General features: G+C 41.6%; 1 pseudogene across 1 annotated transcript; it reads left to right on the top strand.

Moving 5' to 3' along the window:
• Positions 1 to 32902: 32902 nt before the first annotated feature.
• LOC308278850 (small ribosomal subunit protein uS7m-like) lies at positions 32903 to 140103 on the top strand (annotated as a pseudogene). Its single transcript has 4 exons — positions 32903 to 33194; positions 38545 to 38650; positions 38810 to 38934; positions 139417 to 140103. The product of its transcript is annotated as a small ribosomal subunit protein uS7m-like (transcript).
• Positions 140104 to 144179: the final 4076 nt, after the last annotated feature.

Raw genomic sequence — 144179 nt, 5'->3', positions numbered from 1 at the left:
CCAGGAGAAATTATTCTGGATCATTCTCAGTAGCTTTAATTATTTGGGCTCACAGCTCCCTTCCATTTGCACAGTCTCTCAGGAAGTAGCTCTACACAAACAGCTCTGCCAAGAGACACACACTGGTGGGGAGGGCTGGCCACCTCAACCAGGCTTCCCATCCGAGCCTGCCTGCAAAGAAGCAGCTAGATAAATTTAGAAGCAACAGTACACATACAAGATACATACATACATACATACATATACATATACATATACATATACATATACATATACATATTCCATGAAGCTCCTCTAGCATACCTGGCTTGGCTACTTGACTATTCAACAAAGAGCTCTTAAGTGTCTCCATGTGCCAGCCAGCCATGAGACCTCAAGGGGGAACTTCAGTTGAGTCAATTTTGCCCTTCATTTCTAAAAAATTAATAATAATGATAATAATGAGATAGAATGCTCCTGGGTTCAATCCCTAGTACTGCAAAATAATAATAATAATAATAATAATAATAATAATAATAATAATAATAATAAATTAATTCTGCTTTTCTGGTGAAACTGGTGAATTTTTTTTCTTTTTTGCGGGTCTATTGATGGAAACCAGAGGCATTCGACCTCAGAGCTACACCCCCTGCCCTATTTCTTTTTTTTTTTTGCGGGTCTGGAGATGGAACCCAGAGGCATTTGACCTCCAAGCTACACCCCCTGCCCAATTTTTTATTCTTTATTTGAAACAGGATCTCACTGAGTTGCAGAGGGCCTCAGTAAGTAGTTGAGGCTGGGCACGAACCGCGATCCTCCGGTCTCAGCCTCCCAAATGCTGGGATTACAAGTGTGTGCCACCATGCCCAGCCCCTATTTTTAATTCTTTAATTTGAAACAGGGTCTCACTAAGTTGCAGAGAGCCTCACTAAGTAGCTGAGGCTGTCTGTGAATCGCGAATCCTCCAGTCTCAGCCTGCCAAATGCTGGGATTACAAGTGTACACCATTACGCCCCGATTCTGGTAAAGCTTTAAAAGCCAATTTTTTTCCAGGTGCTCGGCACACACCTATAATCCCAATATTTGGGAGGCTGAGACAGGAGTCTCTCAGGTTTGAGGCCAACCTCAGCAACGTAGCAAGACCCCATTTTAAAATTAAAACTAAATAATAAAATAGGGTTGGGATATAGATAAGAGGTTGAACATCCTGGGTTCAATCCCTAGCACCACAAATGAATGGATGGACAAGCAAGCCAGGTATAGTGACACATACCTGAAATCCCAATACCTGGGAGACTGAGCCAGGAGGATCACAGGTTCACAGCCAGCCTCAGTAACTTAGCAAGACTGTAGGCAACTTAGTGGAACACTGTTTCAAATTAAAGAATAAAATTGGACTGGGGGTGTATGTAGCTCAGAGGTAGAATGGCCTTGAGTTTGATCCCCAGCACCAAAATTAAAATAAAATAAAAACTAACTTTCCTATCAAAAATATAAAAAGTATAACATACTATGTAGGAATTCCTCCTTAGAAGAGGAAAGACCTTAGTTCAAAAGGTTCAAAAGTTGGCTTTGCCACTTACTTTCTATGTGACTATAGGTGAGCTCACTGCTCATAATTATCCTGAGTCTCAGTTTTACTGTGTGTGTGTGTGTGTGTGTGTGTGTGTGTGTGTGTGTGTGGTGCTGAGGCTCATGGTGTCAGAGGCTTCAATACATAGGATTAGCACTGAGGCACAAATGGCAGCAGTGGTGGTAGGGTATACAGAGAGATGCTTCTCTCACAGAGATATTAGCCATATATTTTAAGTTTCCTTAAATTTCCCATGAGTACAATACCCTAATAAGAAACTGTATGTAGTATCAGTGGCCTTTGCTCCCCTGAACATAGCAAAAGCATGATGATTGGGGTGTGGCTTCTTAACAAAATGAAGCATTATAGCTTTGTAGAAACCACCAAGGCCCTCCTAGGCCTAGAAAAGAAATACATTTGAGATAGTAGTTCCAAAAGACGAATTATGACCCAGATTCCCTACTGAGTCAGGAGGTGAAGTTATTCTAAACTGCACAAGTACCTGCAGTCCCATCAGTGACTTTCTTCCTCCTGCCTGCTGCACTTTTCCACATGGGTGTTGAAGAGGCGTCACAAACTCCCCGAGGCCCAGATTGAAGCCCTAATTCCAACCCCCATTCCAAACCAGCTCCACCCCAATCCATGGTGACTCAGTTCTTCCAGAGGCCGAGGCCTACATCTTGGTGTTGTCTTTCATCTCATTCTCCCACACTCCCCAATTCACTGCTCAGCAAATCCTCCTGGCTCAACGTTAAAAACATGTGGGAATTCGGCTAATTCTCCCCACCTTCATTGCTAACACCTCTGTCCAAGCACCACCTCTTCCCTGGAATACTCAAATAGCCTCCAAATGGTGTTCCTGTGTCTTTCCACACTGCTACCCACTGTGTTCTCCAAGCAAACAACACAATATTTTAAAAGCACAAGTCAGTGTATGTCAATCTTGTGCTCAAAGTTCTCCAATGGCTTTCTAACTTCATTTGGAGTAAAAGCTATCGTAGGTTTTTGTTTGTTTTTATTTTTTAGTTTTGTTCTGTTTGGTTTGGTGGTCCTGGGGATTTAATTAATTTGTTTATTTATTTTAATTTCAAAATAAGGTCTCACTAAGTTGTGGAAAATCTCACTAAGTTTCCAAGGCTGGCCTTGAACCTCTGATCATCCTGTCTCAGCCTCCAAAACACTAAGATTTCAGGTGTGGGCCATCACACCCAGCTCCTATGATCACTTTTAACATCCTCTGTGACCTGCCCCTCAATATCTCACATTACTCTCCCTTCTGTTTCCTCTGTCTCAGCCACACTGGCCTCCTTGCAATTCCTCAAACAAAGCAGGCATAGCCCCACTGCCAGACCTTCACAAATGCTATTCCTCCTACAGAGAAGGCTCTTCTGATAGCCACATAGCTCAATAGCTCAATTCTTCCACAGCTCTGCCCCAAATCACTTAATCAATTGAAGCATTCTCTGACCACTGTCTTGAAAATTGCAGTTCTTCCTTATTACTTAGCCCAATTTTCTTTTTCTCTAAAGGTCTCATTGCCTCCTAGTATAGTACGTACTTGTCCTAGTAATTATCTGCCTCTCTCATTTGAAGATCCATGAAGGCAGAGGTGTGTGACTTGCTTATTTCTATATCCCCAGCACCAAGAGAATTATCTATAATTATATATCTAGAATTATAGTAGGTACTCATTAACAATAACTTCGGAAAACTAATAGAATGAATACAAGAAATTCTGGGACAATGGTATTCAGCAAAGCAAAAATAAATATGCATGTTTGAGGGCTGGGGAACATGTTCTAGACTTTATTTGATCCTAAAATATAATTTAAAGCATCACAGGCAAATTGGGTCATGATTTGGGGTTCACTTATTTACTTGGCTAAGAACTTTGATCATGAGATCTTAAGAAGAAAAAATATAATGGTTTTGGGCAAGGTTGTGCTGACAGAGAATAAACATTGGTTCCAAATCCTATTCTAGACTGCCCTTTCTCAGTAAAGAAACAGGTGATAGGGGAGGTACTAGAAATTGTCCTTTGTCCATTGGCCTAACCAAATGTATTTATTCATCCTTTCGTTGTCTGAATAAAGCAAAACAGGAAACTGTTCTCATAAATTTTGCTTTCTATTAGGAGAAACAAATAATAAATAGTGACCAATGCTAAGTTTTTTTTCCCTGAGGTACTGGGGATAGAACCCAGGGGCAGTCTACCTCTGAGCTATACCACCAGCCCTATTTTTTAATATTTTATTTTTTTAAACAGGGTCTCACTGAATTGTGAAGGGCCTCACTAAGTAGCTGAGGCTGTCCGCGAACCTCAATCCTCTGGTCTCTGCCTCCCAAATGTTGTTCTGCATCACCACACCCAGTTTTTTTTTTTAGAAAGAAAGGTAGAGAGGCAGGTGTTATGGTTGGATATAGAATGCCTCCTGAAGAGCTCATATGTTCATGTTCAGCATTGATATAATTAAATCATGAGGCTTCTAATCTCATCAGTGTGTAAAATCCATTACTGGGTGGTAACCTTAGCAGGTGGGGCATGACCAGAGAAATTGGGTCTCTTGGAATATGGCCTTAGGGACTGGACTTTTGTCTTTGAATCCCCTTGCTTGCTTGCTCACTCTCTCTCTCTTGCTTACGGCTTCCATGATGGGAGAACAGAGCTCTTGCTCTCTCCCTCTCTCTGCATCCTGCTGCCATGCCCTGAGGTCCACGGACCTCAGCCTCCCATGAACTGAGCCCCGAATCTCCCAAAACAGTGAGCAAATAAATCTTCCTTCCTCTAAGCTGTGTGGTCAGTTCTTTTGATTTACAGCAGTGAGACAGCAGGCATGAAGTAGAAGGCATTCTAGATTTTTTTTCTTTGCTTTTTTTGTACTGAGCATTAAACCTAGGGTTGTTCTACCTCCAAGCTACATCCCAAACCTCTTTTTTATTTTTGAAAAAGGGTCTCCCTAGGTTGCTGAGAGTTTCACTAAATTGCTGAGACTACCCTCAAACCTTCGATTCTTCCTGTATTAGCCTCCTACTCTCCCAGCTAAAAAGCATTCTAGACAGAGGGAATTAAAATCCAAAAGCATGGAGTGAGGACTGGGCACTGCCTGGTCCTCACTCAGCTTGTGAATGAGGGACTGAGGGACATATAGAAAAAGGATACAGTCAGAAGAGTCACAGGGAACTGGGAAAGGAAGGTTCTACTCAGGATGGAAGATTTGCACTGTGGAACACAGGAAATCTTGGAGAGTTTTGCACACAGCAGTGACATGTTCTGATTTACATTTTAACCATGCACACATTTGGTCACTCAGGGCTTTCTTAGTGAGGCATAGTCATTCAAAGTTTAAGTTCCTTGAAAGCAAGGAACATATCTCTTTTCTCCCTTCACCTTAAACTCTCAGTATCTTCCACACCCAGTTGGTCCTCAACAGATGTTCATTGATTTACTTACTGTAGTTACCTAGGCCAGGTTGTACATCCACTAACTTTTATCGACAGAGATGAATGGATCCAATTAGGCAGAGAGTTGGCAGAGCTCCAGCATTCACCAAATGGCACCATGGGAAATTCCCTTTCTTCGTGCAAAACATCACCCAAAACCCTCTTTCACATTGTTAAAGCTCTCGCTTGCTAAAGCCCAATATACACAGGAAATCTTCACACCAAAAAATGTCATGTTTAAGAAACGTTAGATCTGTGAACCACTGTCAATACCAAACATGGTCTCCACAGTTCTGTCGTTAAAGGAAGTAGGGCAAGTAAATAAACAGACAGCAAGGGAATTACTCAAAGTTACCAAGTAAATCACTAAAAGGAATTTGCTGTTGTTCTGTCTCATTGAATCGTTTTGATGCAAGATCTTCCATAACCTTAAACTTCAAAGAAAATAGATCATTAGCTTGACATTCAACTCAATAAACCATTACATTTTATAAGACAATCCATTCCCTATGTCCCTTTTTTCTGTGCTGGAAATCTAATATGATACATCTTTGCAACTCAAAATATTTTTTTATTAAGAAATTTCTCAAAGCCAAGGAAAAGGTGAGTCATGCAGGAAATTTTGGATCACCAAAATTAGAGTCATTAGAAATCTCCCAGGTTATTATCCTGCAACTCCTCTTCCCTCCAGACCGCCCACTTTCACAACTAGGAACTGTAAGAGGCCAGAGTGATCTCAGAAAGCAAACACAGGTGACAATCACATCATTTTCTCTAGATAGAAAGTTCCATCTGATTTTCATTTGCCAGTATTGGTTTCCATTTGGAAGAAAGAAAGGAACAATGATACAAGAAGCACAGGCCCTCTTGAAGCTGTGGCTCTCAGAAGTGATGAGCCTCGCCCCACAGTTGATGATTCAGCAGTTCTGGGGTTGGGCCCAGGAATCTGCATTTCTAACAAGTTTTCAATGCTGCTGCTGCTGGTCCAGGAACTACATTGTAAGAACTACCGTTCTAAAGGTAAAAATCCAAAACACCTACTTGCAGGGGTTTTTTGCTTATTTTATTCATTTGTGCATTATAGTTTCACACCATAATATAGTTCATGGTGATGGTGATATACATGCACACAGCACATATCTGGATTTCTTCCAGCTCCCTCCCCATTCCCTATACAAGGTATTGAGATTGACATTGGTATTCTCACATATGTACATTTGTCTAGACATAGATGCTGGTTGGATGAGAAGACATAGAAGACCTAATACAGCCATTGGTCACTTAACTACAGAAATATGTTCTGAGACATGCATCATTAGACAATTTCATCATTGGGTAAACATCATAGAGTGTACATATACAAACCTAGATGGTACAGTCTACTACAGCCTACTACACCCCTAAGCTGTACATTAGAACCTATTGCTCCTAGGCTACAAATCAGTACAGTAGAGTACTGTACTGAGTTCATGCATGCAACTGTAACACAATGAAAGTACTAGGTGATCAAAATTTTTCAGCTCCATTATAATCTTAAGGGACTGCTGTTGTACATATAATCTGTCATTAACTAAAACACTATAATGAGGTACCTCTTATGTGTGCACATTTTAATAATATGTAGAAGACCACTCTAGAAAATCCAGACAATGCCAATGTCATATTATTTTTCTTGTGTGTGTGTGTGTGTACATGCACATTGCTGAGAATTGAACCCAGGGGTGCTCTACCACTGAGCTATACCCCGAGCCCTTTGTTTATTTGTTTGTTTTTAAGCAATGTTAAGTTCCCATGTGCTAACCTGGAATCTGTGATCCTCCTGCCTCAGTCTCCCAAGTACTGAGATTACAGGTGTGTACCACCACTCCTGGCTGCCATAACTTTTTTTTCTAATACCCCATATGCCTTAGTTCTCTGTCTTACTCCACACCATATCCTTAGCACTCAGAGCCCTGCCAGGGGGTTGGCACATGGTGGGTACCCTTGGTCTGAGAAGCCTGGGCCCAGAAAATTAGAGGGCAAAGCCCTTTGAAGACTAATATTTCCTGCTCATCGTTTATGTTAGAACTTGCCCAGCTGGAAGCAGGAAAAAGATTTCTGCAGCCAATTATTTTGTTAAACCAATGTTTGAGCATGTGTTGATAGGATACTGTGATCAAAGGCTAAGCCTTCATCTTCTGAATTCCTCTAACCATCCTTTGGGAAACATCATAAAGATACCTATCTGTTGAAATAGGCTCCTCCTCCCTGGCCTCCTCCCAAGCCCTTGAGGATACTCTAGAACACACAAAGAAGGCAAGTTAATGATAGCAGCTTTTCCAGAATTGTTTTGTTCTCCCTCTACTGGGAAAACACCCTTGGAAATACCCTGGTGGGACATGAGATCTCTCCATTGTGGTTCCTCGGCCACCTCCTTTCATCCCCTGGTACCTGAGGGCCTGGCACAGGCTCTGCTTTCATTCCCTGCTCCAGTGTGAGAGGGGATATTTATATGCGGATCGCATCATCACAGTGTCAGGGCTGCACAGCAAGGAGCAGAAGGCTTGAATCAGAAGTGTTTCATGAGAGAGATCTGCATCTCACCACAGTGAATGGGTTATAGGAGAGGCCTTGATTTTGTCAGCTTCCAAAGCCAGCCTAACAGGGAAAGTGTGCTAGAGACTGGAAGTAGAAAAATCCCCTTCTCACAGGCATTGTAACTGGGTTACAGTTTTATGTTGTCTTAAAGGAAAGGGGAAGATGCTGATGAATTCTTCCAGGCTAGGAAAAAATGCAGGGGTAGCTCTCACTGTGGTCAGAGAGCTGTACTGAGCATCGGCAGGTATAAACAAACAAAACAGGAGCATAGATTTGATGTGGTTGTCAAAAACCAAGATGCTTTGAAATTTAATGTGTTATCCAGAGATCTCACTTGCTTCTCTCTTTCCCAATGGCAGTACTGAAAAAGGGCTGAGCATTGGAATTTCCAAATGTAACAGAAGGGCTTCATTTACCTGCTTTGAAACTTGAGGAGGAAAAGCCATGAAATCAAATCAAACCGCTGATGGGGGACCAAAAAACATTATACATGTTATCAACCCTGGAATCAGTTTGGCTATAGAAAGGGTGTGTGAATGTGATCATTCCTGTTCACAAAGAACTCTTAAGGGAGTTTACAGAGGCCAGCACTGAGAATAGAATCCCCAGAGAGGCCAGAGGAGGCTGGGAGAAAGCTAACACCAAGAGTTAGCTCCAACCTTCCGGATCGGCGCACTTGTCTGACCCTTTTTTTAAAAGCCTGTGCATGGCTGGAGCTATGGCCTCTGACCACGCCACAGTCTTGGCTATAGTCATCAGATGCACCTCAGCCTCTGGCCTCCAGGACCACAGCAGGGCAGTGAGTGGTGTGCATACCAAGGGAAGAGGCTCAGGCAACACACAGAGGACAGATGGAAGGAGAAAGATCAGATCTATCTCAGGAATCCTTCAGTAAAGGTGAAACCAGATCTGAGACACAAGAGCCCTTATCACTCCTGAGATCAGCCCCGCATGCATCCCTGTCTGCCACAGAATGCACAAAAGACAATGGCCTGGCCTGAGCTGTGGGGACTCTCAGTCCCCTGATGGCTTGAAAACATGTCAGGTGCACTGTGCCTGCTTGTGAGAGACTGGCAAGATGAAGAGCAGCAGGACAAATGGAAGGGAAAGATGATTTTGACATGGGAGCACTGGGTACAAGTTCTGCCCCTGTCACCAAGGCACCATGGAACCCTGGACACATTACTTCATCTCTCAAGGGTCCAGATTCCTTCCTTCATTTTTAACAGCTGACTGAAGACTTTTACGGTCTCTATCATGTCTAAATTGTTCTAACTTTATAATGTGGGGTAAGCAAAATTATGAGAGGCCAGTGTTGTAGACTGGGCCCCCACAGAGCAGACCAAAACAAAATGAAATCACTCCTGCCAAATTCCACATTATCAAGCTAAAACTTTGAGGAAGCAAATAGATCCCAAAGCAAACCAGTTCTCCTCAACCAACCCCAAAATGGGAGATTATAGTCTACCTGAGTCTGCATAATAAAGAAGTCCCCTCTGCTTTTACTTGAACCAAAAACGTCTCTTCTTTAATCCTTAAAATGTCCCTAATATACATAATGTATATTCACAAACATAACAAAGTCAATAACTAAGCCAAACATAAGAAGGAGGTAGGGGGAGGGGATGGGTGGAATTGGGGAAGGGCTAAATGAGTAGTGTATGCATGTATGCTGCTACATTTTGTACCCCATTAAGATGTATGACTATAATGCACCAATAAAAAAATTATTTTTAAAAAAGTATCTTGAAGGTCAACTGATGTTAACCGTTTTGTTTTCTATAATTTAGTTCCCTTGTACCCACCTTACAAAACTCATTGTTCTGCTATTGCCAAGTAGAGATTAAAACAAATAATTCCCTTTATTCTTTATGACTATGAAAGAGTAACATTAACACTCAAAACCTCTCAGTTTGGAGAGGCTGACCAAAAGGAAGGAATTGTTAAACTGAAACAAGTGTGACCTAGAGCTGCCTCTGCACATATTTTAAGTTTTGCCTAAGGGTTTCTCTGAACATGGTGAACTGCAACCTCATTTGATATGTAAGCAAATTGTAACCTATTCTTTTTTGTTATTCTTTTATTGGTATAACCTACTCTTATAATGAGTAGTTGAGTATCAGCCAATCACAGTCAACTCTTCAACCCATTGTCAAGTCAAATGTAAGCCATAACCAGTTGAGCTGTCACTACCTCCATACCCTTTTCTATATGGCACTTCTGGCTTTCAATAATCACCTGCCCATGTGGTAGGGTGCAGTGGCTTGAGCCTGCTCTGAATCTTGGGGGCAACACTGATATCCAACAAAACAGACTTTAAGCTAAAACACATCAGAAGGGACAAAGAAGGGCACTTCCTTTTATTAAAAGGAACAATCCACCAAGAAGATATAATGATAGTAAATGTTTATGCCCCAAATGTGGGTACAGCCACATTTATAAAACAAACCCTTTTGGACATCAGATCTCAAATAGACCCAAATACAATAATAGAGGGAGACTTCAATACAGCTCTCACACCACTGGATAGACCTTCAAGGCAAAAGATGAGTAAAGACTCTTCAGAACTAATAAAAACTAAGAACCAAATGGACTTAATAGACATATACAGAATAATTCAGCCAGGAACAACAGAATACACATTCTTCTCAGCAGCCCACAGCACCTTCTCTAAAATAGATCACATTCTGGGACACAAAGAAAGTACCAGCAAATTCAAAAGATGTAATATAATTCCCTGCATCTTTTCAGACCATAATGGAATTAAAGTAGAAATCAACAACAGGAAACCCAAAAGAAACTATTTAAATACATGGAGATTGAATGAAACACTATTGAATGACGAGTGGGTAAGATCAGAAATTAGGAGAGAAATAAAGAAATTTCTGGAATTAAATTAAAATAGAGAGCCAGGCGTGGTAGTGCACGCTCGTAATCCCCGTGCTTGGGAGGCGGAGACATGAGGATCGCGCTGGTTCCAGAGCCAGCCTTGCTGGCTTAAGAGACCCTGTTTCCAAATAAAAAAAAAATACATAAAAAACTAGGTCTGGGAGTGTAGCCCGGAGGTAAAAGGGCTTCCAGGAACCCCAGTACCACCAAAAAATTAATTAATTAATTAATTAAAATAGAGAAACAACTTACCAAAATCTATGGGACACTTTTAAGACAGTGTTGAGAGGAAAGTTCATAGCATTGAGTGCCCACATAAGAACAGAAAGTTACCATGCAAACAACCTAATGACACAACTCAAGGACCTAGAAAGACAACAGTCTAACCCCATAGCCAGCAGAAGGCAGGGAATTATTAAAATCAGAGCAGAAATAAATGAAATAGAGAACAAACAAAACAATTCAAAGAATCAACAAAAAGCTGGTTCTTTGAGAAGACTAATAGGATTGACAAACCCCTGGCCAACCTAATCAAAAGAGAGAATCAACTCAAATTATTAAAATCAGAAATGAAAAAGGAGACATCACCACAGACAGAGGGGAAATTCAAAGGACTATCATAAACTATTTTGAGAATTTATACTCCAACAGACTGGGAAACATGGAAGAAATTGATAGATTTCTAAGCACATATAACCTACCTAAACTAAACCAAGAGGACATAGCAAGCCTTAACCAACCAATAGCAAACAAAGGAAACAACAATCAAAATTCTGCCATCAAAGAAAAGCCCAGGTCCTGATGGGTTTCCAGCTGAATTCTACAAAACTTTCAGTGAAGAACTAATACAAATACTTCACAACTTGTTCCGGGAAATTGAAAGAGATGGAATTCTCCCTAATTCCTTCTATGAGGCCAGTATCACATTAATCCCCAAACCAAATAAAGATACTTCAAGAAAGGAAAATTATAGACCAATATTCTTAATGAACATAGATGCAAAAATTAAAACAAAATACCAGCTATACGCATTCAAAACCATATCAAGAGAATTGTACACCATGACCAAGTTGGTTTCATCCCAGAAAAGCAAGGCTAGTTCAACATATGCAAATCAATACATATTATTCACCACATAAATAGAACTAAGAACAAATCACCTGATTATATCAATAGATGCTGAAAAAGCATTCGACAAAATCCAACACCCATTTATGTTAAAAACACTGCAGAAAACTGGAATAGAATGAACATATTTAAACATCATTAAGGCTATATACAATAAGCCCAAAACCAACATCATATTGAATAGAGAAAAACTGCAAGAATTCCCTTTAAAATCAGGAACAAAACAAGGATGCCCACTATCACCACTCGTTTTCAATATAGTCCCTGAGACTCTTGGCACAGCAATAAGAAAAGAGAAGGAAATAAAAGGAATTCAAATAGAAAGAGAGTAATTAAAACTACCCTTAGTTGCAGATGATATGATTCTTTATCTAGAAGATCCAACGCACTCAACCAGAAGACTTCTGGAGCTGATTAACCAATTCAGCAAAGTTGCAGGATACAAAATAAACCTTAAAAAATCAGTTGCTTTTCTTTATGCCAACAATGAATCCAAAACAAAAGAAATAAAGAAAACCATCCCATTTACTATAAACTCTAAACCAATAAAATACCTAGTAATAAATCTAACCAAAGATGTAAAAGACCTCTACAGAGAAAACTATAAAATATTAAAGAAAGAAATTGAAGAAGACCTTGGAAGATGGAAAGATCTCCCTTGCTCATGGATAGGCAGAATAAATATCATCAAAATGGCCATTCTGCCAAAAGTGATCTATAGATTCAATGTAATCCCAATTAAAATACCAACAGCATTTCTCACAGACCTGGAAAAATCAGTTATGAATTTTGTATGGAGAAAGAAAAGACCCAGAATAGCAAAAGCAATTCTCAGCAACAAGAACCAGGCAGGAGGCATCACAATCCCGGACTTCAAATTATACTATAGAGCAATAGTAGTAAAAAAAAAAAAAAAAAAAAAACAGCATTGCATTGGCACAACAATAGGCAGACTGACCAGTGGAACAGAACAGAAGATACAGAAACAAACCCATACATCTATAGTCAATTGATCTTTGACAAAGGGGCCAAACTCATACGCTGGAGAAAAGACAGCCTTTTCAACAAATGGTGCTGGGAGAACTGGCTAAACATTTGTAAAAAGATGAATCTAAACCCCTATATCTCACCATGCACAGGAATCAACTCGAGATGGATCAAAGACTTAGATATTAGACCAGAGACTGTGAGGTTATTGGAGAAAGGCATAGGATCTACACTCCAGCATACAGGTACAGGGAGTAACTTTCTCAATAAGACTTCTAAAGCACAGGAAATTAAAGCAAGAATTAATAAGTGGGATCTCTTCAAACTAAAAGTTTCTTCTCATCAAAGGAAACCATCAAGAACCAAAAGAGGAAGCTTACAGAATGGGAGAAGATCTTTACCAGCCACCACTCTGATAGGGGGCTAATATCCAGAATATACAAAGAGCTCAAAAGACTCTACACTAGCAAATCAAACAACCCAATAAAAAAATGGGCAACTGAACTGAATAGAAACTTCACAAATGAAGAAATACAAATGGCTAATAGATACATGAAAAGATGTTCAATATCACTAGCCATCAGGGAGATGCAGATCAAAACTACACTGAGATTCCATCTAACCCCAATCAGAGTGGCAAGCATAAAGAAATCAAATGACTTCTAGGAAAATGGCAATGGAGAAAAGCGGCATTTACGAGTCCTGCTAACAATTGATCTCTATTACCACAAAATCAGAACCTTTAATAGCCAGGAAACACCATCAACAGAGAAATAAAAACTGTAAATACAAGGGACAGAGAAAAAGAGGGCTGGAAGAACCACCAGACACCAGAAAAAAAAACCAGCCTGCAGTGCTGCAGCTGAAACCGTGGTGCAGAGCCGTGCTGGTGCCACCTTCTCTCACTGCACCAGGCTCCAGAGAGGAGGGGGACTCAGAACTGAGCTCAAAACCAGAGAGGAGATATGCTGGCCTCATGGCTGAGGACACAGCAGCAGCACCATACTGCCAGCGGCAGCGGCGAGTTCACCAGACGGCTCCAGATCATTGCACTACACAAGCCACCAAGTTCCAGAGAGGAGGGGTGGACAGCGAGCTGAGGTGAGAAGCTGCAGAACAGCCAGGCAGAAATAAGCAGTTTTTTCGGCACAAGGAGCGTCTAAAGCTCCCAGGGGCCAGGCTGAGCAAACCCTGCAGGGACTCAGAGCAGACCTCAAAACCAGAGAAGAAACAAGCCAGCCTCATGGCCAAGGGCATGGCAGTGACACTATATTGCCAGAGGCGGAAGTAGCGAGTTCACCGAATCCACTACAGCTCCATCAGCGCACTCAACAACCATGAGTCAAATTGCGGTCCCTAGAGTAGAAATCCCAGTACTGCACTCCCAGGGATTGCGCAGACAGTCTCCCTGGGTCAGAGATATTTGCATTCCAACCCAGTGAGGGAGTGGCTGCAACAGAGATATGACACCATAGTTGCAGCTCCCCATGGGAGAATGCCCAGCCTGGTACCCCCATAGTCTAAAGCAGCCTCGATTGACTCCCTGGTTCTGAGATTTTGCGATACAACCCAGTAAAGGAGTAGTGGTGACTGAGATACCACAGACTCGAGATCCAGAACATCTTAAGTGAACTCGTAGTGACTCAGGGAAGAACCCAGAGAAGGCACAAACTTCCAAAATCATGGGAAAGAGAAATAACAATGGAGCAGTGAATGCTCACAATCCCACAACATCAGAATCTGATAACACAGAAATCCAAAGATCTCTAGAAGATCAAATCAGAAAAATAACTGTAGAAATAATAGAGGACTTTCTAAAAGAATTCAGAGAGAGCCTAAAAGAGATAAAGGATGAAATCATTGAAGTAAAGGCCTCAATTCAAAGTATAAACAACAGCTTAGACCACATGGAGAATAGAATCTCGCTCCTAGAAGATGATCACTCCAAAAATGAACGTATCATCTCTAATTTGGAAAAAAAAATCTGGCAGCAGGAATTTGACATTAAAGAAATATGGGCCCATTTTAAAAGAGCTAACCTAAGAATAATTGGAATAGAGGAAGGAAAAGAAGGTGAAAACAAAGGGATCAATAATCTCCTCAAGGAAGTGATAACAGAAAAATTTCCAAACATAGAGCAAGAGGTCGATACACAGATCCAGGAAAATTATAGAACTCCCTTTAGACAGGATCAGAGAAGAGGATCCCCACGCCACATAATTGTCAAAATGACTAATGTGGAAGCCAAGGAGAGAAACTTAAAGGCAAGAAAAACAAAAGGCCAAGTGACATTCAGAGGCAAACAAATTAGAATCACTCCAGACTTCCCAAACCAAGTCATGAAAGCCAGAAGGGCGTGGAGTAACATTCCAAACTCTGAAAGAAAACAACTTCCAGCCAAAAATTTCCTACCCAGCAAAACTATCTATCAAATTAGATGGGGAAATAAGAAGCTTCTATGACAAACAGAAACTGAAGGAATTCATGTCTTCAAAACCAGCACTAGAGAAAATACTCAAGGAGATTAACTGCAAAGAAGAAATAGGCAATACATGCCAGAACCAAAGAAACAAGATTTCCCATCCAGCAGACAACTAAGCAAAGAAGAATGAACAGTATCTCAAACAGAAATAAAATCTTAACATGTTAGGAATTAAAAATTATCTTTCTATAATCATACTGAATATAAATGGCCTCAACTCCCCAATAAAGAGACATAAAGTGGCAAAATGGATTAAAAACCAGAATCCATCCATCTGCTGCTTACAAGAAACACACAAGTAAAGATAGGAACAAACTCAGGTAAAGGGCTGGAGCAAGGTATTCCATGCTAATGGAACTAGAAGACAAGCAGGAGAAGCAACTATGCTATCAGACAAGTTAGACTTCAAACCCAAACCTATTAGAAGAGACAAAGAAGGTCATATTTTACTGGTAAAAGGAATAATCCAGCAAGAGGAAATAACAGTAATCAACATCTATGCCCCAAACATAGGTGCAGCTACTTTCATAAATCAAACTCTTTGTGACATAAAGTCACAAATAAATTCCAATACAGTAATACTGGGAGACTTCAACACACCTCTCACAACACTAGACTGATCTTCCAGACAAAGGGTCAGTAAAGATGCCTCAGAACTAAAGAACACCATTAACCAAATGGACCTGTTGGACACATATCAAATATTTCACCCAACTACAGCAGAGTTTACATTTTTCTCAGCTGCTCATGGAACCTTCTCCAAAATAGATCACATCCTGGGACACAAAATGAGCACTAGCAAATTTTTAAAATGTTACATACTTCCCTGTGTCATTTCAGACCATAATGGAATGAAACTAGAAATCAACTATAAGAAGACCCAGAGAAACAATATAAACATGTGGAGACTGAACATCACACTTCTGAATGAAGAATGGGTCATAGAAGATGTAAGAGGTGAAATCAAGAAATTTCTAGAAACAAATGAAATAAAGATACAACATATCAAAACCTCTGGGACACTTTGAACGCAGTATTAATAGGAAAATTTATAGCACTGAGTGCTCATATAAGAAAAACAGAAAATCTTCAAATAAATAACCTAACGACACACCTCAAAGTCCTTGAAAAGCAGGAACAATTGAACCTCAAAGCCAGTAGAAGACAGGAAATTATTAAAATTAGAGCAGATATTAATGAAACAGAATAAAAAAAATACAGAAAATCAACAAAATCAAAAGCTGGTTTCTTGAAAAAATTAACAAGATAGATAAACCACTAGCCAATCTAACTAAAAAAAAGAGAGAATCAACCCAAATTATGAAGATAAGGGATGAAAAAGGAGACATTACTACTGAGAGTGTAGAAATCCAGAGGATTATCAGAAACTATTTTCAAAAACTACACTCCAAAAAAATGGAAAATCTGGAGGAAATCGACAACTTCCTAGATAAATATAACCTTCCTAAACTGAGTCAAGATGATATAGAACACTTAAACCAACCAATAACAATCAGAGAGATTGAAACAGCTATCAATAAAGAGCTTACCATCAAAGAAAAGCCCAGGACCAGATGGTTTTCCAAGTGAATTCTATAAAACCTTTATAGAAGAGCTAACCCCAATACTCCTCAAAGTATTTCACAAAATAGAAAAAACCAGGACTCTCCCAAATACTTTCTATGAAGCCAACGTCACAATAATACCCAAACCGAATAAAGACAGTTCAAGGAAGAAAAACTACAGGTCTATATCTGTGATGAACTTGGATGCAAAACTATTAAACAAAATACTAGCAACACGCATTCAAAACTACATCAAGAAAATCATTCATCATGACCAGGTAGGGTTCATCCCAGGGATGCAAGGCTGGTTCAGTATATGAAAATCTATCCATGTAATTCATCATATAAACAGAATCAAAGACAACAATCACATGATCATTTCAAAAGGCATTGAAAAAGCATTTGATAAAATTCAACATCCATTTATGATAAAAACACTGCAGAGAATTGGAATAGAAGGAACATATCTCAACATTATTAAGGCAATCTACAATAAGCCCACTGCCAACACCATAATAAATGGGGAAAAACTTCAAGAATTCCCCCTAAAAACAGGAACGAGACAAGGATGTCCATTATCACCACTTCTCTTCAACATAGTACAACAGACCCTAGCCAGAGCAATAAGGCAAGAAAAGGAAATCAGAGGAGTACAAATAGGAAAAGAAAAACTTAATTTTTCACTATTTCCAGATGACATGATACTATATTTAGAAAACCCAACAAACTCAACCAAAAGGCTTATAGAACTGATCAACAAATTCAGTAAAGTATCTGGATACAAAATCAATCTTAAAAAGTCAGAAGCTTTCCTGTACACCAACCATAAATCCTCTGAAAAAGAAATTCAGGAAACACTTCCACTCAAGTTCTCCCACAAGAAAATAAAATACCTAGGAATAAACTTGACCAAGGAGGTAAAAGATCTCTACAAAGAAAAATATAAAACACTGAAAAAAGAAATCCAAGAAGATCTTAGAAGATGGAAGGATCTTCCATGTTCATGGATTGGCCAAATAAATATCATTAAAATGGCCATCCTTCCAAAAGTGATCTACAGATTTAACGCAGTGCCCATTAAACTACCAAGATCATTCCTCACAGACATAGAAAATCAGTCCTTAAATTTATCTGGAATAATAAAAAGCCCAGAATAGCCAAGGTAGTTCTGAGCAACAAAAACCATGCAGGAATAATAATACCTGGCTTTAAACTACACCACAAAGTCATTGTAATAAAACAGCATGGCACTGGGGGAAAAAAGCAGAAACATAGACCAATGGAGCAGAATAGAAGACCCAGAAACAAGTCCACACACTTTCAGCCAATTGATTTTTGACTAAGTGGCCAAAAACATACACTGGAGAAAAGATAGCCTGTTCAACAAATGGTGTTGGCAAAACTGGTTAACCATATGCAGAAAATTGGAAATTAATCCCACTTTCTCACCCTGTACAAAAGTCAATTTAAGATGGATCGAAGACTTGGAAATCAAACCAGAGAACTTGAAGCTCCCTGAAGAGGGCATAGGTCCAACACTGCAACACATAGGCACATATAAACACTTTCTCAACAAGACGCCAAAGGCACAACCAATTAAAACGCGAATCAATACATGGGATTGCATGAAACTGAAGAGCTTCTGTTCAGCAAAGGAAACTATCAAGAACCTCAATCGAGAGCCAACAGAATGGGAGAAGATTTTTGCCACCTACACCACCGATAGAGGACTAATATCTAGAATATACAGAGAACTCAAGAAACTCAACACTAAGAAAACAAAGCATCCAATAACAAAATGGGCAAATGAACTAAATTGATACTTCACAAAAGAAGAAATTCAAGTGGCCAATAAATCCATGAAAAATGTTCAACATCATTGGCAATCAGAGAGATGCAAATCAAAACTACCCTGAGATTTCACCTAACTCCAACTAGAATGGCAATCATTCAAAACACAAACAACAACAGATGCTGGCGAGGATGTGGAGAACTGGGAACTCTAAGACATTGTTGGTGGGATTGCAAATTAGAGCAACCACTTTGGAAAACAGTATGGAGAATCCTCAGAAGAATGGGAATAAATCTACCATTTGATCCAGCAATACCACTTCTGGGTATCTACCCAAAAGAAAGGAAACCAAACTACCAAACTAACGCATGTGTATCTATGTTCATAGCTGCACAATTCACCATCGCCAAACTGTGGAACCAGCCAAGATGTCCATCAACAGATGAATGGATTACAAAACTGTGGGATATGTACACAATGGAATTTTACTCAGCCATTAAAAAACTCAATTACATCATTTTCAGGGAAATGGATGGAACTGGAGGACATTATGCTAAGTGAGATTAGTCAGTCACCAAAAATAAGAAAGCAGATGCTTTCCCTAATATGTGAGAGGGAGAAATGGGTCATAGGAGGAACTCTAGATGAAAAATGAAATCCTATAGAGGAGCAAAAAAGGCAACCTAAAGGAGTAGAAAGGAGGGGGGAAGAGTAAAATCTCTAAAACACACAATGTACTTAAACATATCGAAGTCAATCACTAAGCCAAGCAAGGGAGGGAGGGACGGGGAGGGAATGGGGTGGGAATTGGGTAGGGGTTAAATCAGCGATGAGTACATGTTTGTACACACAAGTTTTTTTACCCCAATATGATGTATAAATATAATGTACCAATAAAAAATTTTAAAAAAGAAAAATAGAATTGAGATGATCCCAGTCAATATGTTCCATTCATACACCTAATTGTTCGGTCTTTTTAGAAACAAAGTTACTTCTAGTAAATCACTGTGCATTTATAATTTTGCATAAAATAGAATCAAAAAGTAAAAAAAAATCAAACAACAACAAATGCTGGTGAAGATGTGGGGAAAGAGGAACTCTTTTACACTGCTGGTGGGAGTGCAGAGTAGTTCAGCCACTCTGGAGATCAATGTGAAGATTCCTTAGAAAACTGGGAATAGATCCACCATTTGATTCAGCTATACTACTCCTGGGTATCTCTCCAAAGGGCTTGAAATCAGAGAACTACATTAATATATGCATACCCATGTTCATAGGAGCACAGTTTGTAATAGCCAAAATATGGAACCAAACTAGATCTCCATCAACAGATGAATGGATTGCAAAATTATGGGAAATACACACAATGGAATTCTATTCAGCTATAAAAAGAATAAAATAATAGCATTTGCAAGAAGATGGAAGGAACTGGAGAACAGGGACGTATGTTTTCTCTAATATGTTCAAGCTAGTGGTAATACCAGAGGGACTTCAGATGATGGAGGGGAAATCTCAGCAAAGCTTGAATGGAAGGATAGGAGAGGAAGAAAGCTGAGGTTGTTCAATGGAGGAGCTACATCCAAATATGTGTAATAGTATAAATATAACATGGTCAACCTGGACACTCTTTATTAGGAGGGAGGAAGGGAAATGGGGGGAGAGGGCATGAAGCACAATCTAAATGTACACCATTTTCAATATGTTCAACTTATAAATAAAACAAAATATGGAAGAAAAAAATTAAAAACCCATTTATCTTCTCCATTTTACCCCCTTGACCTTGAATTTAGACGTACAAAAAGTTTTATCTTCATTTTACATGGAGTGCTAGTCTCTGCAATAAGTACGTAAATATATCTCATACTGTAAAATTAAAAACCTTTAAAAGCACTGTATTTTGTTTATTTGGTGGTGGTTGCGATGTGTTTTGTGCGTGTGTGTGTGTTGCTAGAGATTGAACCCAAAGGTATTCTACCTCCAGGCCACATTCCCAGCCCTTTTTATTTTGAAACAGGATATCACTAAGTTGCTGAGGGTCTCTATGTTACTGAGACTGGCCTCAAACCTGTAATCATCCTGTCTAAGCCTCCCAAATACTGGGATTATAGGCATATGTCACCATGTCTAGCTCTAAATGTACTTTAAGTTGTCCACAATTCACAGTCAGGTGACCTTGCATATACAGTGCAACCTATGAAAAAAAAATATATATGTATATATATATTGCATTTTTGCATATTTATAACCATGCTGAATATTTTTAATTTGGTTTATTGTAATTTTACATCATATTGGAGTATAGAAGATTAGAAAATACATGCACACAACTCTTGGTGCCCTCCATACTGAGCCTCCCTTCCCCTCCCCCATGTCTTTGATATTGGAGTTGGTAATTTTGTATACATTTGTAGCATGTTTCAACTATTGCATTCTTTATAAATTCATCCCCCATCCCTTCCTTAATCTCCCACAGTCACATTTTAACATACATACATATAAAGTATGCAGTGATGGAGAATATTTAATCAAGAGTAGATGATAGCTATATCTTTAATATTTTAGATTATATGAGAAAGACAAACATATCAACTGACATGGAAGAATGTGGCAACATATATAATTGAATTCGCATGAGTTAAATGCCTATGGAACTGACTTATTAAAAGGCTAAACTTTGCTGAGTATAAACAGAAAATAGATGTATTTTCCTTCATCAGTTACTTCAACCTTATTACATCAAACCACTTTCCCTGCCTCCTGTAAATAGCTTAGACAAACATAAGTCTTCTAACTTTCATGACACTTTAAGAACAAACCCTTGTTTTAGTTTTTCAAATTGAGTCTAAGTCGAGTCTAAGTCAATACTTTAAACTTTTGTGTAATTTAAAGCTTCTCTCCTTCCCCTGCCTCAGGCATGACCCCTGGTTTAAAGAATTTATCTTCTGAATAAGAAATTAGAAGGGTTTTTCCTATTTTTTTTATCCAATGGTCAGCCATTAGGCTAAGCTGGAACTACATTTCCCAGAATTCCCTTCTCTGTATAGCTCTGTGTTTACAGTGGAGCATAGGAATACATTTGAATAAATCAGAAGTGAAGGAGCTACCGTTTTTATATTCTGAAGGTAGAAACAGGGTGTCAGGCACTGGGACAGCTAGCTCATCCATCTGCTTACTCACCTCACCTTGTTGGTGTGGGAAACCCCCTGGGCCTGTACCACCTCCAGCTCCAACTGGATGCCCTTCTTCAGCTTCTCTAGGTCCTTAGCCAGGCATGTGTGCAGCCCTATAGCATGTAGTGTCAGATTTTCTTACCAGTCACCCACTACCACCACCATCAAGGCTGAAGGAGTTGAGAGTTCCAATGTAAACTCCATGTAGGATAAAAGAAATAAAAGAAGTAGAAAGATAAGAAGTAAAATGTAACTTTACTATAAGAACCAGGTGCTGGGAAAGCTGGGCATGGTGGCACACACTTGTAATCCTATTTGGGAGGCTGAGACAGGAGGATCACAGTTGACAGACAGCCTCAGCTACTTATCAGTGAGACTGTTTCAAAATAAAGAGTAAAAAAATAGGGCTGGGGTGTAGCTCAGAGGTAGAATGCCCCTGGGTTCCATCCCTAGTACAAAAAAAAAAAAAAAAGAAAGAAAGAAAGAAAAAGTCTGGTGCTGAGGTTCCTCGCACCTTTACTCCCCAATGTTCTCTCCCAGGCCTGTCTCTCACAAATTTCTAGGAAATTTGTAAATTCTAGAATTAATAACGTGGTGGCACACATTTGTAATCCCCATGCTTGGGAGGCGGAGACAGGAGAAACGCACAGGTTCGAAGCCAGCCATGCTGGCTTAAGAGACCCTGTTTCCAAATTAAAAATATATATAAAAATAGGTCTGGGAATATAGCCTGGAGATAGCAGGGCTTCCAGGAACCCCAGAACCACCAAAAAAAAAAGAAGAAGAAGAAGAGCCATGGACTTCCAAATGAGTCTCTCTCTTGAGATAGCCCACATTCTTCCATGAAATCTGTATTTTCTACTTTCCTAAATAAACCTCTATGTCTCTGAATGACACTAAAATCCTTTCCCATCACATAATCCCAGGAGCCCACCAGTCATGAGATGGGTTTCCCTCTTTATGAACTCCATGCATCCTTCACAGAATCAACCCTCCTCCCATAAAAACCTTACATGTTCCAATTTCTTCTTGCTCTCCACTATCCTGACTAGCTAGCATAGCTGATCTATAAAAATGCTGGCCCCAACATACACAGAGCTACAGTCCCACAGAGATAGCCCTATCAGCTCTACAATGTATAAGGTCTCATTTCTAGGACAAATCCCTTATCCTGTATCACTAATAGTCGTTTTACTCCTCTTATGCAACCAGGTTGATATGGTCCTCTTTCTTGTACAGTTCTGCTTATTGCTCTGAGAAAGAAGATTCTAGAAATGAGACTATATCTCATGTCAATGATGCTGTGTAATATGTGTTTGCCCTGGCAGCCATCCAAGTGCTGGCTCTTCTACTGACCATAAATACAAGGGGAAGGGGCTCTTCGATCTCTGGATAATCCATAGCACAGAAACCTCTAGGTGGCAGTCTCTTGACTTACAACATAATTCTGACCCTCTCAAGTTCTCCACTCCAATGAAATCCTGAAGCCTTTTACTTCCAGCATCCCCTTGCACTAACAATCCACTCTCTTGGCAAGGTTCCTGAGAGATGATTCCTATTACCTTGTCCACAGTCCTCTTGGCCCCCAGAAACTGCATCCTAGTCCACTAAATAGTGGGAGTACACACCCTTCCTGGTTTCCATAGTCTTGCACTACTCTTAAGGCTGCTCCAGCCAGTTTTTTCTTCTGACTTCTCCAAGTAAAAATCAAGGATAATCTCTTTGATACCAAGCACCTCTGAATTCCAAAGGAGGTAGGTAAATTTCTCCCCAGAGCTACATTACAGTGCTTCTATTCCATCCCAAGAAGATAATGAGAAGTCTGGAAAGAAGCCAGGGATGTACTGTTTCCTCACACCCCCTTCTTGAATTTCCAGGCTCATCTTAAATATACTGTGGGGGGTAATAGTCACTAGATGATTTTTGTTAAATTTTAATGAGTTCTTCATATGTTCTTTGGAACATGGGGGTTTTAACACATATATTACTTGGCTTTGAATCTTCTGTTCTATTCAGTCCCTTATACTATCCATCTTTACCTCAGTGTTAAGGAAAAGTGTTCTTTAAATCAGTCAGAATAAGCCAGGCATCCCAGTAATGGGATCCCAGTACTTGGGAGGCTAAGGCAGGTGGATTTCAGATGAGAGGCCAGTCTCAACAATTTAGCAATATCCAGTTTCAAAAAAAAGGACTGAGGATATAGCTCAGAGGTAGAATGCCCTTAGGTTCAATTCCCAGTACCAAAATAATAATAATCATTATTATCATCATCATCATCTTAATCAGGATAGGTTACTCCATGGCATGATTTTAGGAATCCTGGGAAGGTCAGCTTATCCAAATATTTTATTCCTTTTTTCCTTCTATAATGCCAAAGACTCCAACATTCAAAATGCATTTCACCTAATTGACAGATTGGACCCTCAAGGGTCCTTGGGGATATCTCTTTAAGCTATTATCCTATGCCAAAGCTTTGCCTTAGATAAGTTAAACTGTTTTCTAGAGAGATAACTGGTTGAACAGAGTGTGATAATGAAGTTCAACATGAATGTCTTGGTTAGCTCAGGCTGCTATAATAGAATGCCAGAGAATAGCTGGCTTATAAACAATAGAGATTTATTTACTGAAATCCATGATGAGGGTGCCTGCATGATCAGGTTCTTTGGTGATGATCTACTTCCTGGTCTGTAGACCACTGTCTTTCTACTCTGACCTCACCAATGGAGGGGGCAAATATACTCCCTTGGGCTTCTTTTATAAAGGCACGAATCCCACTCACAAGGGCTCCATCCTCATGACCAAATAACCTCCCAATTGGCCTAACTCCTAATGTCATCCCCTTGAGAGAGTTTCAACATGGGAGAGGGAAAGGCACAATGTTCAGGCCATAGCAATAGATAAGTTTGGGTGACAGCAAGCTAAATTTCAAATGTAGTCTGTTTGTAGTATCAGAAAGAGACTGAGTCAGCTGAGGCCAGTCCAAGAGCCCTGGAGCCAAGACTGGGAGGGCAAAGAAAGAGGCTGAAAAGGTAGAAAGAAAGAAAGGTAAGTTTCCTCATTCACAGTTTTTCAAGCCAACTTTGCTGCAAAAACTACATGGTGTTCTAAGTAAATGCTACTTAATTAACAATTGTTTAAGATCACAATAATCTGTTTTTGAAAAATGAATGAACACCTATTTAAACTTTACACCTACAGTTTGTTCCCATTTATTTCAGTATTTGTTCCCCCAGATAATTTTTTGTGGTACTAGGGATGGAACCCAGGGCCTTTCTACCTCTGGGCTACACTCCCAGACCTATTTTCTATTTTATTTGGAAACAGGGTCCCACTAAGTTGCTGAGAGCCTCAGTAAGTAGCTGAGGCTGGCTTCAAGCCTGTGTGATCCTCCTGTCTCAGCCTCCCAAGTGCGGGGATTACAAGCGTGCACCACCACGCCCGGCCCCTAGATAATTTTTATATCTAATGGACATCTGAACTAAGATGATAAAAGTTAGTAAACAGGTGGATTTGGTGCTGTGTGAAAGTTAGTTTATGGAAAATTCATTTGGGGAGAGGAAAACTCTTAATCTTGGCTAAAGAAACAAAAGAAAGTTTGGTGTTATCTTCTTACTCATTATTTGTCCCACAGAGGCAGAATTATGGAAAGGCAACAGCACACAGGGTAGTAGTTTTCAATCTGCCAGCTTGTTAAAAACACAAATTTCAAGCTCCACACACAAAGATCCTGACTCAGTAAGTCAGGCCTGTCCTTTGACTCTGAAGTAGAGTTTACAAAGGCAGGTCCCTGTCTACCCCACTGTACTCCACACATACTGTCAGGCACCTTGTCGGCTCTCTGCCTAACACCACTAAGTCTTTTTCAGAACATGGCAACACTGCCAGAAGTTGGAGTCCTGACAAGTTGCTTTTACTTCCATTTGTCCTATCCAAAGATATTCTGTGGCACCTCTGGGAAAAGTTTGTGGCTTTGCCTCTCCTGGACATATTCTCACACCAAATCCTTGAGTGAGACCAATATGTTAGAGTGAAATGCCAGATTACTGACTTACAAAGAAATACCACTCCACAGATGGGCTGGACACTTTCATATTCACTGCATACTCTCTCCTGAGAAGAAATATGCATAGAATCAGATTAAAATCAATAGTTTATTAGTTGGGTATCATGGCACAGAACTGTAATCTCAGTACTTGGAGGGCTGAGACAGGAAGATCGCAGGTTTACGACCAGCCTCAGCAACTTAGCATGGACCTCAATAACTTGAGACCCTGTTTCAAAATGAAAAATAAATAGAGCTGGGGGCATAGCTCAGAAGTAGAAAACCTCTGAATTCAATAGCTAGTACTCCCCAAATCAACAGTTTATTGGACATGGACTCAAGAAAGGGCTTTGAGACAGGAATCACCACTGGGTGCTATGAGGTAAAGAACATCAAGGGGCAGCTGCTCTGCACAATCAAGTCTACTTCCCCCAGGGTCAGATGGGCCTGCCATCAGCCCCAGTGACATGTCCCTGTCTGTGTGCCCATGGTGGAACCAACTTGTTCTCAGGTGGGTACATTCCCTCTTTAGAGTCATAAAATACACATTTGTGATGTATGAACTTGTAATGATGGAATCTCTTCATTCCAGATATATTAAATGATATCTTATAGACCTGAAAGTCATCCTGTCACTTTAAGGGGATTTTTTTCTCTGAGACTTAAACTATAACATCACCATGGAAGGAATAAGAGGAAGGAGATGTTTTTTGTTTTTCATTCTTTCTTAGAGAACAAATTTAAGTTTTGGCTTACAATAGTTTCGAAAGCCTAGCCCCCAAGACATAGGAAAAAAATATTTCAGCAGGTGAGAAAGTGGGGCACAAGCAGCTAGTGTCCCTGTATGTGGTCATACAATTGTATGGCCAGAGACAAAGAGACCTTGAAGAACACTTCTAAACCCTTTATAGGGCCCTCTTGAGTCACCAGAGACAGAAAAAGCATAGAGCACACTTTCTGGTTTGGCTCTGATACTTTTAAAGTTAATCCAAAATAATATTTTGTTACCTTGAAATTAGAGTCATTTTAAATTTTCTTCTGTAAATGATAGATTATGCTAGTTATGTAAACAAAGAAGATTCATTAGCTAATGCAGAAGGTAAGATACACATTTATAGGCCAAAGGGACAGGTATTCTATAAATAATTGGCAAAGGTGAATAACAGTTTTAATATTATAAAGAGTATTATTAATATTTAACTACATTATAAATTAAAATAAAGCCAGGCATGGTGGCACACACTTGTAATCCCAGTCCTTGGGAGGCAAAGACAGGAGGATCACAGATTCAAGACCATCCTCAGCAATCTAGCAAGGCTCTTAGCAACCTAGCAAGATCCTGTTTCAAAACAAAAAGTAAAATTTGGATGGGGATGTAGCTCAGAGGTAGAATGCCTCTGGGTTCAATCCCCATTGCCACAAAAATAATAATAAAATATTAACCTTCTGCCCATCCTGCAACCCCAATTTCTCTTGAAGATAACTCTAGACTGGGGCCCCATCCCAATTTCCCTGTCAGTACTCACCAGCCTGGTCTAGACCCACAGGTACACATCATTACAGGTTTTTGTTGGTTTTCTTATGTGTCATCTCAGATGATATGCTATTACCCAGAAAATATGGAACCAAAAGTGACTTAGAATCAGGCTGGAAATGCCTTGTCTCTAGTGTATAACAGGAATTAGGGCCAAAACCAATTACTGTCAAAAGAGTCTAAAATTAAGAGTATTTAAGACCACGATTGCAGACATCATTAGCTCCCTCACCGAGCCTTTGAAACATCCACTTGCTCACCCAACAGTCAAAACCCTGGCTTGTCCCTATGCGCTGAAAGCTACCACACAGGGACTGAGCCCTCATTGAAGTATTTAATCGAAACCAAAAAGTAAATTAGCTTCTGCTGAGGCTACTCCCAAGGCACGATTCTCACCCACACCCCATTATGGAAGGCCTTCTTTTGTCAGACCAATAATAAAAAGATTATCATACCTGTGATTCTAGGACCAAAAGGATGAGCTCAAGTTCAAGGCCTTTGTATACTAGAATCAGCTTCTGCTTTTGCCTTTTCAAAATGAAGGCACATCTACAATTGAAATAGGCAACATAGCCATCATAAGGGCTTCTACGTGGCACAAAGAAAGAGCCTCACTTCTTCAAAGAAAGAGCCTACACTGCCTTCAATTTTTTTTTTGCAGGTCTGGGGATGGAACCCAGGGGCATTCAGACCTCCGAGCTATACCCCCTGCCCTATTTTTTATTCTTTATTTTAAACCCCTGGTCTAACTGAGTTACAGAGGGCCTAAGTAGCTGAGGCTGTCCATGAACCGCGATCCCCCAGTCTCAGCCTCCAGAATACCGGGATTACAAGAATGCGCCACCACGCTCGGCTTCAAATTTCTATATGATACACACAATTCCCCCTCTCCGGGGCTGTTTTCTTACCCAAAAGAACAGAGATTAGCCTGGGTGATCTTTAAAGCTTCTCTCCAGCTATAATAACCTGTGTTTCTATAAAATAAAGGCTAATACAGAGGACTGGTGATATGAATAGTGGCAGAGTGCTTGGCACTTAATAACATTTAGCCCTTTCAACATGATATAATGATGTCTCATTTGATCTTCCCACCCATCCTCTGCAAAGGGTGCATTGTAAATTCCATGATTATGGTTACTATTTTTGCTTAAAAGATGTTAGTGTTAACAAAATTATTGTTAACATTATAAATTTATGACTAATGACAACAAGCTTGGCACAGCGGTACACACCTGGAATCTCAGCACTTGGGAGGCTGAGCCGGGAGGATCACTGGTTTGAAGCCAGCCTCAGCAACTTAGTGAGACCCTCAGCAACTTAGTGAGACCCTCAGCAACTTAGCAAGAGCTTGGTTCCAAATAAAAAATAAAATAGGATGGATATCTAGCTCAGAGGCAGAATGCCCCTGGGTTCAATCCCAAAGCCAAATAATAATAATAATAATAATAATAATAATAATAATATAATAATAAATTATTAACAATATCTTGTGGCAAAGCAAAAGTATTCTCTCTCAATTATTTGAAGCCTCAGAGGTTCTAAGGTCAGAAATTTGAGAGCTCTCTCTCTCTCTGGCTGTCTGGCTCAGGACTTTTTTGTGCAAGCTGCAATCAGACAGTAGCTGAACTGCAAGAAGCTGGGGCAGCTGGGGGCTGAATGAGCATCTCTGTTCATGTACAGTCAATTCTCATCATTTGCAGTAGTTATGTTCTAAAAGAGATGCCAGGAACACTAAAGGAGCGTATGTTGCATAGAATACTGAACCATTGCTCCCAGGGGAAATTCTGAACTCCGGTCACAATATTTTTGCCAACCAGTCAATGCAGAGCTTTGTTTTATGTATGTTTCTCTTTAAAGATACTTTATTTGATATATATTGCCAATTCATTAACTTTGAACTCACAGTGAATAGCATGCTGGAACATAGTTTATCTGACATACGTATTTTCACTGTAAAGTGCATCACACCTTCCTGAGCTTAGCAACACTAGACAGCGCATCAGCACTATGCTCAAAATCCATTTTCAACTGCAAAACCGCCAGCAGAGAGCACAAAAGTGGGGAAAATATGGCACTAAGAAGACTGCAAAAAGGTCACTTGTTGATGGTCCAAGTGTTGAAATGAGAAGGCAGCATGTCACCTTGTTTGAGCTCAGCTAGGAACATGTACATTGGGTGACTTGAATGACTCACCACTCTGCACATGTTCACCAATGACCTCGAGCATGCTAGAAGTATTGATTTGGGTTTACAAGTAAATTTGACCAGCTAGGCGACTAAAAATATAGAATTTGCAAATAATGAAAAGCAACTGTACTTTCTGAGCTTCTCCATGTGGTTTCTCATGAGAACTAACTGGAGCTTCCTCATTGCATGGTGGGTTCAGGGCAGCCAGACAACTTACATGACTACTTCTGACCTAGCTAATGAAGCGACGCAGCGTCGTTTCTGTGGCATTCAACTGGTGATGGGCAAGGAACAAACCTGCCCAAATTCAAAGGAAAAGGATCTAGACCATACCACACGAGGGGAAGTAATAATCTTCAAGGAGCCAGGCACAGTGGCTCACCCATGTAATCCCAGTATTTGGGAGGCTGAAGTGGGAGGATCTCAGGTTCGAGACTGGCTTTACAACTTAGCAAGACCCTCAGCAACTTATCGAGACCCTGTTTTGAAACAAAAAAATTTAAAGACTGGGGGTGTAGCTCAAAGGTGGAATGCCTCTGGGTTCAATCCCCAGTAACACACACACACACACACACACACACACACACACACACACACACAATACCTCAGGAAGGACATGTGGAATGGGAGAAATCATCATGGTCACTTTGGACAATATAATTTACTATACCCATTTTACAAATGAGGAAACTAAAGTTTGGAAAGTTAAATAATTTGCTTAATGTCAGGGCTAATATGGAGCAGATCCAGAATTTGAACCTGGACTTCTCTGACTGCACTTGAACCAGGCTCGCTCCACGTGGCCTCTCTTTGGTTTGCACTCTGTGGTTTCAGCATGGGGCAAACACAACCTGGGGGAGCAAACAGTGTGGCTGAGCAAAGGGCTAGATGAAAACAGATGGAATTTTCAGAGAAACCTGGAGAAAGTTGCTTGGCAACTGCCATTGGGAGATTGATCAAAGCATGAAGGTGAATATGAAGAAGTCAAGGAGAATGAAATAAAGGTCAAGCAAAGCAAATATTTAGCCTTGGCACAGTGTGAAGAAGAGCTAAAAGAGGAAAGATGAGTCCTGAGACCTTGCAAAGCCCACAGCAGGACAGTGATGCCTGGATGGGAAAACACTGGCTGGGATTTGGACACAGAATGCAGTGCAGATGCCTGCAAATGAGCCATTCAGAACAGAGCAAACTTTGACACATTTGGGAAACACTATCACAGGACAAACCCCTATTTCACCCATCATTTGGCAGGCAGAGGTTGAATTTGGAGAGTGCAGAATGAACTGGGAGACTGAAAACTATAGGGTATGCTGAAACAACTTACTCTTGGGACCTTTACCTGTAAGATGGGAAAGGGTTACCTTGGTCCGTTTTCTGTTGCTATAACAAAATAACCCAAGATCAGAAAATTTATGAGATATAGAAGTTTAGTTGGCTCAAGGTTCTAGAAGCTGAGAAATCCAGGAGCCTGACTCTTGCATCTGCTCAGCATCTGGTGAGGGCCTTCTTACTCCATCATGAAATGGTAGATGGCATTGCCTTAGCGAGCCAGAGTAAACACGTGTGCCAGCTTATATATCTCTTCTTCTTACAAAGCCACTAAATCCATAGTGGGAATACTCTCATATAATCCTAACTACTTCCTCAAAGCTCCACTTCCAAATGCCTTTTTTGCTAGGGATTGAACCCAGGGGCATTCTATCTCCAAGCTACATCCCCAGACCCCTTTTTAATTTTTTGTTTTGAAATAGGGTTTCGCTATGTTGCTGAAGCTGGTCTCAAAGCTGAGATCCTCTTATCTTTGCCTCCCAACTACTGAAACTACAAGCATGTATTACCATGGCCAGGTCCAAATACCATTAATATATAACTTTGGCGATTACATTTCCAACACATGAGCTTTAAAGGGACAAATCCAAGCCATAGCAAGGAGCGTATTTCTCTCTTGGTGAAATGAAAGTTAAACTACCACTATGTTTTCCAATGGCAACTTTTCCTTACTCCAAGGAAAGCAGCCTGTCAATCCAGCAAGCCAAGGGCCTCTGTTTTCATCAATAACAGTGATGATCCCTGCCTAACTTCTATGCAAGTGACTATTTGAATAGTTCTATGATACTACCATTTTGGAATTCATCTCAATCAAGTGTCTCAGCATAAAAGAGGGAGCTCTACCCCCACTACATTTCTAGAAACATAAAACCTCTGATGAGAGGCTCCACAGGGGCCACCCTCCTGATGGAAATTCTCCCTGAGCCTCAGAGCCCCACTGTCCCTATTAGCTGCCCAGTATTCATTTTCTCCTCCTCGCTGGTCATTCCAGTTTTCTATTGTAACACAAACTTAACAGCTGAAGAACCACCATTTGCCTTTGTTCACAGTTTTGTGAATCAGCAATTCAGGAAGGGTTTGTGTACGTTGTTTGAGTTTAGGGACTCTGCATATGGTTCAGGGGGTCTCTGCAGTCATCCAAATGCTTGGCTAGGCTGCATTTCCAAGCTGATGCACATACAGGCTGGCATTGACACCAGCTGTCAGAAAAGGAACTCAGCTGGGTCTGTTGAGTAGAACACTTACAGGTGGCCTTTCCAGGATGGTGATCTCAGAATGGTCAGACTTATAATATGGAGACTGGCTTCTTCCAGAGTGTCCCAAGGGAGCCATGCAGAATTGTGGGGACTTCCATGACCTATCTTGGAAGTCACTTCCACCATATTCTATTAGATGATACAATGTCAAGCAATTATATGGAGGAGGAGGGGCATAGGCAGAACTTCTTGATTTCTTGACGGAAGTAGCGTTGAGGCCATATTTTGGGGTGGGGAGTAATTTTAGGGATGGAACCCAGGACATTATACCTCTTAGCTACAACCCATCCCTATTTTATTTTTATTTATGAACAAGGACTTACTAGGTTGCTGAAAGTCTCACTAAGTTGAAGAGTCTGATCTCAAACCTGCAATTCTCCTGTCTCAGCCTCCCAAGTAGTGGAATTATGGGCATGTACCACCACACCTGGGTCTGATTTTGTTTAGGAGACAACAAAGCCCAAATAGAAACATACACTTTCCCAAACTCCTTTGATCTCCCAGGGATTTCTGGGAAAGCCTTGCTTACCTGTTAAAGGGCTATTCCTTCCTCTGTCCATTTCCCCTTTTTTCCCTTTGGTTCCGGGGATCGAATCCAGGGTTTAAGTTGCTGAAGGTCTCAGTAAATTGCTGAAGCTGCCCTCAAACCTGCAATCTTCCTGTCACTACCCCCCAAGTACTGGGATCACAGGTGTGTACCACAGCACCTGGCTCATTTCTCACTTTTACAGCTTATAATGTGGACAGGAGGTATAGAAACAGATGAGCCATCTTGCTTCTTACCTGTGAGGATACAAGCAAATCAGGAAGATGGAAAGAACCTGAGTCCCCAAGGGCAGCCTGCTCAGCTCAATAAACAGGTCACCACTGATCAAGTGTCTCTAGTGCACCAGGATGGTGCTGGAGACACCATCTCCCCAACTTCTTCTAATGATCTGTCCTTAACCTCCTAGGTAGATCATTTCGACTTAATGAGATTCTCGTGCAGGAATAAAGGTGTGGCTGTGATGCTTTGGACTCCCAGAGAGACACCTGCTACCCAGACTGCCAGGAAGCTTCCTGGAGCTCTCCTCAGGGAGGGGACCCAAGGGATGCACAGCCTTAAAATCTTGGCAGGCCCCCAGGGAGCTGAGCGCCAGGGGGATGTCCTCCTCTCCCGCAACAAGAAACATCCCTTCCTGGAGATCAGCTGGTCAGAGGAGGGATCTGTGAAGCCCCAGAGCACAGAGCAAGGAGAGGCTGTGGCTGCCTGCGCCTTTCATGGTAGCTTCTACCTCAGGATTCCTAGCAACTGTGGCCTCCGGGGCTGTCTCAGGAGACATGGCAGCCTAAGCTGCCACTGTCCTCGAGAGGGCTAATCAACGGAAATGCAAAAGGAGCCTTACAAGGAGTAAATCTGAGGTGGCCCATAACAGGCCACTCACTACCTTCCCTCCAGCTGGGATGTCCCAAGTTTGGCCCATTTCTCATCATGAGTCATCTCAGCACTGAGTTGAGGCCACAGCTGCAGCATGGCTTCTAGCAGATTTACAAGATGCTAAGGTTAGCTTTCCAACCAGGTTGAGCTTTCCTTCTGTCACCAGGAACCCAGCCAAAGTATTGGCATGAACCTAGCAAGCCAAGGGAATATCACACAAGAAAGACCATGGTTTTCAGCATGCTTAGAAGTTCTAGCAGGCTGAAGAAATTCCCCCTCCACTGCATGGACAAATGTACATGTGTTCTTTCAGAAGCAATAGGTCATTGGAACATATAGGGGAAAGTGCTTCCATAACCTTCCCCTCCCTCTGAAAATAAGTATAAGCAAGGCCCAGAACCACAGGATGGGAGGAATGTGGGTTTCCATAGCCCCCCATCCAAGGAATATATAAAGGTCAGAATGGGGTCATCTGTCAGCTGAGCACACCCCTCTTCCTATTTCTATCCCTATGGCCTTGCTTACCCAAACTAACTAACTCTCTGAGCCACAAATTCCTCTGTTATAAAATGAGAAAATAAGCCAGACTCACTGGTGCATACCTATAATCCCAGTACTTAAGAGGCTGAGGCAGGAAAATCACAGGTTTGAGGGGCCAATCTCAGCAACTTAGCCTTGACTCTTAGCAACCTAGGGAGACCCTGTTTCAAACTTAAAAAAATTATAAAGGTTGGAGGTATATTTCAGAGGTAGAATGGCCCTAAGTTCATTCCCCAGCAAGAGAGAGAGAGAGAGAGAGAGAGAGAGAGAGAGAGAGAGAGAGAGAATAAGATGCTATTTACTTTATAATCACAGAGAATATTAAGCAAGGAAACGTATATACAGTATGTAGCATGCTAGCTGGCACATAGCCATAGAGGCTCTGGAACCAATGATCTTCTTCCCTCTTTCCCTTGTCAGAGCTGGGATTTCTGAAGTCTTCTGGGAAGAGGCAATGAGGGATTAGAGGTATCCTTCCATGTCCCTCAAGGAGTGAGGTTTATAGCCGGGCATGGTGGCACACACTTGTAATCCCAGCATTCGGGAGGCTAAGACCAGAAGATCTCGGTTCAAGGACAGCCTTAGCTACTTAGTGAGGCCCTTTGCAACTCAGTGAGACCCTGTTTCAAAATAAAGAATAGAAAATAAGGCTGGGGGTGTAGCTCAGAGGTAGAATGCCCCCTGGGTTCCATCTCCAGTGCCGCAGAAAAAAAAGAGTGAGGTTCGTATTGTCACCTTGACAGTCCCCACGGCACCTGCCATGATATTTGGTTCTAGTACAGACTCTGAGATATTAGTGGAGAAGTTAAGATGAGTGAGGGGAGAACTTAGGAGGGAGGTAACAAGAGATAGCTTCATCCAAATGGCATGTGCTGGTAAAAAAAAAAAACAATTTTCCAAAGCCAGTGGGGTGGCACATGCCTGGAATCTCCGTACTTGGGAGGCTGAGACAGGAGGGTCACAGATTCAAGGCCAGCCTCAGCAACTTGGTGAGGCCTTCCACAACTTAGAACCTGTTTCAAAATAAAAATACAGTAGGACTGGAGATATAGGTCAGAGATAGAGCCCTTGGATTCAACCCCCAGTATTACAAAATTAGACAAAAATAACAAAAAAGAACATTCTCCACAACTGGGATAGAATCCAGTGATAGATGAGCCCGCAATAGAACTCTGCTCCCCCTAGCATGCCGCACATGGCCCCATGTTTCCCCTCGCCCATAAGCAGAGGACCACAGCACCCCTAGACTTGGAAAGGCAAGCTAGAAGAAGGCATAGTGGAAAGAGATTCTTGAATGCCTAAGACACTCGCCCCATGCAAGCACTCCCGAGGCCCCATGGAGTCAGCCTCCGCTGGCCTTCTCCGCCTTCTCTCCCACTCAGTTCCCTCTATCTTCTCCTTGGCACCACCAGCCTCTCAGCCCTCCAGCCCAGCCCCCAGCTCACGGCACATGGTGCATAGTAGGTCCTTATCATACTGAGTTGCTGCCTGTACCTTTACTTATATGGCAGGTGGAGGTTTGGAAAGCATACATGGATATTCATCTTTGATTTTTAAAACATTAAATAGCAGCAAAAGCAAAAGCAGAAATTCTTGTTCTCATTTTAAAGGTAAGGAAACTAAGGCTCAGAATGGGGCTTTCCAAAGGCCATAGGCCACTGGGGACAGATGCTAGAATAACTTTGGCCTTTGGATCTTGAAAGCAGTGATCACTCCACAACCCCAAGAAGGGGAGAATGAGACCAGGGGACCCCACAGCAGGCCTCCCAGCCACCTTACCACCTTACCGTGGGGAGACTTTATGGGACCAAGGGAATGGGAAGAGATCCTTTAAGGAGTCAGAGCTCTAGAGATTAAACTCTTTTTCTCCCTCCCATGTTAACTATCCTTTCTCCTCCCACAATCCCTCAGGGCTAGCTATATCAGAACCTCCTCCCACAATCCCTCAGGGCTAGCTATATCAGAACTTAAATTCATCCTAATCCAAATACTTGGCCTCTTTTGAACTGGCTCAAAGTAGGTTAGCTCATTGCTATGGCTTGAATGTTCTCCAGAATCCATGTCCATGTGTTAAAATATATATATATATATATATATAGATAGATAGATAGAGAGAGAGAGAGAGAGAGAGAATGAATTGAACCCAGGGGCATTCTACCTCCAAGCTAGTACCCAGCCCTTTTTTATTTATTTTTTATTTTGAAACAGTATCTCTTTAAATCACTGAATGTTTCACGAATTGCTGAGGCTGGCCTTGAACCTGTGATCCTCCTGTCTCAGTCTTAGCCTCCCAAGTAGTACTCTGGGATTACAAGTGTGTGCCACCACGCCAGCTGTGTTGGAAACTTAATTCCCAAAGTTACATGTTAATGGTATTTGTAGTTGATACCTATGAGAGGTGATTATGTCACAAGGGCTGTGCCCCCATAAATGGATTCTTGAGAAAGTGGCTGTGTTATGAAGGCGGGTTTTTCTCTGATGTACCTGTACTGTCTCACTGTGTTATGCCTCTTTTATGTCATGGCCTACCAGGAAGGTCCTTGCCGGGTGCTGAGCACCAGAATCCAAACCATTATCATGTGTTTTGACTTCCCAGCCTCCAGAACCATAAGCAAAAAAAACTCCTTAATTTTTTCCCTGGGTTTTGGTATTAGGAATTGAACCAAGGGGCATTCTACCTTCAAGCTCCCAGTCTTTTTATTTTTTTTTAATTTTGAAATGAGGTCTTGTTAAGTTGCTGGAAGTCTCACTAAGTTGCTGAGGCTGGTTTTGAACCTATGATTCTCCCATCTCAGTCTCCCAAGTACTGAAATTATGGGTGTGTGCCACCATGTCCAGCTTACAAACTTCTATTCTTTATAAATTACCCAGTTTATGGTATTAAGTTATGGCATCATAAAATGGACTAAGATACTTATTGATCAGGTTCTTAAAAGCCCCCCCATCTTCCATATCGATCAGGGCACCATCTTAGCACCCTCATCAGGTTTCTTTCTCCTATCTCTATACTTGACTCTCACCTAAACCTTGGCCACACCACATACCCCAGCAAAGCAGAACCACTTTCCTCCAAGCTCAGACATATCTCTTCTTTCACCAGCTCATGGCTACTCAGATCAGCTCCACAAAGTGCCCTGTGCCATGTGCCTTGTGCCTTGAAGATTACTTTCGTTGTATTGTGTGTGTGTGTGTGTGTGTGTTATTAGGGATTGAACCCAGATGCATTCTACTTCTAATCTATATCCCCAGCCCTATTTTTGATTCTCTATTTTTGAAACAGGGTCTCACTAAGTTGCTGAGGCTGGTTACAAACCTGTGATCCTCCTGTCTCAGCCTCCTGTCTCAGCCTTCCAGATATTGGGATTACCACATCCAAATTTCTCAATGCCCCTCAAACCAGTCCTTTCTAGGGTCTCCCCAGATCAGTTAAGGTTTCTTTATCCTTTCATCTTCTCATATTCAAAACCTTAAAGCTGTCCTGGAACCCGGAGGCAGCCAGGAGAATGTACCTTGGAGATCTCCTGCACAGGGCATGGAATTGACCAAGTGTCCCTGATGCAAATCTGCTGCTGTAGTCACACTGAGGCCATTTCTTCCATGAGCTGCTCCTCACCAATAATCGAGCATGGCAGGTTACATATGACCCATCTTGGGAGGCAGAGGACTATTGTGTTGGCCAACTTCAGTTCAAGAATCCACTAAAGATTTTGCATTAACCTTCCTGAGGCTGCATGGTGTCCTTGGATTCTTCCATTCAACCCTCTCTCCCTCTCCCTGTTATCCAGCATCAGATTTCCATCAGGGTCTGATGGCTATCCCATCTTTCCCTGGCTCTATTTCCTTCTCACACAGGAAATAATAATCAAAAGATGCAACTGCAAATTAGCACAGCCGTTATGGAGATCAGCATGGAGGTTTCTCAGACTAAGAATGAATCCACCATCTGACCCAGCGATAGTGTTCCTGGGCATCTTTCCAAAGGAATCGAAGTCAGAATATTAAAGTCGTACCTGCATATCCATGTTCATAGCAGCACAATTCACAATGGACAAATTATGGAACCCGCTTAGGTGCCCATCAGCAGACAAATGGGTCACAAAACTGTGGCAGATTACACGCAACGGGATTTTACTCAGCCATAAAGAAGAACAAAATTATGTTATTTGCAGGAAAATGAATGGAACTTTAAAATATTATGTTAAACTAGATTAGCCAGTCTCCGAAAGTGAATAGTTGTATGTTTTCTCTCATATGTGGAAGCTAGAGAGAAATTAGGAAACAAAAGAGACCTTAGACAGAGGAGCAGAGACTCCAATGGAAAGGCAGAGAGGGCCAAGGGAGGGAGGAAGGGAGATAGAGACATACAGACGGTAACCATTTAAAGAATGCCACCTAAGTATATGAAATTATCAATACCAGTCTCAATGCCATGTATGGGGAAGGGGAAGGGGTAGAACCCAGAGGGAAACACACCAAGTATTGTGTGCATGCCTATTTCTATCACTCTATACCTCAGTATGATGTGTAAGTAAAATGTACCAATAAAAGTATAAAGGAGAAAAAGAAAATGCTCACATGTTTAATTCCATCTGAGAATCTGCTTCTTCGTAGACACAGATTAAGACAACGCTCTCTGTCTCACCCCTCGTCAACTAGTTCTCACTGACCCACCCCCACCCCCCACCCCCGCCATCAGCCTGCTTCAAGTCATCTTCATCTCTCGCCTGGATTATGGCAACCTTCTCCCATGGCAGCCAGTGTGGTGCTGAGATGGCTATGACCTCACTGTCCTGCCCGCGGCCCCATCGCACGCCGCTTTTTCTCTGACCACTTTAGCCAACTGCACGGAGAAGAAGTGACACTGTGCTGGTTCCAGACCTAAGTTTGAAAGGGGCTGGCAGCTTCTGCTTCCTGCCTCTAGGAAGCCAGCCTCCATGCTGCGTGAAAGTCCTAACAGCCCACTTGGAAGAGAATCAGAGCCCCCAGCCAACAGCCCCAGCCGAGCTCCCAGACGACAGCCAGCACCACCTTGCCAGTCACAGTCACGTGAGCTTAGAAGTGGACCCTTTGGCTCCAGCTCCAGTGATCCTCCCCTCAGCAATGCAGCCTGGGGCATCGCCTCTCCCAGCCTTGCCTAATTGCAAAATCATGAATAAATGAATGGTTGTGATTGTTTCAAGCCATTAGGTTTGAGAGGTTATTTTTTTTTTTTTCACAGCAGTAATCCAAAGAGCTAGTCAGGTCTGGTGGCACATACCTTTAATCTCACTATTTTGGAAGCTGGGACAGGAGGATCCCAGGTTCGGGGGCCAGATTCAGAAACTTAAGAGAGACCCTGTTTCAAATTTTAAAAAATAAATAGATAAAAAGGGCTGAGAGTTTATCTCAGAGGTAGAACACCCTGGTTTCACTCCCCAGTAACCCCCAAAAAAGATTGATTGATTCATCAGATGATATAATTCCATTGTCTTAAAACCCTTCATAATCAGGCAAGTAAAAACCTAAAATTTCTTAGGACACCCTCCAAAGTTATTTTATAACCCATGACCACTGAGCCTGTACCCCCCTTGTGACTCCAGCCATGCTAATGTGCTTACCTTCCTCAAACCTGGTCAGCTGCAGGTCTGGCTGGTCCCTCTATCTGGCACACAAAAGTCACTATTCCAGGGAGGGAGGCCTCCCTATCTAAAATGCCAACATCATTTGCCAACCTGATATTGCACGTCTCCTCCCCTGCTTTGTCTTATTAGCACTTTTCAATATCTAAAACTACATATATTTTATTGATTTATCCTATATATTAAATGCCTTCCCCAACACAAAGTAAATTCCATGTAGGCAAGGCCTTTTGTTTGCTAGCATAGCACCTAGAGCAATATCTGGTACATAACAAAAATTCAATAAATATTTAATAATGAATGAAAGGCCATGGGAAATGGCAATACATAATTTCAGGGCATTTATTTATTTATTGGTATTAATGATTGATCCCAGGGGCGTTCTACCTCAGATCTATACCCTCTGCCCTATTTTTTTTATTTGGAAACAGGATCTCGCTAAGTTGCTGGGGCTGGCCTCGAACCTACAGATCCTCCTCTCTCAGCCCCTCAAGTACTGGGATTACACTTGTGTGCCACCACACCTGGCTTCAATTTATATGTATGTATATATACATATATGTGTGATGAATAAAAATATTTCAAGTAGAAAGTATGATGGGATAAATTTCCTAGGGAAAATTCAAAAATTCAAGTTGAAAGAGAAAAAGGAATGATATAAAATTTGAATCTACTAAGGACAACTTATTCATATTTTTAAATCAATGTTAATGGATACCAAATGACTATTTACATTCTATTTCCAAGAGTGACATAAGTTTTATTTTTAAATGACAATATTTGCAATATGCTGAAAATTAAATCCTTTGAACTATTTAACTTTATAATTAAAAATATTTTAGAAGTTAACTTCAAAATATGTGAAGGAGCTTCACCGTTTAACAGAAATATTTTAGAGCATATGTACACAGAAAAAGTTTGTAAACCACTGTACTTTTGTATATTGAAAGAACTCTGCCCTAGGATTAGAAAATCTCACTTCTTCATTCTGCCACTGACTAGCTGTGTGACATTAGAGAAGTCACTTGACCTCCCTGGGCCTCAGTTTTCTCATCTGTGAAATTAAAAAACGAGAGAACATGAAGTCTAAAATCACTTCCAATTCCAAAACCGTCTGTTCCGTGACCTCTAAAATTGGTTTCCTGTCTCTTTACAATTTGATTTTCTCCCTAGAAGTCTCTTGTTCTCTTCTGTTCCTACTCCTATGGCTACATGTCTGACCCTCTCACCTGTGGGCTAAGGAATGAATACAAATAAAGAACCCCCCTAGCCTACAGCAGGCCCCTCTTTTTCCATGAGGAGCCTTGCATACATGAACATGGGCTATCCGACCTGAATGTCTGTGCCTTCTGCCTATGCCCTTTATTAGTTCTTATTAGAACTCATATTCCACCCCCAGGTTTGAAATCTATCAAATTAGATCTCAAGATCTATCAATCCCAAGAACACTAATCCAGAATAAAAAGCTATGCAGGCCCAGGCAGCAGGCCTAGGGCCATCTGGTCAGGGGATGCTCTGATTCTCAGCACCCAGGGAAAGATTTCAAGTGGTCGCCAGAGCAAGGTCATGCCCAGCACAGAGCCCAGTGAGGGGCCTGGGATGCCCAGGTCTAAGGTGGTACTTACTGTCTGGCCCTAACACTTACTGAACGATTGCTGTTTGGATGAATGCATAAACATAATATGTATGTGCATCCATGTGATGAAATTCTACACAGCAATGAAAAGGGAATACCTACTGACCTACCAAACAATGCAGATGAATCTCAGAGAGTATATTAAGTAAAAGAGACCAGATGCAGCCGGGTGTGGTGGCGCACGCTTGTAATCCCCGTGCTTGGGAGGTGGAGACAGGAGGATTGTGTAGGTTCTAAGCCAGCCTCGCTAGCTTAAGAGACCCTGTTTCCAAATAAAAAAGTATAAAAAAAGGTCTGGGAGCATAGCCCGGAGGTAGAAGGGCTTCCAAGAACCCCAGTACCACCAAAAAAAAAAAAAAAAGAAAGAAAGAAAGAGAGAGAGACCAGATGCAAGAGAGCAAAAACTGTATGAGTCCATTTATATGCAATTCAGGCAGATGGAATCTCTAGTGATAGAATGGAGATTTGTGGCTACCTGGGGCCAGGAGGGAGGGAACTGACTGCAGAGGCCTGCGAGAACATTCGGGAATGATGAGATTGCTTTGTCACTTGATTATCATGGTGGTTTCACAGATGTCAAAACTCATCAAATATAAAATGGGTGCATTTTACTGTATGTAAATCATACCTCAATGCAGCTGATTTATGAAGAAAAACAAGTCAAACAAAAGAATTGCCTAGCAGAAACAACAGCTGCCAATAAGAATACGTTCCATATTGTGATATGATTTCTCTTTCTCTCTCCTACTAGAATTTTCCTTCAATACATATACACATGTTCTAAAGGAAATATATATGTATGGGGGAAGGGGATTGTCATCCATCAGTGACACTTAAGAGGTGAATCCCAGCCACAGACTATTTCCTTGACCCCAATCTAATGGCATTTTGGGATCAAAATCTCCCCAGGGGAGGCAGAATGAATCCAACAGCCCTGGGTTCAAGTCTAAGGCCTGCCTCTTCTGAGCTGCACACAGTAGAATGGTAAGAGCAGGATACAGGAGCCAAGCATGCAGGCCATTACTTCATTCTCTCCCAACCCTGTGAAATGGGATGCTTTGATACCTTGAGAAAACTGAGGCCAAGGTCCCATACCTAGCAAGTGATAAGCCAGGGTTGGAATCCCAGCTCTTCAACTCTCTGATGCTTCTCACAGGTAAATTCCTTAACTTCTGAGCCAAGTGGTCCTTTCTTTCTACAATGGAAACACCACCACTTACCTGTAGGATCACTGAAAAACAAATGAGGTGCATCTATTAGTATGGCTACAAAATTCTCAGTCATTTACAGCTTTCGAGTTAAATCCCAACATCATTACTTTTTTTCTGGTGCTGCAGATTGAATCCAGGGGCATTCTTCCTCTGAGATACACCCCCCAGCCCATCTTATTTTACTCTGTTTTATTTTATTTTTGAAACAGGGCCTCACTAATTTGCTGAGGCTGGTCCTGAACCTGTGATCCTCCTGTCTCAGTCTCCCAAGTACTGGAATTACAGGCATCAGCCACCACTCCAGGCTACAACATCAATACTTCTTGATCACCTTTCTTCTGACAGGCTCCCCAGTGTAGGAAACTAGAAATTAGTTCTGGAAGGTTCTAGGATGGCCAGAAATTCCATTCTAGCCACTAAACAATCTCTAGTCCCCCACAAGAAAGTGCTCACCACTATACAATTGGCTATTTGGAGCCAATTAAAAGGATTCTTGTATTCAACAAGGTGAGATTCTAAAATGTTAAGGCTTCATTAGAAGAAAATCTAAACAGTTGTGGTGGTGCACACCAATAATCCCAGTACTTGGGAGGCTGATATAGAAAGATTGCAGGTTCAAGGCCAGCCTCAGTAACATAGAAAGAGATCCTGTTTCAAAACAAAAAAAAAAAGAGTTGAGGGTATAGCTCAGAGGTAGAATGTCCCTGCATTCAACATCCAGTACCAAAAGAGGAGGAGAAGTTAGTTTAAGCAAAGAAAGTTTTGACCTTCCTTTTGAGGTCCCTCTTCTTGTAGTCCGTCACACTCCAAAAAGAAGACGGCACCATAGCATATTTCCCATACATACACACCATCCCTTCTTAGAAGTACCAAAACATTCTAGGAATGGGTTCTTTTCCAATACAGTTGTGCTGTGTTACTGCAAATAACCCTATGACTTCATGTTCCAAGAACAAGGAGAATCATATGATCTCTATGTATAGAAAAAAGGTAATATCAAACCAAGAGGCTGTGTGGTTACAAGCCCACCCACATGGAATCCCTCCTCTCTCAGCATCGCATTGTCACTGTGAGATCAACGGAGGAGGTGGGCCAAGTGCTGTGATACAGAGCCTGGCACACTACAGGAATTCAGAGATGGTGAGTACCTTGCCAATCCTCCCCTCCATCCCTGAGGTTTGAGTGGGCAGGATTTTCTCAGAAGCACTCTCTTCTTTACTGTAGCAACAGAATCAACAGGGGAAACATTTGCCTTAACTTCTGGGAAAAAAGGGCAAGTTTAATTGCGACAAAGGTGCCACCATGTCTAGGCTTCAATGCCCATCGGTCCATCACAGGAAACAAAGTAAAGGAGGTACTTTCCTGGAGGCTAATTAACAGACAACCACGCTCATTGGAGACCAAAAAGAAGAAAATCAAAGTACCAGCTGTCACTAATCTTTTTCATCTCCTTTTGGAACAGTGTAGCTAAGGAGAGGACATCCCTGGCAATAGCTGCCAATCGTCTCCAGGATGGTTACTGAGGATAAAGTCAGCCTTATGAGTCATCAGATATCAGATGGCATCTGCATCTTGGGGACCCTCCACCCAATAGCTCCCTCTAGTGCAAGGGAGATGAGCACAGTCTCTTCCTTAGGCAGGGATACAGTCTTCCAGGCCATCTTTTGGACTGGCCAAGAATCCCCACGACCACCAGCAGCCTACCCAGAACTCAGGGCATTGGAGAAATTTTGAGTCCAACCTGAGCTATGGTGATCCAAGGCACCCTTGGGGCCACCATGTGTGACCCATGTATGCTGAGAGGCAGAGAAAGACATTCAAAGAGAAAAAGAAAAAGACGATGCAGAACTCCTGAGAGAATAGGAAGACAGAAAAGACAGAGAAATCCAGGCGTGGTGGCGCACACTTGTAATCCCTGCGCTTGGGCGGCTGAGACAGGAGGATCGCACGCGTTTGAAGCCAGCCTCAGCTACTTAGTGAGGCTCTCAGCAACTTAGTGAGACCCTGTTTCCAAATAAAGTATAAAATAGGTCTGGAAGTATAGCCTGGAGGTAGAAAGCCCCTGGGTTCCACCCCCAGTACCATAAAAAAAGACAGAGAAAGCTGAAGGAGAAAGAAGAGGGATCTCAGATGGCTCCTCGTGAAGCCAGCCTGCTTTTGTTCCCTTTTGACTCAAGCTGAAAGACATACAGCCCTCTCTTAATTCCATCCATTTTGATTCTTAGGGTTTCTTGTTCTATTATTTATTTATTTATTTTTAGTTTAACATGTTAGACTACTGGTGTCCCAGGGAAAGATCACATTATATCATCTTATTGGTCACCGACACCTGCATATAAATGACTATCAAAATCTTTCCCAAAGGCAAGTAGTTTTTGTGTTTTGCTCTGTTTTTGTGGTCCCAGGGATTGCACCCAGAGGCCTTCTACCTCTGAGCTGTACCCTTAGCCTTATTTTATTTTTATTTTGAAACAGGATTTTTCTAGTGGCTAAAGATCTTGCAGAAGCTGCCTTTGAACCTACAATCCTCCTGTCTCCACCTCCCAAATATGGGATCTCAGGGATGGGCCACCACACCCAGCCCAAGGCAAATAAAGAGAAGGCAAAGTGCCTCCCAACCATGAGAATGGAAGAGCCTAGAGGTGACGCGAGACATCCAAGCGAGACTGGCCACTTCGTTCAGTTGCCAAGCCTGGCTCTCCTGCCAGCCTTCCTCCCAGCCTCTCTCCGTCCTCTTTCCCTCTCACCTGAACTTTGCCTTGACCTCATAATCAGCCTCCTGTGGGCCAGCCTCCCTCACTCTACTCTGTCCTCCCACTGGCAATGTGTTTCCTTGATTAGTCATTTATTCCTTTAGTGCTTGTCTCTTCCATTAGGACATCCCCTCAGGAGATTCAGGACCTTATGAATCTTGTTCATCGATCAGATTTAACCATTCCTAATGCAGTTTCCAAAGCTTGCTGCCCACACCTTTTGGCTACTCTCTGGAGATATTTCCTGTGGTTTGAACTGATTTTACTCAAGCTGGTTCTCCCCTTCCCAGGAAGTTCTGCAAGGCCATAGACAGTCACTGATTCATATTTAGTTAGTTAGTTAGTTATTGGTACTAGGGATTGATCTCAGAAACATTCTACTTCTGAGCTATACCCACAGCATTATTTCATTTCTTACTTTGAAACAAGGTCTCACTAAGTTGCTGAGGCTGGCCTCAAATCTATGGATTCTCCTGTCTCAGACTCCCAAGTACTGGAATTACAAAGCATACACCACCTAGGCTGGCTATTTATTTCTGAAACAGGGTCTCACTAAGTTGCTGACAGTCTAGCTAAAATGCTGATACTGTTCTTGAATCTGCAGTCCTCTTGTCTGAGCTTACCAAGTATTGGGATCACAGGCCTGTGCCACCACACCTGGCTTGACTGTTTCATCTTTGAGGCCCTAAATGGATGGAAGAATTAGATAGAAAAAATAGATAATGAAGGGAGGATGTGAAGGAATGTCAAGGCCTGAAGGCAATAATTTTTATTAGTATGGCCATGTGATAAACTTCATAAATTATTGGCATAAAATGACCATTCTGTTATTCTCACAGGAATCTAGGAGGGGAATCTGAATTGGGAATTTTGGAAAGGTTTTATGGGTCAGTTCCACTTTGGAGTCTATGTGATTGTAAGCAGGTGGCAATGGGACTTGCAATCATCCAAAGGCTAGACAGGCTAGACATCACAGCTAGCTACTCACATAGTTGACAGTCAACACTGGCTGTTGGCAAGAAGTTCAGTTGAGACAACTTGAATACTTACATGTGGACTCCAGATGTCGCCTGGGCTCATCACTGGAAGACCACCAGAATACGATCACATTTTTTACATAGTGGCTTAGGAATCCAGGACAAAGATTCCCACAATCAAGGCAGAAGCTTCATTGTCTTTATGGAGCCATGCTCATAAGTCATACAGTATTATACCTGTCATCTTCTATTGGTTGAAGTAATCACAAGCCCACCCATACTCAAAGGGATAAAACATGGATGGAAGGATGTCCAAAGAGATTTGGAGCCTCTTCCTAAAGCTACTACAATTTTTTGGTGATACTGGGGTTCCTGGAAGCCCTTCTACCTCCAGGCTACACTCCCAGACCTATTTTATACTTTTTTATATTTGGAAACAGGGTCTCTTAAACCAGCACGGCTGGCTTCGAACCTGACAATCCTCCTGTCTCTGCCTCCCAAGTGCGGGGATTACACACGTGTGCCACCACGCCCGGCAAACTACCACAATTTAATTATCTTCCAGAACACTCCCATTTTATTTATGGTAGAAGAAAGGAAGACTCAAAGAATGTATGTGGCTTACTTACAGTCATATTAAATAAGTGGCCGATGCTGGGCATGGTGACACACGCCTATAACCCCAGTACTTGGTAGGCGGAGGCAGGAAGATTGCAGGTTCAAGGCCAGCCTCAGAAATTTAGTGAGATTCTGTTTTGAAATAAAAAATAAAATAAGGCTTGGGGTGTAGCTCAGAGGTAGAATGTTCCTGGGTTCAATCTCCAGTACAAAGAAAAGAAAAGAAAAGAAAAGAGGAGAGAGAGAAGAGAAGAGAAAATAGAAAGAAGAGAAGAAAAAGGTGACAGAACTAACAATAGAACCTAACCTCCCTTCACTGAAGCCAGCTGAGCCTCCATCTACTTCATGAATTTTGGGAGGCAAGTATTAACTAAATTGTTCTCACTTGTTGTTTTGTTTTGTTTTGTTGTATTTTAGTACTGGGGATTGAAGCCAAGGATATTCTACCTCCAAAGTATACCCTAGTCCCATTTTATTTTTTTTTTAATTTTGAAACAAGATATTGCCATGTTGCTGAGGGCCTTCCTAAGTTGCTAAGAATGGTCTAGAATCTTCAAACCTCCTGACTCAGCCTTCCAAGTACTGGAATTACAGTCATGTGTCACCATACCCAAATGTGTTCTCACTTTGAAGCCATGGAAACCAGCTTTAAAAAATTAACAAGAACGACAAAAAGGTGGAGAGAAATGTAAGAGAAAAATCCATAAATACAGGAAAAAATGTTCAATATAAATAGCAATCAGAGAAGATGCAAGTCAAAACTACACTGAGATTCCATCTAACTCCAGTTAAAATAAGTATCATCAAGAATGCAAACAAAAATACGTGGGTAAATAGGAACTCTTCTACATTGTTTGTGGGATAGTAATTAGTACAACTACTATGGAAATCATTGTGGAGGTTTCTTAAGAGAGTAGGAAAGGAACTATAATATGATCCAGCTATGCCACTCCTTAGTATCCTTCTAAAAGAATTATGGTCAGAATTAGTTTGTAGCAGCACAATTCACAATAGCCAAATTATGGAACCAACCCAGATGTCCATCAACAAATGAATGGGTAAAGAAAATGTGGTCTATACACACAATGGAATTATTCTCAGCCATAAAGAAGAACAAAATTATGTTATTTGCAAGAAAATAATAGAACTCAATAATATTATGCTAAGCGAGATCTACTAGTCTCAAAAAGCCAAGTGTCATGTTTTCTCTCACATGTGGAACCTAGAGAGAAAATAAGAAGCAAATGGAACTTTAGATAAATAGGAGACAGACCCAGTAGAATAATGGAAGGGTACTGGGGGAAGGAAGGGGGAAGAGAAAAGTGGAGGACTGATAAAGGAAACAGTCCAGATAATGCTATTCCACATATGAAGGTTTCGCTACCAATTTCACTAATATGGGGAAGGGGGGGCAGAGTGGAATCCAGAGCGAAACACACAAGTGTTGTGTGCATGCATATTTACATCACATCACGTTGAACTTCACTATAATGTATAACTACAATGCACCAATAACAGTATAAAAAGAAAAAGAAAAATCCTGAATATATCATAGAGCATCAAAGGAATTATTAGCTAACCAAAAGAGGTTAACTTAGACCAGTTCTGGATCCCTTGAGAGAAGGAATTCATCAATTTCTCCCTGAAGAACTGTGTTTAAACACTATACTTTAGAGCATCATTTCTACGGCATGTTTTTTCCTCAGCTTTCTCTCACTATGATGAGATACCTGAGAACATCACTTTGAAGGATGAAAGATTTAGTGTGGGAAGAATATTGGGGATTGCACCCAGGGGCATTCTACCTCTGAGATATACCCCCAGCCATATTTTTTTACTTGGAAACAGAATCTCATTAAGTTGAGGAGGGCCTCATTAAGTAGCTGAGGCTGGTCACGAACCTGAGATCCTCCTGCCTCAGCCTCCCAAGTACTGGGATTACAGGTATGTGCCACCATACTTGACTCATAGGAAAGGTATATTTTGGCTCATGGTTTCAGAGGTTTCAGTCCATGGTCACTTGGCACCATTGTTTCTGGCTCTGTAGTGAGCAGGACATCATGGCAAGAGCATGTGGAAGAGCAGAGCCGCTCACTTCATGGCATATGGGAAGCAGAGAGAGAAAAAAGGAAGAAGAAAAGGAGGATGAGAAAAGAAAAGAGAAGAGAGGAGAGAAGAGGAGAGAAGAGGAAAGGAGAGGAGAATGAGCTGGTGTCCCAATATCCCTGTCAGAGGCACATCTCCCAATAACCTATCTTCTTTCCCTAGGCTCCACCTCCTAAAGGTTCCGCCACTATATGATAGCACCACTGCCTGGTGGCCAAGCCTTCAAAACATGAGCCAAACCAGATAGATATTTCAGTTCCAAACTATAATACTATAACCAGAAAAGTGTTTCTGATTACACAGGGGGCTAGGCTGGGAAGAATTGGTAGGATTCACAGAGAGAGACAGAAAGACAGACATCCTGGTTCTTTTGATGTGGTTCCATATGAATACAATATGAAAGTAGTAATAACTGTGCTACCCAGATCATTAGCATTTTCATTATTGGCAAAAGTGACAAATCATAGGTTTCTGTTCCCCAAGGAAAAGGGGAACCATAGATATAGATAGAGACAAGAGACTAGTGGCCAAACAGAACCATAGGTGAAATGGTCTCTAAGTGCCATGTTAGAACAGTCATTGTAAATATAATACAGTATTATAAACAAAGAGGAGCTGTGGTGACCAAGAACTGGGCACCAACACCTTTCTAGTCTGTCTCTTCTGAGCTCCAAATTCCCAAGACAGAAAGCCTCGGAAGACTTGGGTTTCTACCCTCAATCAGCTATGGCCAGGGGCAAGGTTGCAGAGTACAGACAATGCCAGAGAAGGCTTTCCCTTGGATTTCAGGATGCGTCCTGACAAAGGGTGCTCACCACCATCCTGAAGCCATGTGAGCCTAGGCATCATGTCTCAGCAGAGGGTAAACTGCTGAGACAAGTGACCCAGAAGAGTTGAAAATTCCACCCTCATTACCATTGGATAGCTGAGATGCTGGCTTGGCAAATACCACATGATGAACTAGAAGCTCGCCTGGCATCCCTCATGAAAAGAGGACCATAACCACAGTGCAATCAATTATTAAGGACCATACAGTGTGTCTCAGAACCTGGATGTCCCAGCACATATTGTATTTTTTTATGTTTTGTTTTTATCTGCTGTATTGGGGATTCAACCCAGGAGCATTCCTACCTCCAAGCTGCAACCCCCAACCCTATTTTATTCTTTATTTTGAAATAGGGTTTCACTAAGTTATGGAGGGCCTCATAAGTTGCTGAGGCTGGCTGCAAACCTGCAATCCTCCTATCTTAGTCTACCAAGTACTCCAGCACGTCTTCATGGCAGACCATGCAAATGGACTTCAAGATTCCACAGCCCAAATCAAAGAAAAATACAAAGAAACAGAAATAAATCCAATCAAGTCAGTAGGACATTTCCTAAAATATGAGGGAGCTTTGCACCTGGTAGATCAATATTCCTGAAGCCTTGTCACGTCATGCTAATATGATGAGGTTGGCTATGATGTAAACCATGAGGGCATTTATTTCTACTATAATAATTTAAGTAAAACTTCAATAACTTTTCTTAAATTTTTATTGGTGCATTGTAGTCATACATCTTAATGGAGTACAAGATGGTAGAGGCATACATGCACACATCACCCAATTAGCCCTTACCCAATTCCTGCCCCATTTCCTCACCCCTCCCTGCTTCTCATGTTTGGCCTTATGATTGACTTTGATATGTTTGTTAATGTACATCATGAACATTAAAGAATTTCCCTCTTCCTCCCTCCTCCCATCCCCCTCAGTTAGATGACCTTATTTGCTCATCTATAGTATCTCCTTCTTCATCTAGAGTTTCTCCTATGACCCATTTTCTTCATAGCTTCCACATATTAGGGAGAGCATCTGATTAAAAATAACATGGTACTGGCACAAAAAAATAGACCAATGGAGCAGAATAGAGACTCAAACACAAATCCATACACTTACAGCCAATTGATTTTTGTCAAAGGGATCAAAAACATACACTTGAAAAAAATAGCCTGTACAACAAATGGTGTTGGCAAAAATGGTTAACCATATATAGAAAAATGGAAATAAACCCCACTTTCTCACCTTGCACAAGAGTCAAATCAAGATGGATCAAAACTTGGAAATTAGACCAGAGACCTTGAGGCTCCTTGAAGAGGTCATAGGTCCAATACCGCAACACATAGGCACAGGTAAAAACTCTCTCAACAAGACTCCAAAGGCACAAGAAACTAAAAGATGAATCAATATGTTGGATTGTATTAAACTGAAGAGCTTCTGTACAGCAAAGTAGACTATCACAAAGCTCAACCAAGAGCCAACAGAATGGGAGAAGATTTTTGCCAACTTCTCCTCTGATAGAAAACTAATATCTAAAATATACAGAGAACTCAAGAAACAGCACTAAGAAAACAAATAACCCAATCAAAAAATGGGCAAGGGAACTAAATACACTTCACAAAAGAAGAAATTCAAATGGCCAATAAATGCATGAAAAAATGCTCAACATCATTGGCCATCAAACAGATGCAAATCAAAACTACCCTGAGATTTCACCTAACTCCAACTAGAATGACAATCATTCAAACCACAAACAACAACAAATGCTGGCAAGGATATAGAGAAGTGAGAACTCTAAAACATTGTTGGTGGGATTGTAAATTAGTACAACCACTTTGGAAAACATTATGGAGGATCCTCAGAAGAAATGGAACGAAATTATCATATGATCCAGCAATACCACTTCTGGATATCTACCCAAAAGAATGGAAACCAAACTACCAGAGTAATGCATGCATATCTATGTTCATAGCTGCACAATTCACAATTGCCAAACTATGGAACCAGCCAAGATGTCCATCAACAGATTACAAAACTATGGGATATGTACACAATGGAATTGTACTCAGCCATAAAGAAAAACACAGTTACATCATTTACAGGGAAATGGATGGAACTGGAGAACATTATGTGAGGTGAGATTAACCAGTCACAAGAACCATTTCTTAAGTGAAAAGTAAGTCTATAGCCGGGCGTGGTGGCGCATGCTTGTAATCCCCGCGGAGACAGGAGTATCATGCAGGTTTGAAGCCAGCCGTGCTGGCTTAAGAGACCCTGTTTCCAAAAACAAAAAAGTATAAAATAGGTCTGGGAGTGTAGCCTGGAGGTAGAAGGGCTTCCAGGAACCCAAGTATCACCCCCCCAAAAAAAGAAAAGTCTATAAAATATATTTTGCATAATAGCATCAGAGTCTGAGATTTCCCTACACTCTTTCTAGTGGGAGAAAAAGGGGTGTCCTTACAACCCCCATATAACCCAGGGCAAGTCCAAGGAGGAATTGCCAAGGAGGCAAGGAGACACCCCAAGGAGGCAGGGGTGTCTCCTATGTAACTGTCATCTGATATACTGATATATTTTGGTCAAAAAAAAGCTTAAAAACAATTGGCAAAACTGATGTCACTGCTGTTCCACCAAGAACAGGGAAGATCAAAAGTGCCCAGAGGCCAGGCATGATGGCACACGCCTATAATTCCAGTATGTGAGAGGCTGAGATAAGAGGTTTGAAGCCAGTCTCAGCGACTCAGCAAGGTCCTTCCCGGGTGTGGTGGCACAAGCTTGTAATCCCAGCATTTGGGAGGCTGAGACCTGAGGACTGTGGTTTGCAGTCAGCCTCAGCTACTTAGTAAAGCTCTTTGCAACTCAGTGAGACCCTGTTTCAAAATAAAAAATAAATAAAAAGGGCTGAGGGTATGGCTTGGAGGTAGATTGCCTGTGGGTTCAATTCCCAGTACCAAAAACTTGTTTAAAATGAAAATAAGGTTCACTGAGCTCCTGGTACTGGTATAGGATCTGCGTAGCATTAAAAAAAAATAGCCAAACTGAAACCTAAAGCAAGAGAATAACTGCATGTTTTTTCAGTATCATCCTGACCTGTCTCACCTAAGAATTACTCAATTTTACAGGAGAATGTATTATTATTTGACATTGCTATTTCCCCTCTGATTGGAGTCCAGAATATGTGAAGTTAGATCTTAATTTGTATCTTTTTGTCCAGTAGAAAATAAAACCCAGAGTGTTAGTTTTATAAGCCCATGAAACATTTACCAGTTTTGTGACTATTCACAAATTCAGTTCAGCGGTCCTTTGTCTAACTATATATAAATATCTATCCTTTAATGGCCTTACCATTTTGCTGGCTTCCTCATTAATTAATGAGGTGAACAAAATCTTTCACATATCCTCATTCTATATTTGTATGAAAGTCATGTTTTTAACATTTTGATAACCATACTTCAATACTAGAAATGAGTTTCTCTAGTCTCCTCAAATGCAGGGTGGTGAAAGAGATGGATTACAAGAGCCCTTCCACAGCCACTAGCATATGATTCCTTCAATAAAAGTATGAACTATTTAGTGGGGTAGATTACTTTTTAAAGAGAGAAATTTTCAAAGGACGACTTTCAGAAGAGTTTAGGTATGATTATGAAAAAAAAAATAATTCTAGTCAGGAGTGGTGGCACACGCCTGTTATCCCAGTAGTTGGGAGGCTGAGAAAGGAGAACCTCAGGTTCGGAGGCCATCCTCGGCAAGGTAGTAAGATCCTCAACAACCTAGTGATACCCTGTTTCCAAACAAGAATTACAAAGGATAGGGTGTGCTTCAGAGATAGAGTACCCCTGAATTCAATCCCTAATAATACACACACACACACACACACACACACACACACACACACACACACCAACTGAATTCTAGCTAAACAAAGAATCTCAAAATTTTCACCAATGCTCTGGGTTGAAGGATAATGACTATGTATACATACAAAATCATCAACACTAATCTCAATGACATATGTGGGAAACGGGGGAGCAGGTGGGATCTGGAGAGAAACATGCCAAGTACTGTGTAAATGTATGTTTCTATCATTCCGAGCCTCATTATGATGTATAATTACAATGCACCAATAGAAGCATATTTTTAAAAATCTTAATCTTAAAAAATCTTAGTGCAACATCATTAAGAGGCGTGGCATTTGAGAGTTGTTTAAATCAAGATGAATCCACCCTCGTGAGTGGGATGAGAAACCTTTTTTTCAAAGTTCAAGGTTGAAAGGAGCCCTCTCCTGCGCTTCTGTCTCTCTGCCACGTAAGAACACAGGGCTCTTCCTCTCAGGACGCAGAAAACAGCATTCCCTCAACACCGAGCCTGCCGATGCCTTCCTCTTAGACTTCCTGGCCTCCAGAACCATGGGAAACACGTTTCCATTGTTTCTAATTCACCCTTTTGGTAGTATTTTGTCACAGCAGTACAAATGGACTAAGTCACCAGCAGAAAAAGACACCAGGGAGTATGTTAGAATTACAGAATCCAGCCTTGTGTGGTGCTGCACGCCTGTAATCCCAGTACTTGGGAGGCTGAGATAGGAGGATCACAGGTTCAAGGACAGCCTCAGTAACCCAGCAAGATACTGGTTCAAAACAAAAAATAAAAAAGGCTGGGGGTGTAGCAAAGAGGTACGATGCCCCTGGGTTCAATCACTAGTATTAATAAAACAAAAAACAAAGTGTTGTTTATGGGTTTGGTGTTTTTGTCCCTGTAGGCTGCTATAACAAAGTACCATACACTGCTTATAAACAATACAAATTGATTTCACATAGTTCTGAAGGTTGGAAGTTCAAGATCAGGGGAGCAGCATGGTCAGGTTCTGCTTCCGGCTAGACAGCTGACTTCCTGTTGCATGTGACAGAAAGAGTGTAAGGGAGCTCTCTGGAATCTTTTATGAAGACTCTAATACTGTCACATGGGAGGTTACTATTTCAATATACGAATTTGGGAGGGACATGAGCATCCTGTCTATAACTGCATTTGTCTGAGCCAAGCCAGTGTATTGGGCAAAAGCTTGCTGGACGCCAAGTGGAAGGGTTTTATAGATCAGACCTGAAATAAGCACACGTCACTCATGGTCACATTTTAGTAATTAGGACTCAGTGCTGTGGTCATACCAAACCCTTGAAGGAGTCTGGAAATGTAGCCTAGCTGTGGGCCCAGAAGAGGAAATGGGTTTGGTAAACAATTTTGCCACAGTAAGCAAGATCATCATTTGAAAATGGGATGAAATACAGTAAATCAAAGCATATTTGACCTGGAGAATAGAAAGGGTTATTATAGTTTTAAAAAGGCCTTATTTCAGTCATCTATATATTTATATGTATGAAATTTCTCACATTAAGTCCTACTCAAAAAGCTAAAAAATCATTTCATTAAAAAGGATCCGTATAGACACCAAAAAGGGAAAAGTGGGTTCAAATGTTGAAGGATGTGGAATCATTGAGAAACTGGATGAGCATGAACATGATCAAATATTTGTAAACGACAATAACGTAAAACAAAACCAAGCTTGACATGATGGTGCATGCCTGCAATCCTGGTACATGGGAGACTGAGCCTCTAAGCTTGTGGGTGTAAGGCCAGTCTCAGCAAGTTAGTGAGACACTCAGCAACCTAGCAAGACACTGTTTCCAAATAAAAGATAAATAGGACTGGGGGTGTAGCTCAGAGGTAGACTATCCCTGAGTTCAATTCTTAGTACAAAAAAAAATAGACTCAGCTACAGGGCTGATCCTGAGAAACACTGGTGGCAAGTGAGTTGAGTTGGACTTAGGTACCTGCTCCTGCCCCTGACAGCAGGCCACCCTGCAGCCACCAGGGGCCTCACCTGTACGCAGTAATATCATAGGTCCTAGCAGAATTTGCATGGAGCCATCATGGAGCACAAGGGTGAAACTGTTCAAGCTGGATAATGGGCCGGTTGCCATCTTCTTAGTTAAGACCCTGGCCTAGGTAAACTTCCAATCATATCACATAAAAAGCCACCCTCTCGATACCGAGTGGTGCTGTATATGAGTGCAGCATGTATGTGCACGTATGAGAAAATATGTGTATGCGTGAGCACTTGCTCATCCATGTGCTGAAACACAGGAGATGTAAAAGAACAGAAAGATCCAGAAGTACTAAAATTCTCAGCATAAATGTAATGAATAAGGCCAGCTTGATCCATTTTGAAAGGATCTAATGCAGGAAATAATTTCAGTGGGCTTTTCTCGGGAGAGGCAGGATGACATTTCGAGTGTGGGAATCTGGGATGAGCCATAAAGCACGCTTTAGAGTTGAACTCAGCAGATAGGATTTGACTTTCAAAGAGATCATTTATTCTTCCCATTGTACAGATCAGGAAGTGAATTGTCACAGAGGTTAACCAAGCCCTTGCAGCTCATAGGAAGAACCAGCACTCAAAGAAATAGACTCAGCAGGGCATGGTGGCACACATCTGTAATCCCAGTGCTTGGGAGGCTAAGACAGGAGGATCACAGGTTCAAGGCCAGCCTTTACAATTTAGTAATTTCCAAACAAAAAAATTAAAAGATGTAGCTTATAGGTAGAATGCACCTGAGTTCAATCTCTAGTATGGAGGGGGAAGGGGGAGGAGGAGAAAGAGAGGAAAGAAAAGGAGGAGAAGAAGGGGGAGGCCAGGCATGGTGGTGTATGCTTGTAATCCCAGCATTCTGGAGGCTGAGACAGGAGGATAGTGGTTGAAAGACAGTTTCAGCTACTTAGTGAGGCCCTTTGATACTCTGTGAGACCCTGTTTCAAAATAAAAGAATAAATATGTAGCCGGGCGTGGTGGCGCACACTTGTAATCCCCACGCTTGGGAGGCTGAGACAGGAGGATCACACGGGTTCAAAGCCAGCCTCAGCTACTTAGTGAGGCTTTCAGCAACTTAGTGAGACCCTGTTTCCAAATAAAATATAAAAAATGCCTGGGAGTATAGCCCAGAGGTAAAAAGCCTCTGGGTTCCACTCCCAGTACCACCAAAAATATTTTAAAAAAGAATAAAAAAGTAGAGCTGGGTTCCATCCTCAGTATCATAAAAAATAAAAGAGGAGGAGGAGGAGGAGGAGGAGGAGGAGGAGGAGGAGGAGGAGGAGGAGGAGGAGGAGGAGGAAATAAGAGGAAGAAGAAGGAGAAGAAAAGAAGAAAAGGAGAAGGAGTGGGAAAGGTTAAGAATCTACCAAGCAAGATTGTCCAGCTCAGAGACAGAACATACTGAAAACAGAAAATTCCAACAGTGACAGAGGGTCCCTTGAGGGGGCTTAACCTGAGCTCTTAGGCATGGCGACAGAGACAGCCATCCTTCCTTGGATGCCCGGGACTGCTGACTGAGAAGAAGAAAAGGGTGAGCCAGGAGTGGGTGCAGAGGCGGTGGGCATTCTGGGAAATGCCATCCTTAAAAGTGCCCATCTCTTCCCTGCTCTACTAGTCTGTGCACAAACAAAAGCTACCTCACCTGTAAGCCCGGCACTGCACTCCATTTTCCCCTGCAGTTCTATAAATACAGCCCCTTGCTTTCCCTCTCCCACCGCCCACCGGAACAGGGCTGGAGACTGTCATTTCTTAGAAACACTAAAAATACCCATTACATCATTCCACCCCCACAGCCTTCAACCCCCCACCATGAGCCAAGTAATTTGAGCCCCTCTGCAGGCCCGCCCTAGCCGCCCTTTGAGGTCTGTGTTTTCCTGACTTCTGGTACCTGGGAGACTGACAGACAGATGTGTTATGATACATTATATATTAGGCTTGACTAGAGTCTCCATTTCCATTAAAGATGACTAAAGCACTAAGTTACAGCTGCCTGGACCTCCCCTGCCATTCGGCCTCTGAAGCTGTTCTCCTGAGTTGTGTTTCTGCCTTTTCATGTGACATTTGCTCACGAAATGGACAGAGCTCGGCCTGGGGAAAACCAAAGGTGCTCTGCTGCTTTGCTGTTTTTTGAGAACAGAGCTCTAGAGTCCTAGTCTTGAATTCCTCCAGTTCTGGGCTCTGACGATTGCCTGAAATAGACAAGTGCTCCCTGAAGCTGCAAAATCACATCTCTCTTTAAAACACCAGCTCCAACTGAGAAAGATAAAATAAAAACAGATCTACTTTTTCCAAATGGGGTTATGTGAGTTGCTGCTCCCTCCAGGCGATGGTTATGGTGCGCATGCGGTGGCCGCCGAGTAATTGGTTAAATGCTTGCCAGCCCTTACAGAAGACACAAGCTTTGGAAGATTACTGTTTTCAAAGGTTGTTGGTGTTCACTTATTTGGAGTGTGTGTGTGTGTGTGTGTGTGTGTGTGTGTGTACATTTTGCTACTGGAGATTAAACCCAGAGGTATTCTACCCTCTGAGGAATACCCCATCCCTTTTATATATTTTGTTGTGGGATGGGACCTCACTAAGTTGCTGCGGTTGGCCTTGAACCTGTGATCCTCCTGTCTCAGACTCCCAAGTACTGAGATTATAGGTGTGTGCCAACACACCCAGAAAATTTTTTTTATTTAGAATGATACTTTTAGACCAATTAAATGTCACATTATTGCACAGGTAATTGTTAAAATAAGCAAGAGACAGCACATAAAAGGAGAAGCAACATCAAAAATAAACAACCTTCATTAGCATTATGACCTATGAATTAACTGCTTGTGGGGGTAACTTCATTTATCCAGTGTAAGAGTCACTGGTTAATTGAAAATACACATCAAAGAGCTTCATTTGCATATGTTGCAGCTCTGGTAGCTCTAAGGAGCTTCAGGAAGGAAGGAGTTTCCTAAGATGCACACAGACACACAGAGACCCTTCAGGTTACTACAGAAGCTGCTGATCCCTCCAACTAGGAAGGATGTCCAACTTCTAGGGAGAATTATAGCCAGGCCCAGAGAGATCACTAAGCTGACCCATGGATAATCACCAAAGTAATTATAGGTAAGTAAATACACACAGAGGATGAGAAACATATATTCTTCTTAACATTTTAATTCTCTAAGGTTTTCTTTAAAAAATATTTTAAGCCAGGAGTGGTTGTTGCATGCCTGTAATCCCAGTACGTGCATGATGTGGGAGGCTGAGACAGGAGGATCACAGGTTGGAGGGCAGCCTCAGCAAGTAATGAGACTTCAGCAACCTAGGGAGACTGTTTCAAAATGAAAACTAAAATCAGGCTGGGGGGTATAGCTTGGAAGTACAATGCCCCTGAGTTCAATCCCCAGTACCATATATACACATCAAAAATTAACATTTATTTATTGTGATACTGGGGATTGAACCAAGGGACATTCTACTTCTAAGCTGCCCAGCCCTGTTTTTAAATTTTTTTTAAGTTTGAAACACAGTCTTGCTACATTGCTAAGGCTGGCTTCATCCCTGTAATATTGGGATTGCAGGCATGTGCCACTGCACCAGGCTGAGAAATTATTTTTAACAAATCATTTTAGAGCCGGACGTGGTAGCGCACGCTTGTAATCCCAGCATTTGGGAGGCTGAGACAGGAGGATTGTGGTTCAAGGACAGCTTCAGCTACTTACTGAGGCCCTTTTTTACTCAGTGAGACCTGGTTTCAAAATAAAGAATAAAAAATAGGGCTAAGGGTGTAGCTCAGAGGTAGAATGCCTCACGGTCCAATCCCCAGTATCACAAAAAAAAAAAAAAATCAAAGCCGGGCATGATGGCACACACCTGTAATCCCAGTACCTAGGAGGCTGAAACAGGAGAATCATAGGTTCAAGGCCAGCCTCAGCAACTTAGTGAGACCTGTTTCAAAAGCAAAAATTAAATAAGGCTGGGGGTATACGTCAGAGGTAGAATGTAGAATGCCCCTGACTTCAATCCCCTGTTTTAAAAAAAGGCAATTCCAATAGGTTACATATTACATAATTCCATTTATGAAACATATTTGGAATAAAATAACTTTAGAAGTTGAGGTGAGATTAGTGGTTGCCACATGGTAGAGATGGAACAGAAGTGGGGGTGGCAGGGAGGTGGGCATGGCTATAAAAAAGCAACATGAGGGCCACCTGTGGTATATCCACTAACACAATCAAGGTGTTAGTGAATATACCAATCTACACAACACCTTGATTGTGTTAGTGAATATACCAACCTACACAGTTGTGAAAGGCATAGAACTCTAGTTATCACACACACGGGCAGGTGTACACATACACACACACACACCTGAGGATATTTGAATCAGAACTGTAGAGTCTACCAATGTCAATATCCAGGTTGTAGTCGGTTGTGGTGGCGCACGCTTGTAATCCCAGCACTTGAGAGGCTGAGACAGGAGGATCACACGGGTTCAGAGTCAGCCTCAGCTACTTAGTGAGGCTCTCAGCAACCTAGTGAGACCCTGTTTGCAAATAAAATATAAAATAGGTCTGGGAGTATAACTCAGAGGTAGAAAAGCCCCTGGGTTCTACCCCCAGTACCACAAAAAAAAATCCCGGTTATAATACTGTAGTTTTGTAAAATGATGCTTTCTCTATTATGTGAAAGCTAAGGTGAAAGGGGTCATAGGAGGAACTCCAGGTAAATAAAGGAGATCCTATAGAGGAGTAAATAAGGCAACCTAACTGTGGGGACAGGAGGAGGGGAGAAGAAAACTCCTTAAAGCACACGATGTACTAATTCATATCATAATCAACCGCTAAGCCAAGCATGAGAGGGAGGGATGGGAGGGTGGGGTGGGGACTGGGTGGGGGCTGGCTGGGTGATGTGTGCATTTATGTCTACACAAGTTTTTTGCTTCATCTTGATGCATAAATACAATCACCAATAAAAAATTTAAAACAAATGTAATGATAAGGGAAATCTAGGCAGCATGTACTAGGGGCAGCTCTGTGTTATTTCTTTAGAACTGCCTCGGAATCTGTAGTTATCGCAATAAACTTTCTGTTAAAAAGGGTAAAACGATGGAACGCTGAAGTCAAATAGTTGGCACTTTCAGACTGGATATAAAACAAAACCCTTATGTATCCTTGTTGCTGTATGCAAGAGAAACACTTAAATTCAAAGACACAATAAACTAAAGGAAAACTGCTTTGTAAAATGCTGTGCGAGCTGAATGTGGCGGCACACGCCTGTAATTCCAATACTTGAAAGGATGCAACAGGAGGATCACAGGGTCAAGGCCAGCCTCAGTCACTTAGTGAGACTCTCGGCTACATAGCAAGATCTTGTTTCAAAACACAAGGTAAAAACAAGGGCTGGGGCTGTACCTTGGAGGCAGAATGTCCCTGGGTTCAATCCACAGGACCACAAAGAAATAAGTAGAATAAAATAAAAGGCTGTGCAAAAAGTTAATATGAGAAATAAAGTCACTATATTACTAAAAGAGAAAATGAACTGTAAGGCAAAAATATTGCTGTGAAAAGGGGCATTTTATAACTATACAGTATCAATTAATCAGGAAGATTCAGCAATTATAAGCATATGCCTAACAATAGAGTTCCAAAATATACAAAGTAGAAGCTGACAGAGCTGAAGGAAGAAATCAACAATTCAACAATCTTTGTTGTAGATGTCTATGCTCCACTCTCAAGAACAGATGACAGAAAGTCAACAAAGATATAGAAGAATTGAACATTATCAACCAACTTGTCCTGGCTGACATTCCTAAAACACTCCGACCAGCAACTGTAGAGTATATATTCTTTTCAAGTGCATATGGAACAGTCTCAAGAACAGACCATGTGCTGGGCCATAAAATAAAACTCAATAAACTTAAAAGGATTAAAACCATATAAAGAATGTCTTCCAACCACAGTGGAATACAAGTATAAATCAACAGAAGGAAATTTGGGGACTCAACAAATAAATTATAAATTAAACAACACACTTTTAAATAACCAAAGTGGGCCGGGCGTGGTGGCACACACTTCTAATCCCCACACTTGGGAGGCGGAGACAGGAGGATCGCACAGGTTGGAAGCCAGCCGTGCTGGCTTAAGAGACCCTGTTTCCAAATAAAAATATATTAAAAAATAGGTCTGGGAGTGTAGCACGGAGGTAGAAGGGCTTCCAGGAACCCCAGTACCACCAAAAAAAATAAAATAAAATAAAATAACCGATGTGTCTGTATTGGTCTATTTTTCATTACTATAATGAAGTACCTGAGGCTGGGTACTACATAAAGAAAAGAGAGTAGCTGGGCTTGGTGGTACATACCTATAATGTCAGTACTTGGGAAGCTGAGACAGAAGGACTAAAGGTTTGAGGCCAAACTCAGAAATTTAGCAAATCTCTCAGCAATTCATTGAAACCTTGTTCAAAATAAAAAAATAAAAGAGGGCTGGGAGTGTAGCTCAGAGGTAGAACACCTCTGGGTTAATCACCAGTACCATGGATATACCCATATAAACACACACACACACACACACACAAACACACACACACACACACATACACACACACACACACTCACTCACTATGCCAGATAGGGTAGTGTGCATCTGTAATCCCAGTACTTGTGAGACTGAAACAGGAGGATCACAGGTTCAAGACCAACCTCAGCAACTTAGTGAGGCCTCTGGCAAATTAGTAAGACCCTGTTTCAAAATAAAAAAAATACAAAGGGCTAGGAGTATAGCTTTAAGGTAGAATGCACCCAGGTTCAGTCTGGGTTCAATATCCCAGATGCTTTTGCAGAAATTGAAGTTGATCCTAAAATTTATCTGGAAATGCAAAGGACCCAAAATAGTCCAAAAAAAAAATTAAAAAAGAAGAACAAAGGCAGAGGACCAATATTTCCTGATTCCAAACTTTGCTACAAAGCTATAGTAATGAAGACAATGTGGTAATAGCTTAAGGGTAGACATATAGATCAATACAACATAATTGAGAGTCTAGAAATGAACCCTTACACTTATGGTCAATTGGTTGTTGACATAGGTGCTAGGTAATCTGACATAAATCATTAATCTTTTCAACAAATGGCACACTACACACACTCACAGTGTATCATAGACTTAAATTTAAAACCTAAAAGTATAAAGCTTTCAGAAGAAAACATATAAGAAAATTCTTTTGACCTTGAGTTAGGCAAAAAGTTCTTAGATACCACATCAAAAACACAATCCATAAAAGAAAAAACTTTACACTTCACAAATGGGACTTTATCAAAATTTAAAAGCTTCCTCTTAGAAAGGCACCTTAAGAAAACTTAAACACGGGGAGACTCTCAGAAATCTAGCAAGACTCTGTTTCAAAACAAAAAATAACCCGGGCACGGTGGTGCACCCTTATAATCCCAGTATTCGGAAGGCTGAGACAGGAGGATCATGGTTTGCAGACAGCCTCAGCTGTTACTTAGTGAGACCCTTTGCAACTCAGTGAGAGCCTGTTTCAAAATAAAGAATTGAAAAATAGGGCTGGGGGTATAGCTCAGAGGTAGAATCCCCTGGGTTTAATCCCCAGTATGGAAGGAAGAAAGGAGAGAGAGAGAGAGAGAGAGAGAGAGAAGAGAAGAGAAGAGAAGAGGAGAGGAGAGGAGAGGAGAGGAGAGGAGAGGAGAGGAGAGGAGAGGACGAGGACGAGGACGAGGACGAGGGCGAGGGCGAGGGCGAGGGCGAGGGCGAGGGCGAGGGCGAGGGCGAGGGCGAGGGCGAGGGCGAGGGCGAGGGCGAGGGCGAGGGCGAGGGCGAGGGCGAGGGCGAGGGCGAGAGAGAGAGGTAAAGACCTGGATACACCAAAATCAAATATATGCAAATATAACATTCTGTATTCAGAATGTTTTTTAAAAAACCTTAAGTTATCAATAAGAACAATTCAAATAAAACTTCATCAAAAGACTTGAAGAAACATTTCACCAAAGATATAAATAAATGCCTAATAAATGAAAAGATACTCAATATCGTTATTCATTAGTGAAATTCAAATTATAGCCACAATGAGACACCACTTTATTCCTACGACCATGGCCATCATCAAGAATATGGACAACAATAAACATTAGCAAAAATATACAGACACTAGCCAGCCATGGTGCTATGCACTTGTAATACTAGGACTTGGGAGGCTGAGACAGTAGGATCTCAGGTTTCAGGACAGCCTCAGCAACTTAAGAAGACCCTGTTTCAAAATAAAAACTAAAAGGGATGGGGGTATAGTTTGGAGGTACAATGCCTCTGGGTTCATTCTCTAATCCTTAAAAATATGTTTATATATAATACATGTTTATATATATTATGCATTTGTTTATATACATTAGTTTATATATAAATACAGAAACTAAAATTTTCACATTTTGAAAATAATTTTGTCATATGACCCATTAATTTCACTCCTAGTCATCTATCAGAGAGAAATAAAAACATATGGGTATACAAAAAAGACATGTATGTGAATGTTCAAATCACCATTTTTCATAATACCCAAAAGATAGAATCAAATATTAATTAACTAAAAATGGAGAAATAAGTGTATATCCATACAATAAAATATTATCAGGTAATTAAAAAAAATGAAGTACTAGCTGGGCATGGTGACATACACCAGTAACCCCAGTACTTGGAAAGCTGAGACAGGAAGACCACAGACTTGGGGCCAGCCTCAGCAACTTAGTGAAACCTTGTTTCAAAATTAAAAATTAAAAATGGCTGGGGGTTTAGCTTGGAGATAGAATGCCCCTGAGTTCAATCCTCAGTACAAAAAATAAAAGCATTATGCTGGGCTGGAAATGTAGCTCAAAAGGTAAATCTATAAAAAATCGATAGTAGATTAATGGTTGCCTGAGGTAAAAATGGGATACAAATAGGCATAAGTGAAAATTCATTGGGGGTGATAGAAATGTTCCAAAACTGGATTCTGGTGATGGTTTCTCAACTCTATCAATTCATTAAGAATCACTGAACTATACATTTAAAATGGGTGAACTAAATAATTAAAGAGCCATTATAATAAAAAGGCCATCCCAAATAAATCACTATTAATAGTGTTAAACCACCCAGAACAGCATAGTGTAGATGAGTTTACCAGAAGCACAGCCTGGAAAAAAAAAAAAAAACTCAATCACTAGAAGCAGAAGGCTGACTCCAGCAAATGGAGAGACCACACATGGAGCAAGAAAGACACGTCCTTGTGCTTCACATCCCAGGAGGCTTTGCGAAGGGGCAACCTACCCCACTGCAGCATCCACTATACCCCATCTTATGCCCTTCCAAAAGGGGAATAAACAGAAAATTACAATTTATGCTATTCTGAAAAGCCTAAGAATTGTGTACCTATTAAGAGAGTCTTGATTTTTTTTTTTGTGTGTGTGTAGGGGGGGAGATACTAGGGGATTAAACTCAAGGGGCATTCTACCTCCTAGTTCCCCTTACTCCCTGTCCTATTATATTTTTTATTTTCTGTTTGGTACTGGGGGGTGGGACCCAGAGACATTCTACCTCCAAGCTACACCTCCAGGCTTTTTTATGTTTTCTCTTGAAACAGAGTCTCGCTAGGCTGCCGAGAGTCTTGTAAGCTGTCTTGGAACCTGTGATCCTCCTATCTCAGCCTCCCAAGGACTGGGAATATGGATGTGTGCCACAACATCAAGCACACCCAGATTTATTTTTTATGGTTATTTTAATATATTTATTTTCTTTTATTTTTTCCATGCCTGGTTCTTTTTTATTCTATCGGTGATTTGTAGTCATACATCTTAATGGAGTATAAGATGTTAGAGGCATACATGCACACATCACTCATTTAGCCCTTCCCCAATTTCCACCCCATTCAGGGCCTCCCTAAATTGCTGAGGCTGTCCTTGAACCTGTGTTCCTCCAGTCTCAGTCTTGCAAGAATAGGGATTATAGGCATGACCCACAACACCCAGGTGGAGTCTTGATTTTGAAATAAGTATTTTGAAACCAAGTATCAGATGTCCTTCCAGAAAGATCAGTAGTGAACACTGATGCTTAAGGAGGACTCAATGGGAGCACATCAATTCTCCTCGCTGGAAATAGGCCCATGTGTCTCACTGTAATCACAACTCTCCTGCTACACATACAACAGATGAATTGGCAATATTCATAGATAAGTAATAGTTTCTGCTTATTGAACACTTATGGCATATAATGCATTGCAGTCAAGGCTTTACCTCTCTCAACAAATGGATCCTTGAAGCAGGATCTATCTTTATCCCTACTCCACAGATGAAGGATGTGAGGCTCAAAGAGGTTCTGAAATTCACCCCAGGTCATGCGGGTGGTAATGAGGGTGCTGGGATTCTTTTCTCTGAATGTTCTAGCCACAGAGGCCACATTTTAGCCTGTGTCCTCTACAGCAATAGTTCTCAAGCTCTTTTAAAAACACAATCTAATGCCGGGCGTGGTAGCACACGCTTGTAATCCCAGCATTCAGGAGCCTGAGACCAGAGGATCGCGGTTTGCTTCACAGACAGCCTCATCTACTTAGTGAGGCCCTCTGCAACTCAGTGAGACCTTGTTTCAAAATAAAGAATAAAAAATAGGGCTGGGGGTGTAGCTCGGAGGTAGAATGCCCTGGGTTCCATCCCCAGTACCTCAAAAAATAAAAAATAAAAACACAACCTAAGCCAGGCATGGTACACACACTCATAATCCCAGTACTTGGAAGGCTGAGATAGGAAGATCACAGGTTTGAGGCCAGCCATTTAGCAAGGCCTTCAGCAACTTAGCAAGACCTTGTTTCAAAATTTTAAAAAATCAAAAAGCCTGGGGGTATAGCTCAAAGGTAGAATGCCCCTAGGTTCAATCCTAGCACCACAGTATGTACATACATACATACATACATACATACATATAAAAAAGGACTAAGGGTGTAGCTCAGAGGTAGAAGGCCCCCAAGTTCAATCCCTACTATACCTAGAAAGAAACTAAACAAGCTGGGCAGTGTGGCACATGCTTATAACCCCACTACTTGGGAGGCTATGAGAGAAGGATCACCCATTCAAGGCCAGCCTCAGCAACTTAGCAAGATCCTCAGCAACTTTGTGAGACCCTGTTTCAATTTTTTTTAAAAAATAATAAGAAGGCTGTGGGTATGGCTTGGAGGTGGAACGCCCCTGGGTTCAATCCCCACTACAAAAAAAAAAAACTATATAGATGTTTATGATGGGGTTACATGAAAAAATCATAAGTTAAAAATATGATAAACCAAGAACTCATTCAATCCAGCTCATCACAGTGTAGCAGCACAGCACACTGTAGAGTGTCAATTGTTCCCCCTCCTGATCATGGAGCTTCCTAGGACCTGGGGTTTGCTGCTGCTGCCCAGCATAGCCAGAGACGATCAGACCACAGAGCGCAAATGACCCAGATTCAAATTTCCAAATGTGGTTTCTACTGAATGCATGTGACTTTCTCACCATGCTAAAGTTGAAAAATCTTAAGCCAAACCATCCTAAGTTGGGAGCTGTCTGGATGCCTCACATGGAGATGAGGATTGAGGACCACTTTAGATGCATCATCAAAGTCATCTGCACGCCCATCTGATCATCTGCCCCCACCACAGTCCTCCACCTACCAGCTGAAAGAGGAAGAGAGACTAAAAGCCTGATCGATTCATCCAGCAGCTAAGTCCTACTCAAAGGGACATTACGCACAAACGCAGCTATGGAGAGGGGAGGCAAAGACAGGAGCAAACCAGTTTGCCTGAAATGAAGTATACTATTTCAAAATTTTTGGCAACATACTGAGAGACCGAGAGGGTCTAAGAAAATCTCCAATTTTCCTAGGATCAAATTAAGACTCTACTAATTAAATTCACCTTACGTTAACACCACCCCATGATGCCTTCTAGACAGGGGCCTGTGAGATGTCAAACCTGGGCGATTTTAGCACTCACACCTTCCACCTCCATCAATGACATAAAACTCCAATCCCTAATTCCCAGATACCAAAGTGCTTTCTGTTCAATTTATAATTAAAAGCATAGAGTATTTTTATTTGAACAGCTTAACCAAATGAAAATATTTCTAAATGACTTCCTGCCCACATATTTCCACTTTATTAAAATGAAAACATAACCCTAGTTGTTCCCCCCACCCACCCCCGTTCCACTCTGGTGTGTTGTCTTGCGCGTATTTGAGGACAGTTCTTTTCTCTTGCATTAATCTTGGTAATCCTAACAGACTTGCCCACAATTCATTTCTCTCCAGAGTTGCCTCTATTTGCTTAGATTTTTCTGCCAATATAAGTGCTTGGGCTGATCAAAAAGGTGAAGAGGGGATTAGGGAAGCCCATACTGAAGGTCTTAAACATGTGTGCTCTCAATTCTTTTCTTGATCAGGGAGATTACTTTGGAAGAGTTATCTCTGTCTACTTAAGAAGAGAGGCTGCAGGATTCTTAGTAAAGGGTTGTTAAGAATTACTCCTTTTTCCTCTGTCTTTAACTATTGCATTCCTAAGAGGTCTTCCTGCTTCAAAGTGGACCTTTGAGACCTAGTTGTCTGCAATGAAGCTCAGATCTAATATTTCCCAACCAGAACTTCTGACCACAGGCTACTAGCCTGACCCCAACTGCTTCTCCCAACCACACACTCCATCTTTCTATTGTCCCTCCTCCCAGTAGTTCCAGTATAAAATCCAGAGGCCACTTTTAATTCCTTTCTCAACCTCATCAAATCCCATACATAGTCCATCAACAAATTCTATCATTCTACTTCCAAAAAGATCTTATACCCATTTACCTTTCCCTATCTCCGTACTCAGAAGGTACTGTCTTTTCCTAGTCAGCTACTACAGTAACCCTCAAACTCATGTCTGTCTGCCTTTATTTATTTATTTATTTATTTAGGTACCAGAAGCATTCTACCTATTTTTATTTTGAAACAGGGTCTCACTAAGTTGCTGAGGCTGTTCTTGAACCTGTGCTCCTCTGGTCTCAGCCTCCCAAGTACTGGGATTACAGGCATGCACCACTGAAACGGGGGTTTCTTGAGAGGAAACCCGGCGTTTCCTCGAGATGAAATGGAGTTTCCTAAGAAGGAACTCGACGTTTCCTTACCGGGTTCTTGTCTACGGTGAGTGAAGAATGACACCCGCAGACCTCAGGAAGGGGAGTAAAAGGTTTATTGGAAGCAGCAGGGAATGGGGCAAGGGTGGCTGAACACCCCAAAGGGGCTGGAACTCTGGGTCCAGCAGCTGCCTTCAGGACAATACTTGAGAGTAGCCCAAGCCAAGGTGCAGGCTGCTTTCTTCCGGAGTCCACGCGATCTTCCAGAAGGGAATAGAGAAAAGTGGCCAAACACCCCATAGAGGTGGTTGGAACTCCGGGGTCCAGTAGTTGCCTTCAGGGTCACTACCCGAGTGTCGCCCGAGCCAAGTGCCCATCAGTAGCAAACTACTTTCTCCCAGAGTCCACGCGATCTGCCAGAAAAGAGGTACAGGTCACCCCTAGGGGCCTGGTCAGCCAAGATGTCCAGCAGAGGCCTTCAGGTCACTACTCCAGAGTAGCCTGAGCCACGTGCCCTCAGATGCACTCTGCCTTCTCTCAGGGCCAACACAACCTGACCTGCGAGAGAGAGAGCAGCTCCCCAAAAGGGGAGGGATTCCCAGAGTGGGTAACTGTCATGCTGGGGGAACTAAGGCTTTGTCGATGCCTGCGGATCCTCTTTTCGTTGTGGTAACTTTGGGATTCCAAGGAGAATTCTGGGAAGTAGCTCTCAGAATTTGCATAGGGTATTTGCAAGTCCTTTGAAGGGTCTCCTTTCAGTGAAGTGTCAGACTTGCTCCGGTGGGTTTGTTGATTAGTAAACAGATGGCTTTTGTGAAGTTCTGGTCCTTCTTATCTCTGAGCCTTTGGAATTTCAGATATTTGTCCGCCCCTCAGGAAACTCAGGAAAGTAGCTTTTTCTAGCCTTTTCCCTATCTGCCTATTTCCTTCTACCTCCTCACCGCCACGCCCAGCTTACTGCCCTTTTTTCTGCTTTTGCCCCTTCTGATCCATTTTCTACCCAGTACATGCAAAATCTTCTAAAATCTTAAAGTAGACCATATTCTTCCCCGGACTAGACCCCTAAATAGATTTCCATAGCAGTTAGAATAATGATGTCCTTGTTCTACCAGGCTCTACACAGGCTGACCCTTGGCCACCTCTCCTAACAAGCCTCATTCTACTGCTCCCTCTCCCCTTTCCACTGAGTTTCTTACTTGTCTTCAAGCATACCGGATTTATTTTCACACAAGGGCATTTGCACTTCCTGTTCATCCAGCTGGGACACTGATCCCTCAGTTCTTCACATGTCTGTCTCCCTTCAGGTCTCAGTTCAAATACTACCTCCAAGGAGAAGCTATCAGTGACTCCCCTATGTAATGCTCTTAACCCCACCCACTCACCAGCACGTCATCGTGTTTCATTTTATTCACAGAAATGGGGGAGTTCAGGAAATACCTCCCCCAAATATGCTGCTTTGGTATGAAATTGCTTCCAATGGAGTGCTTAGGCAACAGAAAATGCAGGGAGAGACAGACTTCCTCCAAACTTTTCTTATCAGCCTTAAAACAGATCCTTCAAAAGGGGTCCAATTGCTAGCAATTTCCAGAGGAATCTCATGGACTCCTTTCACAGGAGCCTGGCTGAACTATGGCCCTTCTGACAGCTGTTCCAAAATAACTTTTATTACATGAGCAACATTTTGTTTGGAATTCTTTTTGTTTTCTTTTCTTTTGTTTTTTTTTTTTTTGGTACTGGGGATTAGAGGCATCTACCTTTGAGCAACACCTCCAGCTTTATTTCATTTTGAAACAGGGTCTCACTAAATTGCTAAGGCTGGCCTTAAACCTGCAATCCTCCTGTTTCAGCCTCCCAGGTACTGGGATTACAGGTGTGGAACACCATGCTCAACCGGGCATGGTGGTGCACGTTTGTAATCCCTGCGCTTGGGAGGCTGATACATGAGGATCACAAGGGTTCAAAGCCAGCCTCAGCTACTTAGTGAGGCTTTCAGCAACTTAGTGAGACCCTGTTTAAAAAATATATATATATATATATATATATGTATATGGTCTGGGAGTATAGCCTAGAGGTAGAAAGTCTCTGGGTTCCACCCCCAGTACCACCTTAAAAAAGAAAAAGAACACCATGCTCAGCTCTGATCAACCTTTCATCTGCATAACAAGATAACCATTATTCCCCACACAATTCTTTTCTCCACTCCTCTGGAATAACTTGTATGGCTACATCCCCCAAACTCAAGCCTCTATTCTTTCCTGTAGATAAGGATGCTGTATAAACTTCAATCATTTGACCCTTCTTTGAGTCTTATTGGGTGTTTTTGTTTGTATTTGTAGGGTTTCTAGTTCTACATATATATATTTTGGGGGTTGAACCCAGGGGCACTCTACCTCTGAGCTATACCTCAGCCATGTATTTATTTATTTATTTATTTTTATTTTTAGAGACGGGGTCTTACCAAGTTGCTGTGGATCTCTTGACACTGCTGAGGCTGACCTCAAACCTGCAAGTCTCCTGTCCCAGCCTCCAAAGTACAGGAATTATAGGCATGTGCCACCATGCATAGTTTGTACATATATAATTAAATATGGGAGTTTTGTCTATTAATCTTCCTGCTGTCAGTTTGTTTTGTGGACTCAATTATTGAACCCTTGGAGGGTAAATTCTTCCCTCCCCATTAGTCACCTCTTCCTCTTAAAGGGTGATAATGTTCTCTAGAAATATTATAGGACACTGATCTCTTATCCTTGGTTCTTGCTTCCCGAGAGAAAGATTTCCAATGGAAACCACAAATAAGAGAATATAAGTGGCTTATTTAGGAAAATGGGGGTACAGCTTAAAAGAAGGCCGTGATAAAGGGGTACATACCAGAGAAAGGCTCTGGAGAGGTCCATTTCCAAAAGTGGAAACCGGTTGTGAGGTCTCTGCCTGGTAAGATTTCTTTGCTCTAGAGACCTTCCCCCCTCAAATGTATCCATTTGAGGGAGGAAGCTGTCTCTTTATGAGCCACAGGTTAGTGCACCTTAACAGTCTCTGCCTTGTTGAAAACTTGCCCCCCAGGTGCCTAAGTGAAACCTCTGACAGGGAGGGTTGCAGTCTAAAATGGCAATTGCAGCTGGGCAGTGAATCTCTTTATCTCTTTTCATGCGGGCTGGCCTAATTCTCTCTGTCCCAGTCCTTCTCGGCCCTACTCTAACTACCTAACACTCCAAGATCCAATCCATGATTACCCAATCTAACATTCTACTCCCACCGTCTATTTAACATGTTTCATTTGCTTTATAGTAGTTATCACTATTTAGTTAGTTATCATGGTACTGGGGATGGAACCCAGGGGCATTCTACCTCCGAGCTATACCCCCAGTCCTACTTTTTTTAATACTTTATTTTGAAACAGGGTCTCACTGAGTTGCAAAGGGCCTAAGTACCTGAGGCTGTGAACTGCAATCCTCCTGTCTTAGCCTCCCAAATGCTGTGATTACAAGCGTGCACCACCACGCTCAGCTTAGATATCACTATTTCAAATGGCTTCTGCTTACTCATGTATATTGTATGTCTACTCCATGGGAATGCCAGATCCTGGGGAGCAAAACCCACTACCTCTCTGGCTCACTGTTCTATGTCATCACCTGGGAGAGCCATTGGCACCAAGAGGGTACTCCATTGATAGTCGATGAATGACACCACACCATTTCTGGCTTCCTTTCATGCATCTGCTAATGAACAAATAATATAAACTTTCAGTCAACTGTTTTAAGTAAGCTCTATGCCAATGCCCTCCTTAATGACATCAAGGACATTAAAACTACAAAATTCTAACTGAGAAATTAATTCTGCCCTTGTCTACTCAGACTCATTTATGCTTCTTATCATAATTCATTGATTAAAGAAACATTGACTAAGTAATTAGCAAAAGCCAGACACTGTGCTAACCACAAGTGCCTCACCCAATCGAAGCCTTCCATTTTTACCTTTGTTAGCTGCCGGAGCTAGTCGGCAAAAGTACAGGTTCTGAAGAGAGGCGTGAGGATGAAGAATTTTTTCTAATGTGAGTGAGCTGCCAGCCTACTATCTCTACTGGCTGACCCCTGTTCCTGGGACAATATTTCCTACTGGTCGACGGCTACGTCTGGGTCAGTATTCTCTATTGTGCTGATGCTCCTGGCCGACGCCTACTTCTGGGTCAATCTCATCTTTATTGCACCGATGCCAGGTTTGTTTTTCCAGAGGTATTTATACACAGCTACAAGTCAATCAACATTCTCGTGCTATCACCACCGGAATACAATAAAGACCAATACAAAACATACTCATTACAGATAGACCTATCAGTACCCTCATGTCATCACCACCTGATCTTCTCTCAGACCTTTTTGAACTTTCCATAACCCCAAACCTTGTTGACTCTGGGCGAAGGACAGTCAGCTGAGTCAGAAACATTAATCTAGGGGAAAGCCTTAATGGCTCCCCACAGTCAGCCACTGGCAAAAATTGTATGCACAATGCAGCAAAGCACTAATTGCAATTACATATTTTAAAAAAACATCAACTTTCACTTCATACTGAACAATCAATCAGTGGCCTGGTAATACTTTGTTGTTACTTAGAGGGAGCTTTATGCCAAATAGAAAAGTTGGGAGGGTCTTTATTAAGAAAAACAAAGTAAGAATCTAATGGGAGAAAGTTGTACTATTCAAACACAGAATTCAACCATGGGTGGGGGTAGAGAGCTGATTTTTCCCTCAAATGAAAAAAAGAGGAAGAAGGAGGGTAGAATTTCTTTGAAATCCACAGCACATAATTACTGCACAAAAATGTAAGCATCCAGTTCTTGGAGCCAGAACAGCATTAGGACATCTGTTTCCATTACAAACCCATTTTGGTTTAGCCATGAACATTCGAGAAGTTATTAAAATTGCAGGGAAATGTTGAATGTGGGAGCTAGAAGGAAATATGGTGCTCACATTGTCCACTGTCCTCAATTTATACATGGGGTCACCACAGCCAGACCAGGACAGGCGGCTCATTCAATGTTTCATGATAAGTGGCCAAATTAGAATTCACAATCAGGTGTCCCAGCCCACTAACTCAACAGTTTGTTGCCTGGTCAAATGTCCATCCAACTGCCCTCCTCCATCCCATACTACCCTGCTAATACAATAATGATGTGTTTAAGAAACAGACAGCAGTCCTGCGATTTCGGAGAATGGTTCCTTCCCCCACCTTAGGGGATAAATCAGTTTTGGACTCAGTAGTCCTTTTGTGACCTTTGGCTAGTATTGGTCTGCCATAGGCCTGTGATCTATTTTTAGCTAATGTGTCACTTCCCCTCACTCCCTCAGAAAAGAACCTGAGAAAAAGAATTTCCCCTTCAACTTTCTCTGCTTTGAACTCAGATGTGATGCCTAGACATGCTGCAGTTCTTTTGCAACCATAAGACAAGTCAATAGAATAAACACAGCAGAAACAAAGGACCTGGTGGTGCATGTCTGCATCCTAGTACTTGAAAAGTTGAGACAGGAGGATTGCAGGTTCAAGGCCAGCCTTGGCATCTTAGCAAGACTATCAGCAACTTAGCGAGACTCTGCTTCAAAACAAAAAGTAAAATAGGGCTGGGAGTGTAATTCAGAGGTAGAATGCCCCTGGGTTTAATGGATGGATGGATGGATGGATGGATAGGTAGGTAGATAGATTAAAGAACCTATGGTTGCTGAGAAAATAGCAGTGCCCCACTTCTAGACTTTTAGAAAAAGAACCCCAAGTTTCTTTAAGCCGCTGTTGTCAAATTTTCCATCATTCGTAACAGGACACAGTCCTAACTCGTACTATATCCAAGAAATATAGTGATCTTATATAAACTGTGATCTTAGAAGAGATATACAATATGTGTTGCTGGCTCTGGAGGGTCAAGAAAGGTGAGGGGGATGAAGAGAGACAGAGAAAAGAATCTGCAATTGGAGGTCCCTGCTCCCAATTTGAGGCTGAGAAGCCCTTTTTCCTGTGAGTCACATACTGAACTCTTAGAAAAGCTTTTATTGAAACAAAATATCCACAGTCTAGAATCATTTTGAGAACCGTTACAGCATGCCATGCAGGCCTATGCTTTCAATAAATGAAACCACAAATAAAATGCCCCAGGGGAACTCAGTAGGCAAATTAGTTCCCTGGAGATGTCTTTTGTAAAAAGATGAACCATCCTGCTTTTCTATAGAAATAGAGATTTCACACATAGGTTCACTTAGAATAGAGTGAGTTTATCATCTCCCTCGCTAAGACCCTTGAAATTGGCCTCTGAGATGACAGTGATCTCCCTTTTTTTATTATTTTCATCCATCGGTTTGTCCTCTGATGCTGTCCAGCAGATAAAACAATAAATATTGCTGGCTACAATCAGTAGTCAACTCCCCTTTAAGAACTAGAGAGCAGAGAAAGGTGATTAGTCTGCCACAGCAGGGAATGGTTTTCCCTGTCCACTGGAGAGCTGTGGGCAGAGACAGGGGCCTGGTCTGGGGACGCTTGGACTGGTGGCTGATTTTCTCTCTTAGGATAAAGACATGGCCCTTGCCAGAACTGTTGGTTCACACACCAGGAAACTCTGATCTTCACAAACCTTCTCCTAATCAGCAATCAATAATGATTATGGTTAACACTTCCAAAACGATGATAAAAGACTTAAGGAGAAAGGGAGAATTGTATAACCAGAATTTTGTTATTTTTCCCAACTCAGGTGGAACCTGGGTGAGGAAATTATCCTGGCAGCTGCAAGCCCAGTGGGGAGTTTGTAAAGAGAGGAAAAAATTCAAATAAGGTGTACTGTTACCCATTTCTGCTGTTGAAGCCCCTCCCTTTAAAGCCCATATCCTCATCTTAGTTAGTTGGGAATTTCAAGAACGTGCACATGCATATCGGGCACTTCTTGTGACCATCTCACATCCTCCCGGCCCACATTTTACCCCATTGTTGCTATGGCAACCAGTTTCATGCACATGCAAGTTGATAGCTCCTCAGTTCAGCTCCCTGTGTGTCTGGCTCTCTGAATTGGGATCTTTTTGATGCTACGATGTATGACTATCATCAAGATCTGTGTGTGGAAAAGCTGGAAGAAAGAACCAAAAGCCCATGGAGCAGCCCGTGACCAGTAGGGGATTGGAGTTGGAGAGTTTATCTTCTGTTTCCCAGAAAGGCAGTTTTGATGTACAATCACATATCTCCTCAGAAGCTTCCAGCAGGATTGAGCTCCAATAGTCCACTGTGGTGGCCAACGTGACAATGACTCCTCCTTCCCAGTGGCTGTGATTTTTGTGTGGTTTGAATGGAAGCATGATCCTCACTGAGGTAATGTGAGAGAAGGTGGAACCTATAAGAGGTGGAGCCTAATGAGAGGTAATTAGGTTATTGGGGGCATCACCTTCAGGCAAAATTAATGTAGTTTTCTCAGGACCTTGGTTAGTTCTCCTTAGACTGGGAACTTAGCATCTCCCCTAACTCCCTCTCCCATACCCATCATTTGTCTCTCTAGTACGCACTCCTGCTGCTGTCATATGCCATGTTGTAATGTAGCCAAGAAGGCCCTCACCAGAGGTCAAACACATGGAGTCATCTGACCTTGGGCTTCCAGCCTCCAAAACAATGAGCTAAATAGCTGATCTCACCCAGTGTTAGGTATTTGGTTACATTAATTCAAAACTGACCAAGATACCAGTCCCCGAACTCCTATGCCCTGGAATCATTTTCCAAAAGAAACTTCTTGCACCCAAATCCTGCTCTCTGAGTAGGAAACCCTGTCCTACCAATCTGCAACACCTTGTGGAAGACTGGAACCTCTATCACTCCAAGAATTGCCAAGTCTCTGGAGGACAAGGTTTCTAGCATTCATATCATCTGAGCTGTCAGAAATGAGGCCTATCCTTCTGCCACATGGCCTCCGTGGTTCTTCTAAAACACAACCACAGCTAGGCATGGTGATGCATTCCTATACTTGGGAGGCTGAGACAAGAAGATCACAGATTTGAGGCCAGCCTCAGAAACTTAGCAAGACCTTTAGGAACTTAGCAAAATGCTGTTTCAAAATAAAATTTTAAAAAGGGCTGGGGGGTATAGCTAAAAGGTAGAATGCTCTTGGGTTCAATCTCTAGTACCAAATAAATAAAAATGAAAATAAAACACAGCCAAAGATTGATACCAAATCTGTCACCACCTTGATCTTGTAATTCCCAGCTTCCAGAACTGTGAGAACTAAATTTCTGCTGTTTATTCATCACCTAGTTGATGGCATTTTGTTATAGCATCCTGGGTGGACTAAGACAAGATGTGAATGAAACTGTCTCAGACTTCCCAGATCAGTCCATTCACTAGCTTAATACCAACAAATGACCTCTATCAACACTGCCTGAAGCAGAAGAATCACACAGTACCCAAATTCCATACCCACGAAATCATGAAATATGAGCCGGACGTGGTGGTACACACCTATAATCCCAGTACTTAGGAGGCTGAGACAGGAGGATCACAGGTTCCAGGCCAGCCCTACCAACTTAGCAAGACTCTGTTTTAAAATAAAATTTGAAAAGGGCTGGGGGTGTTGCTCAGAGGTAGACTGCCCCTGGGTTCAAACCGTAGTACCAAAAGAAAAAAGAAAATAATCATGAAATATAATAACATGGTTGTTGTTGTAAGTTACTGCATTTGCAAATCCTTTGTTCAGGAGCAGTAGATGACTAAAACTCCCTGGAAACAGAGGTCAAGCCTACTTAAGGGCCAGCACTGCTCTCCTTGAGACTGGGGAAGAGACCATTCCCTGGAGAGGATGCATTGAGGGTTCAAGGCTCCCTTAACACAAACTTCATGTTATCTCTTAGGTCTACACTCTCCCTATATTCTGTGTCTCTGGTCCTAAGAGATTAAACATTGAAACTGCTAAAGCTGCTGTCTCATTCCTCATTTAATTAAAACTCCAAGCCCTAATATCAAAGTGACATCTCTGTGTCTTAGTCTCAGCCCCTTTAGAAGTTTGTGCCTACCAAAAAAGAGGTTGAGAGTGTCTGTTGAGGAGAAAACACATTATTCCATCACATGAATAATGTTTAATGCATTCTAATCTCAGGGGAGTGGGGAGAGAGCTGTTGAAAGGCCGTCACAGAATGAAAATGCAATAATTGGGAACTAGCAGGGATTCTGAGACATAAAACGGTTGTTCCCGCCTTTTATGCTTCTGTTTGTCACATTTAATAGGAATAGTTTACACTTGTATAATGCCCTCCAGTTTAAAGAGAACTTTTATATATTTTAGGTTCATATTCTACAAACCTTCCATGTGCAATCTTACTACACCCAGGACTCCATGGAAATAATTCTCCAATTGTTCAACCAATCTCTCTCTCTTTCCCCCTTCTCCCCCCTCACTTTCAACTTCCACTCTTACTTCCTCCTAGAACTTTCCACACAAATATTCTAAAGACACCTCAAATATATTATTTTAATACCCAGTACAAGCTGGGTGTGGTGGCACACACCTTTAATCCCAGTTCTTGAATGGTTGAGACAGGAGGATTGAAGGTTGGAGGCCAGCCTCAGCAACTTAGGGAAGCCCGCAGCAACTTACTGAGACTTTCAGCAATCTAGCAAGACTATGTTTGTCTGTTTGTTTTATGGTACTAGGGATTAAGTTGAGATGCAGTCTTTCTTCAAGCTAAACCTCTTGCCCTATATTTTTATTTTTTGTGGTGTTGGGGATTGAACCCAGGGGCATTCTACCTCTGAGATACACCCCAAGCCCTATATTTTATTCTTTATTTGGAAACAGGGTCTCACTAAGTTGTAGAGGGCCTCACTAAGTAGCTGAGGCTGGCTGCAAACCTGTGATCTTCCAGTCTCAGCCTACCAAGTACAGGGATGACAAGCATGTGCCATCTCACCTGGCTTATTTTTATTCTTGAAACAGAGTCTCACTAGATTGAGGAGAATCACACTACTTCCTAAGGCTGTCTTTACACCATCAGTTCTCCTGTCTCAGCCTCCCGAGTACCAGGATTATAATCATGTGCTACCACAACCAGCAAGATCCTATTTTAAAATAAAAAAATAGAGCCAGGCGTGGTGGCGCACACTTGTAATCCCCGTGTTTGGGAGGCTGAGACAGGAGGATTGCACAGGTTTGAAGCCAGCCTCCACTACTGAGTGAGGCTCTCAGCAACTTAGTGAGACTCTGTTTCAAAATAAAAAATATAAAATAGGTCTGGGAGTATACCCCGGAGGTAGAAAGCCCCTGGATTCCACCCCCAGTACCACCGAAAAAAATAAAATAAAATAAATAAAAAGGGCTGAGGGTGTAGCTCAGTGGTAGAATGTCCCTGGGTTCAATTCTCAGTACCAAAAAAGTCCATTTTCTCTACAACCCCCAATATGCACACATGTACACACTTACACGAACTCCCCTCCCACCTGTGTTCCCACTAAAGCTAATGGTGGCCCTGTATTCCCAGAATAGAAAGTCTGAAGTCACTGTCTCACCTTCTCTTTTCCTCCCAAATCAATAATGTCTCCATATGTCTCTTGAATTTGTCCCCTCTTTTCTGCCCCTCCCTCCCCCCCCCCAGTTGCCATAGCCAGTCCAACCCCTCCTCACTGCTCTAGTTCAGGCTTGGCCAACTATAGCCCCTTGGGCCAAATCCAGCCTGCCACCTGCTATTTTCAATAAAGTTGTATTGCAATATGGCTGTGCTCATTTGTTCATGTATAAACTATGGCTGATTTCACACTACACTAGCAAATTAAGTAATTGTAAAAGAGACCACATTGGGTAAGGGCTAATTGAGTGATGTGTGCATGTATGCCTCCACCATCTTGTACTCCATTAAGATGTATGACTGCAATGCACCAATAAAAAATTAAAAATAAAAATAAAAACACATGGGGGACAATGATAGAATAGATATTGACATCTATTGGGGATGGATGGATGGATAAAGAACACTGAATTAAACTCAGTATATATTAAAAGAGACCACAGCCCACAAGCCTCAAATCTAGTCCTTGCCAGAAAAGAGTTTGCCAATTCTAAGCAAAACAGTAAAAGCAGATAACTAGCCAGGTACAGTGGCACATTCCTATAATCCCAGTGCTTGGGAGGCTGAGACAGGAGGATCACAGGCTCAAGGATAGCATCAGCAATCTAGCAAGACCCTGTTTCAAAATTTAAAAAATAAAATAGGGCTAAGGATATAGCTCAGAGGTAGAATTCCCCTGGGTTCAATCCCTGATACAGAGAGAGAGAGAGAGAGAGAGAGAGAGAGAGAGAGAGAGAGAGAGAAGACAACTTTTGACTTTTATCTGCTTACATGTATTTTTTGCCACCATGGAAAATTCTTCCTTCACAGTACCTTGTGCACAGTCAGAGTATATAGTGTTGATTTATCATAGTTTCTGTTATTTACATCTAACTTCCTATAAGCAAGCTTCATCCTCAGAGACCTTGTTAACTGAGCATATACTTGTGATTCTGCTCAGCGCAACACAAGCTCCTCAAGCAAAAGTCCAGCTTCCCAGCTGGGCGTCCACAGCTGGAGCTGGAGGAACTGGTGGTTTCCTTATTGCTGTTGAATTTGATTTTTTTCTTCAATATTCTAAAGTGTTTTAGAGCATATTCCTAACTTAATTAAATTTGAGGGTTATAAAATAAATAGAAACAATGATTTTTCTTTTTACCCATCCTTACTCCAAAAGATATTATTGAGTTTTGATATGATTGCAATATTATTACTTGAAAAAAGAACTGATTTTTATATAAACCACCACATTCTCAGGCTTAGAACAACAAAAATTTACTTATTTATTTATTTACTTACATACTTATTTATGTACTAGGGATTGAACCCAGGTGCATTCTACATTTGAACTTCAGTCCAGTCCTTTTTATTCTTTGCTTTGTTTGTTCTTATGATACTAGGGATTGAACCCAGGGTGCATTCTACCTCTAAGCTACGCCCTCATCCTCCTTTTAGTTATTTATTCTTTTTTGAAACAGGGTCTTGCTAGGTTACTGAGAGTCTCGCTACATCATTGAGAGTGTCCTCAAATCTGTGATCCTCCTGTCTCAGCCTCCCAAGTACTAGGATTACAGGTATACACCACCACGCCCGCCTTTTTATTTTGAAAACAAGGTCTCGAAAAGTTGCTGAAGATGGCCTGAAACCCCCTGCCTCAGCCTCCCACGTACTGGGATTACAAATATGTGCCACCACACCTGACTTTTACAACACAAATTTATTATATTACAGCTCCATAGGTTGTAGACTGGAGCCTCTTTTCAGCATCTTATTGGAATGATATCAAAATGTCAGCAAAGGCTCTGGTTCTTAAAGCTTAGAGTCCTCTTCTAGGCTCATTGATAGTTGGTAGAATTCAGTTTCTTCTGATTGTCAGCCTGAGGGCCCCATTTTCCTGCTAACTATTGGGCAAGGTCTGCTCTCAGCTTCTGGAAGCTACCCAAAGGCAATACACATGGATGTTTGCTTTCTTCAGGGTCTTTCTTACATTCTCTTCTGCAATCATGGGAGAGAGAAAACTGCTTCTACAGGGCTCACAGGATTAGGTCAAGGCTACCTGGATAATCCTAAAGTCAACTGATTTGGGAACTCAATTGCATCAGCAAAATCCCTTTGCAGCATTATCCAGATTTATATTTGAGTGAATAACTGGGAAAAAATGCGGAGACATCAAGGGGCTGGGAAACTTAGAATGCGGCCTATTGTCATTTCTTTTTTTCTCAATAAGTCAAACCGTCAACTTAAATATCTGTTCATTTAACTTTATTTTTGAAAGCTTATTCATCCTGTCAGAGGTTTAGGGGGAGTCAAATTATAAGGAAACTTTAAAAGTTTTCCAAAACTCCTCCCAAGCCTTCCTTTCAAATAGAGGCTAAGTTTAGAGATGCCTTGTGTTTTTGTTTTGTCATGCAGTCAGTAGAGGCTCATGGCACTAACTTTCTTTTGCTTTTATTTTCTCTTCCCCTTTTTTAATTTTTTCTATCCTTCTTCTTGTTGGTTTGTTTTTTTTTTTTTTTTGATACTGGGATTGAACCCAGGGCATTTTACCTCCAAGATATACCCCCAACCCTTTTTATTTTCTTCTTTTTTGCCAGGCTATAGCTCAGTGGCAAAGTGCCTGCTTTGCAGGTGTGGCGCTCTGGGTTCAATCCCCAGTGCCAAAAAGAAAAAGAAACCCTTTAAAAATAATAATAAGCTAAGAACAAACAAAGAAAAATAAACCTATTTTCTTCTTTTTCTTTTGGTACTGAGGATTGAACCCAGGGGCATTTTACCTCCAAGACACAGCCCCAAACCTTTTTATTTTGGAACAGGTTCTCACTACATTGCTGAGGGTTAGGGCCTAAGTTGCTTAGGCTGGCCTCAAACCTGAAATCCATTGGTCTCAGTCTCCCACTACTGAGATTACAAACATGCACCACCAGGCCTGGCCTTGGAATTAATTTTTCAAATGACTCTTTATGAGAATCATTTTCTACAAAGCCAAAAATCATGCATACGTTTAGCTTTATTATAGGAAAAAATTGTCTCAATGTTTTCAATGCTATTTTATTTCATCTTCACCCCCTTTTTTCTATTTGGGGATTGTTTTATGGAATGGAGGATAGAAAATGTCTGGAAAATTAATATAAGCTCCTTTCCTGGCTCTAAATGTTTAATAATTTCTTAGCCAAGAAACATAATTTCAATTTTTCCAATTTCTTTTTCTGTAGTTCTCTTTACTATTGGATAAATGTATGACCAAGACTTTGCTCATTTTCTAACTTTGACCTGAAATATTTAAGCCTCATGTTTTTTCCTTATTTTCTATCTTATGAGTGTTATTATAAAACTCATCATGTAATCACCTAAAATGTGTTCTTCCAATTTGACTCATGCTTGCAGAGTCCAATATTGTCTCATTATTTCTATTATAATATTATTTAAATACTCACAATATAAAAAGAAAAGTAAACTTCCTATAATTATCACTTTTATGCAACTATAAAACTAAAGCTAATATATAAATTAAATGCAAACACAACTACTAAGCCAATAAAGTTCAAATGATCAGCATTAATTCAATATGATGGATTAGGTTCCTTTGCTAAAACCAAATCACCACTGTTGAGTTCAATCGGAGAAAGATGTAGCCTTAGCAGCAATTTCTACGTTTAATCTGCTTCTCTATTTTGACTTCTATACGGAGAACATCTGTTTGCATAAGAAGTTGTATGAAGATAATTAATAACTTCATGGCTTTGCTTGCTAGTTCAAGATAATCAGAATATACATGTAAATAAAATTCTTTCAGTGAGCAATCTTCAAATGCCTATTTTAATTAAACACAATGACACCTATGACACCTACGTCGACTTGATTCCCTGATAGAAAGAGGAGCAAACACACCAGTCCTGAGATGGAAGCTTGCTTCAGAGGATGCTCAAGGGACAGCAAGAAGCTGGTACAGTGGGACCATGAGAATGAAGGTGCAGTGTTGTAGGGGGAAACAGGGTAGTTAACTAGGAATCTGCCATTTAGGGTCTTGTAGATCAAAGAAAAATCTTGGAATATTTCTTTTCTGAGAGAGATGGAAAGTCATTAGAAGGTATTGAGCAAAGGATATACATAATCTCACTTTTTTTAGGGGCTGAGAATTGAACTCAGGAGCCTTTTACCTCCGAGCTACACCCCCACACACACACAACCCTGTTTAGTTTTTTTTATTTTGAAACAGGTCTCACTAAGTTACTGAGGCTGGCCTTGAACCCGCAATCCCCCTGTGTCAGCCTCCCAAGTACCAAGACTCCAGACATGTGCCACCATGCCCAGCCTAAAATGGAGAATACTTTTAAGACAAAAAATGTTGCTCACATGTTTTATGTCAATCTTTTCAATGGAAAGAGAGAAAATGACAGCCAGTACAAGAGAAAAATAAAAATTTGTAAAAATAAAAAAGGTGTCATTGATTAAGATGAAATCAAATCCATTTCAAAGAAAACAGAGATTAGGGCATCAACAATTCACTACTGAGAGTTGGCTATGGTGGTACACACCTGCACTCCCAGTACTAGGGAGGCTAAGACAGGAGGATTGCAAGTTCATGGCCAGCCTTAGCCACTTAACAAGACCCTCAGTAACTTAGCAAGATTCTGAAAATAAAAAATGGCATTCAGGTGTATGCCATTCTGCTCAGCTTATCAGTGATCTTGAAGGACAACAGCTCTCAGCTGAACCACTCTCCAAAATTGCCCTCACATACACTTCCTAGAGCATCCTTCATTTGAAGATCATTCAATGAAAATAACAGGAAAACCCAGTCGCCTTCACCTAAGGTTGGGATGGTTCTGAAAGTCATCTCAGCTCTTCGGAATACAACACAGGATCAATTCAGGCAAATGCATACAGTTCACCTCTCCCTCTGCCCAGTCTTGCTCTCTCACTCCTCCTGCAAATCACACCCCACAAGCCTCTTACTTACCAATCTCACAATGTGTTTTCCAGAGACCTGATCCCAGGCACCAGAGTTTACATGTGACAAGTGATCATGATGCAGGTAAAAAGAGGTAAGAGCCAGGGTAGTGGCACATGACCAGAATCCTAGCACTTGGGAGGCTGAGACAGGAGGATTGCAGGTTCCAGGCCAGCCTCAGCTATTTAGTGAGACTGTCAGTAACCTAGTGAGAACCTATTTCAAAACAAAAAATAAAAAGGCCTGGGGGGTGTGGCTTGGAGGTAGAACACCCCTGAAGTTCAATCGCCAATGCCCCCCTAAAAAAGGAAGAAAGGAAAGAAGTTGAGGGCTTAAACAAAGGGAACCCAGGGACATTCTACCTCTAAGATACACCCCAGCCCTATTTTTCCTTATTTTTGAAATATGGTCTCACAAACTTGCGGAGCGCGTCACTAAGTAGCTGAGGCTGGCCACAACCCTGCGATCCTCCTGTCTCAACCTCCCAAGTGCTGGGATTACAAGCATGTGCCACCGCACCCAGTTATATGCCATGGATATATTTTTAAACCACACAATAATCTTCTCTATTTTTCTAAAAGGATACCGACCAGAATTTAATCATCTAATGACTAAACACTACCATTAGCAACCTCAGTGATCACACAGTGCAATACAATGAGTATTTTACGAAAGGGCTGTATTAGTCAAATTTCCACTACTGTGACAAAATGCCTGAGATAATTTCAAAAGAGCAAGGTTTATTGTGGCTTACAGTTTTAGAAGTTTCAGTCCATGGTCACTTGATCCTATTGCTTTGAGTGTGTAGTGGCAGAGGACATCATGGCAAGAGTGCCAAGCAAAGGAGGCTTGTTGACTTCATAGCAACTGGAAAACAGAGAAAGAGAGAGAGGGAGGGACTTAGGGTCCCAATATCCCCTTCAAGAGCACATCCCCAGTGAATTTTCTCCCACTAAGCCCCTCCTCTTAAAGGTCCTGCCACTTCCCAATAGCACCAGTCCGGTGACCATGCCCTTAACTGGGAGACATTCAAGATCAAATAGCCCCATCCTATTGGCACTTGGGCCTACTTATTTTTTTTTCACATTCTTGGAGGTCAGCAATCTTTTCCCCTGGTACTGTGGTCAGGTTGCTGACACCTGATATCACCTTTTGTTTTATGTGGTACTGGGGATTGAACCCAGGTACCATCTACTTCTGAGCTACACTTCCAGCCCTATTTTTATTAAGTACTGGGATTACAGGCATGGGATACCATGCCCAACTCTGATGTCACCTTATAATTGGTTGCTTCTCATAACTCGTGTGCAAGAAAATCCCACAACCCAGTGTGCTAAAAAATAAAATGGGCTGAATTAATTGCCTTTGTGATAACTATTTTAACCATGCAAGGACATATTTAGTGTAATTTCAAAGTGAAAGCTGAAAAGTTTGATAAAGGAAAGCAAATTTTCTTAAAATAGAATCTACAACTCTTGATTAAGAAGCAAACATCTTATTTGCTTGTAGCCATGTAGAACCATAAATGATTATCTGATAACTACATCTAATATATCAATGGAGATCATTAAAGCTACCAAAAAAACATTTATTAGCCAGATGTGGTATTTGGGAGGCTAAGATAGGAGGATCACCGATTCAAAGCAAGCCTCAACAATTTAGTGAGACCCTATTTCAAAAATAAAATAATTAAATATGGCTAGACTGAAACTCAGTGGTAAAATGCCTCTGGGTTCAACCTCAAAAAAATTTGTTCAATTGATATCACCTCAAAATGTGTACCTTAATATTAAAGATCTTCTAAGATTTGATTTTATAATCTTGGTATTCCAGCAGGAAATGCCTGAGTGAAAAACTGTTGTGTTCCAATTGCCACACCTGACCTACTAGGTACTGAAGGAATTTTAATATCATGGAATCCAACTCTTTTATTTAAAAAAAATCAAGAAATTGAGCTGGGCTTGGTGGCACATGCTGTAATCCCAGTACTTGGGAGGCTGAGACAGAAGGGTGGCAGATTTGAGGACAGCCTCAACAAGGATTGAGGCTCTCTACAACCTAACAAGACCCTGTTTCAAAAAAAATAGGGTGTAGCTCAGAGGTAGGGGTTCAATCCCCAAAGCACACCAAAAGAAAATAATAAAAAAGAAAACAGCAGGAAATTGGAGACTAGAGTAGTTGTAGTGTCTTGTACAAGGTCATGCAACAAAGTATCACAAATAGGTCTGGAACTCACAGCTTCTGGATCAACTTCCACATTGTTTTCATTTAAGCCTCTGACCTCTTACCTCCTGGAAGACAAGGCTAAGAACAATGGTTCTTTAGCTTTCAAGTGGATGACAGGCACCTGGAAGGACAGTTGAGCATATGGATCACAGGACCCCACCCCTGGAGGTTCAATTTCTGTGAGTCTTAGATGGGGCCCAAGAATTTTCATTCCTAACAGATTCCCAGATGAGGTTAATGCTGCTGATCAGGGGACCACACTTTGAGAAGGCTGGTCCTCTTGCTTGGAAGATAAAGGGTGTTCTTTGTATTCAAAAGTGACAAATGGAACAAAATGACTTTGTACCCTGGCACTTTCCCCTGGAATTACCAAGATGAAAAGAAAACTCTTTAATGGTAAGTCATATTGTTTGAGGTGATCCCAATTGAGCGAAATTCTTCAATTGAGTAGATTTAATTATCTCAGTTAACATTTAATAAGCATTCTTTTTCTTCTTATTCAACAGTTTGATAATTAAGCATGATTCTCATTGGAGACAAAGAAAAGAATAACAGATAGTACATGTTAATATTGATAAGCCTTTTGCCCTATGGAAAAATTGGAGGGGGATTTCTAGCTCATCTAAAGAAAATACCTTGATTATTTGAGTATTAAAAATAATCCCAAACCACAGAAATTTTTTTCTTAATTTTATTTACTTTATTTTTTTGTTTTAGTGCTGCGGGTTGAACCCAGGGATGTTCTACCTCCAAGCTACATCCTCAGGCCTTTTTATTTTTTGTTTACAGAGTCTCATTACTTTTCTGAGGCTGCCCTCGTACCTGAGATCATCCTGTCACAGCCTCCCAAGTACAGAGATTACAAGTGTGTGCTCTGCCACACTCAGCCCAAACCAAAGGATTCTTTACCTGACCAAGTAATAAATGCAGTGTGTCTGGAACATAATTGTTTAAAATATTAGGATAAAAAGCTGGGCGTGTTGGCAGATGCTTGCAATCCCAGCATTCGGGAGACTGAGACCGGAAGATCGCAGTTTGCAGACAGTCTCAGCTACTTACTGAGGCCCTCCGCAAATTAGTGAGATCCTGTTTCAAAATAAAGAATACAAAATATGGCAGGAGGTGTAGCTTGGAGGTAGAATGCCCCTGGGTTTCACCCCCAGACCTGCAAAAAAATAAAAATAAAAATAAAATATTAGGGTAAAAAATAGTGGGGCACAATTGTATATATGTGTTTGTGTGTGTGTACATGCACATGTGTGTATTATTGGAGATCTAACCCAGGGGCATTCTACTTCCAAGCTACACCCCCAGCCCTTTTTTAATTTTTTGTTTTGAAATAGGGTCTTGCTGAGTTACTGAGGCTGTCCTTGAACCTGTAATCCTCCTGTCTCAATCTCCCAAATACTGGGATTGCAGGTATGCACCACCATACCTGGCTTTGTATTTGCTTTCTTTTTTTTTTTTTTTTTTTTTTTTTTTGGTTTTACTGGGGGTGGAACCCAGAGGCTTTCTACCTCTATAGTCCCATATCTATTTTATACTTTATTTGGAAACAGGGTCTCACTAAGTTGCTGAGAGCCTCACTAAGTAACTGAGGCTAGCTTTGAACCTGTGTGCTCCTCCTGTCTCAGCCTCCCAAGCGCGGGGATTACAAGCATGTGCCACCACACCTGACTATATTTGCCCTTAAAAACTATAATATATAACTCTTCTAATAAATTCTTTCTTTCACTCAATCTTATTTTAACTCAGGCCTAGATAAACACTTCTCAAACTCTCAAATGCATTCAACTTACCTGGGGTTTTTGCAATATGCAGATTTTAATTCAGTAGATCTGGGGTGGAACCTGAGAGCCTGTATTTCTAATAAGCTCCCAAATGAGGCCTAAGCTGCTGGTCTATGGGTTCCTCAATCAGCGCTGATATTACAGGTCACCAAGGCTTGCTTTATGGCCACATTCTCCAGAACCCACTTTTTCTTCTGTGTATGTTTGGGGAGGGGCAGTAATTGGGCACTGTATCTCTGAACTACAACCCAGCCCTTTTCATTTTTTATTTATTTTTTTCTTTACTTTTATTTATAAGTGGAACATATTGAAAATGGTATACATTTAGGCTGTGTTTGGTGCCCTCTCCCCCCCACCTCAGTTAGCCTTCCCCCCTCCCAACAATGAGTATCCAGGTTAACCATGCTATATTCATACTTTTACACATATTCGGATGTAGCTCCTCTGGATTGCAAAATTATGGGAAATTCATTTTTTATTTCGAAACAGGGTCTCACTAAGTTGCTGAGGCTGGCCTCCAGCTCACAATCCTCTGGTCTCAGCCTCCCAAGTACTAAGATTACAGGAGTGCCCCAACCACGCCCAGCTCCTCTTTGCTTTTGTCTACCACATCTGAACCAATTCAGCCTGAGCACATCTGCAAAGTGAAGGTCACTGTGCTCCACCAAGAGACTAGAACAGGGAGTCCTAGTGCCAACCAGTGAGGCTCACAGAAGCACACAGTGATTCTCCAGGTGTGCCATAGTTTGGTTGTACTTCAAGTACCTTTTTATCAGCTCCCACCTTGGTCCTTGCCAGCTTTTTATTCGGCCCTATTAAATCATTGTCATGTGATAACTAGTTCTACCTCCATCTGAAGCTTTCTCCTGTTTGTTTGCTCTCAGACAATGGACCATCTATTTTCCCATTCCTGCTCTGGGTTCCCATGCTCTTTCACAAGGTCATGACTCATTGTTTAACAAGGCACCAGCCTAGAGCCCCAGGGGCTTTGCTTTTGGTCTAGCATGGATGTTTGACAGTTCTAGTGTGGGTTCCAACACCTTCCCGGACTTCTCTAGGGATGCCAACAGTCTTGCATCCCTCCCACCTCCACCATGGCAGAGTGGCTGCCATTCCCCACTTCTTACTCCTCTTCTGTGCACCTAGTCCCCAAATCTTCACATCTACACAGAAGTCCCTATCAAAACCAGAAATTACAAGCCAAGCATGGTGGCACATGCTTGTAATCCCAGCATTTGGGAGGCTGAGATAGGAGGATCATAGTTCACTGACAGCCTCAGCTACCTAGTGAGGGCCTTTGCAACACAGTGAGACTCTGTTTCAAAACAAAGAATAAAAACTAGGACTGGGGGTGTAGCTTGGAGGTATAATGCCCCTGGGTTCCATCCCCAGTACCACAAAAAAAAAAAAAACAGAAATTACAATGGTTAATATGGTTGGGCACTAAGTCCATGTCAAACATGTCGTAAGAATCATCTCAGGTCTTCAGAGCTATTACACAAAATAAGAATTATTAAACTCTTTTTAAGGGTAAGGAAACTGAGTCTTAGAGATTAACAAACTTCTCCAGGGTCACACAAATGAAAATAGCAGAGCCACCCAGTTCTAACAGTAAAACTCAGCCCTGTCTGCTAAAAGCCAATGCATGACATTGTCTTCTTTAAGGAACTTTGAAGCCAGGTATAGTGGCTCACACCTGTACCCCTAGTACTAGAGAGGTTGAGACAGGAGAATGGCAGATTCAAAGCCAGCTTCAGCAACTTAGTGAGACCCTGTTTGAAAATGAAAAAAGGGACAGGGAGTGGGAATGTAGCTCATAGGTAGGATGCCCCTGAGTTTAATCTCCAATACCAAAAAGGGGGAGGGGGAACTTCGAGGAATATTTTCTCCAATCTAGATCTATATCTTCAGATGATCATTTGGCCTTAGGCAGCCTGCACTGACACAGTGGACTTTTTCATCACCCTAACCATTTAGTAACTTAGTAGCCCCCTTTATAGCCAACGACTACTACGTACCCAAGTGTTTACAGTATGCAGAAAGAAATAATGAGTAGGTAGTTTAAAGATGCAGTACTTACCCCTTATGCCCTGCAACACAGAACCCACGGATACAACTCAGCAGAGAATCAACTTAATGTGTGAGGCATAAGTGAATAATTGGAAATCCATTAATGTGTGTGTGTGTGTGTGTGTGTGTGTGTGTGTGTGTGTGTGTGTGTTTTACTGGGGATGAAACCCAGGAGTATTTTACCTCTGAGCTATGCTCCTGCCTTTTTTTTTTAAGAGTCTCACTAAGTTGTAGGGGTGCGCTCACTAATTTGCTGAGGATGGCCTTGAACCTGCAACTTCCTGCTTTAACCTCCCAAGTGCTGGAATTACAGGTGTGCACAACCAGGCCCACCTGAAATCTATTAATTTTTATGAAATTAGAGCTTTCACATCATACAGAAATGTATATTTCAGTCCATATAACACCTGTAAACAAATCAACAAATGCATATTTAGAATTATAAGAAAATACAGTGAGAAAACTGGGAATGGATCCACCATATGATCCAGCTTTACCACTCCTTAGTATCTTTCTAAAGGGGTTGAAATCAGAGAACTACAGTAACATATGCATACCCATGTTCATAGCAGCACAATTCACAATAGCCAAATTATGGAACCAACCCCTACAACTTAGTGAGACTCTTAAAAAAAAAGGCAGGGAGCATAGCTCAGAGGTAAAATACTCCTGGGTTTCATCCCCAGTAAAACACACACACACACACACACACACACACACACACACACACTAATGGATTTCCAATTATTCACTTATGCCTCACACATTAAGTTGATTCTCTGCTGAGTTGTATCTGTGGGTTCTGTGTTGCAGGGCATCCATTCATCAACAGATGAATGGATTACAAAATTATGGGAAATACAAACAATGGAATTCTACTCAGCAATAAAGAGAAACAAAGTTATGTCATTTGCAAGAAAATGGAAGAACCTGGAGAACATTATGTTAAGTGACCTTAGCCAGTTACAGAATGTGAAAGATCACATGTTTTCTCTAATATGCAGAAGCTAGGGAGTAATTGGGACAACAGAGGGACTCCAGATAGTTGAAGAGAAACATCAATGGAGCCAGGAGAAGAGGGAGTGTGAGGAGCCATTAAATACTTCCCTATGTCCTTGGCTATTGTGGGGAACCATTAAGGTCTTCCCCTTATCTTTACTAAAAGAGTACTTCTGACTGTCCTTCACCCAGAGTCAACAAGGTTTGGAGTCATGGAGGTTTCAAAGTAAGTAAGACTCTCTCAGAACCATCGATGCTATTGTTCTGTCTGCTAGATAACATTAGGTTTGTGTTGTACCAGGGTCTTGTTTGTCTTGCCTGTGATGTATGTACTTTGGACTTGTCTTTCTTGTATTCCTGTGCAACCCAAAGCTAGAAACTGTATAAAAGGGCCATGAGAGAATAAACTTGGTGCTAGTAGTGACTAGTAGCCCTCCCATGCTTGAATTCTTTAATCCTCAGTCCTCTCTTTGGAACCCATACTTTTGCCAGCTGGCTCCGGCAAGGGAGGACCAGTGAAGGAATTACTAACATTCACTTTGTACACATATGTAAAAATACCAATGTCAATCTCACTCTGAAGGGTCCGAGAATTGCCCACCAACCCAAATAACGAAGGACTCACAAGAGATGTAAAATGCAAATGAGGTTTATTGTGCTGCAGCTCTGTCCCGGCAAGCCAGGGGTTGAGACCCAGACACTATGGTCGAGTTTTGACCCAGGGCTCACTCCACAGTCTGGATTTATAGCCCCAGGAGGGAATGGTTACGTCAGAGCCTGCCAAAAGTCTGAGCCGCCAACCTTAGAATACAACCAATCAGATACAAGGACAAACAAGTACAACCAATAATTTTAAAACATGCATCCACACACGTCAGAGCCTGCTAAAGACTGCTTATCTCCCTTATGGTATGTGTTCGTTCCCTAGGGCTGCCTTTTCCACCCACCTTGGCTGGGCCAGGCTTATCTCTGCACTGAGGAATCTGCCTGGAGAGCAGATTAGCCTGGCCTTGTTTGCTGATCTGAATCAGAGATATGGGGATTGGGGCCCATGTTCAAAGACCTTGGCCGGCAAGCTGGAGATTAGAGGCTTTGACCTGGTGGGTCCCCTACCCTCCTTGAATCCTGCAACCTGGGCAGCTGGGCTTACGGATCTTCATTCTGTTTCTAATCCTACCTTACTTCTATATCTTAACTCTATATTCTAATATCTTATTTCTAATCCTAATATGGGAGAAGACTTCTCTACTTAACTTCTCATGCTGGGGGTCGGGGGGAAAGCACTTCTTCCAGCCTGCTTTCCAGCACCCCTACAACTCTGTATGGGAAAGAAGGAGACAAGACTGTGGGGGTGGGCAACAAGTACTGTGTGTTTGTAGGTCACTGTCAACATGATTCATATTATGATGTGAGACTATAATGCACCAATAAGAGCATTAAAAATAATAAATAATGCTGGATGTGGTGGCGCACACTTGTAACCCCCGCGCTTGGGAGGTGGAGACAGGAGGATGGAGCAGGTTCGAAGCCAGCCTCGCTGGCCTAAGAGACCCTGTTTCAAAATATAAAATATGTCTGGGAGTGTAGCCCAGAGATAGAAGGGCTTCCAGGAACTCCAGTACCAACAAAAAAATTTTTATATAATAATAAATAATAAAACTAACATATAGCCAGGCATGGCAGCGCATACCTATAATCCCAGTACTTGGGAGGCTAAGACAGGAGGATTGCAGGTTCAAGAACAATGTCAGCAACTTAGTGAGGCCCTCAACAATTTACCAAGATCCTGTTTAAAAAATTAAAAAGTAAAAAAGAGCCAGGAGTGGTGGCACACACTTATAACCCCAGCATATGGGAGGCTGAAACCAGAGGATCACAACTTAGTGAGGCCCTCCGCAACCTAGTGGGACCCTGTTTCAAATTAAAAAGAATAAAAAATAGGGCAGGGAGTGTAGCTCAGAGGTCAAATGTCCCTGGGTTCCATTCCCAGACCCGCAAAAAATAAATAAATAAATAAATAAATAAATAAATAAATAAGGACTGGGGCTGTAGATCAAAGATAGAATGCCCCTGAATTCAATCCCTAGTACCACACACGCACACACAAAAAATGAGAAAACCTAAATATTCTTCTAATATGGCCCAGCAATCATACTCCTTGGTACATATCCAATGGAATTGGAAACTTATGTCCACACAAAAACCTGCACACTGATGTTTATAGCAGCTTTATACATAATTGTTCAAACTTGGATGTAACCAAAATATCCTTCCGCAAGTGAATAAATAAACTAGTACATACAGACAGTTGAATATTGTTTGGTACTAAAAAGAAATGAGGTATTGCGCCAGGAAAAGCCACAGAGGATGCTTAAGTGCATCACACAAAGTCAAAGGAGGCAAGCTAAAGAGCCTCCATACTCTGTGATTGCAACTGTATGATGTTTTTGAAAAGGCAAAACTATGGAGACAGTAAAAAAAAATCAATGGTTTTCAGGAATAGGAAGAAAGGAGAGATGAATAGGCAGAACACAGAGGATTTTCAGGACAATGAAAGTACTATTATGATACAGTAATGGTAGATACCTAATCACACAACTCTCTAACTCCTCAGAATGTACAGCACCAAGAGTCATCCTAATGTAGACACTAGACTTCGGGTGATGGTGATAGTCTAGGTTTATCATGTTAACTGCTAATAAGAATTATAAAAATCAAAATGTATTTTCTATGTTTACCTTTGACCTGACAGGTGTCAGAAAGTTACTAGAAAGAGGGGAAAATGTACCAGTAGTAGGAATGGCCTAGGAAAATTTGAAAAAGAAGCTCTGGTTATTAATATATATATTTCAAAAATTGGGTAACAGAAAATGGAGCGCAGAGTTGTAAAAGGGAAGGGCAGCTATGGCTAGGTTAAGTAAGCCAGGCAGTCAGGTAGCTATTACTGGTAATTAGCAAATGGATAGGAGGGATTGGGTCCTAGGACCTTCACATTCTAGAAGGATGGAAGGAGGGGATTGACCTTCCTGAAAGGAGAATAGATACCACATGGCCCTTGAACTTGTGAAGCATTCTGGTTTAAACAGAGAAACGTAGAACCAACAGGAAGGAAATTAAGGGGTGGTCTTTACCTATGTCATAGAATTATGTAGGAGAGCAAGATGTAGGACTTTGTCTATAAAAGCTGTTGTGTATTTTGTATTCCAGTGACTTCATTTTGGGTCACCCCCTTATGGGGCTGTACCTGTATTCTTTATTTCTATCTTTGTCCTAAGAAACTCATTTAAATATTCAGCAAGAGTCCAAACTATTGCATATCCAACATTAGTCTGGACAAGGACCCGCAGTTTTATGGGAATTGTCTCCAGGAGCCTAACAGAGATTCCCAGGGACAGTTCCCCCAAACGGTAACAGTCACCCCCAAACCGTAACAAACTGTAACTGCACCACTGTGGTGAGAGACATTGAGAGTGGGGAAAGTTGGATATATATGAGAGCAGCAAGTATATGGGCATGTGCATGTTCTGCTCTGTTTTCTATGATCCTAAAACTAATATAAAAAGTAAATTCTCAGCTAGGCAAGGTGGCACACCTTGGAAACCCGGTACTTGAGAGATTGAGACAGGAGGATCACATGTTTGCAGCTGGCCTCAGTAACCCAGTGAGGCCCTGCTTCAAACCAAAAATAAATAAGAATAAAGGGCTAGGGGTATATCTTGGAGGTAGAATGCCTCTGAGTTCAATTCCCAAGACCAAAAAATTAAAACTAAAACCAAACAAATAAAACCACTCCACAGCATGGAGAGAGAACCCAAGAAAGACAAGAGTAGACACTTTTAGATCAAGTAGGAAGTAATTACAAAAGTGCCAGCCAGAGAGGATGGTAACTTGGTCTGGCAGGTAGTGGTGGGATGCACCGTTGTGGGAGGACTGGGATCTGTCTTAGAGATGAAGTCAACAGGATTGCTGATGACTCCATGTACATCAGTATGAAAAATTTTTAAATGTCCTGGAAGTACAAGTATATTAACTGAATATATATATATATATATATATATATATATATATATATATACACACACACACACACATACATACAGCTACAAGACTAGAGTGAGAACCAAGTCAGGTATGAAATTCATAGGGAAAACAAAATATTCAATTATCAGGATAGAAAAATCTTTTAATGGATTCTTTTTAAATATTAATGCAAATATCCACAATAAACAAAATTTCAAATACTTGATGTCATCCTATTTATTGAATCTTGATTTTATTTCCTGAGTTTTCGGGGTCTTATCCAGTAAGTCTCTGATTATGACTATATGTTGGAGTTCTGGTCTGGTTTTCTTCTAGTATTTGCAAACTTTCTGGTCAATTTGTAGGTATCTGATCCATTTCAAGCACACTTTTTTACAGAGTGAGAGATAGGGGTCTGGTTGCATTCTTATTTTTTGCACTGGGGATTGAACCAGAGGCATTCTACACCCCCAAAGCCTGGTGTGGTGGCACACACTGGCAATTCCAGTACTTGGGAGGCTGATACAGAAGGATGGCAGGTTCACAGCCAGCCTAGGATACTTAGTGATGCCCTCTGCAACTTAGTGAGACCCTGTTTCAAAATAAAGAATAATCCGGGCATGGTGGTTCATGCTTGTAATCCCAGCATTCGGGAGGCTGAGACAGGAGGATCACGGTTCACAGATAGCCTCAGCTACTTAGTGAGGCCCTCTGCAACTTAGTGAGACCCAGTTTCAAAAGAATAAAAAAATAGGGCAGGGGGTATAACTCAGAGGTCAAATGCTCCTGGGTTCCATCCTCAGACCTGGAAAGAAAGAAAGAAAGAAAGAAAGAAAGAAAGAAAGAAAGAAAGAGTAAAATATGACTGAGGGTGGAGTTCAGAGGTAGAATGCCTCTGGGTTCAATCCTGAGTACTGCAAAAAAATTGTCACACCCCCTCCATATTTTTCTATTTGTTTTATTATTTGTTTTTTAAACAGGGTCTTGTTAATCTGCAGAGGGTCTTATAAAGTTGCCACAGCTGGCCTCAAATTTGTGATCCAAATGTCTCAGCCTCCCAAGTACTGAGATTAGAGACCATCATACCCCCACTTAGTCTTATTACGGATATCCAGTTTCCCCAGCACCATTTCTTGAAATTTTTGTTTGCAGTATTGAGGATTGAACCCACAGGAATTCTACCTCTGAGATACACCCCCTTATTTTGAAACAGGGTCTCACTGAGCTGCAAAGGGCCTCACTGAGTAGCTGAGGCTGTCCATGAACCACGATCCTCCTGTCTCAGCCTCCCAAATGCTGGGATTACAAGTGTACACCACCATGCCTGGCTAGCACCATTTTTTTGGTGGTACTGGGGTTCCTGGAAGCCCTTCTACCTCCAGGCTACACTCCCAGACCTGTTTTATACTTTTTCTTATTTGGAAACAGGGTCTCTTAAGCCAGCACGGCTGGCTTCGAACCTGAGCAATCCTCCTGTCTCCACCTCCCAAGTGTGGGGATTACAAGCGTGCGCCACCACGCCCGGCTAGCACCATTTCTTGAAAAGGCTATCTTTTCTCCAACATATGTTTTGGCTGTAGCTGTGTGGATTTGTCTTTTATCTTCCATTCTATTCCATTGTTCTCTAAGCTTGTTTTTATGCTAATGCTATGCCAAATTATGAAAGCAACCTAGATGTCCATCAACAAGTGAATGGATATATCCACACAATGGAGTTTTACTCAGCCATAATGAAGAACAAAATGATTGATTTTATAGGAAAATGTGTGGAACTGGAGAACATCGTGCTAAATGAGATCAGCCAGACTGAGAAAGTCAAGAGTCATGTGTTTTCTTTCAGATGTGGAAGCTACGGAGAAAATAGGAAAGGAAGGGAATCTCATGAAAATGAGGAGAGAAACCAGTAGAGTAGTAGAAAGAGGTTGGGCGTGGGAAGAGGGAAGGGAAATGGGAGTTGTGGGGAGGGAAATGGACCAAATAATGTTATGTGCATATATGAATGAATCACTGTGAACCTCACTCGCGTGTACAGGGGTGTAAGGAAGAAACACATCAAGTGATGCTGTGTGCATATATGAATGGATCACTATGCATCTCCCTATGATGTACAATTATGATGTACCTATAAAGGAGTAATTTTTTATTTTAAATGAAGACAGGTTCAGTAATTGTGCTATGCTGGGTTGTACCCTGCTGTGTTGAGTTTTTTTCAGAGACAAAAGGAAAAATCAGTAGTTCTGAGCATAATACTTTGTGCATTGAGGGCTTTTCTGCATGCTTGTAATCCTAGTACTTGGGAAGCTGAGACAGGAGGTTTGCAGATTTGAGGCCAGCCCCAGCTACTAAGTGAGGCCCTCTGCAACTTAGTAAGACCCTGTTTCAAAATAAAGAATTAAAAAAAGGACTGGGAGTGTAGCTCAGAGGTAGAATGCCCTTTGGTTCAATCTCCAGTACTGAAAAAAAGGAATGCATTAAAATACTATATGTCTTAGCTGGACATGGTGGCACATGTCTGTAATCCCAATACTTAGAAGCTGAGACAAAAGGGGTGAAGGTTCAAGGTCAGCCTCAGCAACATAGTCAGGGTCTCAGAAATTTAGTGAGACCCTGTTTCAAAATGAAAAATAAAATAGGACTGGAGGTGTATCTCAGAGGTAGAATGTGCCTGGATTCAATCCCTAGTACCACACACAAAAAACACTATATCTCTTGATTCTTGAGTTTTTGACACACTATAAAATTAGGACCTGAGACTAGTGTTTCATTTGTCTTACCTTATTCCTGGCCCTGCTGGAGTCACAGGGATGAGACTAGGAATTGAGCATGTAGTTCTTATTTGTAATATTCTAAGATTATATTCATATATTACTCAACTAATTTTTTAGTTTTGGTACTGGGGGGTTGAGGCCATGGACATTCTACCACACAGATGTACCTGTGCTATACCTCCAGCCCTTTAAAGTTTTTATTTTGAAACAGAGTCTCACTAAGTTGTTGAGGCTGGCCTCTAACCTGCAATCCTGTCTCAGCCTCCCAAATACTAGGATTATATGTGGCAGGCTTCAAGTAATTTTTTTTGTACTGAAGCAGCACCCAGGGGCACTCTACCACTGAGCTATACCTCCAGATATCGTATTTTTATTTTGAACCAGTTTCTCCCTGGGTTACTGACAATCTCACTAAATTGCTGAGGCTGGCCTTGTACACTGTGATCCTCCTGTGTTGGCCTCCCAAGGACTGGGATTATAGGTGTGTACCAGTGTACCTGGCTTCAAGTAATCATTTATTTTTTATTTTTTATTTATTTTTTTTTTGGTGGTACTGGGGTTCCTGGAAGCCCTTCTACATCCGGGCTACACTCCCAGACCTATTTTTACATTTTTTTTTAATTTGGAAACAGGGTCTACTAAGCCAGCGCGCCCGGCTGGCTTCGAACCTGCAAGATCCTCCTGTCTCTGCCTCCCAAGCATAGGGATTACAAGCGTGCGCCACCACGCCCGGCTTCATGTAATCTTTTAAATATATACATATATGAAAGGCAGGAGTCAGAGGTATGGAAATGTCATCAGACTTGATTCTAGGTAAAAGCAGTCAGGGTGAATGTGCTGGGTATGTCACACCTTCTGCCCTAGTGGTGGCCCACAGTATACCACCCAGATCTTTGCTTCAGGATAAGGCATTTGTCCTCCAGGCCTCACTCTCTACTGGAGAAAGCAGCCTCATGCAGGGCTACCCTCTTCTTTGGGGACAGTCATTATCCAATCACTAGTCAATACAGGGATCAAACTTCCCTTCCTTTGTCCCATTTTCCTTGCCTTGACATTCCGCTGACAGGCCAGTCCAAATCTAGAACTTGAGGCATCCTCTGAAGCCCCTCTGACAACTACAGTAGTTCCCTCTTATCTACAGCTTCACTTGCCACGATTTCAGTTACCCACGGTCAACTTCTGTTAGAAAAGATTAAATGAAAATTTCTAGAAATAAACACTTCTGAAGTTTTAAATTGAGTGCTATTCTGAATGGGGTGATGGAATCTTGTTCTGTTCCACTCTGCCCCAACTGGAATGTGATTCATCACTTTGTTTTTTATTGTTGTTCTTGTTTTATGGCACTAGGGGTTGAACCCAGAGGTGTTATACCTCTAAGCTATACCCTCAGCATTATTAGTTTTTAATTTGGAAACAGGGTCTTGCTAAGTTGCTGAGGGCCTCATTAAGTTGCTGAGGCTGGTCTTCAACTTGCAATCTTTCTGTCTTAGCTTCCCAAGTACTTGGATTCTAGATACGCACCACCATACCTGGCCGAATCATCTCTTGTGCAGCATATTCATACTGTATACACTGCCCTCTGGTTGCTTAGCACCCATCTTCTATATCAGATCCACTACTGAGGTATCACCATGCTGCGATCGTATTCCAGCAACCCTCACTGTATTTAATGACTCCAGAGCACAAGAAAAGAGATGCTGGGAATTTGGGTACACCTCAAACAGTAAAGGTTATGGTCACAGTGTGTGAAAAGTACTTACATAAGATGGAAAAAGCTTCAAATGTTAGCATTTGGTACTATTTGCACTTTCAGACATTTTTGGGGGGTCTTGGAAGTTGTTCCTCATGGATATTAAACATCACACCACAGCTTTTCCCTCTTCCTAAAGTGAGCTCCTTTATACTTCCTAGTAAACCTCATGCATGCAAATGATCTCTGAGTCTGGTTTCAGGGAGCTCATCTAAGACAGGTATTTTCCAAAAATCCCCAAATTAAAAAACTTAACACAATTCATGCCCTCCAAACAGAAATGACTAGAATTTTTTGTATCAGGCATAAATATTTTCAGAAGGATTTTAGATAGTATTAAGACTAAATAAACTGGGTGCAGTGGCACACACTTGTAATCCCAGTACTTGGGAGGCTGAGACAGGAGGATCACAGGTTTGAGGCCAGCCTCAGCAATTTAGTGAGACCCTTAGCAACTTAGCGACATCTTGTTTGAAAATAAAATAGAACTGGGGGTGTAGCTTGGAGGAAGTATGTCTCTGGGTTCAACCTCTAATACAAAACAACAACAACAAAACGAAACAAGAGGCCAGTGTTGATCAATCTCATCCAGTGAGAACCATGGTGAAAACAGGGTTAAAATGAGATAAGGCCTGCTATTGGTGCTTGTTACTATAGAGGGCAGCTGTAGACCCCATTTGAGGTGACCTAGAACGAAGGACCCGCCTCTGAGTTTAATGTTTGCAGGAGAAAAACTGTCATTTGTCCACAATTATAGGAAAGGAGCAGAAAAGGGGTCAGCATTTCTCTAGTCAATTTGAGAGACAGATTATCTTTTTAGCAGTAACAGCTGCCAATGTTAATTTTCAGTTAAATTAGATAGCCCGACTCAGTTGACCATCTGTCAAAGAGAACCTCACAACTATTTAGAGTCTGTGATACAAAGCAAACCACAATACATCATTCTCTTCTGCTAAAAGGATTTCCAAGTCCCAGCTCACCTATTTCTTTTTCCTCTTTTTTTTTTTTTTGTCATACTGAGGATGGTACTTATAGGCATTCTACCTCTGAGCTACACCCCAGCCCTATTTTTTATTCTTTAGTTTGAAACAGGCTCTCACTAAGTTGCAAAGGGCCTCACTAAGTAGCTGAGGCTGGCCACGAACCTGTGATCCTCCTGTCTCAGCCTCCCAAGAACTGGGATTATAAGCGTGCACCACCACAGCCTGCTTACCTATTTCAAATAATATTCAATACCAATAGGATCAAAAGATCTTAAGTTCATGGTCATGAGCTTTACCCATAATATTACCATTTTGTACTTTTATCATGGGAAATCACATACCTTTAGTGGGTTTTTTTTGGCTTCCATAGCAAAAAGAATTTCAACACATGTCAATCAGAGATAAAGGCAAAGGTTTTAATGCAAGTAAAGATCCAGGTTTAGGGGAAAAGCTGGCCATCTCAAGAAGCACGAGAATGGCCGTGAGGAGAGAGACCAAGAGCTACAAATGCTGCCTCCAAATGGCCCAATTTCACTCAAAATGGCAAAGAAAAATGACCCAAAGCTCTCTAGAACTCTACCTTTATAATGTGGCTTACTAGAAAGGGGGTGGCCAAGTCACATGAGATGGTGGCCTTCTCTTTGAAGCTTCCTGGTTCACAAAAGGTGGTGAGGAAATAGAAAGGAAATAGGCAGATAGGGAAAAGGCCTTGGTAGAAAAAAGCTGAGTTTCCTGAGGGGCCATGAATATCTGAAATTCCAAAGGCTCAGAGATAAGAAGGACCAGAGCTTCACAAAGCTATCGGTTTACTAATCAACAAACCCAGGAGCCCCACACCAGCAAGTCTGACAGGAAACTCTTCAAAGGACTTGTAAATACCCTATGCAAATCCTGAAAGCTGCTTCCCAGAATTCCCAAAGTCACCCTAACCAAAGAGGACTTGCAAACGGTCGGGCAATGCCCCTAGGCGATCAGCAGACAGGGTTTTTCCCTCTTGGGACCCCCTCCCCTTTTGAGGAGCTGTTCTCTCTATCGCAGGTCGTGTTAGCCCTGAGAGAAGGCAGAGTGCAACTGAGGGAACGTGGCTCAGGCTACTCTTGGGTAGTGACCTGAAGGTCTCTGCTGGACATCAAGGCTGACCAGGGCCCCTAGGGGTGACCTGCACCTCTTTTCTGGCAGATCGCGTGGACTCTGGGAGAAAGTAGTTTGCAACTGACGGCACTTGGCTCGGGCGACACTCGGGTAGTGACCTAAAGGCAACTACTGGACACCCAGGGCCCTGACTGCCCCTTTGGGGTGTTCGGCCTCTTTTCCTATTCCCTTCTGGCAGATCACGTGAACTCTGGAAGAAAGCAGCCTGCAACTGAAGGTAATTCGGCTTGGGATACTCTCAAGTATTGTCCTGAAAGCAGCTGCTGGACCCCAAGAGTTCCGACAGCCCCTATGGGGTGTTTAGCCATCTTCCTTATTCCCTACTGCTTCCAATAAACCTTTTACTCCCCTTCCTGAGGTTTGCGGGTGTCATTCTTCAGTCACCATAGATAAGAACCCTGTAAGGAAATGCCAAGTTTCTTCTGAAGAAACTCTGTTTCATCTATGATGAAACTCCAGGTTTCTTCCCAGAAAACCCCCCTTTTTCATCTTGGGGGGGCTCAGAAGAAACCCCCGTTTCAGTGGGAATTCCTTTAATTCCTTTAGATAAGAATCTCAGGGAGCAGACACATGAAGCTGGGGTGGGGGGCTCTTTAACAAAAAATGTGACCTTTTTGAAGATATTCCTGGAGGTGAAATTTGGGTTTAATTGCCTCAGGAATTTTCTGAGTCAGCCTAATTATGATTTAAAGTATGGGCTTCGCTTCTGAAGAATAACCAAGCTCTGTGAACTGAAGGTTTCAGACTTTAAAACCATATCTTCTTTCCCTTTTTTTTTCTCTCTCTTTTTTTTTTTTTTTTTTTGGTGGTACTGGGGTTCCTGGAAACCCTTCTACCTCCGGGCTACACTCCCAGACCTATTTTATACTTTTTTATATTTGGAAACAGGGTCTCTTTAGCCAGCAAGTCTGGCTTCGAACCTGTGCAATCCTCCTGTCTCCACCTCCCAAGCGGGGATTACAAGCGTGCGCCACCACGCCCAGCTCTTCTTTCCCTTCTTTTTTTTTTTTTTTTTTTTTTTTTGCCTTTTTATTTTTATTTTTATTTTTATTTTTTTTGGTTTTTATTTTTTTTATTTTTATTTTTTATTTTTTTTAATTTTTATTTATTTATTTATTTTTATTGGTGCACTGTATTCATACATCATAGTAGGATACATACTTTTGTAGACATACATGCACACTTTTCCCAGTCATCCCCCACCCAATCCCCACCCCATTCTCTCCCTATCCCTCCCTCCCATGCTTGGCTTAGTAGTTGACATCTAGTATTATGGCAATTTATCTAAAATTAAAAATGATAATCTCACATAGCAGTTTCATTTGTCTGATACCAAGCTTTTGATGACTTAAAGATAACATTTCAATATTTCTTTTTGCTTTCTTTCTTACCAGAGAATATTTTTTTTTCTATTTTTAGGTGAAACTATCATATATTTATATATTTATTTTTCAGAAAAAAATCTATCCTAATATGGAATATGGACTCTAGGTACCCAAAACTATCTTGAAAAAGAACAAAGCTAGAAGATATATATTTCCTGATTTCAAACCATATAAAGCTACAATAATTGAAACAGTGTAGTACTATTCTAAAGGCAGATATATAAACCATTGGAGTTAAATAAAAGCCTAGAGCTAAATTCTTCCCTATATTGTCAAGTTATTTTTGACAAGGTTTCCACGAACATTTGGTGGTGGAAATATTAATCTTTTAACTAAATATTGTTAAAAAATAATAATTACATGGAAAAGAATAAAATTGGACCCTTACCTAATCCCATATACAAATATTAACTCAAAATAGATAAAAGACCTAAATATAAATCTTAATACTATAAACTTTTAGGAGAAAATCTGGGTCATTAAACCTCACAACATTGAAATTGGCAGTGATTTCTTGGTTATGATTTCAAAGGCACAGGCAACAGAGGAGTATACAAACTCCCTAAAAAAAAAAAAATTGTATATCCAAAGACAATGTAAACAGAGTTAACAGTTACTAATAGAATGGGATAAAATATTTCCAAATGCTATATCTGAAGGTGTATTAATATTCCAACTAGGAATCCTAGAAATTAACAACAATAAAGGCAAACAATATCCTTTACAGATAGGTAAAAGACTAACATAAATAATGAATCTCCACAGATAACCAATCTTAGTTGTTTGTTGGATGGAAAATCTTTTTTCTCTAGTTCTGGAGTGTGTTACCTATTTCTTCTTTGTAGTTAATCTCTTTGAGTATTTTCTCTAGTGCTGGTTTTGAAGACATAAATTCCTTCAGTTTCTGTTTGTCATGGAAGCTTCTTATTTCTCCATCTAATTTGATAGAAAGTTTTGCTGGGTAGGAAATTTTTGGCTGGAAGTTGTTTTCTTTCAGAGTTTGGAATATGTTACTCCAAGCCCTTCTGGCTCTCATAACTTGGTTTGGGAAGTCTGGAGTGATTCTAATTGGTTTGCCTCTGAATGTCACTTGGCCCTTTGTTTTTGTTGCCTTTAAGATTCTCTGCTTGGCTTCCACATTGGTCATTTTGACAATTATGTGGCGTGGGGATCCTCTTCTCCGATCCTGTCTAAAGGGAGTTCTATAAGTTTCCTGGACCTGTGTATCGACCTCTTGCTCTATGTCTGGAAAATTTTCTGCTATTACTTCCTTGAAAAGATTGTTGATCCCTTTGGTTTCACTTTCTTTTTCCTCCTCTATTCCAATAATTCTTAGGTTAGCTCTCTTAAAATGGGCCCATATTTCTTCAATATCAGATTCCTGCTGTCGGATATTTTTTTCTAGATTAGAAACTATGAGTTCATTTTTGGATTGCTCATCTTCTAAGAGCGAGATTCTGTTCTCCATGTGTTCTAATCGGTTGTTTGTACTTTGAATTGAGGCCTTTACTTCATTAATTGCATCCTTTATCTCTTTTTGGCTCTCTCTGAGTTCTTTTCGAAGCACCTCTATTATTTCTACAGTTATTTTCCTGATTTGATCTTCTAGAAATCTCTGATTTTCTGTTTTATCGGGTTCTGATGTTGTGGGGTTGTGGGCATTTATTGCTCCAGTATTATTCCTCTTTCCCATGATTTCGGATGTTTGTGCCTTCTCTGGGTTCTTCCCTTGGGTCACTATGACTTCACTTAAGGTGCTCTGGATCTTGAGTCAGTAGTATCTCAGAGCCCACTACTCCTTTACTGGGTTGTATCACAGAGTCTCCGACCCAGAGAGTCGATAGAGGCTGCTTTAGACTGTGGGGGGTGCCAGGTTGCACGTTCTCCTATGGTGTGATATCTCTGCCACTGCCCCTCCCCCACTGGGTCAAGTCCCAGGGAGTACAGTACTGGGATTTCTCCTCTGTGGCCCGCAATTTGACTCACTGTTCTTGAGTACGCAGATGTAGCTGTACTGGCCTCGCTGGATTCCGTGCTGCTGCCGCTGGTGGCAATATGGCGCCGCTGCTACGCCCTCGGCTGTGGGGCTGGTGTTTTTCTTCTTGTTTTTGGTTTCCACTCTGAATCCCTGCAGCGTGTGCTGAGCTCGGCCACTGGGAACTTTAGATGCTCTCTGCGCGGAGAAATCCTGACTGGCTGTTCCGCAGTGGCTCACCTCGGCTTGCTGTAGCCGTCCCGTGAATTCGCCGGCAGTATGGCGCTGCTACCGCCGCGTCCTCGGGCGATAGGCCGGTTATCTCCTCTGTGGCTCTGTTCTCAGTCCGCTTTCTCTCTGGAGCCTGGTGATTTTTTTGTTTCACTGGTGATGGTGTTTTCTGGCTATGAAAGGCGCTGATTTTGTGGTAATGGAGGTTTGTTGTTAGCGGGGCTCTTAAGCCCCGCTTTTCTCGGTCGCCATCTTCCCGGAAGTCTTCTTTCCCTTCTTAATGCATCTCCTTTTTACCTAAAATTTTATTTCTTCTATCTCACTTTCATGAAGTGCTTTTGATTCACGAATCTCTAAGAGCTTCATATTCCTTAATTAATTATACCTCACACATCCCTGTGAAGTTATCATTGTCTTAACGGTGTGTAATTATCAGAGATATAGGTGAAGTGGTTTATTGTATGTTCCAGCAACAAGTCAAAAGTTCCAAATGAAACTTGAAAGAAAAAAATGCAGACTTACAAGAATCACTAGGCTGGGGGAAAACAAGTCACTGAGTATAGTTTTAGATGATATTCCATGTCGCTGATTTTATACCATTCCCCTTCATAACACTGTTATTTTACTATAGTTTTGAGTTAGGATAGAAGAAGTAAAATATTAGGTAGAAGATGAATTGGGAAGAAAAGGAAAATATAGTTTTAAAATCTGTAAAGGTCATAATTTCTAACTCCTATAGGGTATGTTTTAGGCAGAAGCCTGAATGAGTCCATAGCCTTAATCACAATGGCCCTTTTCACCACGTGAGATTCCTGAGATGCCTAGTAAGCAAAAGATCCTTTTGGAGGGACAAGGTTGGATGGGTACCACCCAGCCACCACCCATCAGTTTTGGGAGGTGAAAGTCCAGACCCCAATCCAGTCATGTGTCCCTAGTCACCCTGCGCTCTCAAGTCTCTCACTTTTTCAAGCCTCTCTCAAACTCTCAGGCCTCTCGCGCTTTCAAGATGGCCAGTGTTTCCCCCTGAACGTGTATCTTTACTTCACTTGAATTAAAACCTCTACCATTATCTCTGACTGGCACGTATTGAGAACCCACAGCAGTTATTGTGTTTTCCCATGACAGTTTCATTGCAATGACAGTGGAGATTAGCGGGTAGCGAGTGGTAGAGGGAGAACTTGTTTCTCTTGATTCCCTTCCTGGAATCCTTCCTCTTCTTCAGTCAGAGTCCTGTGAAGACTCTAGTTCATGTGGCCTCTTGCTCTGGTGTTCTCTGGCCTCGCTGAGCCACTATATGCCACTTGGCTGTAGTTGAATCGGAGCTGGGCACATATATTCACTGTGGTAAACTGGCATTCTCTAGAATACTCTGCTGACAAAGCAATGAGCGCAAAGGTGCTCTCTCTGCTGGGGCTGCCTAACTAGTAAGATTAAAGCTCAGGGCTGGTAGTGGCCAGCCATTAAGCCTCCCATATGGAGGGGCCCATCAGAAAGACTGAAAGGAAGCGGTGGCACATAGCTGTAATCTCAGTATTTGGGAGGCTGAGACAGGAGGGTGGAAAATTGAGGATAGCCTCAGCAACTTAGTGAGACCCTGTTTCAAAATTTTAAAAAAAATGAAAGGGCTACTGGTGTAACTCAGAGGTAGAATGCCTCTGGGTTTAATCTCCAGTACCACAAAATTAAAAAAAAATTTTTTTAAAGAGAAGAACAGGCTGTTCTACCTCTAAATTCCTTCCTGATTTTAAATAGATGATAGATAAATAGAAACATAGATAGATGCATGGAAACCAACAATCCACCAGAGGCACGGAAGATTATCTTAAACTGAAAACATCTGAATAAACAGCAGCTGCAGAAAGAAACCTTATCTAAAGTAGGGCAGAGCCCCCAGAAATGCCGCTGCCAGACTGCCTCCGAGGGCGTTTCCTGTTTGGAAGATTACTGACCCTCAGCACCAGGAGGTGTGAATTCAACTGCCAGAATGCCCCTGGGGGAAGGAGGGCGCTTCCAGTTACCAGGAGACTGCCAGCTAGCCATTGGGATGAAAAAGCCCAATAGAGACTTCTATACTGTTCCACTGAAGCTCTAAAAATCCCTCTTTTTGTTAAACGAGTTGATAAATCTTGCGTTTGGCTATTTAGCTTTAGCGAGCCAACTCTTATCAAGGGTTCCCATATGCCTGGGAAATAAACTTTTCTCTTGTTAATACATATGTTGTCAATTAATTTTCCAGTCCCCACCGTTTGAACTTAAGTTCATAGAGAAAAAGTTTTCCTCCCAACAATAGGTAGATAGCAAGTGGTCCCTTTACACGTATTCTTTCCCTCTCTCTCTCTGCTGAATGGCAGGGACGGGGAAGCATTCTGAGAAATGCATCCTTAGGTGATTTCATCCTTGTGCAAACATCAGAGTGTACTTACTCTCCAATGGCCAGGACATTACTGACAATCCTACAGGACCGCCCTTGTAAATGCAGTCCATCACCGACCAAAAATCTGTATGCAGCACATGCCTCTATATTAAAATGTGTATATATAATGTGTATAATATACTATATAACATATATGTGATATATGCATATATCTGAGATATTTATAGAGAGATGGGTGGGAAAACTGCTAGCTTCAATTCAGCTTCTGTCTGGTATAACGATAGATTGCTGGGTTAGTTGCCTACCACGGGCCCCTGTAGATACACTAGATTTGGGTTCCTGTCTGCTTTCCTTCTTGTGGTATCCAGTTCTTTCACACCATTTAAATCCCTAGGGACAGGTTGGTTGGTTTGTTTCTTTCTTTCTTTTCATTCACTGAGATAGTTTAATATTCATTCATACTTTTTGAATAAAAAAGTGAAAGTTTTGCCTTTACATAAATTTGCTCCCATTAAAGAATTTCTAGCCTGGAGTGGTGGTGCATGCCTATGATCCCAGTATGTGGGAGGCTGAGACAAGAAGGATCTCAGGTTCGGGGCCAGCCTCAGCTACTTACTGAGGCCCTTTTCAACTCAGTGAGACCCAGTTTCAAAATAAAGAATAAAAAATAAGGCTGGGGGAGTAGCTGGGCGGTAGAATGCCCCTGGGTTCCATCCCCAGTACCGCAAACAAACAAACAAACAAACAAATAAACAAAAACAGGGCTGTGGGTATAGCTCAGAGGTAGAATGCACCACAAAAAAATAAAAATAAAAAACAGCTGGGCATGGTGGTGCACACTTGCAATCCCCGCGCTTGGGAAGCTGAGACAGGATGGCGCAGGTTTGAAGCCAGCCTCAGCTGTCTTAAGAGACCCTGTTTCCAAATGAAATATAAAATAGGTCTGAAATGTAGCCTGGATGTAGAAGGCCCTTGGGTTCCATCCCTAGTACCACCAAAAATAAATAAATAATAAAATAAATAATAAAATAAATTTAAAAAAACAATGAAAGGGGCTGGGAGTGTAGTTTAGAGGTAGAATGTCCCTAGGTTCAATCCCCAGTATCCCCCCAAAATCCCTAATATTTGTTCAGCATAGATAGGTCAAGGTAATAAAAAGAAGTCAAATGGGTCTGTAGCAAGGGAGAACAAATGGAAAACCTAAGCAGAGAAAGGAAGTGGCCCTTTCAAAAAGTAAGCACAGGAAAAGCAGACCAAGAGTCCCAACCAAGTGTCCTAAGAGTGCTACAATCCTTATGAATAAGGGGGTCAATGAACCAAAAGAAGAAAACTTAGTCAAACATCTTCAGCTTCCAAAGGGTGGACTTAACAGTCAAAGGGCTTGGAAACCAGGTCACTGAAACATGTGAAAGTTCTGGTCTTGGGCTATTTAAGGAGCTGGGAAAGTCTGCAACTTTCACTTCTAAATTTGACGGGAAATTCAGAGTCTTACTCTGGACTCACGTTTCAACAGAATTCAGTGTTCACTTACAAGTTAAAACAGCATCACAGCCATGTGTGGCGGCACACTGCATGGCTGAGACAGAAGGATCACAGGTTCAAGGACAGCCTCAGCAACTTAGGGAGACCCTGTTTAGACATACAGAAAGGATGAAGAAAATGTAACTTTACTTGGGAAGCCTGGGCTAAAATTTCCCCAAGCCAGACCAGTACCCCCAAACCCTACCAAGCCAGGCCAGTCCCTCCCAGATTTCTGGGGAAATTGCAAATATATACTCACTCACCCTGAGCACTGTTAGGGCCCACAGAAAAGATCCAAAAAAAGGACCTGACCACCACAACAGGAAATCCATTCACTTAATGATAATTTCCTTGGGTATTGCTAGCAGCCCTTCTGGTGAATAGTTAGTGCAAAGGAATACCTATTAGTGATGAGGAGATAGAAAGGAAATAGGCAGATAGGGAAAAGGCCTTGGTAGAAAAAAGTTAATTTCCTGAGTTTCCTGAGGGGCAACAAATGCCTGAAACTCCAAAGGCTCAGAGATAAGAAGGCCAGAGCTTCACAAAGCCATCTGTTTACTAATCAACAAACCCACCGAGCAAGTCTGGCATTCCTGAAAGGAGACCCTTCAAAGGACTTGAAATACCCTATGCAAATTCTCCTTAGAACCCCAAAGTCACCCTAACCAAAAGCGGACTTGCAAGCGGTCAGGCCTTGCCTGACCTGACCACAAAGGGGGACTTTCCCTCTCAGGACCCCCTCCCCTTTTGGGGAGCTGTTCTCTCTCTCGCAGGTCGTGTTGGCCCTGAGAGAAGGCAGAGTGCATCTGAGGGCACGTGGCTCGGGCTACTCTGGAGTAGTGACCTGAAGGCCTCTGCTGGACATCATGGCTGACCAGGCCCCTAGGGGTGACCTGTACCTCTTTTCTGGCAGATCACGTGGACTCTGGGAGAAAGTAGTTTGCAACTGATGGGCACTTGGCTTGGGCGACACTCGAGTAGTGACCCTGAAGGCAGCTACTGGACCCCGGAGTTCCGACCACCTCTATGGGGTGTTCGGCCACTTTTCTCTATTCCCTTCTGGCAGATCGCGTGGACTCCGGAAGAAAGCAGCCTGCACCTTGGCTTGGGCTACTCTCAAGTATTGTCCTGAAGGCAGCTGCTGGACCCAGAGTTCCAGCCCCTTTGGGGTGTTCAGCCACCCTTGCCCCATTCCCTGCTGCTTCCAATAAACCTTTTACTCCCCTTCCTGAGGCCTGCAGGTGTCATTCTTCGCTCACCGTAGACAAGAACTCGCCGGGTTTTCTCTCAAGAAACCCCCGTTTCAGTGAGACAATGAGTGACCCCCCCCAAGGACCTGGAAAAGGACCCTGTACCATAAACTGGTTTGTAATTACTAACCAGACTGCTGTCATCCTCAAAACCATGGGCGCCTCAAATGAATCTTTCACTTTAGAGATAGCCCCCATTTCCTCTTGACTATATATTTCTTGTTTTCCTAAATAAATTATGTCACTGCCTGGTTCCTATTGAAATTTTTTTAATTAAATTTTTTTTTTTGCGGTACTGTGTGTGGAGCCCAGGGCGTTCTACCTCCTAGCTACACTCCTAGTGAAACGGGAAATCAGAAATCTTCTAGCTTTGTTCTTCTTTGAGATTGTTTTGGGTATCTAGAGTCCATATTCCTTATCAGGATAGATTTTTTTCTGAAAAATAAATAAATAAATGTATGATAGTTTCACCTAAAAAAAAGAAAAAATATTATCTGGTAAGAAAGAAAGCAAAAAGAAATATTGAAATGTTATCTTTAAGTTATCAAAAGCTTGGTATCAGACAAATGAAACTGTTATGTGAGATTATCATCATTAATATTGGATAAATTGCTATAAAACTAGATGTCAACCACTAAGCCAAGCCTGGGAAGGAGGGATGGGGAGGGAACGAGGTGGGGATCAGGTAGGGGCTAACTGGGCTATGGGTGCATGTATGTCTACAAAAGTATTTTCTTTATACCATTATGATGTATGAATACAGTGCACCAATAAAAAAATTAAAAAATAAATAAATATAAAGATCCCTTTAAATATATATATATATATATATATATATATATATATATATATATATATATATATAATAGGTCTGGGAGTATAGCCCAGAGGTAGAAAGCCCCTGGGTTCCACCCCCAGTGCCCCCCAAAATAATAATAATCCTCTATACCAAAAACTAATAATAATTGGGAGCAACAATATAGTCATATAATTGTCCATATTGAATAATAATGAAGCCCATTTAGCTTATAACTCCATTCAACTAAAACATGTGCAATTGCCGGGCATGGTGGCACATGCCTATAATTCCAGTACTTGTGAGGCTGAGACTGATCACAGGCTCAAGGCCAGACTCAACAACTTAGTGAGACTCTCAGAAACCTAGCAAGACCATGTTTCCAAGTAAAAAATAAAATAGATAGGGCTGGGAGTGTAGCTCAGAAGTAGAATGCCCATGGGTTCAAGCCCAAGTACTGAAAAAAAATAACACAATAATATGCTAAAAATAATCTCATCCCTCTAGGATAAAACAAAAGCAATAAAGGAGGAAAAAGGGGAAGGAACAGAAGAGAGGAGACAATGGCTAGGGTTTTCCTGTGCCAGCTATGCTGTGACAAATTCTCTCTAAATAGTTTCTCTGTAAACTAGAGAGAGAACAATTAAAGCCCCTACCTTGTCAAGGCCTGCAGTACTTTGATCACATCCTACTCCCAGCTTTAAGTACACAGTTTATACTGTAGTTATTTTCACTTCATAAATCACAAAGTAATCAAACCAATAAGAAACACTAAAAGGTCATCCACTCAACCTTTGAATGTTCTCACTTTTGTTAAGAGAATGATGGAAACAGTCGAGACATTTTTGGCCATTTTTTCATAGAAAAAAAAAAATAGGCATTCCTTTCCTGAGTAATTACTGAGGAAGAGTGATAAATCCCTCCTTATTTCTATGTTTTGGCACAAATAAACCCTTTCTCATATAAACTCAAATATCCCTTGTTCTCAAATAAGCCAATCAGTCCAAAATTCCCCTGGCAACATTATTCTGTCCTCTCTGTTTACAGTCATGGAGTATCTGGAGTCACAATTATGTCTATCTAGACTAGAGTAATTGTCTCAGCACACAAATACAATTATGTCATTGAGCTGCCTAAAATAAAACCCTTTATTGACTCTCCATGCCTAATCTCTTGGCTAAAGGCTGACTTACTTCCCGAGGTCTACAAACTCTCCCCCATCAGAATGTAAGTTACCTGAAAACCGCCCAGTCTATCTTGGTCACTGTTATCACCAAAATGCCTAGAACACAGCCTGCTACACTGCCATGCTCAACAGATATTTGGTGAATGAGTGAATGAATGAATGAGTATAAGGCCTCCCATGAGCAGTTCTCAATCTCTCCTCCCACTCTAGTAAAACAGAAAAACCAGATGCTCCATTTGAATATGGTTTGTTAATTCTAAAATTCATGGAGTTCAAGGCAGACACTTATCGCACTATATATGTTTAAAGGTGGCACCTTTGAGACATGATTGTTCACATTGTTTCTGTTTATTAAATTCTGCCTTCTTTATAAGCAAGCTGTATATTTTTAGGATTAGATAAGGTCATCAGGATAAAGCAACTCCAAAGAAATACTGGTAGCTTTTTAAGAAGAGAGAGGCTGGGCATAGAGGCACCAACTTGTAACCCCAGCATTCTGGAGGCTGAGGCTAGCCTCAGCTACTTAGTGAAGCCCTTCGCAACTCAGTGAGACCCTGTTTCAAAAAATAAAAACTAAAAATTAGGGCTAGGGGTATGGTTTGGAGTTCGAATGCCCATGAGTTCCATCCCCAGTACCACAAAAAGAAAGAAAGAAAGAAAGAAAGAAAGAAAGAAAGAAAGAAAGAAAGAAAGAAAGAAAGAAAGGAAAAGAAAGAGAGAAAGAAAGAAAGAAAGAAAGAAAGAAAGAAAGAAAGAAAGAAAGAAAGAAAGAAAGAGAAATGGCACATATATCTATAATCCCAGTACTTGGGAGGGTGAAACAGAAGGATCACAGTTTCAAGGCCAGACTCAGCAACTTAGTGAGATCCTATATCAAAACAAAATAAAAAATGGAGCTGGGTGTGTAGCTTAGAGGTAGAACATGCCTGAGTTCAATCCAAAAGAAAAAAAAGAAAGAACAAGACACACTAGATACACACAAGCACACATATTCAGCTGTGCTCCGCCTCAGGACCCTGCCAGCACAAAGGCCATCAGAACTATGTGAGCCAAAATAAACCTCTTTTCTTTATAACTAAGCCAGTCTGTGGTATTGTGTTATTAGCAACAGAAAACCAACACCAGGATTTGCTGTGCAAAGGCCTCTGTGTATTTGGTAATGTTAGAGATCCAGTCCATACTGTCCTTATTCCCCTTCTGAGCCTGACTGACTCCAGCGAAGCCTTTAAGATCAAGTTCAGCTGCTCGCTCCTTCCAGAAATCTCTGAACCTGTAGGCTGGGCCAAGCTCCCCTCATCAGGGCTCCTATAGTACCATGTCTTTACCTCTATACAATTCTTAGGTCTATAAACAGGTTAAGATGCTTATAATTTATAAGTCACTTGCTGTCTTCCATATTTTTTCTATTAGTAAAATAAATAAATAAATAAAGCCGAGTATGCTGGTACATATTTGTAATCCCAGTACTTGGGAGGCTGAGACAGGAAGATCACAGGTTCAAGGCCAGCCTCAGCAACTTAGTGAGGCTTTCTGCAACTTAGTTAGACCTTGTTTCCAAACAAAAAATAAAATAGGGATGGGGATGTAGCTCAGAGGTAGAATGCCCCTAGGCTCAACCTCAGTACTCCCCCCAAAAAATTCACTCTTAGTACTAAGGGGGGGCTAAAGAAAGACCCAAACAATGCAACAGACTGTATTTTTTAACTTTTGCTGCAGTCACTAAAGACTTAGAGCACCCCTACTATGTTCCAAACACTGACATGTCTATTCTTCTTACTTTTTAACCCCTCTCTAAGTTTGTATAAAGCACATGTTTTTCAACAGCAGAAAGGGATTGCTTAAGTATCCAGGGACCCTTTATTTACAGTTTTGGTAGCTGTTGGGAGTCCAGAGGCTACAAGGGATGGCCAGATGGATTCGATTACAGAAATGGATATATAAACAGGAGACAGCTCTGTTGAATCAAAAGAACTAAAAACAAGCCAGATTTGCTTAATCATTTTTATTGATGACTGTGAGGTGACTGAAAAGAAAATATGATGCTTATAAAGTTATCTACTTAAAGCCTAGTAAGAGGTCTGGTATGACCGTTGGAGAACTGTCTGTCCAAATGTAGGACAGTCCTGGCATGAGATTGGAAGAGGGGCGCCTCCGTTAATCAGTCATGGAAGAAATTGGCTGAACTGACATCCAGAAAGGGACTTAACCCTGTGCAAACAGGCATCAGAATAACTGTGAGCTTTCCTTGGAGCAGGATTTCCTCTATTTCACAGGGCAGCCATTTCTGTTGTCTTGGTACGCTTTCCAATGCAGATGGGGTTTTGTAAACACACAGAACTTTTTTCATAATGGAAATAAATACAACAATTACATTCTTAAAATGGAGCTGGGTGTGGTGGCACATGCCAGCCAGCACTTGGGAGGCTGAGACAGGAGGATCACGGGTTTGAGGCCAACCACAGAAACTTAGTAAGACCCTGTTTCCAAATAAAAAATAAAATAGGGCTGGGGGTATAGTTTAGAGGTGGAATACCCCTAGGTTCAACCTCCCGTATTACAAAAAAAGAATTCTTAAAAGGCGGCCCAGAATTCAGACTATGTAGCCTGACAGTAGTTCCATGTTAAAAGTCTTCTCCTCACCCAGATTTTTTGGAATGTTCATGTGAGAGGCTCTTTTTGTATGTTTAATGGGGGTGTTTACCAATATCCTGAAGGCCTCAACATAGATTAAAGCCAGCAAAGCACACTGACTGCCGGGAAAGGGAGAAGCAATTCTTTCTCCCAGCCAACACAGGCACCCCACTTTGGGCATCCTTACCCTCACATCCAGAGCTTTGCATAGCTGCTCAAAGACCTCCTGTTACTCCTCAGATATCATGTGGAAAACTGATTCTTCTTTTTTTTTTAACTGTTTCTGGCAAACCTTACAAGCGTCATTTATGGAGACGAAGTTATGGATGAACTTTGTAGTGTTTCAAGTTAATGAGAAAACTCATATCTAAATTTCCCTCTTGGGCAAAGTAGAAATAGGATTTCAACACTATTATTCAATAATGATTGGATAGAGTGTTCCCTAACTTGAAAAAGAAATTTACTTTCCAGCTAAGACCCAAAACAGGCCGTTTCTGTTAAGTGGCTATTTCTCCACTTAAAAGTGGGTGGCAGCCGGGCGTGGTAGCGCACGCTTGTAATCCCCGCGCTTGGGAGCCGGAGACAGGAGGATGGCGCAGGTCCGAAGCCAGCCTCACTGGCTTAAGTGACCCTGTTTCCAAATAAAAATAGGTCTTGGAGTGTAGCCCAGAGGTAGAAGGGTTCCATCCGCAGTACCACCAAAAAAAAAAAAAAAAAAAAAAAGTGGGTGGCAAGCAAGTGCATTATATATAACCTTTCTCTACCGAAAATACTATATCAATATTTATTTGTAACTAGCCAACTCCAAATGCCATAATGAACTATGCATGAGGTTTTTCTCCTGAGATTTGTGGGTTGATGTCGCATCAACTAAGTAGATTAACTAGGCTCCCCCCTTATCCTAGAAACTGAGGCAGAGAGACACAAAATGGTTTCCCGAAGCAAAGTCAGAACATAGAGCTAGTGTAATGAACTCACATCTGAAGGCAGGTTGTGGGTGACATTCCCAGGAAAGTGAATTTGCAAAAATTCAGTCTGGTGGCAATCAGAAGTTAATAATACATATTCCCACCAGCATGTTATGAAAGATAAATGAGATAATATAGGTGATATGCCTCCAGCTCCTCAGAAGAAAGGTACTATACAAATTCAAAGTATTGTTATGAATAATAACAACAATTAAAAATAATGCAGCTTTCTTTGATCTACTTGCCTGAAATAAAATCCCTCCTTTAGAATATATCACTCTAGAAGTCCATTTCTCAATGTACATTTCTGCCGCTCAGCCATCACCAATGATTTGATGTAGGGTTTTTGAATATTGAACTCTCGTGGCTTCATTATTTTCTCTGATGGGTAAGTTGCATTTCCCGTAACAACACCATTTAGCAAAAGCAGTTTTGGTTCTGGTTGATTCGCAATAGTCTCAAGTTAACAGTTCAGATGCATAGCTAAATCCTTGGTGGTCAACACTTAAATTATGGAGTCTTGCTCTTGTTCCCTTCTGCCATGGATGAGAAGTATTAGAACACCTGCTTCATTCTACCCCTCAGGATTATAAACTACCAGGAGAGGCTGAGACTTGCTATCTTCATATCTCTTGCAGCACCCCATGCTGAATTTGAAAGCAGAGCGGAGACTTCACAGACCTGCAGGAGCCCCAAGCACTTCCCCTAGACTCCAGTCAGCTCTGCCCTTCATCTGGCCAGCTGCAGGCAGAAAATAGCCTTGCCAGAGCTCCCTGCCAAGGGAAGCCAATTTCCTGGTGGCTGAACTGAGACTCCAAACACTCAGTCACACCTGAAGCATCAAGACACCCTCCAGCTCTCTGTCATTCATTAAATTGGATTTCTTTCTTTCTCTTCTTCCCTCCTTCCTTCTTTCCTCTTTCTTTCTTTCTTTCTTTCTTTCTTTCTTTCTTTCTTTCTTTCTTTTGTAATAGGAATTGAGCCCAGGGGCCTTCTACCTCTGAACTACCCACTGTATCCCCAGCCTTATGTTATTTTTCTTTTACTATAATTTATTTATTTATTTGCGGTACTGAGGATGGAACCCAGGGACATTCTACCTCTGAGCTACATTCCCAGCCCTATTTTTATATCCTTTATTTTGAAACATGGTTTTCACCAAATTGTGAAGAGCCTCACTAAGTAGCTGAGGCTGGCCATGAACCTGCAACCCTCCTGTCTCAGCCTCCCGAGTATTATTTTTATTTTGAAACAGGGTCTCACTAAGTTGCTGAGGTTAGCCTGGAACCTGTGATCCTCCTGTCTCAGCCTTTCAAGTACTGGAAATAGAGGCATGCTATGCTGCGCCTGGCTTGAATTGTTTTTTCCTAAACTCTTGAAAGATAAAGGAGTGCTTCTATAGTGCCCCCAGCAGATGGGGTAGTGTCTGCTACTTTCTTGTCTCTTTAGGGGAAAGCCATTTTGGCTTTGAAACATCTGCCTTCTGCAAGCCTCCCCAGAAAACAGACCCCGAGGGCCAGGCTTCAAGTGCTAGTGGTGTATTTTGGAGGCCATCCTAGGAGGCACCAGGAGAAGTGAAACAGGGAAGGGAAGCCAGCTAGTAAAAGGAGCTGAGTCCTGCTGGGGAACACAGCAAGATAGGTTGGAATGCGTCTGATTGAGCTCAGACATTGTGGAGGGCCACACCTCCAGAGACCCCTCCTCAAGCACCAAGCCTGCCTCCAACATGGCTGCCCTGTCTATGAAATAAGGTGGGGGCATTCTAAACCAATCCAAACCAGAACACCTATCAATATGAAACCCACATTGCTCAGATCTCAGTGGCTGAGGCCCAGGAATACTGTCATCTCACAGATTGTACTGATACTTCTGATCCAACTCCCCTCTCTTTCCTTTCCTCTCCCTCACCTCACTCATTCCTCCAGGCAGGACGAAATGAAAGCAGCCCTCCCACCAAAGCTTACGGACTGTTATACATTAAGTATGACTTATTAGGCCTGAAAACCAGAAGCGAAACGGCTCTGTTTTTATTGCACAATTTATTCTGAAGCAAGCTTTTCAACTAGTTTGTGTTCCACACGTTTTTGGATAGCCTTTGGCTGCAAGCACTAAAATTCTAACCTATCTGGGTTAAGTGTCGGCAACTGAAATTAAAATCCCATGTAAGTTCAAACTATTTCCCCTGGACTAACTCAGCCAATTCTTGTGGTGACAGGTCGCTGAACATGTTTGAAGAAATGCCCCAATGGAGCTTAATGTGGAACAAAAAGTAAAGGAACTGCAGTTATTTTGCTTTGTTCCTAACTATCTCTACCCCCACGCACCACCAGCTCTAACATCTGTTTTGAGGAGAACCAAAGCAGAGAAAACTTAACAGGCCCCAGGGAAGGGGTTCGAATGCTGAGAAATCCAATCAAAGAGACAATAGGAAGGATTCCTCTTCTTCCTTCCAGACCAAACCTCGCATCCACAAACAGAGAATAGCCCTAAAGAGTCTAATAATCATCAACCAAAAGGTTTTTTTGTTTGTTATCTTGTTCTGTACTAGGAATTGAACCCAGGGGCATTCTACCTCCAAGCTACACCCCCAGCCCTTTTTATTTATTTTTACATTGAAACAGGGTCTTACTAAGTTGCTGAGGGCCTCACTAAGTTGTTGAAGCTGGCCTTGAACCTGTGATCCTCCTGTTTCAGCCTCCAAAGTACTAGGATTACAGGCATACATCACCATACCTGGAAACCACCAAAGACTTAATGATAGAAGCAGCCTGGTATTACGACAGGGGCTTAGAGAGACTGCTTTTTCTAAAAACAGTGACTCTTTACTTGGGCTTGAGGATGCCCCCTGGGAACTGAAGGCAGACAAGAACCTGGCATCACTAAATTCATGTTGTATCTGTCTCCCTGATTACCTTAAACTTTGAATCCCGTCTCTGTTCAACTCTGCACGTAGGCGTGTTAATCATTTAAGGAATGTTCATCTAAAAATCTAGAGATACTAGGTTTATTGGGCCTAAATGGACCTATCTTGTTCCCCTTCATGGCTGAGGCAAGATTAGCAGCATCCTGTGTCAGCCCCTGGAGTGGCATCTAGAAGTTTTGATCATTTTCCCACGCCTTTCTGGAAGAGCACGAACAATCATCTCATGCGAAGTAAATTGCCCCTTCCAGGATCACAGGTCAGATAAATATTTTGCGTCTGCAAAGTCTCCTCTGATGCTAAGGACTTCTCCAGAGTCACCTCTCAGAACCCAAACTGGGGGAGAAATCAACCAGACTGTTCGACCAAGACTGCTTACATGAGGTATGAGAGGTTATGACTGTTATGCGTACCTCTCCTGTCCCCAGTTTTCCTTCTATTTAAGCCTAAAGCTTCAAGGCGGGCGTGGTGGCACACGCTTGTAATCCCCATGCTTGGGAGACAGGAGGATGGCGCAGGTTCGAAGCCAGCCTCAGCTGGCTTAAGAGACCCTGTTTCCAAACTTTAAAAAAAATAGGTCTGGGACTGTAGCCTGGAGGTAGACGGGTTTCCAGGAACCCCAGTACCACCACCAAAAAAAAAAAAAAAAACCACACTAAATCTTCTATCAGTACCATGAACACAAGACAGCTGATAGACCTGGATTTGCCTTCCCAATTTGCCCTGTTGATTAAAATTCCCTTTCCTGCTTTTTTTCCCTCATATATGATGTACATGGTACTGGGGATAGGACCCAGGGGCATTCTACCTCTGAGCCATACCCCCAACCGTTTTATTCTTTTATTTTGCAACATGGTCTCATTAAGTTGCATAGGGCCTTTACTAAGTTCCTGAGGCTGGCCTTGGACCTGCTATCCAAGTTCTACCATGTAGCATGTTTGGTTTGTAAGCCAAACAGCCAGACCTGGTTTATTGGAATCCCCAGAGTCAGGTCTCTGACCTGGGACTGACCTGGGACTCAAGGAACAAACATTATTGTGGAATGTTCAACGAAGGGAAAGGTAGGCAGCCTGGGACCCCTGGCCCTGTGTGGACTGGGAAACTTGATGAATTTGTGATTCAGAAGTGACCTGGGTGCTCCTGTTTTTTTACCACTTGCTCTGCGACCTCAGTCAAGGTACATAGCTTCCCAGAGCCTCAGTGTACTCATCAGGAAAATGAGAACTAATTATACCTCCATCACAGAGTTGTGTCATGAAGTACCTTACATATGGCCAGCACACCATGGGTGCTCAAGAGTTCCCTTGTCCTCTTTTAGAAGGGCCTGCTTAATCAAGTAGAAAGAACCAGCTGGGTGTGGTGTCACACGCCTGTAATCCCCATACTTGGGAAGCTGAGACAGGAGTATCACAGGTTCAAGGGCAGCCTCAGTAATACTTAGTGAGATCCGCAGCAACTCAGTGAGACCTTGTTTCAAAATAAAAATAAAAAAGGGCTGAGAGTGGTATTTTGATAGGAATTGTATCTATAGATTACTTTTGGCAGAATGGCCATTCTGATGATATTTATTCTGCCTATCCATGATCAAGGGAAATCTTTCCATCTTCCAAGTTCTTCAATTTCTTTCTTTAATGTTTTATAGTTTTCATTGTAGAGGTCTTTTGCATCTTTGGTTAGGTTTATTCCTAGATATTTTATTGGTTTTGAGGTTATTGTGAATGGAATTGTTTTCTTTATTTCTGGTAATTTGGATTTATTGTTGGCATATAGAAAAGCAACTGATTTCTTTAGATTGATTTTGTATCCTGCAACTTTGCTGAATTGGTTAATCAACTCCAATAGTCTTTTAGTTGAGTATTTTGGTCTTTTAGATAAAGGATCATGTCATCTGCAAACAAGGATAATTTTAATTCCTCTTTTCCCATGTGAATTCCTTTAATATCCTATTGTCTTATTGCTATGGCAAGAGACTCCTCAAGGAGCATATTGAAAAGGAGCGGGGATAGTGGGCATCCTTGTCTTGTTCCTGATTTTAGAGGAAATTCTTACAGTTTTTCCCCATTCAATATGATGTTGGCTTTGGGTTTATTATATATTACCTTAATGATATTGAAATACATTCCTTCTATTCCAATTTTCTGCAGTGTTTTTTAACATGAATGGGTGTTGGATTTTGTCAAATGCTTTTTCAACATCTATTGATATGATCATGTGGCTTTTGTTCTCAGTTCTATTTATGTGGTAAATAACATGTATTGATTTGTATATGCTAAACCAGCCTTGCTTTTCTGGGATGAAACCAACTTGGTCATGGTGTACAATTCTCTTGGTATGGTTTTGAATGCATATAGCTAGTATTTCGTTTCTTTATAGAACTAGAAAAATCAGTCACGAATTTTATATGGAGAAAGAAAAGACCCAGAATAGCCAAAGCAATTCTCAGCAATAAGAACCATGCAGGAGGCATCACAATTCCTGATTTCAAATTATACTTTAGAGCAATAGTAGTAAAAACAGCATGATAGCCGGACGTGGTGGCGCACGCTTGTAATCCCTGTGCTTGGGAGTCTGAGACAGGAGGATCGCACGGGTTCGAAGCCAGCCTCAGCTACTTAGTGAGGCTCTCAGCAACTTAGTGAGACCCTGTTTCCAAATAAAATATAAAAAAAGGTCTGGGAGTATAGCCCAGAGGTAGAAAGCCTCTGGGTTCCACCCCTAGCACCACCAAAAATAAATAAATAAATAATAAAACAGCATGATATTGGCCCAACAACAGGCATACAGACCAATGGAACAGAATAGAAATTATAGAAATAAACCCACACACTTAGAGTCAATTGATCTTTGACAAAGTGGCCAAACTCATATGCTGGAGAAAAGACAGCCTTTTCAATAAATGGTGCTGGGAGAACTGGCTATCCATTTATAAAAAGATGGAACTAAATCCTTACATCTCCTCGTGCACAGGAATCAACTTGAGATGGATCAAAGACTTGGAAATTAGACCAGAGACTCTGAAGTTATTAGAGGAGGGCATAGGCTCAACACTCCAACATATAGGCACAGGCAGTAACTTTCTCAACAAGTCCTCCAAAGCGTAGGAAATTAAAGCAAGATTTATTAACAAGTGGGATGGTATCAAACTAAAAAGTTTCTGCTCATCAAAGGAAACTATCAAGAACCTAAAGAGAAAACCTACAGAATGGGAGAAGATCTTTACCAGCCACCACTCTGATAGAGGGCTAATATCCAGAATATACAAAGAGCACTAAAGACTCTACAGTAGCAAAACAAATAACCCAATCAAGAAATGGGCAACTGAACTGAATAGAAACTTCACAAAAGAATAGGCACAAATGGCTAATAGATACATAAAAAGATGTTCAACATTATTAGCCATCAGGGAGATGCAAATCAAAACTACAGATTCTATCTAACCCCAATCAAAGTGGCAATCATAAAAACGTCAAATAACAACAAATGCTGGTGAGGATGTGGGGAAAGAGAAACTCTTTTACACCAGTGGTGGGAGTGAAAACTAGTTCAGCTGCTATGAAGATCAGTATGGAAATTCCTTAGAAAACTGAGAATGGATCCACCATATGATCTGGCTGGCTATACCACTCCTGGGTATCTTTCCAAAGGGGTTGAAATCAGAGAACTATATTAACATATGCATACCCATGTTCATAGCACAATTCATAATAGCCAAAATTTGGAACCAACCCAGGTCTCCATCAACAGATGAATGGATTGCAAAACTATGGAAAATATACACAATGGATTTCTACTCAGCAATAAAGAAGAAGAAAATCATGTCTTCTGCAAGAAGATGGAAAGATCTGGAGAACATTATGTTAAGTGAGATCAGCCAAGCACAGAAAGAGAAGAGACATATGTTTTCTCTAATATGTCCAAACTAGGGACTTTTAGGGATACCAGAGGGACTCCAGATAATGGAGGGGAAACCTCAGCAAAACTAGAAAGGAAGGGTAGGAGAGGAAGAAGGCTGAAGTTGATTAATGGAGGAGCTGCATTTGAATATGTGTATAAGTGTGAATGTGGCATGGTCAACCTGGACACTCATTGTTGAGAAGGGGGAAAAGGGGAAGTGGGGGAAGGGTACCAAGCAGTCTAAATGTATGACATTTTCAATATGATCCACATAAAGATAAAATAAAATAAAAATAAATAAATATATAAAATTGCAAAAAAAGGCTAGGGAGTGTAACTCAGAAGTAGAATGCCCCTGGGTTTAACCCCAATACCAAAGAAAAAGAAAAAGTGAGAAAAGCACAGCTTCAGAGGCAGAGACAGCTGGCTTCAAATCTTAATGGCACCACTCTCTTTAGAGTCCCTGATTAATTTCCATGTGCATTGTGCCCTAAGTAGTTGTTAATTTATGTTTTCCTTTTAACCTCACCCTCATATCTCAAAACATACACAAATTCAGTTGGCTTATATGTTCATTAGAAGAACAAATAGGGTAGTCTTTTATTTAAGTAAGCAGAAGTATATCTTTCAATCAGCCTTGTTGGTTCTCCCTAGACAACTGATTTCTTTAGGGAAGCAGGTGCTTGTGGTCAGTTAGGGGCCCCAGCTCTAAATGAAGCTGGGTTGTTCTCTTCCCCATTCATCTCAATGCCTGGCGCTCCAGCGTCCAGTTCCTGGCAGTGTAGGAGCAAAGAGAATTCTCCTTTCCCACTTCTGAAGGTTTGATATTTGAGTCTCTGGAATAAACTGACAGTAGAGAAAAGACATAAATATATTAATGTGTATGCATGCAAAATATAAGATTCAAAGAAGAACAATATGGTTGAATTGTGTGTGTGTGTGTGGGTGTGGGTGGGTGTGGGTGTGGTGCTGGGGGTTGAACTAGGGGCATTTTACCTTCAGTATACACCCTCAGCCCTATTCTATATTTTATTTTGAAGCAAAGTCTCAATAAGTTGCCAAGTCTAACCTAGAACCTGCGATATTCCTACCTCAGCCTCCCAAGTGTTAGGAATAAAGGCATTGCACCACCATGCCTGGCTTAAATTTTATTTTGAAACAGGGTCTCACTAGGTTGCTGAGGCTGGCCTTTGGCTGACAGTCCTTCTGTCTCAGTTGCCCAACTATTGGAATTACAGGTACATACCCTCACACCTGGCTTGGGTATCATTTTTCTGAACTCCAACAACAGCTGCCTCCAAGGAGAAATTTGATGACAGAGAAACTTAAAAAGGATTTTGTGAGAGATGTGCTTTGACATCCTCTCTTTCATAATCTCAAGGAAAATCCAGTAAACATAGATTTGCTTTTAGAGTCAGATTAATATTTTTCCCATGTACATGCCTCTTGTAATATCATGCCTCAATGGACCCAGTGCTCACCTCAAGAACACATCATTTGTGCATGCCCACAGAGCCTGTGCTCCACAGGGCTCTATGCCTGATTTAATGCTTTTCACTTGCCATATTGGAATTCTTAACAGTTTTATATTTGAAGTTGTTTTGTAAATGAAGTCTAATGAGATAATAGAACATGAGTGGGAGCAAAGGAGATTATGCTATAAAAATGTCCACTATTTCTTCCCACTCAATTTAGGGATAGCTTTTTTGTATGTGGTACTGGGGATGGAAGCCAGGGTCATTCTACCACCGAGCTACACCCCCAGCCCCATTTTTTATTCTTTTATTTGAAACATGGTCTCACTAAGTTGCAAAGAGCCTCACTAAATAGCTCACTACCCATGATCCTCCTGGCTCAGCCTCCCAAATGCTGGAATTACAAGCATGCACCACCACGCCCAGCTTTAGAGATAGCTTTTTTGTGGGAGGGGTACTAGGGGTTGAATTCAGGGGCATTCTAACTCCAAGCTACACCTTCAGCTAAGTTGCTGAGGCTCTTCCTAAGTTGCCAAGCACTTTGATCCTGTGATCCTCCTGTCTCAGCCTCTGAAGTACTGGGATCACAGATATGCATCACCACCTGGCTAGGTACAGATTCTGTCATGTTCTATGAGCACCCAATCCCAGTGGATTCATGATGCATGAGACTCAAAGGTAGTATAACTTAAGTGTGGTACATCCACAAATAAGTAAGCAGGGTTGCTGACAGTTGTGAGGCCAGTTTTTCCATACAAACTAGAATTTGCTTTGAACACCGAAAGAAAGCAATGACATTCTGAAAAACATGAATGACTCAATGACCTTATCATATCTTTTCTTATTCATGTTACTTCTCTGTATTAATGAACCACTTACAGAGAAAATGATAACATGAGAAAAGGCAAAGACAGGACAACCTTTTCCCTTTCCTTTCAGCCTTTCTGTACTCGTCAGTAAGCCAAGGATAGAAAATATTGTTAGGAAATGTGTGTACATCAAAAATGTAGTAAAAGCTAGGTATGGTGGCACATGCCTATAATCTCAGTACTTGGGAGGCTAAGACAGAAGGATGTCAGGTTCGAAGCCAGCCTCTGCAACTTAGAAACACTCTCAGCAACTTCATGAGACCCTGTTTCTAAACCAAAAATAAATAAAAAATAGGGGCTGGAGGTATAACTCAGAGGTAGAATGCCCCTGGGTTCAATCCCTAATACTAAAAAATAGACAAAATGAAAAATAGATGGAGTGTTTTTATAAGTACCGCATGCTAACCGATTGCGCCACTGGAGCTACAAATGGAGTGTTCTTTTGTGCAACTTTTTCATTCTTCTGGTAAGGATAAAATTTATAAAATCCATATATACATATAAACTACAGAATACAAATTATGTTACTTGATGTTTCCATATATGACTTCAGTACTGTTATGGTTTGTGTCTTAAATGTCCCCCAAAAGCTGGTATGTTGAAGGCTCAGTCCCCAGCTGATGGGGACATTGAGAGGTTGTGAAAATTTGAGGAGGTGGGACCCAGTTAGATAAAGTAAGTCACTTAAGGTATGCTCTTGAGGGAGATATTGAACCCTGGCCCCTTCCTCTCTATTTCCTAGCTGCCATGAGGTGAGCAACTTCTCTCTATCATGTGTTCCTTGCCATTAATACATGGCATCACCCCAGGCTTAAAAGAGATGGAGGTAGAAGTCAGGAACTAGAACCATGGCCTGAAATAAAGTTTTCCTCCTTTAAGTTATTTTCCTCAGGTATTTTGTTATAGCAACAGAAAAATAACACAAATATTCTTGGATTTGCTTTTAAATCTATCACTGTACAACATAAAGCTGAACAGTAAAATTAATAGTAACATTGTGGATCCAAAAGTGATACCCCAAGTATGACACTTGAGCATGCTGAATTCTTTGAACTAAAAAGAATCAAGGCCTCTCTGAGCTCTACTTGTCCATGCTCTTCTCTCACGCTCCTCCCTCACACAGCACAGGGAGGGGCTTTCTGTATATTTGCCCTATCTACCTTAAAGGCCAGATTCCCTAGAAGACTAACTCACAGAAAGAAAGACTAGAGGTGGCCCTGCATTCAGAGCACAAGCAACCTTTGTTCCAGTTTATTATCTGTTCTTTGGACTCATTCATCTTCCCTAAAAAACACTTTATTCCTCTAAAATTTCCAACAAACCTTACTTTACGCTCACCTATGATGATGTTTTTGTGTTTGTTTCTGTTTTGGTACTGGTGATTAAACTAGCAGCATTCTATCTCAGAGCTATACCCCTAGCCATTTATTTATTTATATTTGTGATACTGGGGGTTGAACCCAGGGACATTCTCCCTCTGAGCTATGCTCCCAGCCCTATTTCAGTTTTTATTATGAACTAGGGTCTTGTTAAGTTGCAGAGAGCTTTGCTAAATTGCTACAGCTGTCCTCAAACCTGCAGTACTCCATCTCAGCCTCCAAGTTACTGGGATTACAGGTACGGGCCACCACACCCAGCAAAAAGGCAAGATTTTTTTTCCCCAGTGCTGGAGATTGAACTCAAGGCCTTGCAAGTGCTAGGCAAGTGCTCAGCCAAGGAGCCACATCACCCTTTTTTTTTTTCTTTTTTCTTTTGAAACAAGGTCTCGCTAAATTGCTGAGGCTGGCCTTGAACCTACAATCCTCCCATTTCATTTCTAGCAGCTCTTCCCTAGAATCTTACAGTATCTATACAAAGACTGCAAGAAGGAAATTGCCTTTGGCTTTCTTTTTAATCATAGTAAAATATATATAATACACAAATTTAGTCAGGCATGGTGGCACACTCTTGTAATCCCAGCATTTGTGGGGCCCCTCGCAACTCAGTAAGACCTGTTTCAAAAAATAAAATAAAATAAAATAAAAAGACTGAAAAAATAGGGCTGGTGGTGTATCTCGGAGGTACAATGCCCCTGGGTTCCATCCCCAGTACCACACACAAAAAAAAAAATACGCAAATTTGCCATTTTAACCACATTTAAGTGTACAGTTCTGTGGCATTTACATTCACATTATTGTCTGACCGTCACCGCCATCCATCTTGCAGCTTCTTAATTGCAGCTAGATCCTGTCTGCTGCTGTTTTTCTGAAATGCTAAGTCAAAGAGGGTAAAAGAAAAAAAAAATAAATCATGAAAAAAAATTTTATAAAAGTCGCCTAATTCACGGCTGAGAGAGAGCCAAGAAGAAGAAAAGGTCACTAGGATGAATTTTCAAAGCTGAGATAAAGGGACGTCTAGAAGCACAGGGTCCAACTATCCTTTTTTACATACTGTCAAGTCCAAAAATCTCCCAGAAAAAAACATTTCTGAAGCAATGAATTTGATCAGACTTAATTGTAGTAAGGGAGAACACACCATCTTTCCATCTCAGTAGGTCTCAAAGGGGTAGGATGTAGAGGATCTTTATAAAGTTTTAGGGCCAGAAGGATCGAAGGTTTGAGGCCAGCTTCAGCAACTTGAGACTCTGTTTTAAAATTAAAAACCAAAAGGACTGGGTGTGTAGGTCGAAGGTAGTATTGAGTTCAATCCCCAGGTTTTTTATTTTGTTTTGTTTTTGCGGTACTGGGGATGGAACCCAGGGGCATTCTACCTCCAAGCTACTCCCCCAGCCCCATTTTTTTATTCTTTATTTTGAAACAGGGTCTCACTGAGTTGCAAAGGGCCTCACTAAGTAGCTGAGGCTGTCCGCGAACAGCGATCCTCCTGTCTCAGCCTCCCAAATGCTGGGATTACAAGCGTGCAAATGTTTTAGGGCTTGAGCTGGGTGATTATAAAATGAGTTTGAAAAGTGGTACTGGGATTGGGCTGAGTTTCTAACATGATAACTTTGGGTTGGTGGGCACAGAAGGAAAAAAAATCTTGAACAAGACTTTGGGAATAAGCTGTTAGTCTTCCTAAGTAAATTATTTTAGTAAGTTAATAATCTTATTTTCTAAAAACTACTCTTTCCTGGGGCAAGTAGCTATCAAGAAAAAAATCAAAATGGAGTAGCATCGGTCCAAGATACTTAAAGTGGAGTCAGGAAGCATTATTAAGCCAGACCCCAGACCTATGCACAGCTGAACCTTGGAAATGGGCTGCAGACATGCCCAAAGGTACCCAAACACCACCCCCAGATGCAAGCTGAACTTCGGACTCCTCCAAACCATAGTTTTCTTAAACATTGTTTGCTGATCTCTGCTGACCTTCTGTCAAACAGACCCCTTCCCCCAGATTACTGAGAGACTGAGACTACACTGATCTCTTACACAACAGTTAAACTTTTGCCAGTCCCCATCTCCCAACCCCTCTCTGGTTTAAAGCTCTAAATAGAACTACCATTTTGCATTTTGAAAATTCTCAGCACACTTTCAAGACTGCTTGGATTTGTGTTTTCCCAGACCACAGTCCTAATTAGCCCCAAATAAATGTGATTTTCTTTATTATTCTCAACTAGGTTGATTTTCTCCCAGTTGTCACATACATGTCACAGCTAGTTATTTTTGCTTGTTCTCAGTAGTTTTTTTTTTTGTTTTGTTTTGTTTTGTTTTGTTTTTTGCGGGTCTGGGGATGGAACCCAGGGGGCATTCGACATCCAAGTTTCAGCCCCTGCCCTATTTTATTTATTCTTTATTTGGAAACAGGGTCTCACTGAGTTGCAGAGGGCCTCACTAAGTAGCTGAGGCTGGCCACGAACCGCAATCCCCCAGTCTCAGCCTCCCGAATGCTGGGATTACAAGCGTGTGCCACCACGCCCGGCTGTTCTCAGTAGTTTTTAACAGAGAGACAGGAAAGTATGCCTAGTCCTAGTATGTTGTTAAACACAGAAACAGGGATTTATGTTACTTCCAGTTCTCAACATAAGAATCCAAGGGAGGAAGGGATTAAGTAAATAGTCTCAAATTCCATGAGCAACAGGTAACAAAATCGACATTGATCCCCAAGGCCTGAATACAAGTTCCAGATTTTATTGCCATTCCTCCCTCACCTCAACACACACATACACACATACCCAAAAGTGCTAGAATAACTTGTTTTTGGTACTAGGGATGGAATGGAACCTAGGGACATTCTATCTCTGAGCTACACCTCACCCCTATTTTGAAATTGGGTCTTACTAAGTTGCTGAGGATTGCTAAGTTGCTGAGGCTGGACTTGAACCCGTGATCCTCGTGCCTCAGCCCCCCAAGTACCGGGATTTTAGGTGTGTGCCACCCTGTCCAGCTGCTAAAATAAATTTCTCCTAAAATGAAAAAAATTCACAATATAATTGTGTCAAATAAAACTTAGGGAACAAAAGAATCCCCCAAGTTCCATGGCCATATCATCTGTTATTTCTGCCCAGCTTTTCCTTACAGGCATTATTCTTGGTTTTCTTTCTTCGTTCTGATTCTATATTGTTCATTTGCTTTCTCTGAACAGATTTAGTTTCTCTAAAGCCTTCTTGAGCTAAATATGCGCTCTTTCCTGGTCCCCCTGTGTGTACCTCCACCACCAAAGAGAGTTTTTGCTTTTGTTGAAAAAGCTCCAAGCATCTCCAAGCTGGTTGAGACCACTGAAATTCTGCTAGAATTGTTTAGTCTGAACGAATAATTTTAGGCCTGTAATCCCAGTACTTGAGAGATTGAGACAGGAGGATCATAGGTTTGAGGCCAGCCTCTGCAACTTAGTGAGCCCCTCAACAACTTAGTGAGACCCTGTTTCAAAACAATAAAAATAAAATAGGGCTAGGGGAGTAGCTATGAGTTCAATCTTCAATACCCACTCCCATCACTCAAAAGAACAATTTTAATAGGCAAAGTCTGCAGAAAATATCATGTCATTCCAGCTCAGAATTTTTTGCTTATGGGGCTCAAAATTTTCCCAATGACTGACTCATAACACAAGGCAATGCGGTTTGGCTCTCAGTCACACTTACCCCTTGCATTAATTCTTTTCTTCTATCTCTGTTTTGAATTTCTGCTTCTCTATTCCTTTTTCCATGTTCTTTGCAGAGCCTGCCAATTCCCTCTCCATATGATACTTCACTTCTTTGGTGGCCCTCAACAGTCAATAAGTCCTTTGCTAGTAAATATGACCATGTTCTACGACTGGAACATATAAATGATAATTCATGCCTAGCAACGTCATTCTCAGAGAAGAGGTTCCTAAAATTTGTAAGACAAACCGCCATTAACCGAATGATATTTAAAATGTACTTGAGGACCAGTCAATTTGAGGAATCTCACAGTCTTTTTAGAACTCAAATAATCACATTTCTTCATCATCTAAATAGAGATCTTTTCCCATATCAAGTGATCGGGCACTAAATTTGAGGGAACATTGCAGAAGACATCCTTCTGAAATTGAAATGTATCCCTAAGCTGGGTGTGAAAGTGCTCACCTATAGTCCTAGTACTTGGGAGTCTGAGACAGGAGGATTGCAGGTTCACGGCCAGCCTCCGCAACTTAGCGAGACTCTCGGCAACTTAGTGAGATCTTGTTTCAAAATAAAAATTTAAATGGGGTAGGGGGATATAGCTCTGAGGTAGAATGTTCCTAGGTTCAACCCCCAGTAACACACACACACACACACACACACACTTCTACAATAAAACTACATACAGTGTTCAAAAGAATACAACATTTGGCCCCAGACAGTAATACTTTGTCCCATATTTTCTGTGAAAAGAGCCCTAAGTAGCAGAGGTAAAATCTAGGATTCAGAAGGATGCTGACAGATGTAAAAATCTCTTAGGAACTGATCTCTAAAGAAAGGCCCCATTCCATTAGAATAGTATGCTTCACCCCAGATCTTGTTTAAAGAATGCAGATTGTCATCATCTGGCATTTTAATTAACTCCAGTTTCATTGTTGGCCAACAGCCTGTGGCTTCTCTTTATTCCAGTCATTTCTACTCAGCAGCTCTGTGTTACTACACAGCTTCCATGACAAAGGCAAGGTGTCTTCATTGGTCAAAATGTTTCTGAAAGCTGTGGGGGATACATGCAATCCCAGTACTTGGGAGACTAATTGGGTGCAGTCTCCAGTACCAAAAAATAAAAACATGGAACATGTCTGAAGGCCCAGATTATTCCTTATTAGTGTATGCACCTACATATTGCCATATACCTTGACATTTAAGCAGTCATCGCTGGCTTGAATTTATGGAACAAACTGTTGAATAGGCTATAAACTCCAAACTGGGCACAGTGTCCCATATCTTTAATCCCAGTACTTGGGAGGCAAAAACAGGAGAACCACAGGTTCAAGGCCAACGTCAGCAACTTGGTGAAGCCCAGTTTCAAAAAAAAAAAATCAAATAGCACTGGGAACATAGCTCAGAGGTAGAATGCTTCTGGGTTCAATCCCAGTACCACAAAAGAAAAAGAAAAGAAAAGAAAAAAAGGTATGATTTCAGCAATGTGGAGTCTACAGAGTTTATTATGACAGGTGATAGACTGACAGTTTCCTAAGGAATTTGCTGGAATCAACTATTCATCTTCTGAAAGAAGTTGACTTCACTACTTCAACTGGGATCCCTCATTTGTCAATAAGGCTATCAGAGCATTAGACCTGAATCACAACTGAACAACTTGACATTTTCCTATTAAAATTATTCCAGCATCTATGCCCCTATCATTCTGAATTACATTATAATGTGGGACTATAATATACCAACAAAATTATATGAAAAATATAAAATGACCCCATCTGCATTGAACCTGTCCCTGAGAGGTCCCCTGACAACTCCCAGCAAGATGAATGGGTTCCAACCACCTGCCCCCAGCACTTTCTTTGCCATTCATTAAGATTAAAAAGGTTGGTAAGGAATGACTCAGCAGGTGCTTCTGTAACTGGAGTCAAGACAACAGAATTTGTGGGCAGAGGGCATTTATTAATCTTTAAAGCAAAAGCATTTGGGGCAATAATTAACACACATCAGGAACTCAATACTTATTTCCCCACCTAGTTAACTTTTACACATTGTAAAAGTCACTTGTCATGGGCCCCAGAGGAGAGCAGGTAGCCCTATTAATGTAGTCTCATACTCCTTACACATTTCCTTAAAGGACTATTTGTAATTACACCTGTGCATTTACTTAATGAATACCTATGTTTCCTAACTAGCCTCTAAGCGCCATTCATGTGTAGATTAGGCCTATTGGCACTCACTACAAGTTTATTGAATGAAAGTGGAAAGCTCAATAGACATACTGTGACTCAGAGTTGAGATGTTCTTTTGTAGATTACATACTGAATCAAATCCATACTTTCCCTCATAAGATTTGGTATCTTACAAGGGCCACATCACTCAGTGAGTTTGATTTTTTTTTGTAATTTGTGTTTTCTAAGTAGATGCTTACTAAAAACGAACTACTATTTCTTGCCTGTAAATAGAACTGTAATTTCAAGCAAGCTCCAGAGATGGAGAAGTCAGTAGATACCGACACACAGTTGACCTGATGACATGCTTTTGAAAACTTTATTCACAATAGACAAGCAGTCTTTCAGAAATGATAAATGGGTTTCTGAAGTGCAAACTTTAAAAATTGGAATTAAAACTTGCATGCAAATGTTTATAAACAGCTAGACTCACAATAACCAAAAAATAGAAACAGACTCAATACCCATCAGCACATTAATGAATAAAGAAAATGAGGCTTATGGAATGAAGTCCTTGCTACATGTTACAACATAGATGAACCTTGAAAACGGGAAGGAAGTAAAAGTTAGATGGAAAGAGTCACATACTGTTATGATCCCATTTTTATGTAATGTCCAGAATAGGCAAATGAATAAAGGCAGAAAGCAGGTTAGTGGTTTCTAGGAGCTGGGAGTAGGTACAACAAACAGGTGGGAAGATGGATTAAGATATCCATTGTGGATGGTGACATATGACTCTATATAGAGGTGATGGTTGCACAACACTTCAAGTAAACTTAGAGCCACTGACTTGAACACTTTAAAATTGTTACAGTGATAAATTTGATTACAGCATGTGTATATTTTACCACAATATTTTAAAAGCTGGAAATAGGCATGGGAATGCACACTTTTAACCTCAGTGCTTGGGAGGCTGAAACTGGAGGATCCAGGTTCTCGAACAGCCTCAGCTACTTTAGTGAGGCCCTCTGCAACTTAGTGATACCCTATTTCAAAAGAAAGAATAAAAAATCATGCTGGGGGTATAGCTTGAAGGTAGAATGCCCCTGGATTCAACCCTCAGCACCATAGCAAAAAAGCTGGAAATAAAACCAGGATTATATTCACAAATTCAAATTTTTAACACACACACACACACACACACACACACACATACACACACCACAGTACCCTTTATGAAAGGAAACTATTAGCTCAAGATTATCATTTACTACTGCTACTACAACTACTACACTGTATGACACTACCAGTACTACACAACCAACACTAAGCTTTCCAAAAAATTCAAAGAAAATAATTAAGGGGACTAACTTGAGTCATAGAAGATCAACTACTATGTTTAAAGTAATTCTTCTAGAATTTTTTTTTTTGGTGGTACTGGGGTTCCTGGAAACCCTTCTACCTTCGGGCTACACTCCCAGACCTATTTTATATTTTTATTTGGAAACAGGGTCTCTTAAGCCAGAGAGGCTGGCTTTGAACCTGCGCAATCCTCCTGCCTGTCTCTGCCTCCCAAGCACGGGGAATGCAAGCATGCGCCACCATGCCCGTCGCTAATTCTTCTAGATTTTTTTTGTTTTTTTGTTTTTTTTTAATTTTTTATTGGTACATTATATTCATACATCATAATGGGGTAAAAAGAAAAAACTTGTGTGTACATACAAGTACACATCACCGATTTAACCCGATTTTAAAAAGACAAAAATTGCCCAGGCATGGTGGCATACACCGGTAATCCCGGTACTTGGGAGGCCGAGAGCAGGTTCTCAGCTAGCCTTTGAAACTTAGACTATATTTCTTTTCTTTCTTTTTTTTCTGTACTGAGGATTCAACCCAGGGACCTTTTACCTCAGAGCTATACCCCCAGCCCTACTTATTAGTCTTTATTTTGAAGCAGAGTTTCACTAAGTTGTGGAGAGCCTCAGTAAGTAGCTGAGGCTGGCTGCAAACCTGAGGTCCTCCTTTCTCAGCCTCCCAAGTACTGGGATTACAAGCGTGCACCACCATGTCCAGGCAAGAGGGACCCTGTTTCTAAATAAAAAATAAAATAGAGCTGGGGGTATTACTGGATGGGAGATTTTTAAATGATTTCTCACAACCCCAGTCCTCACTTATGTGCTTGGAAGGAATTCAAATAGAAAGTACAAATGCAAAATACAGGAGGTTTATTTAGAGAAGCAAAGGCATCATATGAGAAAGGCTGTGAAGAGAGGAAAAAGAGTCTGGAATGGGCCATTCCTGGGAATTGAAAGTGGCCTGGGGCAACGGTTACTCTACAGAGATCTAGTCTGCAGTGGTCCCTTGCCTTGAAAGGAAAACTGTGGAGTCTATTCCCCCTGGGCCCCTTTATATGTATTACCTTTTGGGGTGATTGCTCTTTGCAGGCCACATCTTAGTGACTCTGCATTGTTTCTCTGCTCCCTTCCCACAGGGGAGGAGGTCAAAGGAAGCAAGGCTCTGCAGGTAAACTTTGGAGTCATTCCAGCTAACAGCATCTGCTAACATCTAGCTAAATACCTAATCAGGTATAGTTTGGAGGTACAATGTCCCTGGATTCAATCCCTAGCAACACACACACACACACACACACACACACACACACACACACACAGAGAGAAAGAAATGTAAATGGAAAATTTATACAGAATATATATATATAGTATATATAATATATATATTTCCCTAAACAATTTTTGATATTTCTTTTTATTATTTATTTATTTTAATATTTTCTTGGTATATTGTAGCCATACATGTTAATGGAGTACAAGATGGTAGAGGCATATATGCACACATCACCCATTTAGCCCTTCCTCAATTCCCACACCATTCCATCCCCCTTCTCTCCTTCTCATGTTTGGCTTAGTGATTGACTTTGATTTGTGTGTGAATGTACATCATGTACATTAGGGAATTTCCCTCTCCCCCCTCCCATCCCCCTCAGTAGGTTGCCTTATTTGCTCATCTATAGTTTCTCCTTCTTCATCTAGAGTTTTTCCTGTGAAATTGAAATACACCCCACTTTCTCACCCTGTACAAGAGTCAATTCAAGATAGATCAAAGACTTGGAAATTAGACCAGAGACCTTGCAGATCCTTGAAAAGGGCATAGATCCAACACTGTAACGCGTATGCACAGGTAAATTCTTTCTCAACAAGACCCCAAAGGCACCAGAAACTAAAAGGCAGATCAATATGTGGGATTTTATTTTTTGTTATTTCTAAGTGTACTGGCCAAATGATAAAAGGACTGGTTCCATGAGACTGGGAAAGTCGCTACATACTCTGGGAATCCAAGAAATCAGGTCCAGCCACTGGCCCCCCCAAAAAAAAACAAACAGAAAAGCTAATGTTGTAAAGCAGGAAAGGAGCTTGAATTATGGTAGTGGCAGCAGGAAGACATGGGCACCCATGTCCTCAGCCTGCCTTTGAGGGGCCATCAATGACATCAAGGTTTTACAGAAGGAGGAGGACAGAGGTTGAGAGTTTGCATAGCTCAAGGCTTTGCACAGCTGCTAAAAAAAGGCGGTATTGGTAAGGTGGGGCCTTTCAGGGGGATAAAAGAGTTGCTGTTGCTTAGTGGGAGGGATAGCTTCAATTCATCACAAGATGTTTATTGATCAGAGCTGTTGTTCCTAGAATCCAAGATGACTCATAGCCAAAAAAGACACATATAAAATGGAGGCAGAGATACCTAGTCTGTGTGTGTGTGTGTGTGTGTGTGTGTGTGTGTGTGTGTGTGTTACTGAGGATCAAACCCATGGGCATTCTACCTCCAAGCTAAGCCCCCAGCTCTATTTTATATTTTTTATTTTTGAAACAGGGCCACTAAGTTGCTGAGGCTGGCATTGAACCTGTGATCTTCCTGTCTCAGCCTCCCAAGTACTGGGGTTATAGGTATGTGCCACCATTCCCAGCCAATGTCTAGCCTTTAATCATGCTTTTATCTACCCATTGGCCATGGAAAATGCAGGAAAAAGGGAAGAGTCTAAGTCCTTGTAACAAGATGAAGGAAATTTTCATTTCTAAGATAACCTCATAAGAATTAAGGAAAATAAATTAGTGTGTTTTTGTTTGTTTTTGTTCTGTTTTTGTTTTTTGTGGTACTGGATATTGAACCCAGGGGCATTCTACCTCTGGAGCTATACTCCCAGCCCTTTTTATTTTTTATTTTTTTTTTTGGAAATAAAGTTTCACTAAATTGCTTGAGGCTGGCCTCAAACCTGGGATCATCCTATCTCAGCTTCCCAAGTACTGGGATTATAAATATGTCCATCATGCCCGGCTTAGTGTGGTTTTTTTTCATGGTAAAAATTCAAGGATTTTATCAGGCTACTTGATTAGCTGCGTCTGGTGATTTCTAATAAAAGATACTCAGACCAAGACTAGTGAACTCCATGAGCTATAGGCCTCTGTGGGCCAGCCAGCGATTAAATGAGTGGGAGAGCCCAGATGGCAACAACAGTGAATTGAAGAGCTAATGTCCCATTGAAGTGGGGCAGCCCTTCCCACTCCAGTTGATTCCTGCTGCAATGAAAAGTGGGGCCAGTGTTGCCAGAGCTTTGTTTTCCTGGAAAAGCCAGAAATTCAAATTCTTATAGGAAATCTCCACATTCTGAAATCTTCTTGTACATTTCAAATTTCCTGAAAAATAAAACTTATAGGCCAAAGCTAAACATTTCTTTTTTTTTTTTCTTTTTGTTCGTGGTACTAGGGATGGGACCCAGGGGCATTCTAGCTCCAAGCAACACCCCCAGCCCTATTTTTGATTCTTTATTTTGAAATAGGGTCTCACCGTTTGCCGTAGTGAGGCAAAGGGCCTCACTAAGTAGCTGAGGCTGGCCAAGAACTGCGATTCTCCTACCTCAGCCTCCCAAATGCTGGGATTACAAGCATGTGCTGCCATGTCCAGCAAAACTAAACATTTCTATCAGACTCTGTATGACCTAGGATGAATCGTTTTTTTTTTTCCACTTTTACTTACCTTGTTTTTGTTGTTGTTTTGCAGTACCGGGGATGTTCCAAGGGGCATTGTGCCTCTGAGCTACACCCTCAGCCCTATCTTTTAATCTTTTTATTTTTTGAAACAGGGTCTCACTGAGTTGTGAAGGGCCTCGCTAAGGAGCGAGGCTATCTGCAAACCACGATTCTCCAGTCTCAGCCTCCTGAATGCTGGGATTATAAGCGTGCACCACTATGTCTGACTTTTTTCTTATGGTAATACAGGAGGGGATTGAACCCAGTGGCATTCTACCTCTATACAATACCTTCAGCCCCTTTTTTATTTTGAGAAAGGATCTCACTAAACTGCTGAGGGTCTAACTAAATTTCTGAGGCTACTCTCAAACCTGTGAGCCTCCTGCGTCAGCCTCCCAAGTGCTGAGATTTTATGGGTGTGCATCATCATGCCCAGCTAGATCATCAGTTTTTAACCAGATACTAGAGAAATAAAAAAGGAATTTATCTGGGAGTCTTAGGTTCAGATCACCGTGAACCAGTGTTCTGAGGAAGGCGGAAAAAATGGGAGTTATATGGGCAGTGGAATATTAAGAACAGGTTATTGGGTGCCATGAAGGAACAGGGAAGGCTGGGGTGTGGCTCAGTTGTACAGGGCTTACCTAGCGTATCCAAAACATCTTTGCAGCTGTAATCTAAAAGTTGGCCACATAACTTGAAAGAAGATTTATTTTCTTAGGGGTTGGGGTTCAGTCCTTGTGAGGCTGGGGACCATGGATCTCAGGGCATGGCGGCCAGAGGCAAAGAGAGGGAGAGAGCATATGGACTGTGCTCCTCACATCAGAGAGGCCAGATGCAAGAAAAAGAGAGTAGGGGGGGGGAGGGAACCATTTATATAATCCCCAAGGCTGCACCCTACCGGCCTACTGGTACCACTCATGACTCAATTACGTCAGCCCCAAACATTAACAAATGAGCTGCTTAGGGGACATTTTTATATCTAACCATAACTCCTAGCATGTACACAAAAAGCCCTGAGTTCCATTACTAACACTACCAAAAGAGGAAGAAGAGGAGGAGGAGGAACCAGAGATATGTGGGCAATAGAAGGTAATTTTTTTAGTGTATAAACAAAATGTAAATGTGCATAAAACAAGAGTCTGATAACATCTTGAGCTTCTGGGCACAATCTCTAGTTATTCTGGTCACTCCAGATGCCTAAAGTCAAAAAGTGGAAGTGACCAAAGTTCACATTCCAGGCAACAGCCAAAGACATGCATAAGTTTTGTTTTCTAATGACCTCAGGTACCCACTTTGAAGTGCTATTTCAATGTAGCTTTCAGTGTAACTTTCCTTTGATTTTCACAAGCTGCTCATTGGAATTTTTTTATTTTGATAGTGCTGGGAATTGAACCAAGGGACATTCTATCTCCAAGCTATACCCCAGCCTATTTTATTCTTTTGATTTGAAACAAGGTCTTACTAAGTTGTGAAGGGCCTCGCTAAGTTGCTGAGGCTGGCCTTGAACCCGCAATTCTCCTGTCTCAGCCTCCCAAATACTGGAATTATAGGTGTGTGCTTCTACACCCAGATAATTGGAATATGTATTAACAGACAGAACTAGCACTGTTAACAGGAAAGCCAATGAGTCCCAAAGGTTTCTCTAATACCCTTCCATGAGACATGGCATAATACAGCTTAATTCATTTCTTCATTGATTTAATATGCCTTTATTTTTAACATGTCTTTATTGAAGATTTACTTTGCTCCAGATCCTGCCAATCTCTCCAGCCAGACAATGGTTCTATGAGTTCCTGCCCTCAGAGAACTTACAGTCTGCTGGATAAACGAACCCCAGTAAAATAATCATAGTAGACTCAGGCCTGCTGCTGAGCATACAACGTGCTGTCTGGCAGCTTCCGGGGCTAACCCAGGTGAGTGGAGCTACTATGGTCCTGAATTCAGGGATCCTATAACTGACAAAGAACATCACCACCAGCCTGTGGCAGAGCTCACCAAAGAGAAGAAACAGGCCCAGGAGCTTAGGAAGACTCAGCCTCTTAAAGCTGCTCCAGTGACAAAAACAAGCTCTGTCTTTGCAGATCCACTGATCAGGAAACTCACCACCAGGATGATGGAAACAAAGTGCTGGCCAGATCCCTCACGACCCAGACCCTGGGTGACTTGCAAAGGAAGCAGTTTGAGAGGTACCCTGCTGCTTCTGCAAGGGAACAGGCAACCATTGAATGCAACCCCCCGCACCACCTTCCACCAATCGCCCAAGACCTGTGAGCCTGCAGCTAGGCTGGTACTGAACCTCAAGGGTGGCCATTTCTACCAGATGCCTGTGCCCCTAAGTGACTGTCATTGCCACTTCTTAGCCATGAAGTGGATGATCTCTGAGTGCCTAGAGAATAACACCATGGACACTGATGCCAGCGAAGCCATCACACGAGATGCTGGGGCTTTTCACAATCTGGAACCACGATCAAGAGGAAGTGAGACATACACAAGATGGCCGAGGCCAGCCACACCCTGGCCCACTACTGTTGCTGGTAGAGGGAGAAGAGGAGTTCCTCCTATGGGTTAGAGCTGTACAGTTGCAATTCCTTTTTAAGAAGAATGGAACAGCATATTTACCGTGTGTGTGTGTGTGTGTGTGTATGTGTGTGTGTTTTACTTTTTATTTTTTATTTGGAAACACAGTCTCACTAAGTTGCTGAGACTAGCTTTGAACTTGAAATCCTCCTGTCTCAGCCCCCCCCCCAAGGACTGGGATTACAGGTGTGTACCACCACAACCAGCTAATGTTTATTGTCTGTTCATCCTTCTTCCTTTGGCGATAGAACTGCCTGTCCCTGCCCCTTCTCCTTCTCAAGAAGGAATATAATCAACCTGGGAATTTATTCCAACAAACTCAAAGGACCTTTGAGTGCTATGAAACAAAGCAGTTTTAGTGTTGGAAAAGATTTGTTAGAAAATCCTCATTCCAAACTGGTATAGCAAGTGATACAAGAGTTACCATTCATTAAAGCTGACTGGAGAGAGAAAATAATCATAGTAAATGTGTTGAGCATTATAAACTACGCAAAGAGCCGGGCGTGGTGGCGCACGCTTGTAATCCCAGCATTCGGGAGGCTGAGACTGGAGGATCGTGGTTCGCAACAGCCTCAGCTACTTAGTGAGGCCTCTGCAACTCAGTGAGACCCCGTTTCAAAATAAACAATAAAAAAATAGGGCAGGGGGTGTTGCTCGGAGGTCGAATGCCCCTGGGTTCCATCCCCAGACCTGCAAAAAAATAAATAAATAAAAATAAAATAAAATAAACTACGCAAAGTTCTCAAAGCTGATAAACATATAAAGAGGGGGTGTCTAGAATGATTAAACTAAGACATCAAGGAAGTCTTCTCTAAGCAAGTGCTATTTAATGTGAGATTCAAACTGTAGCAAGGACTTAGAGAGGTCGCCTTTGCTAAAAGCAGTGACTGGTAGGCCTGCAGATATCCTCCAATGGGTAAAAGAAAGCAGAAGAAAGCCTGGCATCTCTAGACAGGCTTGGTGGCACACATCTGTTATCCCAGTACTTGAAAGACTGTGACAGGAGGATTGCAGGTTCGAAGACAATCTCAGCAAGTAGTGAGACTCTTATCAACTTAGAGAGATTGAGTTCTAGAAGCAAAGAGTACTATGGAAAAGCACTGAAGCCTTAACAAGAGGGTATTTTTGACCCTTGGTATCTACAGAGGATTGCTTCCAGGACTCTCACCACCCCCCCCCCCGCCCTGATATCAAAATGCACCAATGCTCCATTCTCTTTATTTACAACGGCATAGTGTTTGCAAGGGATCTCCATGCATCCTTCCATGTACTTTAAATCATTTCTAGATTACTTGTTCTACCCAACACAATGTAAATGTCATATAAATAGTGGCTATCCTGTATTCCATAGGGAATGATGACAAGGGGGAAAATCTGTACAGGTTCAGTGCAGATGCAATTTTTCTCAAATCTTTTTCATCTAGGGTTAGACAGATCCACAAATGGGGAGCCCACAGTTACAGAGGGCTGATCATAATATGATCCCACTAAGCTTAGAGAGGCCTAAAAAATGTATTGAAGTGGAGGGCAGAGTGCACTCAGATTCAGGTGGAGTGTATGACAGTGGTCAAGATAATAGCTCTTGGTAGCTTAAGCTTCGGTGGAAAAATGAGTGGGTTGGAGAAAGATTTTAGGAAGTAGAATCAACAAAACATTAACTGATCTGATCTGAGGAATTAAGGGGGGAATGATGTTCAAGGCTCTTTCCTCTAGCTTCTAAAATGCACAAATGGGTGGCTGGGAATTCTGCTTTCAATAAGGAGGAACACCGTTAGCTGGGTGCAGTGGAGCAGACCTATAACCCCAGTACTTGGGAGGCTGAAGCAGGAGGATTGCAGGCTTGAGACCAGTGCACGGGAATGTTGTGAGACCCTGTTTCAAAATAAAAAGGACTGGGGTAGAGGTAGAGTAACCCTGGGTTCAATCCTCAGTACCAAGACAGGAAGAAAGAAAGAAAGAAAGAAAGAAAGAAAGAAAGAAAGAAAGAAAGAAAGAAGAGAAGGAGAGAGAAAGGGAGGAGAGAGAAAGAAGGAATGGAGGGAGGAAGAGAGAAGGAAGGAAAGAAGGAAGAAAAGGGAAGGAGAGAGGAAAGAGAACAGTGTTGGAGGGGAGTGATCATAAATTCAGTTTTGCACAAGTTGGATTTAAGCTAGTTTGGGGACATTCAAGTGAACGTGTCAAGTAGACAGTTGAATTTACAGACCTGCTGTTCAGCAGAGAGGCATTTAGACTTGAGAGAGAAATGTAGGCACAATTTACTACATAGATTAAAGCAGAAATTATAAATAGAAAATAGGGTCACATAAGGAAATAACATAGAGTAAAAACAAAAAAGGCCTCAAATCTTCATTATGTCATGTGGAGGAGAATAAGCTAACAGCGAAGACTGAGCGGGGCATGGTGGCACACACCTGTAATCCCAGAACTTGGGAGGCTGAGACAGGAGGATCACAGACTTGAGAACAGCCTCAGCAAATAAACAGTGAGACACTCATCCACCTAGCGAGATCCTGTTTCAAAAGCAAAAAATGAAAAGGGCTGGAGGTATATAGCTCATAGTAGAATGTCCCTGGGTTCAATCCCTAATACCACAAAAGAAAAGGAACCTGAGCATTCATAGCAAGAGGAAATGGGAAAAGGAGGAGCAGCGGGGCCAGAGCATCCAGGAGAGGAGTGTGCTCAGTAGGGGAGTGGCAGAGGATGTGGACGCAGCTAGGCTGCAGGTCCTCTGGACCAGAGCCATACCCACTTCTGGTAGCTACGGGAAGCCCTAGGAGTGTGCGGAGTACTGTTCTGTTGCAGTGAAGGACATAAAGCCAGATCAGAGGGAGTCAGGTGGGTAGGAAGTGAAGAAATGATGGCAGTGAGAGCGTGCAACTTGTTCTAGAAGTTTCTCTGTGAAAGGCAGGAGCAAGATGGAGCAGTAGCAGGCAAGTGTGCACTCAAGAAGTGGGGATTTTGGCTTTGGCTGTATTTTGTTTCTTAAGAAAGGTCCTGCAGCCAGTTCTGATGGGTCACAAGCCAGTAACCCAAGAACTTGGGAGGCTGAGATGGGTTTCACAGGTTCACGGTCTGCCTCAGCAACTTAGTGAGACCCTGCTTCAAAATAAAAAATTTAAAAAGGGCTAGGGGTATAGCTCAGAGGTATGAATGCCCCTGAGTTCGACCTCCAGTACTAAAACCAAACCTAAACAAAAACAGAAATTCCATGTTGAGCATAGAATAATAATCTACTCTGGGTTCTGCCTGACCTCTGACCCATAACTTGGCCAGCTCCTCCCACAGAAATACAATCCTGATCAACACCCACGCTTACCTCAGGCAGTGTTTGGCTTGCTTTCAGAATAAGGCACCGTGAAAGAGAAAACAGTTGTTTCTGTCCTATATTCCCTTTCCCTCCATTTTCTTTCTACCACCACCCCTTTTTCTAATTATTTCTCATATTGCCTATTTCCTCCTTTCTATCCCAGGCAACCTAGGGCACACCCTCATCGAGTCTTCACTCAGCTTTTAAATAGCCTCCTTAAACATTGCCATGCCTCCAAGCCTTGTTTTTTTTTTTTTTTTTTTTTTTTTTTTTTTTTTTTTTACTGTAGGAGTAATCTTTGCAAGAGGCAGCTCCAAGTAGGATGCCTTTACCAAATAAACAAAAACGAAGCCAGGCTGGTGGCACACTCCTGTAATCCCAATTCTAGGGGAGGCCGAGACAGGGGATGACAGGTTTGAGGCCAGCCTGGGCAACTTAGTGAGGCTCTCAGCAACCTAGCAAGACCCTGTTTCAAAATAAACGAGTAGAATAGGGACTTGAAGTATAGCTCCAAGGTAGAAGACCCCTGGATGCAACCCCCAATACCATGAATGAATGAATGAATGAATGAATGAATGAAATATGTCATGTGGCTCCTGCTTTGACCCACAGCCTGAGCTCCCTTCTTCCCCTCTCCACACACACTGTGTTCTGACCAAATTCTGGCTGTAATGTTCTCACCATGTCCTCAATTTTGCTTCTTTGCACCTTTACTCGGACTGTCTGTTAT

Source organism: Muscardinus avellanarius (assembly GCF_963383645.1).
Source record: "Muscardinus avellanarius genome assembly, chromosome: X".
In the NCBI taxonomy this organism is placed as follows: Eukaryota; Metazoa; Chordata; class Mammalia; order Rodentia; family Gliridae; genus Muscardinus; species Muscardinus avellanarius.
Note: the sequence above shows the minus strand (reverse complement) of the source record. Positions and strands in the feature narration are given on the sequence as shown.